We start from the raw sequence: 121,896 nt of genomic DNA, 5'->3' as shown, positions 1-121,896 counted from the left end.
TCCTACATCGTTGGTGGGAATGCAAGCTGGTGCAGCCACTCTCGAAAACAGCATGCAGGTTCCTCAGAAAGTTGAAAATAGAGCTACCCTATAACCCAGCAATGGCACCACTGGGCATTTACCCTAAAGATACAAATGTAGGGATCCGAAGGGGCACGTGCTCCCAAATGTTTATAGCAGCAATGTCCACAATAGCCAAACTATGGAAAAAACCTAGATGTCCATCAACAGATGAATGGATAAAGAAAATGTGGTATATATATATACACACACACACACACAATGAAATACTATGCAGCCATCAAAAGAAATGAAATCTTGCCATTTGTGACAATGTGGATGGAACTAGAGGGTATTATGCTGAGTGAAATAAATCAGAGAAAGAAAATTATCATATGATCTCCCTGATATAAGGAAGTTGAGAGGCAAAGTGAGGGAGGTTGGGGGGTAGGGAAGGAATAAAATGAAACAAGATGGGATCAGGAGGAAGACAAACTGTAAGAGACTCTTAATCTCACAAAACAAATTTAGTATTGCCGGGTGGAGAGGGGGTAGGGAAAGGGTGGTTGAATTATGGACATTGGGGAAGGTATGTGCTATGGTTAGGGCTGTGACGTGTGTAAACCTGGTGATTCACAGACCTGTACTCTTGGGGCTAATAATACATTTTATGTTCATAAAAAATTAAAAATTAAAAAAAAAAAAAAAAAAAAAAAAAGCAAGCATTGGATTGCTAAGAGGGCACCAGACTCAGCAACTATGTTTAAGCCAATGCTACTGAATTGTCTAGGACCAAAAGTTTCTTGTTTTTGTTACCTGAATGAATCAGGCAATTTGGGTGAGGTGATAGTGGATATAATTCTGAGGCCTGCACTCATCCAGCACTGCCTGGGGTGGGGGTGCAGGGAGGGTGTTTTTCCCTAATTATGGGCTTCATTTAACGAGCTCATCTGGATCTCACACTAAGCGTAGACTTTGTCAGCAATAAAGGTGACATTTTGGCCTCCAGCTGTCAGTTTCACTTTTCAATTTCTTTCAGAACTCAAGCGAGGAAACTGGGGCCTATTTATTAGCCCCTGAAAAATTTTTAACTGGCCAGAAACACAGAAATAACACAGAGAATGGATGGCGCAGACCAAGGAACTCATGGTGAGGTTTTGTGGGACCAGGGGCATGGACCTCAGAATGTGACACTTCCCCTCCCTCCCTCCTTTCTTAACTTGTTAAAGTATTACAGAAAATGCTGTAAATGCATAGCCTGACAAATTTTCACAAAACAGTGGCACCCATGTAACCAACACCAAGATCAAGAAACTTACCAGGACCCCAGAATGCCCCTTCAGGCCTTTGGTTACCACTCCTCGCCAGGAATGACCATTATTCGGACTTCTAGCTATACAGATTTGACACAGGTAAGTGTCATGGCTTGGTGGCTGGGTATCCTGTGGGGTGTTTTCAGTTGTGCACTTGGCTTTGCACTTCTAGACTTGGCAGAACTCAAGGTTTAGGGCACCTGCTGCTTTGACCTTGTGGATGACAGCTACTTGTAGCTGAGAGGCAGGAATTTAAGCAAACTCCAGAAGTCTCAGTTGGGCCTCACTGCACTATAATCAAAGCACAGCTGAGTTCCTTCTGGAGGCTCCAGCAGAGAATCCGTTCCCTGCCTTTTCCAGCTTCTGGAGGCTCCTGTGTTCCTGGCTGTGACCCCTTCCTTCCTCATCAGAGCCAATGGTCCTTTCCTCTGACCCTTCCTCTGAATACAGCCAGAAAAGGCTCTCAGCTCTAAGGAACTAAATGATTACACTGGGCCCACTCTGACAATCCAGGCCCATCTCAAGGCTGTAGCGTCAGTTACATCTAAGGTCTTTTTTTGCCAGGGAAGTCTACAGATTCCCAGGATCAGGCATTAGAGTACAGACATCTTCAGTGGTCGGGGAGGGGGAGTGCTGCCCTACTTAGCACCGGGAGAGTAGTGAAAGAACACTCTCCTCCTTAAATGTCAATAGGATTCTTGGGTGAAGCTATCTCCACCTAAACTTTATGAGGATCTTAATTATGGGTTACCCGTTATTATGAGATTTTCTATTAATTTTTATCAGTAAGTTATTTTTTTAAAAGATTTTATTTGACACACAGAGAGAGGGAGATCACAGGTAGGCAGAGAGGCAGGCAGAGAGAGGGGGAAAACATGCTCCCCGCCCAGCAGAGCGCCCGATGTGGGGCTCGATCCCAGGATGCCGAGACCATGACCTGAGCTGAAGGCAGAGGCTTAACCCTTTGAGCCCCACAGTAAGTTATTTTTTTAATTGAATTTACCATTTCTTCTGTATTTTCAAATTTATTTATGACATTTTAAAGTCTAACAGGATATGTATAGTGCATTTTCTTATTTTATTCCCATTGTTTCTGCCTTTTTAACTTTTAAAGAAAAAATATCAGGCTTATTTGAGGTATATGAAAATTTTCCACCACTTCAAGTGGGTTGGTGTGATTCTGAAGTCAGCCTGCCCCCTCCCTCTCAGCAGGCCTGATAACCACAGCTCATTTCGGTCCCTGTAGTTTTGCTTTGACAAAAATGTTGTATAAATGGAGTCATACAGCCATTTGTGTCTGGCTTAGCATAATACTTTGGGATTTACTCACATGTCTACATTTATCAGTGTGCTCCTTTTCATTGTATAATGAACCATAACTTGTTTATTACATGCATCAGTTAATGGGCATTTGGGTTGTTACCAGTTAGGCAGATTATGGAAAAAGCTAAACGTTTCAGTATAGGCCTTTGTATGAGCAAATATTTTTGTTAATCTTGAATACATCTTTTAGGACTAGAATTGCTGGCTTGTAAAACATGGCAGGCAGACTCATGTATCCCTCGATCGCAATCTCTGGAACCTTTGAATGTTAGGTTACATGGCAAAGGGTAACTAAGGTTGCTAGCCAGCAGATATAGAGATGTTGCTAGTGGGCCCCATACAATCACCAGGGTCTCTGAAAGTTGAAAGAGGGAGGGAAGAGGTAAGGTCAGACTGAGGCCATGTGAGAAGGATTCAACTCACCACTGCTGACTTTGAAGATGGGGCCAAGTAATTGAGCCAAGTAATGTATGTAGGTAGCTTCTAGAAGCAGGAAAAGGTAGAGGATTCTCCCCCAGGGCTTCTAGAAGGCACACTGCCCTGGCCACACCTGGACTTTAATCATGTGAGACCCATGTCAGCCTTCTGGTCTCCAAAACTGTAATACTGTGTTTTTTTAAGCCACTAAATTTGTGGCAATTTGTTATGGCAGCTGTAGAAAACTAACACATATGGTGAGCAAATGGGAAACTGCTAGACTTCCTGAAATGGCTGAACCATTTTGCTTCCCACCAGCAATGTTCACCACTCCATGTTCACCATTTCACAACTTCTCCCCACTTTTATTGGTAATGTCAGGTTTATTGTTGTTCTCAGCTTTAGCCATGCTATGCCCCTTTCTTCTTGGTCATTTTTTCCATGGTTTTTAAATTTTAATAATCTTTTAAAAATGTAAGAACTTTTTTTCCCCCTATTTCATTAATTCCCATTTTCAACTTTATTATTTACTTTGGGTTTAGTTTATTATTTTTTTCCCAACTTCTTGAGATGAATGCATATACCACTGGTCTTCAGCCTTTTCCCCTAATACTAGCCTTATTTTGACTCTAAGAATGGCTTACCTGCTTCTCACAAGTTATGTGTAATATTTTCATTATCATTCAGCTCAAAACACATTTTTTAAAGATTTTATTTATTTAATTGACAGAGATCACAAGTAGGCAGAGAGACAGGAGGGGAGCAGCCTCCCTGCTGAGCAGAGGGCTTGATCCCAGAACCCGGAGATCATGACCTGGGCCAAAGGCAGAGGCTTTAACCCACTGAGCCACCCAGGTGCCCCTCAAAATATTTTTTTTTTTTTTAAAGATTTTATTTGTTTATTTGACAGACAGAGATCACAAGTAGACAGAGAGGCAGACAGAGAGAGAGGGAAGCAAGCTCCCTGCTGAGCAGAGAGCCCGATGCGGGACTCGATCCCAGGACCCTGGGATCATGACCTGAGCTGAAGGCAGCGGCCCAACCCACTGAGCCACCCAGGCACCCCTCAAAATATTTTTCTAATTTCCTTTTTGATTTATTCTCTGACCAATGGGTTACTTAGAAGTGCATTTCTTTGTTTCCAAACACGAGAATTTTTTATTGCTAATTTCTATCTTAATTATAATATGACCAGGAAACACAGTCCACATGATATAACTCCTTTAGAAGGTACTCAGGCTCACTTTGTAGTCAAATGTCCTAGTCAGTTCTCATTAATGCTCCTGGTGGGCCTGAAAGCAGTGTGTGTTCTGTGATTTGGGGTATACTGCTCTGTAATTGTCCACCAGGCCTATGCAGTTGAATGTTTTCTTCAAGGCTCCCATATCTGTACCAATAGTCTACTTAGTCTATCATATACAAAAGGTGTGTGAAAATCTCCTATCGAGTATAAATTTGCATACTTCTCCATGTATTCTCATCATTTTTGCTTTAAATATGCTAAGGCTGTTATGTACATACAAATTTGGAGTAGTTATATAGTCTCATATTTGAAAAGTCTATTTTGCTTTTGCCTTCAAGTTTTAATACATAGAAAATATCGCTACACATTAGCTTTTGGCTAGTCTGCATGATGTACCTTTTCCTATCTTTGGTCTGTGAGGACAGGAAGTTTCAGACTTCTCTTGTCAAATGTTTATAGCTGATTTTTAAAGACTTTCTAATCTAAAAAAAATTACAGCATGTAATCCATGTAATTATTTATTTGGGTTTAAATCTACCATATTAACTAAATGCTTTCTGGTTGTCATACTTGTTTTATTTCCTCTGTTTGCTTTTGGATCATCATTTATTGGATTACTTCTGGCTTGAAAGGCACGTACTTTACCATGTCTATGTGCACTCCAAGTCTCATGTTATGGGTTGACTGGGACTCTCAGTTAATACAAGAACCTTAGATTACTCAATTTATCACCCTCCCCCAATTTATATGACACTCTAGTCTTATATTTTAGTTCTCCCTGTATCTCCATCTCCACAAGACATTTTTTGGTATTCATTATTCATTTTGACTTATCCAATGGTAAATGGTTACCATTTCCATTAAAATGTATACCTATCAGCATCTGTATTTTTTTAAACACTACTTATTTATTCTATTGCACAATGTATAAGAAGTACTTGTCTGGACTGCAGTCTTTCTACTGAGTCAGCCAGCTTGGGCCAGTTCCAGCTCCTCCAGTACATCTTTCCTGTGAGCCCTGGAGGAGTATCTGACTGTGTGAGGACAACTCTTTCCATGGCTCCTGCTGCCCACAGGACTGGGTTTATATATAAACTCTTTCTTGATCTGTCCCCTACCTAATTCTACAATCTCATCCTTATTATGTTCCACATTTCCCCTACACTCTTCACTCAGTGATTTTCTAGAGTACCCAGATTTTATAAAAAACATGCTATTCTCCATTTGTGTCTTTGAAAAACTGCAAAAAGGAAAGATAATTTAACCAGTTCCAATTCTTCAAGGCCCAGTCACTTCCCTGGATGTTTTCTTGTGCTCTGCGGGTGGAGGCTCAGGCCTTCTGAGAGTATTCCATGCATAAATCTGATCTCTTGTTACTGAGAGCAGACTGATTCTGGTTGCTCCATGAGGGCAGGACTAGCCTTAACCACATGTATCCCCATTTCATAGCCCAATAAGAAAATGAGGCCTAAATGGAATTCATCTTCCAAAAGGAGATTATACTCCCCATAATGCAACTGTTTCCCTTTGTGTTGTTCTGAAGCTGAAATCATAGTCTATGTGAAAGTGCTTTAAAAATCGGGTAAGTATGTAAAGATTAATGGCTGGTAGTGAGTGTTAACTATTTCACATACTCTATGGAAAAAACATTTATACAAAACATGTCTAGCTTTATTTTGTCCCCAGGAAATTTGTTAGTTTAAGTATCAGTGGATCATAACTTACCTTGTAACCTGGTGCTTGAATAGTGAAAAATAAATCAGCTTTGTAAGGAGAAACATTACAAATTTTAAGTTGTAATTATACAAATTGCTATAAAAATTTTGTTCTTTGAAGGATAACTCTTTTAAACTAAAATCTTACCTGGAATCCCAAATACATAAAATCACATTGTGATTGAAGAACATGTGGTGAGTCTTTCTCACAGCAGAGTCACTAGAAGCACAAGATGATCACCCCTCTAAGTTCAGAGTTTTGGGCAGGTTTCCATAATCTCTTCAACTACAGAACTGAATAACTTTGTTTTAGCATGCCAACAACCAATCTGGCATTTAAAAGTAACTTTATTAAAGCTGAGGATAGCTGTTTAATACAGTTTGATATAATAAATCTACAGATAATCACTACTCACATCACATAATTCAGTTTCTGGGATGATACTCTCCTCTGCTAACACTCAGCGCTGTGGCAGTGGTTGGGCTCTGTATGATAGGCTACCTGCCCTCATGGACTCATGGGCTCTTGTGCTCCCACATTCCAGAACTTGGGGATTACTGATCAAGAGAAGAAAGTTCAGAGCTTTTTCTGTGATACTTATAACTTACTTTACTAAAGTTTTAAAAGGCTAAGAGACATTTGTAGAATTTACATTTGTGAATGTAAAACTGGAATTTAAGGTGTTTGTCCAGATAAATTGTGAATGAAATGAAATGAAAGGTTTCATTCACAACTTTTACAACTTCATGAAAAAACACACTGCTCAGAATCCAACACTGGCTAAGTAAAACATTTTGATTTCTGAACAATACTGGTAATATATACCTCTGTCTTAAAATAATTCAAGAACATGATTAAATGAAAGAATTTTGATAATGTTTAAGATGACAGTTTGCAAAAAGAAAAGATAAAGTAATTTAACCACATTTTAGTAAATATGTAGATACATATTTTATTTATCAAGAGTAAATGTCAATTTTATTTAGGATATTCAAGTAAAAAAATGAAAAATTATATACCAGTGACTGTTAAGAAAAAGTTAAAAGACATTAAATTGTCCTAAGAATACTACAAAGGCACTGAATCCAAATATCCCTTTATATATGAATTACCTAAGTTTTCATATCTTTAATATTCAGTTGCTCACAATTATGGTCTTAAAAAATATTTGTAATAAGATGATTCTACCTTATGATTTTTCCCCTGGAAGACAGAGTTTTAAACAATAAGTATGTAAAACATTCTAATGAAATAGAGTGGCAATACCTACCTCAGGTTCAAAGGTACTCATCACTAGAAAAGGGATTTATACCTACATGTTTTTACCTTAAAACACAACTTGTTTCATCACAAAACATCAACGATAGTAAGGCACACTGAAGCATGGAAGGCCATGTTACATAATCTGATACAAATCTTAGGATCATGTTACCAACTGGATAATGATATCAAAAATTAAGAAGTTCTATAAAACTATCAAGAGGTTAGAGCTTCAGGTGGGTAATATGTTTTAAAACACATTTCCCAAAATTTACCTTTTTTATGTACAAAAAAAGGAGTTCATCTTAGAAATATAAATGCAATCAGATAACCATATAATGAATGACTTCTGTGTTTTCAGGGGCACTGACACTTTGTGGTACAATGCATGTAAGTGACAATAAATGGGTAACAGGAGAAATGATTTAGATTCCTCACAAACCAGCAACTTGAAAACTTCTAACAGCGAATATAAAAGTGATATCATACACTGTGGTTTATGCATTAACCTTATACTTAAGAATGTCTTCCATAAATGGCAATAACTATAGCCATTTGCCAGATATAGAATAACTGATACAGCAAATAAAAACAGCAAGAAAATCAAAGCATACTTCTAACATTTTAATAACTTTTGCTTGTGATGACCTTCTGTGATCTGGAACCTTTGTTTTACATAAAATTGGAGCTGGAAAGAGAAGAAAAAACCTTTTGATTGGTACAACAAAAAAACCATATAGGAAATAAAAATTACTAGAATCATTAGTTTTACAAAGCTTTTACAGAAAGAGCAAACATACATCTAATATACTACAGGATACCTTTGGAAAAGAAAAAATTAAAAAACACCAAACTGTATTTTGTTAAATATGAATTCTTTTGAGCGCTCAAAAAAATTGTGGGCTTGGCCCTGACTTTATAAACAAGAGCACATGCTAATAATGGTCTTTAAGTGGAGCAGGGCAACAATTTTTACAAAGCAAATGTAAACTGTCTTTCATATATGAAATAAACTTGGGAAATCCAATCTTAATAACACTGGATTAGATTAAGGTGAAAGGATAAGAACAGGTAAAAGGTCTTAGCTTTATATTTCAAAGCATATCTTAAAGCCATAATAAATTATAGTTTATCTTTTGAAATTCAATGATTATGGCTATTCAAAGTCATACTATTTCTTTTGACAAGTAACTGTATGCCCACTACTACAGCAGGCTCTGTTTATTATTATTATTATTACTACAGGCTCTGGGGATGGATGCATCAATGAACAAAACAAAGATCCATGCCCATGTAGAACTTATATTGCAAGATTAGATGTGAGAATTCATTCCTTCTCTTTTCCCCACAAACCATAAAACCCACAGGTCAGTTAATCCTACCAAAACTCTGTGGATTCACTTTTCCGTAGTTCAAAAATAGAAAGCTGCCATGGGCCAACATTAAGCTCTCCTAATTATTTTGAACTTAAATTACAATATTCTGAAAATGCTGGGTTTGAAATAAGATATGATGACAAAATTAAACCATAAATATTGCTCTGTGAGGAACAGAAGGAAAGCTGGATGCTGCCAAAACAGAGGTAGCTAGAGTAAATTAAGGCAAAGAGTCACCAAGAAGCAGTCTCAAAAGAACCAGTCAATGCTGAATTTCAAGAACAGTCAAACAGGCAAAATGACAAGGATACTTTAAGTGGGAGAAATAAAGGACATAAAGTATAGAAAAGGGAAAAAAAACTTATTTTCTAAAATTTTGGTAACTTTGATTTTAACACATACCCCAAACCTATAAGCCTTGAGATTATCATCCAAATGCTACTCATGGCCGCCCCATTGTACGGGGACCCTCTCTACCTTCCTCTGCATCTTTACGTCCACCATTGGTTTCACAAGCTCTGACATCAAAGCACAGGAGTTCGAATCGATAGCCTGGTTCCCTTATTAAAATAAAAATTCTCACAAAATCATCATCAGTAGAATTTGTTAAAAAAAATAAACTAAATTCTTCTTATCAAGTATTATTTTACTTCTATGATTCCCCCAAAAGTTATATAGCTTCCATTTACACATGAAATTTAACATAACAGTAGTTCAGCAGTTATTAGATGTGTGCTAGAAACACAGCCTAGACAATGAAATAAGGGCAGATATTTTTCCCCTCAGGTAAACTGAGCCTTCTTATATTCTGATATTTGGTTCATTCATTCTTATGCTAATTTTGGCAAATATTTACTGAGCATCTCATATGTGCCAGATGCTCTTCTAGATGCTAGGGAAATAGTGAACAAGAGGAACAGGTCTCTGCTCTCAAGGAGCTGATATTTTAGTTGCCAGAGGCTGACAATAAATAAGGAAATGGACTGTAATAAGCGTAAGATCAAATAGGGAATGAAACAGAAAGTAATGGGGGAGAGGACCTCCAGAGTGGAGGGATTTGGAGATAGCTTACTTCTTACGGTCCTTGTCCTTCTTCAGGTTGCTGCCTGATGCCAGGTAGGACTGGTTCTGGTATATCTCCGACGTAGCTTTCTTTTTTGAGAAAGCTATTATTTCTTCTTCCAAGAATCTTCTTTTCTCTTCAAGCTTCATTCTCTCTTCTTGATGAACTCTTTTAAGGTGCTCAAATTTGGCCTGTAGCTGTGAAACAAAGGTGCAATTCCCATCAATGACACAGTGTGGCAGCACGCACACAAGAGTGTTCTCCAGCTAAGCAACAATTGCTAACACTAACCTACACAGTAATCTACAAATTTTTCTGATGTCTCAAAAGTTCATGCTTTAAGTAAAAATGTACATATGAGACTGCCTCGGTCAAAAATGAACTACTGGGACTTCATTAAGATCAAAAGCTTTTGCACAGCAAAGGAAACAGTCAACAAAACCAAAGTCAACGGACAGAATGGGAGAAGATATTCCCAAAGGACATAACAGATAAGGGCTAGTATCAAAAATCTGTAAAGAACTTACCAAACTCAACACCCAAAGAACAAATAATCCAATTAAGAAATAGGCAGAAAATTGCACTACTGGGTATTTACCCCAAATATACAGATGTAGTGAAAAGAAGAGCCATCTGTACCCCAATATTCATAGCAGCAATGGCCACAGTTGCCAAACTGTGGAAAGAGCCAAGATGCCCTTCAACAGATGAATAGATAAAGAAATATGGTCCATATATAGAATGGAGTATTATGTCTCCATCAAAAAGGATGAATACCCAACTTTTGTATCAACATGGATAAAACTGGAGGAGATTATGCTGAGCATAATAAGCCAAGCAGAGAGAGTCAAATATCATATGGTTTCATTTACTTGTGGAACATTAAGAAACAACATGCAGGACAGTAGGAGACGGAAAGGAAAAGTGAAGGGGGGGTAAATCACAGGAGGGATGAACCATGAGAGACCGTGGACTCTGAGAAACTGAGGGTTTGGGAGGGGGGAGAGGTGTGGGGTTGGGTGAGCCTGGTGGTGGGTATTAAGGAGGGCACATATTGCATGGAGCACTGGATGGTGAATCTTGGAAAGCTGATAAAAATAATAAAATTGTAATATTAAAAGACAAAAAAAGAAGACACGAACAGACACACAAATAAGTGCTCCATATCACTTGGCATCAGGGAAAAACAAAACCACAATGAGATACCACCTCACACCAGTCAGAATGGCTAAAATTAACAAGTCAGGAAATGCAGATGTTGGCAAGGATGAGGAGAAAGGGGAACCCTCCTACACTGTTGGCGGGAATGCAAGCTGGTGCAGCCACTCTGGAAAACAGCATGCAGGTTCCTCAAAAAGTTGAAAATAGAGCTACCCTACGGTCCAGCATGCACAATACTGGGTATTTACCCTAAAGATACAAATGCAGTGATCCGAAAGGGCATGTACACCCTAATGTTTATAGCAGCAATGTCCACAATAGCCAAATTATGGAAAGAACCTAGATGAATGGATAAAGATGGTTTTGGATATCTTTATATCCAAATGGTTTTGTGGTATAAATACATAATGGAATACTATGCAGCCATCAAAAGAAATGAAATCTTGCCATTTGCAATGACGTGGATGGAACTAGAGGGTATTATGCTGAGCGAAATAAGTTAATTGAAGAAAGACAAATATATGATCTCTCTGATATGAGGAATTTGAGAGGCAGGGCAGGGGGTTGTGGAGGGTAGGGAAGGAAAAAAATGAAACAAGATGGGATTAGGAGGGAGACAAACCATAAAAGACTCTTAATCTCATAAAACAAACTTAGGGTTGCTGGGGGGTAGGGGATAGAGAGAGGGTGGCTGGGTTATGGACACTGGGGAGGGTATGTGCCATAGTGAGCATTGTGAAGTGTGTAAGCCTGATGACTCACAGACCTGTACCCCTGGGGCAAATGATACATTATATGTTAATTAAAAAATGAAAGAAACTGCCTTGGTAGCTTTTTTATTTTTTTAAAGATTTTACTTATGTGACAGAGAGAGTGAGAGAGCACAAGCAAGGGGAGTAGCAAAGAAAGGTGGAGAAGATTGATCCCAGGACCCTGGGATCATGACCTGAGCTGAAGGTAGACTGCCTAACTGACTGAGCCACCCAGGCGCCCCAGTAACTATAATTATAAATGCGTTCCCATCCAAAAAATGCATGAACAGAAAAATAAATAAAAATCCCCAAACCTGCTTTTAAAACATTTGACCTTTTCTTAGAGTTTTTATTTTCTTGCTCTGTATTTTCCCCCCTCTGCAAATAAACTTTCTAAAATCCATGTTCAGGGATGCCTGGGTGGCTCAGTTGGTTAAGCGGCTGCCTTCGGCTCAGGTCATGATCCCAGTGTCCTGGGATGGAGTCCCACATCGGGCTCCTTGCTTGACGGGGAGCCTGCTTCTCCCTCTGCCTCTGCCTGCCACTCTGTCTGCCTGTGCTTGCTCTCGCTTCTCTCTCTATGACAAATAAATAAAAAAAAAAAATTTAAAAAAAAAATCTTTAAAAAAAAAAAAAAAGAAAGTAAAATCCATGTTCAATGAAAGGGACACAAATCACAAAATCAAGTTATCAAAAAAACACCTTATTTTCCAAATAAAGTTACCAAGTGTAGTGAAACGGTAAAAAGTTACATTGGTAAACCTATCTGAAAAGTGTCAATTATCAATTTAAATCAAGATCCTTAAAAATCTATTACATTTTTATACAGCCATTAACCTTCTTGAAATCTAAAGTAAATCAAGAAATCCTAAATTTGGGGCGCCTGGGTGACTTAGTGGGTTAAAGCCTCTGCCTTCAGTTCAGGTCATGATCCCAGGGTCCTGGAATCGAGGCCCACATCGGGCTCTCTGCTTGGCAGGGAGCCTGCTTCTCGCCCTCTCTCTGCTTCCCTCTCTGCCTGCTTGTGATCTCTGTCAAATAAACAAATAAAATCTTTAAAAAAAAAAAATCCTGAACTGAATGGGTTTTTTCATAAAAATACTCACTGTAGTAGAATTTACACCATAATGTGAAAAAATAGCCTGTGTCTAATGAAGTAAAAAAAAATAAATTTATGCTAAGTACACTCAATGCAGTTATTAAAGTGAGTCCATAAAAGGTTTTAACTTTACAAGGTGAAATTTCCCTAGGGACTTGAGCAGATTCCACCTGAATCAGCTGTGTGCCTTGCCTGCCAAGAACACAAATACAACATCTAGAATCTAGATCAAAGAAGGCAACTTTTAAAATTTTCTAATCTAAAAGAAACAAAAAAAAATTCTCTAATCTAGTTATACTAAGTATTTTCAGTTCTGGGAAGCATTCATATAAAAAAGTAGAACTTGGAGCACCTGGGTGGCTCAGGCAGTTAAGCATCCGACTTCAGGTCAGGTCACGATCCTGGGATCCTCTGATCAGACCTCACCTCAGGTGAGGCGATCAGTGGGGAGTCTGCGTCTCCCTCTGCCCCTACCCTGCCCATAGGCACATGGGCACTCCCTCTCTCTCTCTCAAATAAATAAAAAAAAATCTTTTTAAAAAATGTAGGACCTGGTTTCTAGAAAAGATGGCCCACTGAAGAAATGTTTTGCTAAAAATCAGAGGTTGAAGAAGATAGAAACTGAAGAGCTGAACTCCATCCTAATAAAAATTAACCGTTCCAAATCTGGAAGAAGTCATGCTGTACACCAGTACAGCCTGGCAGGAGATGTATTTAAATGGACAGAGAAAAGAACTGAAACAGATTCAGTAAGACTCTCCTACCCTAAGATTCTTTTATTGCCTTCTTAAGGATGGCATTTCAGAGAAGCATCTGTTCCTTAGTATCTACTTATTTATATAGTTCCTGCTTTTGCAAAAAGCTACGTTAAGTGTGTGTGTGTGTGTTTAAAGGGTGGGGTATATCTGGTTGTCATTCAAATCAGTGGTATAAATAAGAGAGTCACAATTGAGTATGTGTGCATTTCCTATAAATGCGGGAGAGCAGCTAAGTAAACCCAGGAAAAGAGGATATAGGAGTGGATTTATATAAATTAATAAAGAATCTCTGATTACTTAAATGGAGGCTGCATACTCTATATGCATAGTTAAATCTTGAAAGGTTATAGGGTACTTCATATTTCATTCATAAGTTTGACTAAAAATTGCAGAAATACTATAAAGAGAAAAATGTTTTAAAAAGGGAGGTGGGGAAAGGGGGCCTGGCTCAGTGGGTTAAAGCCTCTGCCTTCGGCTCAGGTCCTGAGATCGAGCTCCGAATCAGGCTCTCTGCTCCTCGAAGAGCCTGCTTCTTCCTCTCTCTGCCTGCCTCTCTGCCTACTTGTGATCTCAGTATGTCAAATAAATAAATAAAATCATAACCCAAAAAAGGGGGGAGTGAGGAAGGGGGCGCCTGGGCTGCTCAGATGGTTAAGCATCTGCCTTTGGCTCAGGTCATGATCACCAGGTCCTGGGATTGAGCCCTGCATCAGGTTCCCAGCTCATGTGGGAGTCTACTTCTCCTTCTTTGCTTCTCTCTCTCCCTGTCTCTCCCCCTCCTTGTGCTCTCTCTCTCTCAAATGAATTTAAAAAATCATTAAAAATAAAATATTTTAAAAAAATAAATAAGGGGCTCCTGGGTGGCTCAGTGGGTTAAACCGCTGCCTTCGGCTCAGGTCATGATCTCAGGGTCCTGGGATCGAGTCCCACATCGGGCTCTCTGCTCAGCAGGGAGCCTGCTTCCTTCTCTCTCTCTGCCTGCCTCTCTGCCTACTTGTGATCTCTGTCTGTCAAATAAATAAATAAAATCTTTAAAAAAAAAAAAAAACTTAAAATAAATAAATAAATAAATAAATAAAAGGGGAGGAGGGGGAGGTGTAACTACTATTCACATCAGGAGTTCACAATTTTTTATTGCAACAATCTATACCATATACAAGACTCACTCATGGTTCACAACTTTCACAACATTAAGGATTTAATTCAAATATATTTTCAAATACTCAGAAGTAGTGTTTAGGAAAGATAAAGCAGTGTACCATACTGGTGATATTGTCTTAAGGGCATTGGTGAGAAGTTAGCAACAGCACAGAGGTCTTCTGTTTTTCTGAACTTGACTCTTAAGTATTTAATGATACTGACTTTAGAATTAAAAAACTGGTCATGAAGTACCTTGTAATATTAATAAAAGAGGCCTGGAATCTACTGCCACTAATGCTATATAATTAAAAGTTTAAAACTCTCGTGAGAACTTTGGTTGTTGATGCCTTAGGTTTACATTAACTTCATTTTTTACACTTCACAAAAAAGCACTTGAACCATAAAAATAAAAGTCTACAAAGGATCTGCTGACAAATAGTCTTTCTCTTTTCCTTTGAACAATTTTGCTACCCTGAATTTTTAATTTCCTTTTAAATAAAATATTCTTATGTGGGATTTTAAAAATTAAAAACTCAACTAAAAACCACTTATACATCTTTTCTCCTCACTGGAGAAACTAAAAATCATGATACATGAGCGAGAAACTCTTAAATAAAAAGAGTTTTACTCTACTACCATCTTAAGGATGAATCTACAGGGGCGCCTGGGTGGCTCAGTGGGTTAAAGCCTCTGCCTTTGGCTTGGGTCATGGTCCCAGGGTCCTGGGATCAAGCCCCGCATTGGGCTCTCTGCTCAGCAGGGAGCCTGCTTCCCCCTTTCTCTCTGCCTGCCTCCCTGCCTCTCTCTATCAAATAAATAAATAATCTTAAAAAAAAAAAGATGAATGTACTAATAGAAAAAAATATCAGCATCCTTATTTCCTACTCATCACCACTCTTTCCTCAATATTTGTATTTAAAAATAACTCGGGGCTCCTGGGTGGCTCAGTGGGTTAAAGCCTCTGCTATCAGTTTGGGTCATGATCCCAGGGTCCTGGAATTGAGCTCTCTGTTCAAGGGGGAGCCTGCTTCCTCCTCTCTCTCTCTCAGCCTGCCTCACTACCTACTTGTGATCTCTGTCAAATGAATAAATAAAATCTTAAATAAATAAATAAATAAATAAATAAAACTCAAAACTAGGGGACTATTCTCCAATATAAGAGACTAAACAAAGGTAATACCCAAATGTGACATGAGACCTACAACCGAATTCCAGTTCAAACACAAAGTAAAAAAAATCACCAAAAAACCCCCAAAACAAAACAAAACGAAACAAAATAACAACAAAAGGCCATCTCTGAACAATTAGGGAAGTGTGAATACCTACTGGAGATCAGGTGATATTATGGCACTCCTATTAATTTTCTTAGGTGTAAAACTCGTACAATGGTTATGGAGGAAAACATGCCTGAGCTTCAGAGATGCAAACTGAAGGGTCTTGGGATAAAGTGTCATGATGTCTACAACTAGCTTTCAGATGACCAGGAAAAAACATCCTCCCCTCAGATGCATAAACACACATATATAAAATACAGATGGCAAATTCCCTTTTGAGCTTATCCTTTTTGACCGTCATCTTGAATATGGCCATTTCACTTAAAAGTAGCCACTGTGGTTAGGTCCACAGAAAAGAGTTTAACCCAAATATAAAATTATTGCTTGAAGAACTAGAAGCACACAGAATTATGGAAATTAACCGTGATGTTTATGTGTATGCAAGCGCACATGTGTACCAAGATTATCCAAAGGTCATACAACTACCTGACTCATCTAGAAAGCCTGACTTCAAACTCAAAGAACTACTTAACTGCTTTCATAGTTACCTATTTCATAGCAAGTATCAACTCCAACAACTCTCAATAACTCCCAAGAAAGGCTTTATCAAGCCACAGCTAAAACATTTCTGGTTCAAACTTAAAGCATTTAAAACCCTTATTAGTAACCTAGGCCAATGTAAAAGTCCTTGGTGAACCACTTCTTATGGAAGACTACGCAAAAAGGCCAAAATTGAAGTCTGTACTCAAAGACTATGGGTTACAATAACTACTTTTTAATGAACAACAAGTAATCTCCAAAAGCATCTCAGCTAAATTCTTGAGCTAAATCTCCCCAGTAGGATACTTAAAAAACAAATGTAGATCACATCAAACCAGCATACTTGCCTCTCTTTCAGCTTCTTTCAGTATGGCTTCTTTCTCCTTTACTCGCTGCACAAACATCTGCTTCATTTCTTCTTCCTTCCTCTGACGTTCTCCATAAAATTCATGTCTTTTAGCTTCATAGGTTTCTTGAAGACTAAAAAGTTATTTGTGGTACTCTCATGTTAAAAAATGATGTAGGAAACTTCCAAACACTCACACTTCTCCGGTTAAGCCTTATACTATAATAACAATTACCAATACCCTCTTATACAGAGTAACCTGAAACATGACATTTCCTATAGCATGAAACATAAAAAGCCACAGATGCCACAGCTACAGAATACCAGGTTTCTGAAATCTCTGATTTATCAAGTCCTTTTCAAGAAGTATTCTGGTATTACCCCAAATGAATTCCTCTTTCAGTCTTAATTAGCATCACTGTCTTTGGAAACCCTGAAGTCTTAAAGTCATCCTTGACTCTTCCCTTACCTTATCTCTGTATCTGATCACCAAGGTCTGAGAGTTCAGTCTGTGACCTTGACATCATTTTAATCCCATCTTCTGATTTCAACAGATATTGTTACAGCCCAACTCAAACTTGGTGATTTTTTTGCCTTCACTATTATAAATTAATATCCTAACTGACCTCTGGGCTTTTAGTTCCCCTTTCTTTCATTTTCTTACTTCTTGCCACTCCTAGATTTTCCAGAAAAACCGCACAGACCTCTTATCTTTTTTTCCACAGCATTAGTTATCTACAGAATATGGTACCACCTCTTTTGAATAGCACTTACACTTTTGAATCTGGTCTAATTCTACCTTTCCAGATTTGTCTCTTACCAAACAAATTCAATCCTCCTAAGGTGCCAGCCATACCAACCTAGTCATTCTTCCTAATACCACAGATTTCATGCTTTAGCTTGTGTAATTCCTGTGCTTCCAACACTAATGCCCCCCTGCCAAACCCCATTCTACCCAGCTAATCCTTTACTCCTCAAGTCCAATTTCAAATGCAACTTCCTTCTGGGTGGTTCAGATGGTTAAGCATCTGCTTTTGGCTCAGGTCATGATCCCAGAGTCCTGAATGGAGCCCCACATAAAGCTCCCTTCTCCCTCTGCAACTCCCCCTGGTTATGTTTGCTCTACCTCTCTGACAAATAAAAAAATAACATCTTAAAAAAAAAAAAAAAAAAAAAAAAGCCTTCTCTCCTACCCCCTGTTGGAACTAGCTATGCCTTCTAAGCACTCTTATGGCACTTCGTACTCTTCTTTGGCATTTATACCCTGTCTCTCTCTTCTAATAGATCATTATCTCTGTAAACCGACTACCCAGCAAAGCTCTCTAGACACATCAAGGTCTTTGTACAATGTTCATTTAATGACAGAAATTGCCAGGAAGTAGAGCTCGATTTAACCAAGCAGAGCAAGGATTGTCCTGGAACACTATGCCCAGCTGCCCTTTCTTACTTACAGCATTCAGAGGTATCACAGACTTCTTATATATGTCAAACACCAAGCCCTTCCATTTTAACACACTATGAGACTATCCCAAAGTTTTAACAAGGAGCACAAATGTGCCTTCCAGCTGTTTTACAGTAAGAAATTTCTACTGCTTACATAAGTACTTTATATCTAAATAGAAATAAGTATGATGAATTAAGGAATTTTACAGTCTTAAATAAGGTACCACCTCCTTTAAATAGCACTTAAGGAACTTCACCATCTGGCCTAATTCTATCCTTCCAGATTCATATCTTACCAAACAAATCTAATCCTCCTAAGGTTCCAGACATACCAACCTAGTCACTGTTCCAATAACTGGAAAAATAAATCTTCTAAGTATAGAATTCTAGAAGTAAAAGGAGAATTAGAGTAAGAAACGTCACGCAACAGCTGTTATGGCCGACTGTGCAGGGTATGAGTAGCAAGTATTTTGAAGAGGCAAATATCCTAAACAGTATCTTTAAAAGCAAAATGTACAAACTGCCCTAGATAACCACATTAATGCCCCAGATCTTAAGGAAACATTTACCAGGCTTTTTATTTTTCTATGTTTGTTTTGTTCTTATTTTAATGAAGCCTCTATATCAGGCTACTTTCATTGTTTTCAGAAACCTCACTACAATTCACTGATCCTACATTGGATTGATAGTCTCTAATGACAAATGACTTAAATGATGTTTTGAATTCGTACCAAATGTAAGTTTAAAAAAGTTCTCATTATCTGTGTATATAAACACTTGAGTTGCTTAAAAGGAAAATAAATCTACCTGGCAAAGAGAAAAGACCTACTTGAATAGCTACTCCCAACAAGATACTTTCCTGGAATCCTTTATCTACCTAATTCCCATAGCACCCAAGCAAACTAGCACTAATACTCTGTTTTACAGATAAGAAAACTAAAGCTCAGAGAAGTAAAGTAATCAAAGCAACATAGCTGTAAGTAAAAAGCTAGAATTTGAACCAGGTCAGATTTTTGTTTTATCAAAAGATTAAAGGGGCACCTGCGTGGCTCAGTGGGTTAAAGCCTCTGTTCAACTCAGGTCATGATCCCAGGGGTCCTGGGATTGAGCCCTGCATCTGGCTCTCTGCTCATCAGGGAGCCTGCTTCCCCCACTCTGTCTCTGCCTGCCTTTCTGCCTACTTGTGATTTCTGTCTGTCAAATAAGCAAATAAGATCTTTAAAAAAGAAAAAAAGGGGCGCCTGGGTGGCTCAGTGGGTTAAAGCCTCTGCCTTCAGCTCAGGTCATGATCCCAGGGTTCTGGGATCAAGCTCCACATCGGGCTCTCTGCTGGGCAGGGAACCTGCTTCCTCCTCTCTCTCTGCCTACTTGTGATCTCTGTCTGTCAAATAAATAAATAAAATCTTTAAAAAATAAATAAATAAAATAAAATACAATGAATAAAAAAAAAAGATTAAAAAATCATGTTACTCCTCCTGCATATTTTCTGTCACATCTCAATGTTTTTCAGCTTTGAGAACCAGAAGTAAATTTTAAGTAAAATCAATTCTAAGTAAAGAAACCTGCACTATCTTTCAAAAGGTGGTAAAGGAACTCCTAGAAGATCTGTAAGGGAACAATTTACATAGTATTGTAAAACTAATGCAGCTACTGTAACAAAAATGAAAAAGTTTTCTTGCTATTTTAGTAAAAATTCTTGCTTTTTTTAGTATAAAATTAGCTTAATATTCAATGAAACATTACTATACTTGCAAATATCACTGTTTAAAGCAAAGTTTAAAATCAAAGAGGAAGAAAAAAAAATTCTCAAATGCTCATATTCATCAAGAAAATCACTACAGTCCCTTCACTTAGGACTTGTGTTTTATATCCTGTTCTAAAAAGCCTGCTAAGCTTTTTCCATTTCGGCTCTAGACTAAATGCAGAAAGTTTTTTATTCTTGAGAGTTCCAAAGACACAAATTTTACAACACAAAAAAATTAAGTCAAACACTTAACCTAAAATACTACAAGAATCTTCCTTTCAAAACTACAGGTCCCTCAACACTTCAAATGGCAGTGATTTTGTACTTAAATGTTAAAGATGATTAACTGTGGGAATGAAAATGGTTATGTTAATCTAAAATAACTTAGGGATTTAAGAAGGTTTTTAACACCACTTCTGATCTAGCTTTAATAATTAAAGATCAGCTAATTAAGATTAGAGGAGAGTATAATGCCATTTACTGGGACCTCATGATAAGCACATGAGTAGTGTTGAGAGATTTGGACAATAACTATGACTCAGCCTAACTCTTCACAATAAAATGGAAATGGAAAACAAGCTGAAGGTTCTGGCAATAAAGAAGATTGGGTAGTAAAGAGAATTAAAAGTCATCCCAACAAGTTTATATAACTATTTTTTTAATTGATAGATACAGTATTGAGGGATGAACTTTCAACCAAATCAGAGTGACTACTATTAGGTATACCCTAAATTAAATGGAAAATATTGCCCAGAAAACAGAATATAACTTTTTGAAACTGTAGAACTTTCCTAAGACATCAAGCTATAATGAACTACAGAAGCTTTATCAAATAATTTATTCGCAAATAAAACACCAAGAGAAGAAACATTATGCCGTGCCTGATTCAAGAAATTCAGTAAGAAATGTCTTCTCTCTTAAGAAGAGCAGCCTAGGAAGGGCAGAAGACGCAGGCAGGCAGAGGCCTCCCTTACATAAGATCTAGTTCCCCATCCTTTCTTGCTTGTTCCCTACCCAATCTGTTACCCAGTATAAATTGAAGAATCTCCATTTTCCAATTTTCCATTCTTCATTTGATCAGTGAGCAGATGTTCCCCAAACTAAAGAAATGCTTTAAAAAACATGGATGTTCTAAGCAGTCTTTGATTCTGAATGTCCACCATCTACCTATACCTTCTTTTGGTATTGTTAGCCTGATTAATTTTGGAGAGCTAACTCTTCTCCCTGGGGATATAGTCTGGTGGGACAATTAATTAGATTCATGCCCACTCTGGCCAAGACAAAAAGGATACATGTCCTAAGCCAGGCATATTGGACTAGGCTGTAAATTGTCAAGAAGAAACCAAAAAAGGCGGGAAATGGTTTCAGCTCATTCACTCCACTCCCAGCACAGAATGAAACTGGTTTCTACCTGTTCTAAGATTTCCCTTTGAATCTGTAATTCTTGGCTGATGTAGTCTTTCATAGAACTTATTGCCCTTTTTGTTTTAGAGGAGTGGTCTTCATTATGTTCAAAGAGCTGTAAAGGAAGCAACTGGATTTTATTACACTGCTGTACTTCTATAGCAAGAACTTGATCCTCAGCTTCAACACAGCTGACTTCTCCCTGAAACTTTCTTCACTTGGCTTCCAAGACACGACACTGCTGGCTTACCTCCTTCCTCTACCCAAGACTTCTCAATCTTTTCTATCTACTTTTCCAGCTGACAAATATCAGAGTGACTCAAGTCTGTTTTCAAGGCACCTTTCTTTTCAGACATACTTCTCTCTCTAGGCAATCTCATCCCTATTCATACATTCAGTTAGCCATCTAAATGCTGATGACTCTTAAGTTTATTACTTTGGCCCAGCCCTCTTCCCTGAGCTCCAGAAAAATACCCAAAGTGGAACATTGTCACTTGTATGTTCCAGAGGAAACTCAAGTCAGCAGGTCCCAAACCAAGCTTATGCTCCATCATGCCCATCACTGCAGCTCCACAAAAAAGCCAGTCCTTCCAGAGATAACCTGTCTCAAGGAAAAGTACAACCATCTACCTAGCCAATGAAACCATAATACCAGGAAACTAGATGCCTTTTTTTTTTTTTAAGCAGCATCTTCTGGCATTTCCTGCTTCTTTACCTCATTATATCCAAACAGTCACTAAGTTCTTTCAATTTCATCTTCTAGATATGTCTCAAACACATCCAGTTCTATTTTTACCACTTTTACTTCAGTCCAAGCAATACTCTTCCACTGGTCTCTCCTAAGCATCTCTGCATACCACTTTAATACTTTCTTTGCATTATAGCTAAAAGTGATTTTTCAAATGTAAATATGGTAATGGTAACTCCTTGAATGGTGGTTTTGCCTTTCCCTTGGAACAAAGCACAAATCCCAACCAAGTGATCCACAGTTTGATTACTGCCTACCTGTTCTCTCAATCTTATGCTCTCTAGCTGCGCTGACCTTCTTAAAGAGCTCTAAAGATGTCATTCTCTCTCTGCTTGCAGTCTTTTCATGTCTTGCTCTGATTTCCCCAAATTATTAGCTCAAAACAGTAACTGCCTCAAGAAAATCTTCTCTGATTTTCAAATTAAGTCAGGAAACCCTCCCTCACTACATACCATCTCTCCTTTAGCAGACATTTCACAACTGTGATTAATTGTGCTATTTGATTTTGGCCTCCCCAATAAGAATGTAAACTCCATGATAGGCAGGTCTATAGGCTCTTCCTCAGTATTATATCCCCAGAACTTAGCCCAGAGCTTTATTTTTAAAGTTTTATGATTTATGATTTAAATGTTATGATTTGTTTTAAATGTTTATGATTTGGGGGCACCTGGGTGGCTCAGGTCACGATGCCAGGAGCCTGGGATGGAACACCTCCTCAGGCTCCCTGCTCAGTGGAGAGCCTGCTGCTCCCTCTCCCTCTGCCCTTCCCCCTGCTTGTGTTCTCTGGCTCTATCTCTGTTAAATAAATAAAGTCTTTTAAAAAATAAAATAAAAGTTTATGATTTTTCATATTAAATCACTGCTGACTCCCAAATTATTATCTCAGCCTTAACTTCTCCCTAAGTGCCAGATTCATTTATGTAATAACGTACTGAAACTTTTCACTGGAATATTTATTTTTTAAAAGCTTTATTTATTTTAGAGACAGAGAACACATGTACATATATGAGTGGGCAGAAAGGCAGAGGAACAGAATGCTCAAAACAGACTCCCTGCGGAGTGTGGAGCCCAATGCAGAGCTCCATCCCACAATCCATGAGATCATGCCATGAGCTGAAACCAAGAGCTGAATGTTTAACCCACCAAGCCAACCAGGTGCCCCTTCACTGGCATATTTAATAAGCAACTTAAATTTAACATGTCTGAAACCTCTCAATTATTAATCATAACCCCTAAAATCTATCCCTTCCCCAGTCTTGCTCCTATCAGTAAACATTACCACCATTTAGCCAAATTCAGGTCATTTCTCAATGACCAGAGTCATCCTTGATTCCTCTGTCCTTTTACAGCCCATACCCAAACCATCAATGAGTCCTATGAACTTTACCTTCAAATTACATGTCCTAAATGTACTTCTGACCACCTCTACACTACCAAGTCTTTAGGGTCTCACCAGGACTACTGTGTGAGCACCCCGACTCTATTTTCCACAAAGGGCCAGAGGGTCCTCCTCTCACCTCCATCCCAGAAATTCTGTAAGGCAGTTTCTGTTTAAGCCCACGGTGCTTACCTACCCACTGACCAACTGACCAGCAGTGTGTGAAAGCATATGGGAGACGAACAGCAAGTATCTGTTAGATGAGTGAATGGAAAATTTAACTTAAATGCAGACTCTTAGGCTCTATCTGTAGAAGTTCTGAACCTGCATTTCTTAATCTTCCATAGATGCCTGATGACTGACCCACCAGGCAACCTGAATCCCTCTTCTCAGAGTACTTCAAAGGCTGTCCCACTTGCTCTCACTCAGTATTTGTGTCTTACTAATGTACACCGAGACCTCTGAATTGCCCCTTAGACTTGAAAGAATGAGACATGAAGCCTCCTCTGGAAAACACTAGTGAAGCCAAATCTTCAATAGAGAAAATAGTTTTATCAGAAGTGATCAAAAGCACAGCATGCCTGAAATTGGTGAAGAGGGGTTGAGTATACATAATTCTTTTTTATCATACTACTAGATTTATCATATTTTATATGATACCATATAAAATATCCTAACTTACCATGATGATATCATATGATATGATATCATAATTTATCATACTACTAGAGCTAAAAAAAAAACTAATTAAAGCCATAGATTAAAAACTTGAAAAATTTAACCTCATCTACTATTAAATCTTCCCAAAGGTCAGATACAATGGCATCACTGAAGTAATGTTCTCCTTCTACTTTTTGTGTTTACTCTAGTACAAATACTAAGAGTCAGGGAAATGACCAAAATGCAAATAATGAAATGGAAAAAAAATCCTTAGTTCCATAACAGAGTTTTAGAGTGTTTTTTCCTGAAGATTTCCTACTTTCCTCCATGCAAAAAACCTATTCTGGAATGCTACATCATATCAAATCTGATGTAGTAGGTAAGGATTAGAGTTTCATGTTTACGTATCTTAATAAAAACAAGTCAGGGATGTAAAGCCACATAAAATTACCTAGCAAGTTTATAACACTGAATGCTGTAATTACTGAACAAGAAGGTCATCAGGCTTTAAAATTCTTATAACTACCCTGGAATATTTTAAGAAACAGTTTAATCCCTGACTTCCTACAAGCACTTTCATTCTTCCTTTAGAAGACATTTTCCTAAATTTAAGTCATTCCAAACTTTCACCAAGCTAAAAACAACGGGTTTTTTGGTTTAATATGATTCACATTCCAACTTTCTTTTAGAAGAACAGAGAAATATACTTTTATCTTTTTCAGAAAAATACAAATATAAAACCAAATGAGAATTCTTTCCTTTAGTTATTCATTTCAGCATGTACTGAGATAATGGGTTTCTGCCATTGTGTTCTTTCTTAAACTCTTAGAATCAGATGAAGTATTAGAGACCCTTCAAAGGCAAGAAAGCCTCAAGTGATCTGAGAAGCACAATAATTAATCAAAAGCAAATGATTCTACTTCATGGTTTGCCAGGTTTCTGAAAACCACATTCTCCAACATCCTGGATATAAAACAAAGTACAATCCTCTATAACTTCCTCTTTGATTGGCTTCTCACAGAAATCCCGTTACCTGAGCGGCTTATTCTCTGGGCCCACATCTGTAAAGCCCATTTCCTCCAGTTTGCAACGCCTGTAAAGTTCATAATGCCTAGTGTGGGTCTGTTCTCGCAGATCTTCCATGTTTGTACAAATGAGCATTTCCCGGAGCTTTACAAAATCACAGTGGTTTTCATTTTCCACTAGCCAGAAAAACAAGAAAACAGCAACACCAATTTTTAATTCCTGGCACACAGTGCTTGTTGAATGAAAGAATCTATAAAAACACATCTGAAATAACAGTGAAATGATCAGTCTAACACCTATGATTGTTTTATGTAAGTAACCAAGGAAGAAACTCTTGCATTACACACACTGAATTATAAGCAATGTAACAGATTGGGAAACTACTTTAAATTTAGTAGGCAATGGATAAACAGGAAAGAAATACATTATATTATGTCACTAGAATGTTCCAATTATTTCACTAATATTTTGTTAGCATTTTACAAACCATCCTTAGGAGATTTTACAAAGTGCTTAAAAAGACCCTGTAATATTATTTTATTAAAACTTCAAAGTAGTAATTCTACATACTCAAGATACCATCTGTACATGCTATAATTATCAAACTCTTTATATACAATGCCATATTTATGATGTTGTGTTTGACACCATTCAAAATTAGTGAATAAATATACTTAGTTCTCCTTACATGGTCCTTCTTCTAGGGTTATGGTGACTGGAAGACTACAAATAATTATGTAACTGTAACCAATAGTTTTAAGTAGAATTACTACTTTTATATTTTTATACATTAAAAATGTTAAGTTTTGTCAATATCTTTTAATTACAAATCTGTCAATTAAAATATCAGCAGTATTAGGAAACCAGTACTAACAGGGGTAATCCATTTCCCATTATTAGTACTACAAGTAAATGAATGAACCAGATAGTACTAATTACTTATTCATTACAAGGCTAGATAAATCCTAAAATTTTTTAATTGGGTGACTTAGTTTTGGAAATAGTTGGCAATACTTTGATAATTGGAAATACATAAATGTACGAGGTGGTTTATTGTGCCTAGAATTACGTTTTAGTAATTAGTTTATGTATCATGTTTAAACACTAATATTTATATTCAAATTCTGTTCTGTCTAGTGCTTCCCACTTTCTGAATGTCTTGGCACACCAGGCACAAAATGTGTGTGATATAATAAAGAAAATGGGAAAGCCCAGCCTCCACATACTTGGCCAAAACAAAATACATGCCACTGTTCTGATAAGCAAATCATAACCCAAAATAAGCATCACCTTAGAGAATGCACTGAATGCAACTTTCAGACTATTAGGTGACATGCGTATTCCCAGTCATCATTCATCTCATTTACCTTGTACAACACCCCACGGGTACTGGCGAGCTTTGACCATCTTATTTCCAACTTTTACCTCATCCATACTTCCTACAACAGCAAATGGCAAATGTCCCTGGAAAGGAACCATGATACCAAATCATATCGCACACTATTATGATAAATCACTAACTAAAAAAGTTTTATGAAAGTAATAGATTAGAGAAAATGTACTAAATAACAAAGTTATTAAAATCAAATGATCTGCTATGCCTCTGATTTTATTTTAAAATTATTTTTTTAAGATTTTACTTATTTGCCAGAGAAAGGGACAGCACAAGCATGGGATGCTGCAGGCAGAGAAAGAAGCAGGTTCCCTCTTGAGCAAGAAGCTTGATGCAGGGGACTCAATCCCCAGGACCCTGGGATCATGACCTGAGCAGAAGGCAGATGCTTACTTAATCAACTGAGCCATCCAGGCATCCCTATACCTCCAATTTTAAAACTTGGCAGTGAGTATGTGACAACTGTTCTATACAAGTAAATTTCAGGCCCCATAAAGAAAATTAATCATTGAGCATCCCCCACATGCAAGGTATCATGCTACAGGAATAAAAAAAGATTCTAGTATAGGTATCATTTCCCTCAATATTATCTTTGCCCTAAAAGACAAAGATAATGTTGAGGAAATTACACACGTACACACACTTACACATACCAAATGAATAACTAAAATATATATCTATGTTTAATGTGTGCACAGATGCATGGTACTAATACAAAATGGTAGTTAAGCCCCAAACTAGTACAAAAGGTACTAAAATGTTACATAAACTTAGAGGAATGAGGAATCACTGTGAGCAGGAAGATATAACCCAAACCAGAGATGGACCAAGGAGAGTAAGAACTAACTTAAGTAAGGAGAAGATTTTGAACAAACACATAACAGCTAGATTTAGAGAATAGTAGTAGAGTAGACTGGTATGTCTGAAGGTAAGAATTAATACAGGAGAAAGGTCTAATGTTTAAGTATTAAGTATTACGTTTAATTTTTAATAACTGATAAGTATCTTAATTGTGTCTTTCTGAAAAATTATTCCAAGTGGGCACAAATAATAAAATTATATTTAGAGACAATATAACACATCAGTATTGAGATCACTTCATTTACATTAGTCAGTTTTTTATATATTTAAAGTATCTTAATGAAAAATCAGAAAAGGAAAAGGAGAAATGGCATGAACAGTTACTGAATGTCACTGTGTTAAGCAGTGAACAAAGACTAAATCCTCACAACAACCCAACTGCAGGTATTAACCCAATTTTGTAGGTAAGTTAACAATCTCAGGGAGGTATTTCCCACAAGAACATATGGTTAAGTTAAAACCAATGACTCTTCAAAATATAACCAGATATTTAAGAAATTTAGTAGCCTGAAGAAAGTATCACAAAGAACTTAGCCATCTTTAGTCATATTAGATAAAAAGTTACGTGAATATTGGGGCACCTGGGTGGCTCAGTTGGTTAAGCAACTGCCTTTGGCTCAGGTCATGATCCTGGAGTCCCAGAATCGAGTCCCACATCAGGCTCCTTGCTCGGCAGGGAGTCTGCTTCTCCAGCTGACCTCTCTCATGCTCTCTCTCATTCTCTCTCTCTCAAATAAATAAATAAAGTCTTTAAAAAAAAGAAAAGAAAAGTTATGTGAATGTTTAATATGTACATGTGATGCTGTAAGGGAGGATGAGCTTAAATACCAGATCAGAAATATGTCCTTAAAGATTTTAAAGTTCCCAAGCATTCCAAAGGAGAATAAATAGAAAGACTTCACATGTTTTTTAAAGATAGGACTAAAGGCATCTTTCTAAGGCAATTAGTAAACATGATGCCACAAAAGGAAAATCCCAGCCTTGCCAATGTATCATTTTATTTAGGTGAAAGTAAATACATTCTCATATATTTTTTCCAACTCTAGAAAATAAAACATTTTCCTATATTGAACTTATTGAAAACTCAATAAGTATGAAGTCTTTTTGGAAGACACAAGTGAAAGTGTGTTAGCAGAAATGTCACTTATAAATTAGTCTTTTCACATGTAAATAAAATTAAAATTCAACTAGGAGCTTACATTCATTGAAGCATTGATTTTAGCAATAGTTTCATCGTCTGTTGGAAACTGATATATCTGGACACCGTTGCTAACCAATTCACTCATGAGCTTGATCTTAAACTTCTGTAATTCAGCTTTAGAAATTGCATCTGCTTTGGCAATCACTGGTATAATGTTCACCTATTAACAATAAAGAAAAACAAAATATCATAATTGGAGATTTATTTTTTTAATTCTGTAGTTTTGCATTCAAAACCACTCAGTCTCTGACTAACTTCCATAACCTAGATCTGGGAATGAACAAACTATGGTACAGTTGTCTGTTGATATAAATTAAGATTTACTAGAGCACAGCTTCACAGAAAAAGCTTGCCAACTCCTAACCTAGATAATCGCTGACTGTCACTGTCACCATATTCCCCTACACAAATCACTTCTATAGATGCTGGCCTTAATAGTAACTGCTTTTAAAAAGCAGAATTCTTACAAAATTAATCTTACATCTGAATTTAGGGTTAGAAATCTTACATTTTCTTCTATTTCTCAAAGTCTCTCATAATTCTGTCACACACAAAATGTAAGCAGGAAGCTGAGATCACCTGCTGAATTCACTAAGTATTTTTAATTTAATAATCTAAGCATTAATAATCAGGATAATTGATCCTTCTGTAAAACTATGAAGCAGGTGAGTTTCTCCTTCTTCCTCTCATTTTGGCAGATCCCCTTCCCAGTGAATCCATCTAATCTGTACTATTTTTTATTTCTTAATAATCTAAGCATTAATAATCAGGATAATTGATCCTTCTGCAAAACTATGAAGCAGCTGAGTTTCTCCTTCTTCCTCTCATTTTAGCAGATCGCCTTCCCAGTGAATCCATCTAATCTGTACTCTGTTGTGAGAGACTCCTACCTAATTGTTTGAAGAAAGGAAATTTTATGAATACCAATTGAAAGTGTTCATGACATTCTCAGCCTTAAAGTCCTATCACTGGCCAGAAAGGAAAAACTCTGGGGTCATGAAGACTATCTTTGCAAGATCAGTCCCATAAAAGATTGAGGTCTCCACAAATCTAGGGTTTGTAGGTTTTTTTGTTTTTTGGTTATTAGTTGGTTTCAGTGAAAAATTTCAGGCTATCTAGTATCAAGAGAGTGAGGTATCAATGTAATTTTCAGAATGAAAAGTAAAAATCAATTCTATTCTTAAATTTCTTGCTCTTCTACAATTCCACACTTACTGTGTATATTCAATTTATTAGTCTTATAAATATGCTCCAGAAGAAATAAAGATTTTTCTCATCTACCCATGAAAACTCACCAGCAATAGTGGGTAAACAGCTTTCATGCTAAATTAGCTAAAGTACATACAAACTTGATGCCAAGTTCTTGGATTCAATATTATATACTTAGACTGTCAATAAACTATGCCAAGTTAACATCTTATAATTACTTCCACAGTAGATAGCAAAAGCACTCTGTAATAGAAGTGTCTGACATTAAGCTTTGATTGTCAAGGTGCTCATTTCAAAGACATCCATATCGAATAAACATATTGCTAGCTGTATGACACAGCTACTAGCAAAACCGGATAAGGCACAAAGCCACCTCCACCTGTAACATTTTCCTTTTAAAAAACCTGGGTGACCTTGATAACTGACCACTTGAGCATGCCCTAATCCCACTCTTATGTTTTAAATTTGCCAATAAAGAGTGAACTTATAAAACCTGAGACACCTGACACTCAACCCTAATAAAGGCAGAGCCCAGGATCACATTTAACCCCATTGTGTGGCCTTTCAGCATGCCATGTACCCTCTAGGACCTGTAACAGACCTTGTCCTTCAAAGTTTCCTGGTGGTATCTGGCTGAAGTCCCAAGATCATAGTAAGAGCCACAAGGGTTGGCCTAGTCATGACACTGGCCCTGGGGATAATGTCTGTGGGGCTTGCTATAAATAGTATAGTTGGGGAGTACCTCAGGCATTCTTAGCCAAGAATATCACTATAATTAGGCTGGCAGGGTACATCACAGACTGAAAGCTAAACTGAAAGCTGTTCATATATTTGTATGTTAAGAGCAAGGAAAAAGATGGTTTACACTGATGGTAACCTGTCACTGGTTGCAAAAGGTAACTTTCATTTCAAGCAGAGGAGTATTCTGCTTTTAGGAACGAAAAACAAGCTATCAATTTAATTAACACTCACATCTGCCCCCGGAAGTAGGGCATTATTCTCCTTAAATTTCTATTTTAGATGTGAGGAAACTGAGGCTCAGGAGACTATAGAAACTTATCAAAGAACACAAAGCTATTAAGTGACACAGCCAGGATTTAAAACCAGCCTCCAAGGACACCAAATTCTATGTTGTTTATACAGATTAGTTTATACAGATTACATCATGTTGCTTCTCTCTAGCTAAGAAAAATTCGCACACTCTTGGTTTTATGTTGATTTTAAGAGTTTCTATATAATTAGACTCAACTATGAAAATACTGGATAAATGGTTATGACATCTGATCAGATAAGTAAACTACCATAAAAGCTTCATCAAGTTTTTGCTAAAGCCAGGGGACTATGCAACTAGCCAAAAGTCAATCAATCACAACTTCACTGGCAGCCTTATGCTTTTCCAGACTGATTTTTATACAGAAAATACTACTGGCCAGCATGCCCTTTTTCTTGAATCCTTTCTCAAAAAATCATTAGCCAGTATAATGAAAGCTGCATTTCTCACACCATCAGAGGTTATAGGAAATCTAGTTTTTTCAGTAGAGATAGCAGTCTTCAACCACCTTTAACATGGATTTAAAAAAACAAACAAACAAAAAAAATCACCAAGTAAGTTAATTTGTAGATATTACTTTTTATAGCTCCCTGAATTTACATATCACTCTTTGGCTGGCTCAGAAATTCAAAAGCAGGTTTTCAGACGGTTCAAATTAAAACATAATTTATTATAACACATGATGAAACATTAGACCTTAATCTTTGTCAATGAACTTCTTCTCATTTAGTAGCATCATAAAGTAAAATTAGTGTCAAATAAATTCTGGCATGCAATTTAATCACTTAAAAAAAGGACTAAAATTTTATGTTAATGTGTTTTCTTTGCAGCTCATCTTCCAAACTGAATTTCTCTGGGAAAGAACCTAACATTGAAACTTATCAAATGTTCTAAAAATGCACAGAATAAAAGTTAAAATATATATGTGTGTGTATATATATATATATAATATATATATAATAAAGATATTTTAGAAGTTCAAAATAAATATTAAAGCATGACAAACTGAGTCCTTTTCCAAGCCCACCTTGCTGTCAAGGCTCTTCATTGTTAAGAGATCTAGTGTCTTCAGAGAGTGACCTGTCGGGGAGATGAAGTAGAGACACACGTGGATGCGAGAATCGTGGTAGCTAAAGAGAGAGCGCTTGATCTTCAGCTCCTCTTGGAGATAGGCCTCAAACTGAGCATCTATGTAGTCAACTATTGGTTGGTAGCTGCAAAAATAAATATTTAATTATTTAATACAGCATATCCATGTTACCTAAGTAAGATATTTATGTAATTCTAAGGTGTGAGATCTATACTTTTACCAATTAATAAATAGTTATCATCTTTGCTAAACAGAGAACTTTAATAATAAAACAAACTGCACAGAATATGCATACAAAGGTAGAACTTTAAAACCATCAGTACAACCTGTGCTTTAAACTGCTTTATAGAAACTGAATGAAGATACATGGACTCATTCTCACATTCATTCACACATTGCACCCCTTTCTGATAAGGGTTCCCATACTTGCCACGGTGCTCAATGAGGCCAGGCACTTAACTACAACCAAACTGAACATATTATTTAACTGAGAAAAGGCATGAGTATTAATAACCTAAAAGACATTTAAGTCAAATTCTATGACTTCTTGCTTTTTAAATCAGATTAATAAGGCATGAAGAACAGTAACAAAGAAAGGAGGAAAGGCGTACATCAAATGAAAATAACCAGTAATCCAGGCATGATTTTATCTTTAATTACAAGTAAAGGAAAGGCACACACACTTTAAGTCCTTGCTTAGATCACTTCTCTTCCTGGCATGCCTTTTTCCCTCTAGCTATTTCATTCTATTCGTCCTTCAAGATGCAAATCATATCACACTGCATGGACATGGGCATTCATCTTAGTTTGTGAATGTTCCATTTCATTCTGATATACTAAAAATTATCTACACAATTCAACTTCCTACTCTTCTTAAGTAAACCCGACTTTCCAAGTAAAAATAATAGCAAATAGTTCCTCTGTCAAATTCCCTGGACACCTTTATAATTGCCTTTGTAGCCCAAATGGAGATGTACTTTGAGAAGCCTAGGGACTCAATAAATGTGCACAGAACTGACTTCTTCCATAAAGTTGCCTGATCCTTCTAGTCCTTCAGGATCATCACCTTTTTTAATTTCGCAGAATACCATTCTTTCCATGCAGATGGTAAACAAATGTGAGAACAGAGACAGTTATCTTATATTTCTGTTTTCTCTACAATACCTAGCCTATACTTTGAACATTATCAGAGAGAGTATTAGGAGCACAAGTATTCATTATCAGGAACACTATCCTTGGGAAACTTGTCTAAATGTGATCCAACATGATTCCCTCCCCAAAATAATAAAATAGTAAAACTTAATCTGTAAGTACATATTTAACATAAGAAAAATTCAAAGAAGCATGTATTAATGACCTGAAGGAGATCAGTAACACGACCTATTTTATGACCTAATAGCCATAAACAGTCCTCTACATGACTGTGTTGCATTACACTTGTCATAAATGAAGACCAAAACATCTTCTGCTAAATAAACAGCATACCATTAGAAGTTCTTCCACAGTAATTTGCCCTAGGTTTCCAATTCTAATACACTGCATACTCAGTCTTCCAATGAAACAAAAGACAATGGCTTAAAATATAAAAATCACCTCCTTAAAAACTTCCAAAGTGATAAGGAATTACCAGGTCAAAATTGAAGAGACAGTGGAGCCTGAGAGAGGTGAGCAGAAGACTAGAGAAGGGGGGTCAGTAAATGGGCCAAGTCCAGATAATGTCTGTATCACATAGGCCTGTTCACTGGTTTATGTATTGCCTATGGCTGCTTTGAGTAGTTTGGACAGAGATTATAAGTCCACAAAGTCTGAAATATTTACTATCTAGCACTTTACAGAAAGAGTTTACTAACCCCTGCACTAAAAGCATCAGAGCTAGTTTTGTCCTGAGGCCACTTGTCAATCTAGTTCCTGAGCCTCACTTCTAAAGGACTCACAGGACAAGAAGGAAAAAATCAAAGCCCAGGGACCATACAGGTAGGAGTCTATTAAGAAACTGCCTCCCCACACTGAATGGAGGTCCTAAAAGCCACACCTTCAGGGTAAGAATGAACTAGAAATTAACCTACAATTCCTTTCCTCTCCCCAAGTTTCTGTAGGAAAGGTTGCCCTGGCACTAAATGAATCAGGGAAAATAAAAAGGGAGACAAAAAGCCCTTGAGAACTTGAAGTCACAGGGTCTGCTCTCACACATATTCGAAGCCAAGGTTCACAGTGCCTCTTTGATGCTGAGAACCCTGAGTCATAAAATGAGTTTAAGGATCCTCAGAGTATTAAAGCCAATAGGGGCCAAACATAAACATATCCAAATCTGTTTAAAGGAAGACAACTTCATCTTAGACCTCAAAGTATCTCTGCAAAAACTTTTCCAAAGACCATGAAATCTACAATAAAAAAATAACCAAGCATAAAAGAAAAAAAAAAAAACCACAATGAATGAGAATCAAAGGAAAAAAACAAACATCAGTAAATAATTTTTTATCTTAAGAGCATAAAGCTGAGAATCAATGAGAAATTAGAGCAGATTAGATCAAAACCCAAAGAAAGGCAAAATAAGTAGGGAAAAAACAATATAAAATTGAGAAGACCAATAATAAAGCCAAAAAAAAAAAAAAATAGACGACCAGGAGATTCACAGACCTGTACTCCTGGGGCTAATAATACATTATATTAATAAAAAAAAAAAAATTTTAAGAATTCCACATAAAACAACAACAACAAAAAAAACACAAACAACAAAGCTTTGTTGAGATTGATCAAAGGGAAAAGAAAACAAGCACAAATAATCAGAAACAGAAAAGGAAATGAAGATAGCATCACAGATGATGTAAACAATAAAATGATATGAGGAATATATTATCAAATATTTTAAATAAGTATCTTCGAAAATTTGGATGAAATGGACACTTGGAACACTGTTAAGATTACAACTGTCTCAAGGGGCACCTGGGTGGCTCAGTTGGTTGGGCGACTGCCTTTGGCTTGGGTCATGATCCCGAAGTCCTGGGATTGAGTCCTGCATTGGGCTCCCGGCTCCATGGGGAGTCTGGTTCTCCCTCTGACCTTCTCCCCTGTCATGCTTTCTCACTCTCTCTCAATAAATAAATAACAACTTTAAAAAAAAAAAAAGATTACAACTCTCGAGAAACTACTCTCAATTGGCCTATAATCATTAAAGAAAATTAGTTACTAATTAAAAACCTCAGAAAACTCCAGACTGAGATGGTTTTATTAGTGAGTTCCACCAATCACTTCAGAGAAAAATAACTCTAATTTTATACCTAATATATAAAGAATACAAAATGGTATTCAAGATTTTGAGGCTAAGTTACCAATGAAAAGTCAGTTACTAAAATTCATCTTGTTAAAGATTAAAGAAAATGTACAATCTTCTCTACAGAATGCAAAAACAAAAAATGTCTGGTAATATTTACTCATAGTAATAAAAAAAAAACTCTCACTAGTAATACAATGGAACTTCCTTATTCCAACTTTTAAAAAAAGGAAGCAAGCATAATAAATGGTAAAAAATAAAGCTTTCCCTTTGCATCAGGACATGGCAATGATACCCACTAATAACATGATTATCCAACATAATACTGTAAGTCCTACCCAGTACAGTTGGGTTTTAAAAATGGAAGAAAGAAAAATTAAAACTGTCTTTAGCCATGATGAAGTAACCAGGACTACATTTATTCTCCCACTCTGAACAACTACAAACTTGATAAAATATACAAAAAAGTCTTTCAGACATCTGACAACAGGCAGTGTAAAATTGTGTTCATTGAGAAGGGAAATAAATGAGAAAAGCTTTATGATTCTCCCAGCTTACTGCCTGAAGGCAAGTTTCCAGAGCACAGCACAAAAAAGCAGAGAGCACAGTGGACTCACTGAGTTGAAGAGACAGAAACAGGAAGTCAGGAGGGCCAAGGCAACTAGAATTGGTAGGTAAGGACACTGAATAGAAGGCCCTGCACCAACAAAAGTACTAATAATCTAGACAGACAGCAGTTTCTTCCAGTCCGTGGTGAAGCACTAAACCTGCACATACATGTGAGAAAAGAACCTCAGACCATGGATATTTCCTATGTTATAATCATGGTAGTAGTTAGAAAACTATGTATTTGTCAAAATTAACTGAGTTGTACACTTAAAAAAAAAAGCATTTTATTTATTCTGTTTAAATTATACATCAATAAAACTTTTTAAAAGAAAGAGAAGAACTGAAAAAAATATATAAATGTTACTATTTGTAGATTATACTATTATACATATATAGAAAATCTACACAAATTTAGAGATGAATTGTTGGAATTAATCAGAGAATTTACAAAAGTCACTGTATGCAAAATCAATTATATTTCTAAACACCAAATAGAAAATGAAATATTTCTAAAAGATATCATCTATGAGAGCATCAAATATGCCAAATATCTAAGAATAAATTTAAGTAAAGATGTATAAGAGCTCTACATAGAAAACTATAAAGAAGAAATTATGAAGATTTAAAGCAACTTGTGATAGGCCTTTGACTACCACTAATCTGCTTCTTCTGGAAAGTCCACATAAATGTGCTGAAAGGCTCACGTTAAGTCACATAAAGGGAATCAATTATGCAAACTATTTTCCCTCTAAATCAAACTTAGAAAATTAGAAATACACCTCTAACAATGAAAAAATATGCATTTCAAAAAGAAAAAATAAGAAGTTCCTGCTTAACCGCAACCTATTTCCCTGTTTCATATTTTGAGTCTCATACACAATCTATAATCACTTTATAATACTATAGAAGAAAGAATGACATAATATAAAATATAAATAATAATTTCAACTATCAAACTTTTCCTGCAATGCTTAATAGTGGACCTGGCTGATTTGCTTAGAATTTTACACACAGAAAAATTCATGCACCATGATTTTGGCCATTATATATTTGCTATTGTATGTCTTACTTTTTTTCCCCTTCAACAAAATAAGTCCTGCCTCAAAATTAGTACAAATCACTTATTATACACCAAACTGGAATATGATTTTTGCCCAAGTACACATTTCAATAATTTGAGTCAAATTATGCTAAAAAGAATTAAGACAACTGGGTAGAAAAATGTCAATTTGTTAAGAATAAACATTGCTGATTTATTAAAAAAAAACAAAATCTGAGAGGAAACGGTATGAATTTCCATAGTAGAAAACCAAATCATGCCTATTGGGACAAGACAAATGTCTTAAAATAAGACAATTACAATAAGAAAACATGTACCTCTCTTCTTTGTTTATTTGGTCACCAAATCCTACTGTATTCACAATGGTCAATTTCAATCGAACATTACTTTCGTGGAGTTCATATGTCTGAGCTTTAAGTTTAACATGTGGGTAAAAATGTGAGGATTCATGGTCTTCAAAATTAGTATTAAACAATGTGTCAATCAGCGTTGATTTTCCAATTCCAGTCTCCCCTGAAAGAAACAAAGGTACATTGTCCCAGGTGTAGAGGACAAATGAGAAAAAGAAGAACTCTTAGACTGGTTTCAAGGATCCCAAATATTTCAAACATTCCAAAGACTGTGTTGTCTATGAAAGACATACAAGTTAAGGCTGGTCCACTGAGTCATTAGCAGAACATTAAAGCTAGTATACATGCTAAGTTACTGAGCATTCTGAAGAAAGCACTGAATTGTTTAAAGATCAAAAAAGTTTAAAGCAGTACAGCAAAGAAAACCAAAACTGATAGGATTTAAGTAACTGAAAAAATCTGCAATCATGATCTCAAATTAATAACATGAGCATCATACTGCTTCCAAGAGTGAAGAGAACACAAGGAATATAAAGGAATAATTTAGAGGAAGAGTTTGCCACTTACCCACACAGAGAATATTAAAACAGAAGCCTTGCTGAATGGATCTATTGACCAGCTGATCAGGCAAACTCTCAAAACCAACATGGCCAGACATAGTTAAAGAACGAATATTTTCTTTTTTTTGCTGAAGGAAAACAAAGACAATGGCAATAATTTAAAACAACTAATTAAGATTGTTTTAAATTAAATTTAAAATTTTAATTATAATTCATTAAAGCAAAAAAACTTTTACTAAAATAGGATGCAGGCACATTTGAAAAGATAAATATAATTTACCAAAGAAACTAAAGATTTTATGATCATTAGACCTTCACCAAGATACAACCATGTTAAGTTAATTTGTGAGAAACCCAATTCCAAACCCTGAAAACAAACACATTTCTTATTCTCTTCATACAATGAGAGTCCAGCATTACTTACAACATTCAAATACTTGATTTCCAAAAAATAGGAAATCATGTAAACTATGGCAGAGTCACTCACAAAATGGAATAAAGTTATTATAGGTGTTTATGATAAGTATTTGGTGACTTAAATTTTACATTGAAATGTCACATGGGCTGCCTGGGTGGCTCAGGGGTTAAGCCTCTGCCTTCAGCTCAGGTCATGATCTCAGGGTCCTGGGATCCAGTCCCCCATCGGGCTCTCTGCTAGGCAGGGAGCCTGCTTCCTCCTGGCTCTCTCTCTCTCTCCCTCTCTGCCTGTCATCGCTCTCTGTCAAATAGATAAAATATTTAAAAAAAAAAGTCACATGAATAATGCACAATACATTATGCAGTTTTAGCTCCCAGTAATGGCATGGTTAACTTATGTCACCTGCTAATAACATTTATAATCTATTCTTCCAAATCAGTGGAGTGCAACCAAAGTCCAATGGGCACTGGAGGGAATGAGACTCTTGGGAGTAGGAAACCATGTAAAGTGAGATGCACATTTTCAAGGTCTTTCTGAAGGCATACCCCAGTCACTGCTGCACAAAGAAGACAGACCTCAGGATGGGTTGAGAAGTTGGAAATAAGGGCAGGTGTATCAGCTGAAAATTGAAGAAGAAAATTATAGAAAGGAGGGAGTCCAAAATCTGCAAGTGCACTCCCCTGAAATCTCTGGTTGACTGCTGAACTGCACAAGTACAGGGGAAATACAAGGAGCCTAGCAAAGGGAAAATGGAAATCAGAAGGAGCTATGTAGAGTTTTCAAGAATGTCAGCCCAGGAAGCTTGAAGTTTAACTCTGTAAATTAAAGGGGCTGAATAAACATTTCAGACTTTCCACTAAAAACCTGCACGAACCATATTTTAAGAGTAAGGATCATATCCCAGGAATCAGAAATGTTCCCTAGTACACAACTGAAATAGATCTGCCCTAATAACAAAGTATAAAACTAAGGCTCAACATGAACAATACAACAAGCTAATAATTTACTGCCTGCTAGAACCAAGGTCAACACTCTTCAGAAGAAGAAATAAGAATCCAGCACCTCTACAATGTATCATCCACAACATCTACTATACAATAAAAAATTACTATAGAGGAAGAAGCACAAAAATGTGATTCGCAGTCAGGAGAAAACAGTCAAAAGAAAGAGATCCACAAATGAACCAGATATTCAATCAGGTGATAAAAACTTTAAAAAACGACTATGACAAATATGCTGAAGAAGAAAAAAAATATCCTCTTTTTCTACAGGAAAAGAAGATAGATATAATGGGTGGTGAGCTACAAGAGAGATTTGAAAACTCTCAACAACAAAAGGCAACAAATGGGATTCCTAGAAGGAAAAATGCAACATCTAAAATAAAAAACCTACTGAACAGAATTAACAGCAGTTCAAACAATGGAATGAAATTATTTGTTCAATAGTTATATCCAAGTTAAATATCTTCATCAATCCAAGCTAAAAATATCTTATAGAAAAACTAAAACTGTAATAGAGTCAAAAAAAACTGTGGGACAATATCAAATGGTCTTACATACTTGTAATTGGAATGCCATACAGAAAAGATGAGAGACTGGGGGAGGGAAGGAAATATCCAAGTGATAGTCACCGAAAATTCTCCAATTTTCTAAACATGAACTAAGAGATCCAAATTAGCAAACTACAAACAGGAAAAAATCCAGAGAAACCCATAACTAGGCACATTAGAGCAAAATATTTCAAAAGAAAGATAAAGAAAAACTTTATGAGCTACCAAATATGGGGAGACATATTATAGACAAGTGAAACATATAAAATGACTACAGGCTTCTCATAAACAACAATGCAAACCATAAGACAACAGAACATCAATAAAATGCCAAAAGAAAAAAATGACAACCTAGAATTCCATAACCAATAAAAATATCATTCACAAATGAAAGTCAAAGGAAGACATCTTCAGACCAAAAAAAAAAAAAAAAAAAAAATCTAAGAAAATACACTAATAGCAGACCTACACTATTAAGAAACATTAAAAGTTATTCAAGAGAAAGGAAAATGACATCAGACCTATAAAAAGAAATGAAAACAGCCAGAAAAGTAGAAATGTGGATAATTGTAAGAGAACTTTGTTAGTTTTAATTTCTTGAAAATATTATTGTTTAAAACAACAACAACAACAATGTATCACAGAGTTTGTAATCACAGAGAAGTAGAATGTATGATAGTGACCGCATAACAGATGGGAGAGGGAATGGAGAGATACTGTTGTGAGGTTTCTATATTATACATGGAACATTATAATATTGTTTGAAGATATGTGTGATAAAGTAAAGCCTACACCAATTACTATTTTAAAGAAATAAAAGGCCAAAGAGATACAGACAGTAAGTCAATAGTAAAGATGAAATGCAATCATAAAAATAATCCAAAAGGCATAGAAGAAAGAAAAATGAAAGAACAAATGTGACAAAGAAAATAGCAGCAAACTGGCAGACTTAAACCTAGCCAAGTCTATAATTAAATTAAATGTGAATGGTTTAAACCAGTGATATCCAACAGAACTTCCTATGATGGTAGAAGTGTTTTATATCTGAGCTGTGCAACAGGAACCCACCAGCCAGCCACATGCAGATACTGAGCACTTCAAATGTGACTAATGCAACTGAGGAATTGATTTCTACATTTTATTAAACTGATTTAAATTTAAATAGCCACACATGGCTAGTGGCTACCACACTGGACAATGAATGTCTAAACATTTCAGGTTAAAAGGAAATAATCAGACTGGATAAAAGAGTAAAACAACACTATGACAATCTGGTTCTAAAATCTATATGGAAATGTAGGCAATTAGTAACAACTACAACAATTATGCAAAAGAACAAAGTTGAAGGACTTAACTACCTTAACATGAAGGTACAATCACCAGGAAGTATGATATTGTGACAATCTAATTATTTATCTATTTGTATGTTTCATCAAAATTAAAAACTTGTGGGGTGCCTGGGTGGCTCAGTGGGTTAAGCCTCTGCCTTCGGCTCAGGTCATGATCCCAGGGTCCTGGATCTAACCAAGCATCGGGCTCTCTGCTCAGCAGGGGGCCTGCTTCCCCCTCCCCTTCTGCCTGCCTCTCTGTCTACTTGTGACCTCTCTTTCTCTGTCAAATAAATAAATAAAATCTTTTAAAAAATTAAAATTAAAATTTTTTTAAAAAAATTTAAAATTTGTGATCAGCAAGGAATATGTAAATCAAAGACTGAAAGAAAATATTATATACTTGGCATATATACATGACAAAGCACTTATATTCAAATATCTGAAGAATTCAAATAATTTAATAATAACAATCCACTTTTTAGAAAATGGGTAAAGACTCAAATAGAATTTCACAAAGACAGCCAAGCAAATGAAGGAGTGGTCACAGTGCCGGTTATCACTGAACACTCTCCAAAATGGCTAAATTTGAAAGCCTGATAATATCAAGTATTAGATATTATGAAGTGTAACTCTGATAAATTTGCTGGTGTGAAAGCAAAATGGTACAGGCACTTTGGATAACAGGTGGGCAGTTTCTTATAAGGTTAAAACATACTACTATACAACCAAAAAACTCCACCTGTAGGTACCCAAGGTAAATAGAAATACACATGAATGTTCTTGGCAGCTTTAGTCCTAATAGTCAAAAACCAGAAAGAACCCAATACCCAACAATGGGTGAACAGAGAAATAAAATGTAGTATATCCATACAATGGAATACTAAACTACTGATATATGCCACAATATGTCTAAGTCTCAAAAATTAAGTGATTTATTTACTGTGATTTGACTAAAAAATTAAAGTATATTTTTTCATATTCTCATATCTATGAATATGGATAAAAATCTTTCAAAGGGTAACGACAGACTATGGAGAGTGGTTACTACTGGAGAATGCACTTGGAAGTTGAGGGAGTGGTCTGGGAGTACAGGTGAGAAAGATTCGCTTTTTACACTGTACAGTGAATAAAATTCTAACATGGACCCCATGACAGATGGCCTCTTCTATTTTTTCCGATCAAACACTAATCTAAATGATGAGAGGAGATTACCCTGGGTGGGGCTGACATAATCAGGTGAGCCCTTAAAAACGACCAGGAGCTTCCAGGTGAAAGAGATTTGAAACCTTAAGGGGATTTGATAGTTGGGTTCTCCCCTCTTGTATGGATGACAGAGAACTATATGGCAAGGACATAAGCTAGTAACAACCAGCCAGCAAGAAACTGAATTCTGCCAACAGCCTGAAAGAATTTGGAAGGGGAGCCTCAGATAAGAATCCAACCAGCCAACATCCTGAGTGAGACTCTGGGCAGAGAAGAGAAGCCAGTTGTGCTGGCCTGGCTTTCTAACCTACAAAACAATGAGCTAATAGATAGGTGTTTTTTAAAGATGCTAAATTCATAGCAATTTGTTATGGGGCAACAGAAAACTAGTATACTATATTCTCTTTTCTACCCTTTGATTTCCTTTTAGTAGTCACGTTTGTTGAGAGAGAAGAAACACTATGCTTCCTAGTCATGAAAGTGTTCAAGAAGATTAGAGTAATACTTGTTAGAGTTTTTACGTGATAAACACACACTTACCAGATAAAAGTTGAATTAAATGACCTACAGAATTCCTTCCTGTTCTAAAGTTGTAAGATTTTAGGGTCATGGTAACAGAAGCTTTCCAAAAAAATGTGGTGGTAGTCACCATAATTCAGTGAAGAGGGGCCAGAGAAAATGAAGATTAAGCAATGACCACTCAGTGGATTAGTCACTAAAGTATTACTAGTGACTGTGACAGTAGTTTCAGCAGAGCAATGTGTCAGAAAGCAGATAAAAAATAATTCCAAAGGTCTGCCAGGTGATAAAGATGGGGCAGATTATTATTACCAAACCATTAAAAAGAACAATAGTTTTGCAGTGAAGCTACAATTTATCAAAACTGTTGGGCCTTTGGGGCGCCTGGGTGGCTCAGTGGGTTAAGCCTCTGCCTTCAGCTGAGGTCATGATCTCAGGGTCCTGGGATCGAGTCCAGCATCGGGCTCTCTGCTCAGCAGGGAGTCTGCTTCCCTCTCTCTCTCTCTGCCTGCCTCCCTGCCTACTTGTGATCTCTCTGTCAAATAAATAAATAAAATCTTAAAACACACACACACACAAAACTGTGGGGCCTTTAGCATGTGTGAAGGAAGAGGGGAAAACAAGAAGAGGCTTAATGGGCACAGAACTAAAAAAATAATTAAATCTTACTGAATTATCCAAGCTTGTATTTGTAATTTTCATTTTTTTTTAAAGATTTTATTTATTTATTTGACAGAGAGGGTGAGACAGCACAAGCAGGGGGAATAGCAGAAGAAGAAAGAGAAGCAGGCTCTCCGGTGAGCAGGGAGCCCAATGCAGGGGATCACAATCAGAGCCAAAGGCAGATGCTTAATCTGTTTTTGCAATTTTCTGTTTAAAGAATCATCAACTCACCTTTCACCAAGTTAAATTTACCTCTCTTTTTAAATATAAATTTTAATATGAATTACCAAAACATACCCCTCCTATGCGGGCACACTTAGAAGAACCTTTAAGGGCTGATCTGGCACTCAGGCAAGCCATCTGACAGGGCCATCCAGTGAATTCCTACGTTCTATTATTAAAGGAGTTCTCTCCAAACACCAAGTTCTGCAAGTATGCCCTATTAAAGCAGTGCTAGTCTTCCTACTGAATGCTGTGGAAGCAGCCAGAGTTTTAATTTGCTTCATGTCCCTTAGGAAAGAGACACTAAAAACATTCAACAATTATTTAAACTGATTTTTAATTTCAATCAACATAGAAGTTAATTTATATTCAAGGTACAAACAAAAGTCTGTCACGTCTCTGAGTAGTTATTTTGAAAACCTAGAGGCGTGCAGAGTACAGTATGGATCTATTTAAAAGGTATACTCACTTTCTGTTCATCTTCAGATACTTGTAAGGACAGACAGGTTGTTTTTGTTGGCATGTGAGACTGAAAGAGCTGAAAAAGAAAAAAAATTAAAACAGATATTAGTTGAAAAAACCTTGTATCTAAATAATATATCTATGTTAAGAAGGAATTGTAATATTATCATCATCAAGTTTTTACTTGCAATCTATACAACTGACTCATACTTAAAACCATGATTTTCTTACTGCGTAAATACATGCAAAAGTAAATAATATATAATATTCAACATATACATCAACATACTTACCCAAACATGCAAAATACTGTAAAAGAGTAAATTTCCATTTATAACCAGGAAGACAAAGAACATTACTTTTATTTAAAAGACTTAATAGTGGGGCACCTGTGTGGCTCAGTTGGTTAAGCCTCTGCCTTCAGCTCAGGTCATGATCCCAGGGTCCTGGGATCAAGTCCCACATCGGGCTCTCAGCTCAGCAGTGGGCCTGCTCCCCCCCACCCCCGTCTGTCTCTCTGCCTACTTGTGATCTCTCTCTCTGTGAAATAAATAAATAAAATCTTAAAAAAAAAAAAAAAAAAAGACTTAATAGTGGAACAAGAAAATACCCTGGATAGCCAAAGAAATGTTGGGGCGGGGGTCAGGGGATACTGAAACTGGAGTCATCACAGTTCCAGATTTCAAGCTGTATTACAAAGCTATAATCATCACGACAGTATGGTTCTGGCATAAAAACAGACACACGGATCAGTGTTACAGAATAGAGAACCCAGAAATGGACCCTCAACTCTGTGGTGAACTAATCTTCGACAAGGCAGTAAAGAATATCCAAACGGTCTTGGGAAAACTGGACCATGACACACAAAAGAATGAAACTGGACCACTTTCTTACAGCATACACAAAAATAAACTCAAAGTGAGTAAGAACCTAATTGTGAGACATGAATCCATCAAAATCCTAGAAGAGAGGGGAGAAAAGATGGCGGGGAAGTAGGAGGAGGCGCCATTTCAACCTGTACCCTAAAGTGAGCTGATTACCTACCAAAGACATCTGATCACCCATGAAATCAGCCTGAGATTAGAATTATACACTTCTGGATCTCTATGGGGGCTGAAGACGCCAGTGGGCAGGTAAAGCGCAGTGGGAACATCGGACTGACATTGGAAGATAAACAAAAGGGGGAGGGAGCCAGCAGAAGCCACCCGTTGGAAAGTAATACCCCAATACGAGAGTGCTCTGTGATTGGGACCAGCATTAACTTCGAGTATGGTTGAAAGCACTCAAAAAGAGCAAAGGATCGTTGGGGGAAAATTGTGGGTATCGAGACAGTTAGGGACAGGGGCTTAAGTCCCCCCAACCCAGGAAAGTCACTGCTGGCACTGAGCCAGAGAGAGTGTGGTGAAGAAGCCAGGTCTTCGTCCCTGAGCCACCATCACACCTGAGAGCACCAGGGTGGCAGCACCGGTGAGGGTGAGAGAGCCTCAGCAGTGAGCAGAAACACACCCCTTTGCACTTTCCACTCGCAAGCCACACAACCAGAGTCTGAGTTGGGCCCCACACCCTACCCTGAGAGGTGTGTGCAGATGCCAGCCTGCACAACCACAGTCTTTTTGCACTTCTCCATGCGCGTGCCCTGTGACCAGAGTCTGAGTTGCGCCCCACAGCCTCCCCTGAGAGAGGTGCGTGCAGGTGCCGCCCACACTCTCTCCGACTCTCGACTCTCGACTCTCGGAGAGTCTGAGCACTCCCAGCCCAGGCCGGCGGGAAAATCTCAGTGTGCTCTCTCTGCTTGGGAGAGCAGAGCCCTGCCAAGACAGCCGCGGTTAGTATTTCTCGTGGTTTTAGGTATAAGCAAAAGTTCCTGTGACCCCAGAGACCATGAATGGGAACGTGATCTGCTAACGGCAGAAGGGTAATTTATGTGCTCTGGAAACCCAGAGGAGAACAGACTGAGGCCTCTCTCTGAGAAGGAGGTCTGGGTATTGTTTGCTTTCCTCTAAACCTCCAAAAACCATCAAAAGCTGCCAAAGGGAGAGAAAACAAATGAATAAACCAACAAAAAAACCTCCAGAGAACAAAAGCCTGGAAAAGTGGTTTCCTCAGAGCCCACCCCCTTGATGGGGGCAGGAGGACATAACTCCAGCAAGATTCTCTGAAAAACCACACAGCAGGCCCCTCCCCCAAAAAGCCAACCAAAAAAAAAAAAAAAAAAAAAAAAGACAAGAGGACAACCACCACTAACCTATTTATCATCACAGTGAGATGTCCACAACATCAAATTCCATAATAACCTTTTCAGCTGAACTTTTTGATACATTTACCTGTGTTTTTCTTTTTACTTTTCTATTTTTTAATTTAATTTTATTTATTTATTTTTTTAAGTATTCATATAGACTTAAGCTTCAAGGTAATCCTCTTTCCCCAATCAATGCTACCCCTATAGGTAAACCAGTTTCTAATCTCCCCTTATCTTAGGAAAGTTGAGTCCTTTAACAAAGATACCAAAATACATCCAGGAAGAATCAAAATAACCTTCCTCGCCCACACTGAGAATTTATAACCACTCTCCCATCTTTTCTTCTGCCAGTGTTTCTATGTATTTGCTTTTATCCTGGTAGTATATAAATCTTATACTTGGGGTTGTTTTTCATGAGCTTCTTTTTTTGTTGTTGTTTTTTTTCTCTTGTCATCTACTTTTGTCAGTCTTTTTGTTTGTCTGTTTTGTTTCTATATTTCATAAATATTACCTTGGGGCCCATTTCGGCTGGGAAGTCTCTTTTATTTTATCTTTCTTTTTTTCCCTGTCTCTCTCTCTCCTTTTCTTTTCCTTTTTCTTGCTTTTGGGTGGGGACTCTTGATTTCTCAGAAGCGTTCCAGGGTGCACCTTGCCTGCACCACGGTCAATACATTCAGCTACACATCCATTCAGCCATCTCTCACCAAAATGACTAGAACGAAGAATGCCCAACAGAAAAAAAGTTCAGAGACTGGTCCTTCTGCAACAGAGCTATTAGATATGGACATAGACAGTATGTCGGATTCAGGCTAACAAATATCCAGGCAATAGCTAGGTTGGAGAAAGCCTTTGATGACAAAATGGAATTGATTAGGGCAGAACTGATAGCCACCAGGGATGATGTTCACAATGTTCTCAATGAGTTACAATCTAATCTAAATTCTCTAAAAGCCAGGGTAACTGAGTCGGAAGATAGAATTGTGAACTGGAGGACAAACATATAAAGAAAAAGGATCGAAGTCTGGAATAAACAACTTAGAAGCCATGAAAACAGAATTAGGGAAATAAATGACGCCATGAAATGTTCCAATGTCAGAATTATTGGAATCCCTGAGGGGGAGGAGAAAGAAAGAACACTAGAAGATACGGTGGAATAAATTCTCCATGAAAATTTTCCCAATCTCGCATTCATGTACTAGAGGTAGAACGGTCTGCCCCCAACCAAGGAATCTAGAAAGACCTCAAGACACCTGATAGTGAAAATGATGAATCATAATTGTAAACAGGAGGGGCGCCTGGGTGGCTCAGTGGGTTAAAAGCCTCTGCCTTTGGCTCGGGTCATGATCACAGGGTCCTGGGATCAAGCCCCGCATCGGGCTTTCTGATAGGCAGGGGGCCTGCTTCCTCCTCTCTCTCTCTCTGCCTGCCTCTCTGCCTACCTGTGATCTCTATCTGTCAAATAAATAAAATCGTAATAAATAAATAAATAAAAACCACTTATCTTTATAAAAAAAAAAATTGTAGACAGGAGCTTTTGAAAGCAGTGAGGGAAAAGAAATTCCTTAGGTACAGAGGAAAGCCCATCAGAGTAACATCAGACCTGTCAGGAGAAACCTGGCAAGCCAGAAAGGGCTGGCAAGACGTATTCAGGGCACTAAATGAAAAGAACATGCAGCCAAGAATACCTTAAAATCCAGCAAGACTGACATTCAAAATGGATGGAGAGATAAAGAGCTTCCAAGCCCCGCAAGGTTTAAAAGAGTATGCGACCACCAAACCAACACTGCAGGAAATATTAAGGGAGGTTCTATAAAAGAGGAAAACTCCTCAGAATATTATTAAACAGAAATATATGGACACAATCTATAGAAACAAAGACTTCACAGGTAACACGATGTCAATAAAAACATTATCTCTCAATAATCACACTCAACGTGAATGGCCTAAATGCGCCCATAAAACGACAAAGGGTTGCAGATTGGATAAAACAACAGGACCCATCCATTTACTGTCTACAAGAGACCCATTTCGAACCTAAGGATACACCCAGACTGGAAGTGAAGGGATGGAGAAGCATCTTTCATGTCAATGGGCCTAGAAAGAAGGTTGGGGTAGCGATTCTCATATCAGACAAATTAGATTTTAAACTAAAGACTGTAGTCAGAAATACAGAGGACACTACATCATTCTTAAAGGGACTATCCACCAAGAAGATCTAACAATTGTAAATAATTATACCCGCAATATGGGAGCAGCCAATTACATAAGAAAACTGTTAATCAAGATGAAGAGTCATATTGATATGAATACAGTAAAACAGTAGGAGATCTTACATGCCACTCTCAGTAATAGATCATCAAGCAGTAAATCAATAAAACTGAACCAAATGGACCTCATAGATATGTACAGAACATTCCACCCTAAAACAACAGAATACTCATTATTCTCGAGTGCACATGGAACCTTCTCGAGAACAGACCACCTACTGAGTCACAAATCAGGGCTCAACTGATACCAAAAGACTTGAGATTATTCCCTGCATATTCTCAGATAGCAATGCTTTGAAACTGGAGCTCAATTACAAGGAAATGTTTGGAAGGAACTCAAACACCTGGAAGCTAAAGACCACCTTGCTTAAGAATGCTTGGATCAGAGGGAGGAGTCAAGATGGTGGAGAAGTAGCAGGCTGAGAATACTTCAGCTAGCCGGAGATCAGCTAGATAGCTTATCTAAAGATTGCAAACACCTATAAATCCATCGGCAGATCGAAGACAAGAAGAACAGCAATTCTGGAAACAGAAAAACAACCACTTTCTGAAAGGTAGGACCGGCGGAGAAGTGAATCCAAAGCGACGGGAAGATAGACCCAGGGGGGAGGGGCCGGCTCCCGGCAAGCAGTGGAGCAACGGCCCACAAAATCAGGACTTTTCAAAGTCTGTTCCGCTGAGGGACATCGCTCCAGAGGTTAAACCGGAGCGAAGCCCACGCGGGGTCAGCGTGGCCTCAGGTCCCACAGGGTCACAGAAGGATCGAGGGTGTCTTAGTGTCGCAGAGCTTGCAGGTATTGGAACGGGAAAGCCGGCTACAGAGAGAGCCGACAGTAAGCTCACAGCTCGGTGTTACCTTGAACCGGTCGCAGGCTCGGTGAGCTCGGAGCGCGGCTGGAGGTCAGGCAGAAGGGAGTAACTGGCGCTGTTCTCTGAGGGCGCACTGAGGAATGGGGCCCTGGGCTCTCGGCTCCTCCGGGCCAGAGACCAGGAGGCCGCCATTTGTATTCCCGTCCTCCGGAACTCTACAGAAAGCGCTCAGGGAACAAAAGCTCCTGAAAGCAAACCCGAGCGGATTACTCACCCCGGCCCCTGGTAAGGGCGGTGCAATTCCGCCTGGGGCAAAGACACGGGAGAATCACTACACCAGGCCCCTCCCCCAGAAGATCAAAAAGAAACCCAGCCAAGACCAAGTTCACCTACCAAGGAGTGCGGTTTCAATACCAAGGAGAGCAGCAGAATTCCAGAGGAGGAGAAAGCAAAGCACGGAACTCATGGCTTTTTCCATGTGATTTTTTTTAGTCTTGCAGTTAATTTAATTTTTTTCATTTTCATTTTTTGTTTTTTTCCCCACATTCTGGTAAAATTTTTTTTAACTTTTACCTTTTTCTTTTTTAACGTTTTTTAACCAGTTTACCTAATATATATATTTTTTCTTTTTTATATTTTTCTTATTTGTTTACTTTTTAAAAAATTTTTTTTTCTTTTTTCTTCTTTCTTTCTTTTTGAACCTCTTTTTATACCCTTTCTCCCCCCCTCACGATTTGGGATCTCTTCTAATTTGGTTAAAGCATATTTTCCTGGGGTTGTTGACACCCTTTTAGTATTTTCCTTGCTCCTTCATATACTCTTATCTGGACAAAATGACAAGACGGAAAAATTCAACACAAAAAAAAAAGAACAAGAGGCAGTACCGAAGGCTAGGGACCTAATCAATACAGACATTGGTAATATGTCAGATCTAGAGTTCAGAATGACAATTCTCAAGGTTCTAGCCGGGCTTGAAAAAGGCATGGAAGATATTAGAGAAACCCTCTCGAGAGATATAAAAGCCCTTTCTGGAGAAATAAAAGAACTAAAATATAACCAAGTTGAAATAAAAAAAGCTATTAATGAGGTGCAATCAAAAATGGAGGCTCTCACTGCTAGGATAAATGAGGCAGAAGAAAGAATTAGTGATATAGAAGACCAAATGACAGAGAATAAAGCAGCTGAGCAAAAGAGGGACAAACAGCTACTGGACCACGAGGGGAGAATTTGAGAGATAAGTGACACCATAAGACGAAACAACATTAGAATAATTGGGATTCCAGAAGAAGAAGAAAGAGAGAGGGGAGCAGAAGGTATACTGGAGAGAATTATTGGGGAGAATTTCCCCAATATGGCAAAGGGAACGAGCATCAAGATTCAGGAGGTTAAGAGAACACCCCTCAAAATCAATAAGAATAGGCCCACACCCCGTCACCTAATAGTAAAATATACAAGTCTCGGTGACAAAGAGAAAATCCTGAAAGCAGCCCGGGAAAAGAAGTCTGTAACATACAATGGTAAAAATATCAGATTGGCAGCTGACTTATCCACAGAGACCTGGCAGGCCAGAAAGAGCTGGCATGATATTTTCAGAGCACTAAACGAGAAAAACATGCAGCCAAGAATGCTATATCCAGCTAGGCTATGATTGAAAATAGAAGGAGAGATTAAAAGTTTCCAGGACAAACAAAAACTGAAAGAATTTCCAAACACCAAACCAGCTCTACAGGAAATCTTGAAAGGGGTCCTCTAAGCAAAGAGAGAGCCTACAAGTGGTAGATCAGAAAGAAACAGAGACCATATACAGTAACAGTCACCTTACAGGCAATACAATGGCACTAAATTTTCATATCTCTCAATAGTTACCCTGAATGTTAATGGGCTAAATGCCCCTGTCAAAAGACACAGGGTATCAGAATGGATAAAAAAAACAAAACCCATCTATATGTTGCCTCCAAGAAACTCATTTTAAGCCTGAAGACACCTCCAGATTTAAAGTGAAGGGGTGGAAAAGAATTTACCTTGCTAATGGACATCAGAAGAAAGCAGAAGTGGCAATCCTTATATCAGATCAATTAGATTTTAAGCCAAAGACTATAATAAGAGATGAGGAAGGACACTATATCATACTCAAAGGGTCTGTCCAACAAGAAGATCTAACAATTTTAAATATCTATGCCCCCAACGTGGGAGCAGCCAACTAGATAAACCAATTAATAACAAAATCAAAGAAACACATCAACAATAATACAATAATAGTAGGGGACTTTAACACTCCCCTCACTGAAATGGACAGATCATCCAAGCAAAAGATCAGCAAGGAAATAAAGGCCTTAAACGACACACTGAACCAGATGGACATCACAGATATATTCAGAACATTTCATCCCAAAGCAACAGAATACACATTCTTCTCTAGTGCACATGGAACATTCTCCAGAATAGATCACATCCTCGGTCCTGAATCAGGACTCAACCGGTATCAAAAGATTGGGATCATTCCTTGCATATTTCCAGACCACAATGCTCTGAAGCTAGAACTCAACCACAAGAGGAAGTTTGGAAAGAACCCAAATACATGGAGACTAAACAGCATCCTTCTAAAGAATGAATGGGTCAACCGGGAAATTAAAGAAGAATTGAAAAAAATAATGCAAACAAATGTTAATGAAAATACAACGGTTCAAAATCTGTGGGACACAACAAAGGCAGTCCTGAGAGGAAAATATATAGCGGTACAAACCTTTCTCAAGAAACAAGAAAGGTCTCAGGTACACAACCTAACCCTACACCTAAAGGAGCTGGAGAAAGAACAAGAAAGAAACCCTAAGCCCAGCAGGAGAAGAGAAATCATAAAGATCAGAGCAGAAATCAATGAAATAGATACCAAAAAGACAATAGAGCAAATCAACGAAACTAGGAGCTGGTTGTTTGAAAGAATTAATAAAATTGATAAACCCCTGGCCGGACTTATCAAAAAGAAAAGAGAAAGGACTCAAATAAATAAAATCATGAATGAAAGAGGAGAGATCACAACTAACACCCAAGAAATACAAACTATTATAAGAACATACTATGAGCAACTCTACGCCAATAAATTTGACAATCTGGAAGAAATGGATGCATTCCTAGAAATATATAAACTACCACAACCGAACCAGGAAGAAATAGAAAGCCTGAACAGACCCATAACCAGTAAGGAGATTGAAACAGTCATTAAAAATCTCCAAACAAACAAAAGCCCAGGGCCAGACGGCTTCCCGGGGGAATTCTACCAAACATTTAAAGAAGAACTAATTCCTATTCTCCCGAAACTGTTCCAAAAAATAGAAATGGAAGGAAAACTTCCAAACTCATTTTATGAGGCCAGCATCACCTTGATCCCAAAACTAGACAAGGATCCCATCAAAAAAGAGAGCTATAGACCAATATCCTTGATGAACACAGATGCAAAAATACTCAACAAAATACTAGCCAATAGGATTCAACAGTACATTCATAGGATTATTCACCACGACCAAGTGGGATTTATTCCAGGGCTGCAAGGTTGGTTCAACATCCGCAAATCAGTCAATGTGATACAACACATCAATAAAAGAAAGAACAAGAACCATATGATACTCTCAATAGATGCTGAAAAAGCATTTGACAAAGTACAGCATCCCTTCCTGATCAAAACTCTTCAAAGTGTAGGGATAGAGGGCACATACCCCAATATCATCAAAGCCATCTATGAAAATCCCACCGCAAAATATCATTCTCAATGGAAAAAAACTGAAAGCTTTTCCGCTAAGGTCAGGAACACGGCAGGGATGTCCATTATCACCACTGCTATTCAACATAGTACTAGAGGTCCTAGCCTCAGCAATCAGACAACAAAAGGAAATTAAAGGCATCCAAATCAGCAAAGAAGAAGTCAAATTATCACTCTTCGCAGATGATATGATACTATATGTGGAAAACCCAAAAGACTCCACTCCAAAACTGCTAGAACTTGTACAGGAATTCAGTAAAGTGTCAGGATATAAAATCAATGCACAGAAATCAGTTACATTTCTCTACACCAACAGCAAGACAGAAGAAAGAGAAATTAAGGAGTCCATCCAATTTACAACTGCACCCCAAACCATAAGATACCTAGGAATAAACCTAATCAAAGAGGCACAGAATCTACACTCAGAAAACTATAAAGTACTCATGAAAGAAATTGAGGAAGACACAAAGAAATGGAAAAATGTTCCATGCTCCTGGATGGGAAGAATAAATATTGTGAAAATGTCTATGCTACCTAAAGCAATCTACACATTTAATGCAATTCCTATCAAAGTACCATCCATCTTTTTCCAAAAAATGGAACAAATAATTCTAAAATTTATATGGAACCAGAAAAGACCTCGAATAACCAAAGAAAAAGAAAAAGAAAGCCAACATTGGTGGCATCACAATTCCGGACTTCAAGCTCTATTACAAAGCTGTCATCATAAAGACAGCATGGTACTGGCACCAAAACAGACACATAGATCAATGGAACAGAATAGAGAGCCCAGAAATAGACCCTCAACTCTACAGTCAACTAATCTTCGACAAAGCAGGTAAGAATGTCCAATGGAAAAAAGACAGCCTCTTCAATAAATGGTGCTGGGAAAATTGGACAGCCACATGCAGAAAAATGAAATTGGACCATTTCCTTACACCACACACAAAAATAGACTCAAAATGGATGAAGGACCTCAACGTGCAAAAGGAATCCATCAAAATCCCTGAGGAGAACACAGGCAGCAACCTCTTCGACCTCTGCCACAGCAACATCTTCCTAGGAACAACGCCAACGGCAAGGGAAGCAAGGGCAAAAATGAACTATTGGGATTTCATCAAGATCAAAAGCTTTTGCACAGCAAAGGAAACAGTTAACAAAACCAAAAGACAACTGACAGAATGGGAGAAGATATTTGCAAACAACATATCAGATAAAGGACTAGTGTCCAGAATCTATAAAGAACTTAGCAAACTCAACACCCAAAGAACAAATAATCCAATTAAGAAATGGGCAGAGGACATGGACAGACATTTCTGCAAAGAAGACATCCAGATGGCCAACAGACACATGAAAAAGTGCTCCATATCACTCGGCATCAGGGAAATACAAATCAAAACCACAATGAGATATCACCTCACACCAGTCAGAATGGCTAAAATCAACAAGTCAGGAAATGACAGATGATGGCGAGGATGCGGAGAAAGGGGAACCCTCCTACACTGTTGGTGGGAATGCAAGCTGGTGCAGCCACTCTGGAAAACAGCATGGAGGTTCCTCAAAATGTTGAAAATAGAACTGCCCTATGACCCAGCAATTGCACTATTGGGTATTTACCCTAAAGATACAAACGTAGTGATCCAAAGGGGCACGTGCACCCGAATGTTTATAGCAGCAATGTGCACAATAGCCAAACTATGGAAAGAACCTAGATGTCCATCAACAGTGAATGAATCAAGAAGATGTGGTATATATACACAATGGAATACTATGCAGCCATCAAAAGAAATGAAATCTTGCCATTTGCGACAACATGGATGGAACTGGAGCGTATCATGCTTAGCGAAATAAGTCAAGCAGAGAAAGACAACTATCATATGATCTCCCTGATATGAGGAAGTGGTGATGCAACATGGGGGCTTAAGTGGGTAGGAGAAGAATCAATGAAACAAGATGGGATTGGGAGGGAGACAAACCATAAGTGACTCTTAATCTCACAAAACAAACTGAGGGTTGCTGGGGGGAGGGGGTTTGGGAGAAGGGGGTGGAATTATGGACATTGGGGAGGGTATGTGCTTTGGTGAGTGCTGTGAAGTGTGTAAACCTGGTGATTCACAGACCTGTACCCCTGGGGATAAAAATATATGTTTGTGAAAATAAAAAATTAAAAAAAAATGCATGGAGGCAAATGAAAATGAAAACATGATGGTCCAAAACCTCTGGGATGCAACAAATGGAATCCTAAGAGAGAAGAATATAGCAATACAAGCCTTCCCTAAGAAGCAAAAGTAACAAACAAACAAACAAAAACAAAAAAAAAAACCAAAAAACAAAGAAACCAAAACCTAACCTTACATCTAAAGGAGCTGAAAAAGAAAAGCAAATAAAGCCCAAATCCAGCAAGAAGAGAAATAATAAAGATTGGAACAGAATGAAATGATAGAGAAAAATAAAAAACAAAAAAAATTGATAGAACAGAGTTTGTTCTTTGAAAGAAATAACAAAAAGTCTGGCTAGGGGCTTAAAGGACCGAAATTAATAATGTCATGAATGAAAGAGGAGTGATCACAGCCAACACTGCAGATACACCTATAATTATAAGAGAATATTATGAGCAATTATACGCATATCAGTGGGTAATCTGGAAGAAATGGATACATTCCTAAGAAAGTATAAAGTACCAAAACTGAAAGAGGAAGAAATAGAAAATTCAAACAGATTCATAACCAGCAAATTGATTGAAACAGTAATCAAAAATCTCCAAAAAAAAAAAAAAAGAGTCCAGGGTTAGAAGACTTCCTATGAGATTTAAAGAGTTAATAAGTATACTTCAGAAGTTGGTTCAAAATACAGAAATGGGAGGAAAACTTCCAAACTCATTCTATGAGACCACAATTATCTTGATCCCCAAACCAGAAAAAGACCCCATGGGAAAGGAGTATTACAGACCAATGTCCCTGATGAAAACAGATGCAAAAATTTCCACCAAGATACTAACTAACTGAATCCAACGGTACATTAAAAAGATTATCCACCACGACCAGGTGGGATTTATTTTTGGCTGCAGGTGTGGTTCAATATTGGCAAATCAATCAGCATGATACACCTTGTTAATAAAAGAAAGGATAAGACCCATATGATTCTCTCAATAGATGCAGAGAAAGCAATTGTTCAAAATACAGCATTCTTTCTTGATAAAAATCCTCAAGAAAGTTGGGATACAAGGAACATACATCAAAATTGTAAAGGCCACATACAAAAGACCCACAGTCAATGGGGAAAACTGAGAGCTTTCCACCTAAGTTCAGGAACATTACAGCGATATCCACTCTCACCACTGTTGTTCAAAATCACACTGGAAGTCCTAATCTAGCAATCAGACAACAAAGAGAAATAAAAGTCCCCAAAATAGGCAAGAAAGAAGTCAAATTTTCATTCTACACAGGTGACATGATGCTCCATATAGAAAACCCAAAAAATGCCATCCCGAAATCATTAGAACTCATACAGGAATTCAGCAAAGTGGTTGGATATCAGATCAATATACAGAAATCAGTGGCATTTTATATGTTAACAATGAGGCAGAAGAAAGAGAAATTAAGGAGTTGATCCCATTTCCAATTGTACCAAAATCCATAAAATGCCTAGTAATAAACCATATCAAAAAGGTAAAAGATCTGTACTCTGAAAACTATACTACACTTATGAAAGAAATTGAGGAAGACAAAAAGAAATGGAAAAGCACTCCATGCTTATTGATTGGAAGAACAAATATTATTCAAATATTGTTCAAATGTCTATGCCACCCAGAGTAATCTACACATTCAATGCAGTTGCAATCAAAATGACACCAGCATTGTTCACAGAACTAGAACCAACAATTCTAAATTTTGCATGAAACTAGAAAACATGCTGTATAGCCAAAGTGATGTTGGAAAAGAAAAACCAAAGCTAGTGGCATCACAATGCCAGACTACAAGCCATAGTACAAAGCTATAATTATCAAGACATTATGATACTGGCACAAAGACAAACATATAGATCAGTGGAACAGAATACAGAGCCCAGAAATGGACCCATAGTTAATCTTCGACAAAGGAGGAAAAACTATCCAGTGGGAAAAAGATAGTTTCTTCAACAAATTGTGCTGGAGAAAATTGGACATCCACATGTAGAAGAATGAACCTGGACCATTTTCTTGCACCATACACAAAAATAAATTCAAAATTGATGACAGACCTAAATGTAAGTCAGATGTCCATCAAAATTCTGGAAGAGAACACAGGCAGCAAACTCTTTGACCTTGGCCACAGCAGCTTCTTTCTAAATATGTCTCTGGAGGCAGGGGAAGAAAAGTAAAAATGAAGTACTAGGACCTTATCAAGATAAAAATCTTCTAAATGGCAAAGGAAAGTATCAACAAAACTAAAAGGTGACCTATGGAATGGGAGAAGATATTTGCTAATGACTTATCAGATAAGGGACCAGTATCCAGAATGTATAAAGAACTGATCAAAATCAACAACCAAAATATAAATAATGCAGTCAAGAAATGGGCACAAGGCATGAACAGATATTTCTCCAAAGAAGACATACAAATGCATACAAGAGCAACCTCTTCGACCTCAGCCGCAGCAACATCTTCCTAGGAACATCGCCAAAGGCAAGGGAAGCAAGGGCAAAAATGAACTATTGGGATTTTATCAAGATCAAAAGCTTTTGCACAGCAAAGGAAACAGTTAACAAAACCAAAAGACAACTGACAGAATGGGAGAAGATATTTGCAAACAACATATCAGATAAAGGACTAGTGTTCCGAATCTATAAAGAACTTAGCAAACTCAACACCCAAAGAACAAATAATCCAATCAAGAAATGGGCAGAGGACATGAACAGACATTTCTGCAAAGAAGACATCCAGATGGCCAACAGACACATGAAAAAGTGCTCCATATCACTCGGCATATCACAGGGAAATACAAATCAAAACCACAATGAGATATCACCTCACACCAGTCAGAATGGCTAAAATCAACAAGTCAGGAAATGACAGATGCTGGCAAGGATGCGGAGAAAGGGGAACCCTCCTACACTGTTGGTGGGAATGCAAGCTGGTGCAGCCACTCTGGAAAACAGCATGGAGGTTCCTCAAAATGTTGAAAATAGAACTGCCCTATGTCCCAGCAATTGCACTATTGGGTATTTACCCTAAAGATACAAACGTAGTGATCCAAAGGGGCACGTGCACCCGAATGTTTATAGCAGCAATGTGCACAATAGCCAAACTATGGAAAGAACCTAGATGTCCATCAACAGTGAATGAATCAAGAAGATGTGGTATATATACACAATGGAATACTATGCAGCCATCCAAAGAAATGAAATCTTGCCATTTGCGACAACATGGATGGAACTGGAGCGTATCATGCTTAGTGAAATAAGTCAAGCAGAGAAAGACAACTATCATATGATCTCCCTGATATGAGGAAGTGGTGATGCAACATGGGGGCTTAAGTGGGTAGGGGAAGAATCAATGAAACAAGATGGGATTGGGAGGGAGACAAACCATAAGTGACTCTTAATCTCACAAAACAGAGGGTTGCTGGGGGGAGGGGGTTTGGGAGAAGGGGTGGGATTATGGACTTTGGGGGAGGGTATGTGATTTGGTGAGTGCTGTGAAGTGTGTAAACCTGGTGATTCACAGACCTGTACCTCTGGGGATAAAAATATATGTTTATAAAAAATAAAAAATTAAAAAAAAAAGAAAAAAAGAATGCTTGGATCAACCAGGAGCTCAAAGAAGAACTTATACAATTCATGGAAACCAATGAGAATGAAGATCCGTCAGTCCAAAACCTATGGGATGCAGCAAAGGCTGTCCTAAGGGGGAAATACATAGCCATCCAAGCCTCCCTCCTAAAAATGGAAACATCAAGAATAGACCAGTTGTCTCTACACCTTAAATAACTGGCGAATCAACAACAAATTAAGCCAACTCCACACACAAGAAGGGAAATAATCAAGATTAGAGCAGAGATCAATGAGACAGAAACTAGAGATACAGTAGAACGCATCAATGAAACTAGACCCTGGTTTTATGAAAGAATCAATAAGATCGATGAACCACTGACCAAACTAATCTAAAAGAAAAGAGAGAAGGCCCAAATTAATAAAATTATGAAAGAAAAGGTAGAGATCACAACTAACACCAAGGAAATAGAAACAATCATCAGAAGTTATTATCAACAGTTAATGTCAAGAAGTTTAGCAACCTAGATGAAATGGATGCATTCTTGGAAAACTATATACTATAAACTTTCAAAATTGAACCAGGAAGAAAGTGACAACATGAATAGACTGATTCCAGTAACAAGACTGAAGCAGTGATCAAAATCCTCCCAAAAAACAAGGACCGGGAATTCTACCACACTTTCAAAGAAGAAATAACACCTATTCTCCTGAAGCTGTTTCAAAATACTGAAGCAGAAGGAAAACCTCCAGTCTTTTTATGAAGCCAACATTACCCTGATCTCCAAACCAGGGAAAGACCCCACCAAAAAGGAGAATTTCAGACCAGTATCGCTGATGAATAGGGATGCTAAGATTCTCAACAAGATCCTAGCTAACAGGATCCAACAGCACATTAAAAAGATTACCCACCATGACCACGTGGGATTCATCCCTGGGTTGCAAGGATGGTTCAACATTCGCAAATCAATCAATGTAATAGAATAAATCAGTAAAAGAATAGAGAAGAACCACATGGTCCTCTCAATTGATGTAGAAACAGCATTTGACAAAATCCAGCATCTGTTCCTGATTAAAATGCTTCAAAGTACAGGGATAGAGGGAACATTCCTGAACTTCATAAAATCTACCTATGAAAAACCCACAGCAAATATCATTCTCAATGGGAAAAAGCTCACAGCCTTCCCGTTGAGATCAGGAACACGACAAGGATGCCCACTCACACCACTCTTGTTCAAGATAGTATTAAAAGTCCTAGCAACAGCAATCAGTCAACAAAGAAAAATAAAAGGTATCCAAATTGGCAATGAAGAAGTCAAAGTCTCTCTCTTCACAGATCACATGATACTTTATATGGAAAACCCAAAAGACTCCACCCCCAAACTACTAGAACTCATACCGCAATTCAGTAGTGTGGCAGGATACAAAGTCAATGTACAGAAATCAGTTGCTTTCTTACACACTAACGATGAAAATACAGAAAAGTTAATTAGAGAATTGATTCCATTTACCACAGCACCAAGAACTATAAGATACCAGGAATAAACCTAACCAAAGAGGTAAAAGATCGAGGAACTACAGAACACTCATGAAAGAAATCGAAGACACAAAAAGATGGAAGACCATTCCATGCTCTTGGATCAGAAGAATAAACATTGTTAAAATGTCTCTACTGCCTAGAGCAATCTATACTTTAATGCCATTCCGATTAAAATTCCACCAGTATTTTTCAAAGAGCTGGAGCAATAATCCTAAAATTTGTAGAACCAGAAGAGACCCCGAATTGCTAAGGAAATGTTGAAAAAGAAAAACAAAACTGGAGGCATCATGTTGCCTGATTTCAAGCTTTACTACAAAGCTGTGATCACCAAGACAGCATGGTACTGGCACAAAAACAGACACAGAGACCAGTGGAACAGAGTCGAGAGCCCACATATGGACCCTCAACTCCATGGTCAAATAATCTTCAACAAAGCAGTAAAGAATATACCGCGGAAAAAAGACAGTCTCTTCAACAAATGGTGCTGGGAAAATTGGACAGCTATATGTAGAAGAATGAAACTTGACCATTCTCTTACACCATACACAAAGATAAATTTGAAATGGATATAACATCTCAACGTGAGGCAAATAATCATGTCAAACAATGGGTAGAAAACATGAACAGACACTTCTCTAATGAAGACATACAAACGGCTAACAGACACATGAAAAAATGTTCATCATCACTAGCCATCAGGGAGATTCATATTAAAACCACATTGAGATACCACCTTACACCAGTTAGAATGGCCAAAATTAGCAAGACTGGAAACAACGTGTGTTGGAGGGGATGTGGAGAAAGGGGAACCCTTTTACACTGTTGGTGGGAATGCAAGTTGGTGCAGCCACTTCGGAGAACTGTATGGAGATTCCTCAAGAAATTAAGAATAGAGCTTCTCTATGACCCTGCAATTGCACTCCTAGGTATTTATCCCGAAGATACAGATGTAGTGTAAAGAAGGGCCTTCTGTACCCCAGTGTTCATAGCAGCAATGGCCATGGTCGCCAAACTGTGGAAAGAACCATGATGCCCTTCAACGGAGGAATAGATAAGGAAGATGTGGACCATATACACTATGGAGTATTAGGCCTCCATCAGAAAGGATGAATACCCAACTTTTGTAGCAACATGGACAGGACTGGAAGAGATTATGCTGAGGGAAATAAGTCAAGCAGAGAGAGTCACTTATCAAATGGTTTCACTTACTTGTGGAAGACATGGGGAGACGAAGAGAAGAGGGAGTTGAGGGAAACTGGAGGGGGAGATGAACCATGAGAGACTATGGACTCTGAAAAACAATCTGAGGGTTTTGAAGGGGTAGGGGTGGGAGGTTGGGGGAGCCTGGTGGTGGGTATTATGGAGGGCACATATTACATCGAGCACTGGGTGTGGTGCATAGACAATGAATTCTATTACACTGAAAAAAAATTTTTTTTTAAAATCCTATTAGATAACACTGGCAGCCACCTTTTTGACTTTAGCCACAGCAACTTCTTAGACTTGTCTTTCAAAGCAAGGGAAACAAAAGCAAAAATGAGCTATTGGGACTTCATTAAGATAAAAAGATTTTATACAGCAAAGGAAACTATTGACAAAACTAAAAGGCAACCTGTGGAAGGGGAGAAGATACTTGCATCTGTCTTATCAGATAAAGGGCTAGTATGCAAAATCCATAAAGAACTTACCGAACTCAACACCCCCAAAACACCAAAAAATCCAGTGAAGAAATGGGCAGAAGATATAAACAGACATTTCTCCAAAGAAGACATACAAATGACCAACAGACACTTGAAAAAAATGGTCCACATCACTCAACATCAAGAAAATATAAACCAAAACCACCTGACAGATGTGAAATACCATCTCACACCTGTCAGAATGGCTAAAATGAACAACCGAGAAAACCCCAGATATTGGCGAAGATACGGAGAAAGGCGAACCCTCTTACACCACTGGTAGGAATGCAAACTGGTATAGCCATTCTGGAACAGTATGGAGGTTACTCAAAATGCTACAAATGGAGCTACCCTAGGGGTGCCTGGGTGGCTCAGTGGGTTAAAGCCTCTGCCTTCCGCTCAGGTCATGATCCCAGGGTCCTAGGATCGAGCCCCACATTGGGCTCTCTGCTCAGCAGGGAGCCTGCTTCTCTTCCTCTCTCTGCCTGCCTCTCTGCCTACTTGTGATCTATCTGTCAAATAAATAAATAAAATCTTAAAAAAAAAAAATAGACCTATCCTAAAACCCAGCAATTACACTTCTAGGTACTTATCCAAAGGATACAAACATAGTGATTCGAAGCGGAACATCCACCCCAATGTTTATACCACCAATGTCCACAACAGCTAAACTATGGAAAGAGCCCAGATGTCCACCGACAGATGAATGGATAAAGAATATATAAACACATCACATGTATATATATATATATAATACATTTATATATATATTTATATATGTGTGTGCGATGTGTTTATACACACACACATATATGGACATGGACAGAAACAGAGGGTATTAGGCTAAGTGAAAATAAGTCAATCAGAGAAAGTCAATCATCGTATGATTTCCCTCATACGTAGAATTTAAGAAACAAAACAGAGGAGCATGAAGGAGGGAGGGAATAATAAAACAAGACACAATCAGAGAGAGAGACAAACCATAAGAGACTCTTAACCATAGTTAACAAACTGAGGGTTGATGGAAGGGAAGATGGGGTAACTGGCTGATGGTCCTTAAGAAGGACACTTGATGAAATGAGCAGTGTTATAGGCAACTGATGAATCACTAAATTCTACCTCTGAAATTAATAATACACTGTAAGTTAAATTGAATTTAAATTAAAAACTTTTAAAACTGAAAGACTTTACAGGATTAAAAAGGGAAAAAAAGCTATTTCACTAAAAAATATTCTAGGAGCCAAGAAGATACTCAAGATTGGTATATTCCACAGTAGCATGCCAGGGTAAATACAAATGTTAATGATCTAATTTCAGTATAGTTAGGAAAATAAGCATTTAAAAATCTGAACAAGTCCCTTAGCTATCCAATTAAAACAGAAATAATTATCATTTATAGGATTCCTGTCATATGCCAATCACTAAGTACATTTTTTATTTAAGTACATTTCTTAGTTTCTGAGCTATACATATTCCATTCCCACAGCCTACATGAGAAAATTAGGATTCTGAAAGGTTCCATAACATACCCGAAATCACAAAAGCCAGTTAGCCACAGACATAGGTCTGACCTGCCTGTGAAGCTAATGTTCCTTCCACTACTGTCCCAATTTGTTTGGCTATAAACCAAACAAATGTTCACTATTTTCAACAGTGAGGAATGGGGGAAGAAAAGTACAAGAGAAGTGGGAATTTCAAAGCAATGCTGCCCCAATAATTGCTATTGTACTTTTGAGTGCAGCACAAGATACTAAGGAAATGTGGTATTTTTTAAAAAGTAGCATCATACGGATATAGTAAGAAAAATGTAAACAGTGCCAGTAAGGAAATAGTGCAAAGTAAGTTCCTCTTCTATCCTTAATTTACTAGGACCTCAACAGACCTATGTATCTTTCCAGAGAAAGACCGTGCATTTTATGAGTATATGTGAATAAGCAGGTGTCTTAATTTATTTAAAAAAAAAAAAAAAAAAGGCAGTGGCCTATTGCTCTGCATTGTGGTATTTCTCCTTAATCTCTCATGGAGACCGTTTCACTGTTAGGCAGATCTACTTCATTCTTTCAGTAGTATAGTATTTTGTTTTATATGTAACAATATATGTGGATCTCTATCTTTATCTTTATTCCCTAGTCTTTAATTACAATAAACTATACTGTAATGAGCAGCTTTGACCACATGTATGATGAAAGGGAGAATCTTACCACTGCAGCAAGAGAATAGTGGTTTTGGCACCTTGAAGTCCCCCCCGACACACACACACACACACATTGGGATTATGAATGCAATCTCACAGATACACAGGTGTGGATCATGACTGGATTTTACAGAAGGCTAACAATTTCCCTCTGTACATTCTGGGTAATATAAGCTATTGAAGCAAGCCTTGTAACTTAATTACTACATATACAGTGTTTCCAAATCCTGAGTACCTAACTGAACACATTGTTTCAACATGAAATGACTCTTGTCCTCTTGTCAGTTGGAAGATGTCCTTACATAAAGCACACAAAAGTTCTGTGATGAATACTTAGGTACTGGCTGTATTTTCACAATTTAAAAAAGTGAAAAATACACAAGCACATCAAATTGGCTTATGGTTTTGTTTTTTAACTATGCATACTTCAACTTAGTCCCTCCAGCCAGCTCCTCTGTCCCTAGTCATTGTGTGTCATATCGGCAGTAGCTCATGTCCCTCTCCCATGCCAGAACACAGAAGTAAGAGCAAAGAAGAGCAGTGGTAGTTATGGAGATGTGGAAAAAGAGATCATTAAAGGCCAAAGCAGTTTTCAGAGAAGACCATGATATTGCAATGAGTCAGGAAAAGTGGCAAGAAAGAAGGTGGCATTTAGGGTAGAAAAAAAAAAATCCCTGAGTATCAGAAGGAGGTAGGATTTAGTATTTGGAGAAAGAAAACAGCGAATATAAGAGTTTCGTGGAAGGAAAAAAAAAAAAAAACTTCATTGGTTTCCTATTGTAGTTACGAATAAGTTTATAAATGAGGTTGAGAAACTGATTACATACAACAGATAGGTATCTGACTGAGGAATTTTGAAGTGCCCATATCAAGAGTCTGACTTATTGGTAAAGGCAAAGAAGTGCCACAGAAAGTAACTGTTTGGGGCCCTGTTTAGAGCTTGCCTTAGACACACTCAGTGGGAGAGTAGAACAGTCCATGGCCAGTAGTACTTCCTGATGTCAAAAAATTATGGTAAGAAAGCTGCACAGTTTTAACATAATGACTAGCATATTTTTGTTAAATACTTGCTGAGTAAGCCCTTTGGTTGAAAAGTAAAATGTGCTTAAAAAATGGGATGGGAGGTGCCTGGGTGGCTCAGTGGGTTAAGCCTCTGCCTTCGGCTCGGGTCATGATCCCAGAGTCCTGGGATCAAGTCCCCGCATCGGGCTCTCTGCTCGGCAGGGAGCCTGCTCCCCCCTCCCTCTCTACCTACTTGTGATCTTTGTCTGTCAAATAAATAAATATTTTTTTTAAATGGGATAGGTTTTGTACTAGTTTATCATTAAATTTTGACTAATAAAACCTCAATTATATTTCTGTCATTTATGGAAGTTCATTTCAAATCTGCTTTTGATTGTTCATTTCCTGTGTTTCTGAATACTTGCCCAAAAAAGTCTACTTAGTATCTCTGTAGATAAATGTTTTGATCAGGAAGTATGAATGAGTCACATAGAAGTATTAAAAATAGTTGTTTTTAATATTCCCACTGCCACTACCTGACTAGTCATATTTCCAAACCAAGTTTTAGAATAAAGTTTTTAACAAATTAACAAGACATTACTGAAGGCAAAATAACACGGGGACAAGAGCTGACCAAGTCCCTCTAGTGGCAAATGCTAAGCTAAAAAAAATTAGAAGCAGATTTCCAGTCTGCAATATCAATGATCACTTACTATGTGTAAATCACTGTGCTGGGTACTGGGGTCTCAGGAGGAATAAAACAGAGTCCTTGATCTTAAGAGCTTACCTCAGAGAAACACAAAGCCATTGATCAATCTCATTCCAAGGAAGACTACAAATCACCACCTACACTTGATTACTCAGTTTGCTTTTCTATAGTTTTTACTTTATTTTAAATACATATACAGATCATACACAAACACATAAAAAATTTAGAACTATCTACACATACCTACAAGGAAAAACAAAACAACATACAGCACCTTTAACTCCTGGCGAAGTCTAATTCACTTTTTTTTTTAATTTTTAATTTTTAATTTTTTATAAACATATATTTTTATCCCCAGGGGTACAGGTCTGTGAATCGCCAGGTTTACATACTTTACAGCACTCACCATAGCACATACCCTCCCCAATGTCCATAAACCAACCCCCCTTCTCCCAACCCCCCTCCCCCCAGCAACCCTCAGTTTGTTTTGTAAGATTAAGAGTCACTTATGGTTTGTCTCCCTCCCAATCCCATCTTGTTTCATTTATTCTTCTCCACACTTTTTTTTTTAAGTTGTAATATATAATGAATCATAGAAAAAGGGGCCATAACATTTTGGGGCAGCTGGAGGAAGAGATGGGCTCTCTACTTTCTTCAAAATTTCAGTTTGGGGAGTATGGGCAATACAACAGAGGTGGGTCTTGTTCTGGGGTCCTGTGGGAGACATACAATAGATGACCTTTTTCCTATCAGCCAATTACAGGGAAACATTTGGTGATTCTTTCACAATAGGACCTCAGATAACAAGTTTCCTTACTTGTAAACATTTTGAAACTGCCCCTCTCTCTAGGTATAACAATGAACCTTACAGGAACAGAAATGTGACTTGGCTTTATCTTTGTCCTACATTTTTTTTTCTTTATAAAATTAATCCAAGAAATAGAACCAAAGTTTTCAAACTGTTCCCTGGTGTTTCCTGGAGTTCTTCAGGAGAAACGAGGGTGCGGGGGTCTGGGGGTGGAGTAAGAGAGAATGAAAAGCAGAGAGTGGTCAAAATAATTACCTGAGCCTATTTTATGGGTTTAAGATGACAGAGTTCTTTGACTTAAAATAATATTTTGCAAGATTCCACGAACTCATTATTTAAAATCATTTTATTAACTCTTCAGGTTAAGGAATCTTAAACTTAAAAGAGCGCCAATCTAAACTTTTCCTAAAAACAAGTAATAAAAACGTTACTGACTCTAGAAGTGGATGCTAATTACAACCCAGCGGGGGGGAAAAGAAAGAATTCAGATGAAACCAGTAAGACTGGAGAGCACAAGGCAAAGCAATACAGCAGCCCCGTGTGTGCATATCCCACCTGGATTTCCCCCAGGGCAGTCTCAGTTCAGGGCAGCTTCGGGTAGTCAAATTTCCATCAAAATATCATCTCAGTGGGGCGCCTGGGTGACTCAGTGGGTTAAAGCCTCTGCCTTGGCTCAGGTCATGATCCCAGGGTTCTGGGATCCAGCCCCACATCGGGCTCTCTGCTCAGCAGGGAGCCTGCTTCCCTTCCTCTCTCTGCCTGCCTCTCTGCCTAACTTGTGATCTCTGTCAAATAAATAAATAAAATCTTTAAAAAATATATATCATATTAGTGTTACCATCATTTCCAACAAATATAAAAATTAGAGGATAACTACAAAGTCTAAATTTCAGCCTCAGAAGATCAAGACATGGAAATTCTTGAAATTCATGTAATAAAGAGTTAGGGGTATCAAGCTTAACAAAAGCTTACAGTAATTAGAAGGCCGCTTAAAATTAATAAATACAATTTATTTTGAAATTACTTCTCTCCCTTTAATTAGAAATGGTAGTATTTTATGTTTATTATAGGAAAAAAATACCATTCTTTATTGTGTCATTTTTTAATAATACTGCAATGAACATCCCTCCTGTGGTACACTACTTAGATTTCCCTTCTAGCAAGAACCTGCCCTTTGAGTACAAAGAATGCAGCTGGCTGATAGCCTCTAGCTATGGATGGAGCCTTCAGGATCTGCCTAGTACTCTGGAGACCAATCCTCCCTGGAAGGCCCTAGCCCAGAACTGAGCACAGTGAGGGTGTCAGGACCTGGCCCCCTCTGTGCTAGATGGGCAGCCCTAACAGTCAAGAGAGCTTTCCACTGCTTTGGCCCAGACTCTGCCAGACCTGCATGGCGTCTGAGGCTCTCTTCACCAGGTTCTAGCTTCCCAGCTTCTTTCCTTTCACAGCTGGCTGTCTGCAACTGCATCAGAGACTGAAGGCTCTTCCTTTCCAATCCCGTTTCCTCCTTTCTGTTCTCCCCTCCCTACCTCCTATCCCCAATCTACCTCTTACACTCCTAAGTTCAGCATCTGCTTCTTGGAGGAGCCAATGGGTAACAGCTGTATAAGCATCAATCATTTTGTGCATTTGATAATTTCCTCATGATAAATTCCTAGAATATAATTATTGGTCAAAGGTACGAACATATTGCCTAAGTGCCCCTCAAAAAGGCTATACCTGGGGCACCTGGGTAGCTCAGTGGGTTAGAGCCTCTGACTTCAGCTCAGGTCATGATCCCAGGGTCCTGGGATTGAGCCCCGCACTGGGCCCTCTGCTCAGCAGGGACTCTTATTCTCCCTCTCTCTCTGCCTGCCTCTCTGCCTACTCATGATCTCTGTCAAATAAATAAATAAAATCTTAAAAAATAAAAAGGTTATACCTACTCACATTTCTAAAACTCGTATGTTCAAAAATATTACCAAAAATCAAAACTGGTATGTTCATTTCATTATTTAGTCAACAATACAGGGTATTAACACTTTTTAAGTGTTTGTCAATTTGACAGGCAACACTGACATCTTAATTTGATGTCCAGTATTCTCAACACTTTTTCAGCATATTTTCATAAATCATCAGTTCCATGTTTTTGGCCATTTGCCCATCAGGGTATCCGTTTTTTTGCTCCTCTTATTAACAAAAGTCGTTGGATATAACCCTGTACTTGCAATATGTATTATAAATATATTTTCCTGATCTGTCACTGACCTTTTCAATTTTCATAGAGCCCAATTTATCAATCCTTGCCTTTATGGTTTCTTCCCTAAACAAAAAGGTTAAAAAATCTTTTCACACCCTGAGGTTTAAATAAAATGCATCTAAATTTTTCCCAAGTTCTTTTAGGGTTTCATGTCTTACACATAAGTTTTTATTTAGGCTGTCTTAAAATTACTTTCTAGCACTGTGTGAGTCTCAAGGCAATCTGACTTTTTCCCAACATCCTTAGTCTACTACTCCGTTAAGGGACATTCAAACATCCATAGTCTGTTTTAGGGAAATGAAACCCCAAGGGAAAAATTAGAATGTATGAATGGACTAGAGAAGCCAATCTGACACAGTGAGGAGAAATTACTGAAGGACTAGGGCTGCCTAGCCAGAGTGGAATGGCTGTCTAATAAGAGTGAAAGGATTTAGCTACTGCCCTCCCCAGGGCAGTAGTTGCGGGGGGGGGAGCGCGGTTCAAACAGTGATACAGTCATTAACTGGTCAAACAGTAGACCAATTTCGGCACTAAGTGGGAAACAAAAATAATGATCTTCTAAGGTCTCTTTCAACTCGATTTTATGACTGTATACCTATGAGCAAGGATGTGATGTGTTAGAGAATGAAGAATGAGTCATGGAAACTGCATGCTCAGACAAGGGGAAGTAAGGAAAGGCACAACAAAACTGCTAGTTGGTGAAAAGACTTCTTGAAACTAAATCTCAAGGCTTAATTAAATGAAAAGTAGACAGCTTGAATTCCTGGGAGAAGGAGTATGTTCCATGCAGACTAGGTGACAAAAAAGCCAATCAAATTTTAAAAGTCATTTATTTCACCCAGAAAAAGCAAATGGGAAAAGGAACTGAAGAAGGGGGAAGGCAAAAGAAACTCATTAAAAAGACTTAAAATTGAAAAGGAATATCTGAAGAAAAAAAAGAATACTGAGGAATCAGGTGAAAACAATCAATACACAACTGCTTTTTAATTGTTCCACAAATGCACACCATACTTACTAAAAGGACTTCCATTTTCAGGACAGAAATACCCAGGCACTGAGGATCAAAAGTGAATAAGTCAAATATCCTTGCAATTTCAATTTTAGTACAGTGAAAAAACAGTCTTTCAGTTTATGAACAGGACACAACAACGATAGCTCAGGGAATAAGGAAACCTGCATGGTCAGAGAAGATACTGACAAGATAAGGCTTGAGTAAAGACTTGAAGGAGAAATACAAATATTCCTAGCCAATGGGAAAAGAAAATAGAGGAACTGATATGCGCAAAATATGCAAGTATACTTGGAATGGATGGAAAACAGCAGTAAGCTCATTATCATTTAAGCCCAAGGAGGCTTAAGGTTAAGTGCAAGGAGGACAGAAAAGGTGAGCCTGGACAAAGCAAGGAGGGCAGGGGGCTGAACATCCACTGTGCCTTAAAGTGAAGGCCTGCCCACCTTCAAGTGTCTTGACCTAAGATAATCTGGTAGATGCTACTGTGAAATAGGAAAGAAAATGAGATAAATCAGCATATGTTTGATGCAATTTTGGAAACGCTGAGTTTAAGGTTCCCCTCTGGATCTCTTACAGAGTCTAATCACCCAAATCTTTAGTCAAGTATATAATTAATCTAGGGTAATTTTTTATGATTATTAAAAATACAGTGATAATTCTCCTTTCTAAGTTTCCACTGATTCTCTAAAACTGGAATTCATCCATATCGGTAATTCTTCTACATTTTAGAGCACTAAAAAACTTAGCCTAACTCATTTAGTCAGTCAGTCTTACTTTTTAGACTGAACATAGTTAATGCTATATTACTACTAGTAGGCTGCAGTTTAGGAGATAGTTTCCATTTTTGTAAGTCAGAAAAAGAAATGATTTTTAAAAAAGGAAAAAGTGGGGCAACCTGGGTGGCTCAGTGGGTTAAGCCTTTGCCTTCAGCTCGGGTCATAATCCCAGAGCCTGTTTCCCCCCAAACCCCTCTGCCTGCCTCTCTGCCTACTTGTAATCTCTCTCTCTGTCAAATGAATAAATAAATAAATCTTAAAAAAATAAAAAAAATGGGGCGCCTGGGTGGCTCAGTGGGTTAAGCCGCTGCCTTCGGCTCAGGTCGTGATCCCGGGGTCCTGGGATCGAGCCCCGCATCGGGCTCTCTGCTCAGCAGGGAGCCTGCTTCCTCCTCTCTCTCTGCCTGCCTCTCTGCCTGCTTGTGATCTCTCTCTGTCAAATAAATAAATAAAATCTTTTAAAAAAAAAAAAATAAAATAAAAAATAAAAAAATAAAAAAATAATTTAAAAGAGGAAAAATTGCATCTGAAAGTCTATATTGAAATACTATGGGGAGTATTATCACAACAACTGGAAGCAATAATTATGAAAATTAAGAGAAATGATATGATGTGAGATTAAATGACAAAATAAGAATTTAAGACTGCATTGACATCATGGTTATAAGTTATTTACATATGAACAAGCATAAAGAGTTTGATTCTTAGAAGGAGGAGAATAAATACTACCTTTTTTTATTGATATCCATTAATATTATCACTTATATGAACTTAACAAAGACTGAAAGGAAAAAAGAAATAAGTATTTTTAAAATACCTATAAAAAGGCACTTATTCAACAGATACGTATGTGTATGAGTGACTACTACATTTTCAGGAACTGTCCTAGGTACAGGGGAAGTATAACTTAACAAAACAGAAAAAAGTCCAGGTCATCAGCAAGCTTCCATTCCAGTTAGGGGAAGACAGACGTAAAGCATATGCTGTGATAATAGGTTCCATACTATAAGGGATGTCCATTAATGACAGTAAGCCTTGAAACAACGCTCCCACAAATCCCCTGTGGGAAAAGTTTGGTCACATGTAAAATTGGTAAAATATTACTATACTCTGACTAAATTAACAAATACATAAGGAAGGCTTAATCCTTCCTAACCTAAGAAAAGCAATGGGCAGAACTCTCTAGGGAACTGTGAAACAAAACACAAGCAATAAATTTAAGTGAAAAATTTTACTATTCCTCTTTCATCTGTACTGACAAAGAGGAATATTATGCTGTGATGATGCCCTGTTCCCTCTGTAGGGCAATCCTTTTTCCCTGGGCCATACTCTCCTTTGGTACCATGGCCTCTCTAAGGTCCTACAGGATCTGACCACCATCTATCTATCTCTCCAGCTTCATCTTGTTCTTGATGCCCCCACTTTGGGCATGTTTTCAGACAGGCCAAAGCTGCATGCCACCACAGGAAGGCGCTTTGCAACTGTCACTCCATCTGCCTGGATACCCTTTCCATCCCTGGTCCCATTCAAAAGTTCCTCCTTTCAAGGAGCTTAGTGAAGAGGAGGCAGTTAAAGAAGAAAGCAGAGTATGGTCAGTGTTAGGAAGGGAAGAGAGAGATGTGAACCAGAGCAGTCAAAGGGATAATGGGGAGAAGGAAAGATTTCCAACAAGGTGCAAACACAATTCAATGGAGAAAGGACAGTCTTTTTTTTTTTTTTTTTTTTTTTTAAATGGTGCTGGAACAATTAGACTCCCATATGCCAAAAAAAAAGGGGGGGGAGAGGTGGAAGAAGAAGAAGATGGAGAAGAAAAAGGAACCTTGTAGAACCTTGTACAATATACAAAAATTAATTCAAAACAGACTATAGATGTAAAACTTTATGGCCTTAGTTTAGGTTAGACAAAAATGTCTTAGCTACAATACCAAAAGTGTGATCCATAAAGAAAAAAATGATAAATTGAATCTAACAAATGAAAAAACTTCTGTTCTTCAAAACACACTATTAAGGGAATACAAACACATTACACATACTTTGATGACACATTTTTAAGTCATTTATCTCATAAAGGACATATATGAGAAATACATATATATTTAAAGCTTGTACAACTCAGTAATTATACAAGAACTTAATTTTGTAAGTGGGTAAAGTTTTGAACACACACTTCACCAAGAATATAGGGATGGCAAATAAGCATAAGACAAGATGCTCAACATCATCAGTTATTAGGTAAAGCCAAATCACGAGCTATTACTATATACCTATCAAAATGACTTTTTAAAAAACTGACACCACCAGTAAAGATGCAGAGCAACATGTCATTACTGGTGGAATATACATTGGTACAAACATTTTGGAAAACAGTTTGACAGTTTCTTAAATTAAATAAACACCATTCCACTCAGCAATCTTACTCCTAGATATCAACCCAGATGAAATAAAAAATTATATTCACATAAAAACCTGTATGTGAATGTAACCAGTAACTTCATTTAAAACTATTAAAACTGGAAACAGCCCAAATGTTCCTCAAATGGAGAAAGAATGAACAAACTCAACTTTGACACATCCATACAATGGAATAATACTCAGCACTAAAAAGAAACATAAAACAGGGACCAATCTCAAAAGTATTATATTCAGTGAAAGAAGCCAGCTCAAAAGCTACAGCAATTCCATACATAGGACACTCTGGTAAACGCAAAACAATAAGGAGAGAAAACTAATCAGAGATTAGGAGGAAGGCAACAAAGCATAAAGGAATGGGGGTTAGATGGTTTTATACCTTTGATTGTGTTTGTGGATACATAACTGAATGTGTTCATCAAAACTCATGGAACTTTGTATTAAAAAGGGTAAATTTTACTACACATATATTATACCTCAACAAAAAAAAAGTAATGAAGATATAACAATTTTTTAAGTAAATATAAGGAAGCAATACATGGGAAAGCAGTTGCTAACAAAAACTTAGAACATTTGACGATAAACTAAGTAATTAAGACAACGTATCTGTAAGCAACAAAAAAAGTAAATACATCAAAATAAGCAAATGCAAAAGGCAATTAAAAATTTTCTCCAACTGTTCAAATTACAACTGAGCATTAGGTTCTTCTGGCTCTCAGAGTTATGTGGAAACTGTAAACTATATTTCTATTCTATACAACAGAATCTCTGTTACTAAACGACAAGCAGCCTATCTTCTCCCAAAACAGAGAGCCCTAGAAATGATCTCAATGGTCCATGTCACAGTAGAGAAGAGTTAACATGACATCAGTATAAATGTACAGCTTAAGAAGGCTGTTAGAATTAACTGCTTATAGTGGTAACAGATGCAAACTGCTGGAGCACAAAGTAACTGCCGAAGCCCTGTATGAGGAGGTACAACGACAACATGAACAAAACAAGATTTCTCTGGGAGCACCTGGGTGACTAAGTCAGTCAGGTCATGATCCTGGGGTCCTGGGATCGAGTCCTGCATCAGATTCCCTGATCAGCAGGAAATCTGTTTCTCCCTCTTGTCGCTCACCCCATTCCTGCTTGCTCTCGCTCTCGCTCTCTCTCTGCCTCTCTCAAGTGAATAAATAAAACTTTAAAAAAAAAAACAAAAAGCAAGATTTCTCAACAAAATTTGAGAAAGTTAATGTTCATCCTCCCAAAATGGAGTAAGAGTACTTAGCTCCTAGGGTTAGGAAACAAATGTGGTAATACAACCAAAGTACTTGTCATAGTGAATGCACTTTAGCATTTGGTAGCATTCAATTATGCTGGTGGATATACTCAAAGCAGCAAAGGAGAAATCCACATAAAAATATATCTAGAGGGGCACCTGGCTGGCTCAATCGGTTAAGCGTCCAACTCTTGCTTTCCATGGTCTCAGTCATGGGATCCCAGCCTAAGCCCAGTTGGACTGTGTCAGCACAGAGACTGTCTGAGATTCTCTCTCTTCTCTCTGCCCCTCCTGTTCATGTTCTCTCTCCCTCTCGTAAACAAATAAATACATCTTTAGCCAAAAAATTTTAAAAGTATCTTGAATACTTTAACGTTTGCAAAGATCTTTAGAGGTTACTAGGCCACTAAAAGAAATAAAAATATGTCCAGAGAAATTGGAAGTAATGGCTAAATTTATCTTTAGTTTTTACAACTATACCTCAAAAATTTTGAAGGGAATTTTTCATGATTAGTCAATATAATTAAAAGGCATCTCATGTTATTTTAAGATTGAATATACAGACTGAGTCTGAAATACCGAATCTTCCTCCTACCTAAAGTATCTAGCCAGTTCTTCTAATCTATGGCCATCTCTTCCTTTAATATTTAGCTCAATATTGAACTTTTGCAAAGTCTTCACTAGATAACTTAAAACTAGTACAAATCATAATCTTACTAATAGGTTGTATTTTCCAAAAGTTCATTTTAGTAATAAGCTTTTTGAATTTAGAATACAGTTTCCATTAGAAACAATATTATAAATGGAGTTCAGGTCCTGAGTAGGTTCACAAATGCCTCATTTATTTACCTATGATATACAAACAATTTATAGTCCTAGATTAAGTTTTCAAATCCAGCAGCTAACCAAGAAAAAGGCTGTTTGTTGCCCTCTTCCTAGAAAGACCAACTCTAGATCATGCATTCATAATGGAGGTATTACTAACCCACAGAAAGGTGGCAGAAATCAGTTCTTGGGGCATGAAAAACCCCAAATTCAGTGGTCTGTAGCCCTCCCAAGCTCAACCTACCTAAAAGAATTATTCTTTGGTATTGAATTCCTCTTATCAGGGAAAACTTAAAGTTATTTGGTTAATTAGAATAATTAATTTTAAGGGATTAATTAAATCTCCTATTTGATTTAATAGGAGCTAAACTAAATTTGATTTAAATTTAATTTTTCTCCTTAAGGGGCAATGATGAAAATAAAAGGTAGAGAAATACTACTCTAGATAAACCTTGAAACAGGCTATGTTTGCCATTTTGTCTTTTTCCACCTTGCTTTTGCAGCATTCTCCCATGCTGTTCTGCCCACTCTAGTCTCTTCCCCCAGTCTGGCCCCAAATCAAAACTGCTCAGCTATATTCACTCCTAATGGATTACCTTTCTGGATTCCATTAGGTATTAGGTATTAGGAAAGTGACCCACTGCCTTTCCAGAGCTAGCCATACTTTCACAAGAGAAGGAAAGACTTTTTAATAAGTGGATTTCATGCATTATAAATGGGAAAATAATGAAGATCATATAGGTGGGGGATAATTCAGTGTCTCTTTGTTTTTGAAGCCCTGACTCACTGCTCTGCAGACTGAGCATTACTAGCTACGAATTTTCAAATAGGAAAATATCTCATCCATGTATATAGGACTACTCTAGTTAACAACTCCTCTTAAAACAAAGCTCCTTTATAAAAAAGGCATCGTTTTATTTTCAAAAATCAATCAAGTGATTCTGGCTTAATCCACAGCTCAAAGTAATATTCTAGCTAAAGAGTATACATACAACTAGGCAAAATATTGCTATGCACTACTTATATTTGTCTATTAAAAAAACAGCATACAGATGACTCACAAAATATCTTTCTACACATATCAGAACAATAGGACTCCCTGGTGTGTCTATAAGCATAGCCCACACAGAGAGTAGGAGAAACTTAACCTGGTTCTTAAGAGGAGAAGGGAAAGGAGACCTGAGATGTCTGATGATTCTCCCATCTTCTCTTTGGTAAACTCCTTGGTCATGTGACACTAGGATGCCTAAAACTAGCTGGAAGGGGCCGAAGCATCCATCACACCTGGCAAGGACCTGTAGGGTTGGGTCATCCTCCTGGTCTCACCCCACATCCAAATCTCAAGCACAACTGTCTCTTCTCCTTTCCCTTAACTACAGCCCCTTCTTCCTATGTACATATTACCTTGTTAAAGATACAGCATCATTTTAGTTTATATTTCAATTTAATATATTACCCTGATCTGACACCCCAGAAAAAACCCTAGGCCTCCTATATAAGTTCTACTTCTGGTCATAAGGTTTTTGGAACACAACTTTTGTTAACTATGCAATCTCTACTATACTGATGTATACCTTCTGTCAGTTGTCTCAGGCCTAGATATCAGAGTACATAGGATTCTTTTTTTTTTTTTTTTTTTTTTAAGATTTTATTTATTTATTTGACAGAGAGAGAGAGAGAGAGAGAGATCACAGGTAGGGAGAGAGACAGACAGAGAAGGAGGTGGGGAGGAAGCAGGCTCCCTGCTGAACAGAGAACCGGATGCAGGAATCGATCCCAGGATCCTGGGATCAGGACCTGAGCTGAAGGGAGAGGCTTAACCCACTGAGCCACCCAGGTGCCCAAGAGTACATAGGATTCTTAGAATGGGAGAAGATGTGGAACAGCCTTAAATGGAACATGGCTCTATAACCTTAGCTCACCCTACTATTCTTATCAGAAAAACTACCACCTACTCTCACTTGAGTCTCCAAGCATCTTCCCTTGTAACAGAAAGAAGTAGGCGTGAAATTCTAAAGCCTGGGGTCATTCTCCTCAGTTTATATCTCCCCAAGGGTGATTTTTAAAAATCTTTCACATGCTGTTTGATTTTACCTTCCTTTCTAGTCTCAATACCCAGTCCACTTTTTAAAAATTTGCTCTGACAATTTGTTTACTCCAGAATTTAAAAATGTCTTAGTGTCTGATAAAAACAGACTGAAAGAAATCTGAAAATTCTAGAATTCCCCATGTAGTCAATTCATGTTTACTGAGAGAATATGGTAACCATGTTTCTCCAAACACAGAGTCTAAAGGGATCATGGTACTTAGATAATTGGTACTATCACAGAAAATCCAGGACTCAAGACTTCTCTAAGTAGTAAAACTATAATCACACACCTTCATTTGTCTATGATAATGAGGTTTGTAGCTAGCCATAGGGAAACCTATACATTTTATTTGACATTATTTAAGCAAAAAAGGAAAAGGGGAGTGCCAAAATATAATTCTGAACAACTTTAAGACTAGCAAACAAAATTCACCTTCAAAGTGTCATGTTCTGGAATAAAAGGGGCAATGATGAAAATAAAAGGTAGAGAAATACTACTCTAATATTTAGCTCAATATTGAACTTTTGCAAAGTCTTCACTATATAACTTAAAACTAATACAAATCATAATCTTACTAATAGGTTGTATTTTCCAAAAGTTCATTTTAGTAATAAGCTGGAATAAACTGTTTCAGCTAAATTTTTAGTGAAAAATCTCAAGCCTTGCTAAGAAAAACAAAGGAAGAAGTTAATTTCAAATTAGTGTAACTGCCAAAGACAAAATTTGAAAGATAGGAAGGATATTAGAAAAAATATGCACATTTACTACAAGTAATACTAACAGAGCCTGTGTTAGTCTACAAAATCATATTTATTTTAAAAGTATTTAAAATGAGCTTTTAATCTTTTATTTATGTTACTGAGACTATAAGAAATGTGATTCCTACTTCCGTGATCTTTAAATCAGTGGCAGATACAAGTCTTACAAGGTGTTAAATAAATTTTTGAAATAAAGCATCATTTAAATCAAACTTCCTTCCAGAAATGAGAAGAAAGTGTAAAAATCAAAGTTCTCACTGAGAGAGCTTTAAAAATCAGATATTTTTATCAGGAGTACTTAAAATCTTAAGCAGAGAAAATTAGATTTAATATGGCTAAAAATGGGGGTTGACACATACTCTTGAAGAGAGGACATCTATTCTGTAGTAAAACACAAAATTTTAGGGGCGCCTGGGTGGCTCAGTGGCTTAAAGCCTCTGCCTTCAGCTCAGGTCATGACCTCAGGGTCCTGGGATCTAGCCCCAAATTGGGCTCTCTGCTCCACAGGAAGCCTGCTTCCTCCCCTCTCTCTGCCTGCCTCTCTACCTACTTGTGATCTCTGTCTGTCAAATAAATAAAACCTTAAAAAAAAAAATCATAAAATTTTAAAAGCACTGTTCTTCCTCTTCTCCCACACACTAAAATACATAACATACATACATATGTACATACCAATACAAATAAGTAGTCTGGGACTATGTTAGATCAAAAACAGTCTGGAAATGTCTGAAAGGTATGACATTATCTGTATCTAGCCTGGTGGAAGGTGGAGCTTCATGAAAGCATAAATGTAAACCAAGAAATAGCTCTTGACTGCCTGTAAGAATTTATAATTTCTGCATTTAACATTTAACAAGAATAAAACTATTCAAGGTGAACTTATTTTCCATATGAAGAGTAATCAACATCCATCCTCAACAACATATAATCACGGCTATGAAGGATACAAAGAATATTACAGACTGCTCTTCCTGAAGACAGATCATTTAATAGAGGGGGAAAATACAAGACTCATTAAAACTTAATTGAGTGCAAAAAATTAAGTAATAATACAAAACTTAAATTAGGAAGTATTACAAGGTAGCATCTAACTAAGTGGCAAATGAGCAGTACGACAAATTGTTAAGGATTAGGATTCTCTGGGAAAACTTCAGAGAAGGTGGGACAGGAACCGGGTATTTCATTATCCTGTGATGATTATAGGATCTGGATCAGCGGGAAAGAAGGATGTCTCTCCAGAAATACAACAAGGCATTGAGGTAGTAATCAATTTAAGGACATGAAGGTAAAGAATTATGAATTACAACTTCAAAATAGAAAATAAAACAAATGAGGAAAGACTCTACAATACAAACATTATCTTCAGTGAAGGATAACTAAAGTAGAAACATAAATGAGTTCAGAAGCATTACAGCTGGAAGAGGAAATAAAAAATGCAGATAAGAGTTGAAAAATATTCAGACACCATTTAAAAGCTTTGGTAAGGACAATCTAGAAAAGTGGGAAATTCTAAGTTCTTTTCTCAGAAGGCAACAAAAGGCAGTCAACATTATTTCAATATCTACTATTGCAGTCAGCAATAAATAATTATACAGTCAAGATCTCTTAAATGATAGCACTTACGCAATTACTAATAGGGGACATGCTGGAGACAGTGGTGAAACAATATGGCCAAGAGCAGATCTCACCATCACCAGTGGTAATTCCTTGAGCAAAATACGAAACTTGCCTGAATCTTGATATTTTCCTCTCTTAAAAAAAAAAGTCTGAAAACCTGAGTACTAAGTGAGATTTAACATAGCTCTTTATAAATGTAGAATGAAAACGAAAACACAACATACCCAAATTTGTGGGACACAGCTAAAAGCCGTGCTCTAAGGGAAATTCATAAAACAAAGTCCATATGTATTACAAAGGAAGAAAAGTCTCAAATCAGTGATCTAAAGTCTTCTCTTGAAAACTTAGAAAAGGAAAAACAAAATAAATAAAGAAGCAAAAAAAAAAAAAAAAAAAAAAAAAAAGGAGATAAAGGTAAAACCAGAAATGTTATATTTAAAATAAGACAATAGAGAAAAATCAATGAACTAAAGCTGGTTCTTTGAAAAGACAAATAAAACTGACAAACTTCTAGCAAGATGAACCAAGAAAGGCATAAGACACAAATTAACCTTATCAAGAATGTTACAAGGAATATCATTACAGACCCTGAAGACATCAAAATGTTATGAGCAACTCTACACATATAAAATTTGACAACTTGGAAGGAATGGATCACAAAACCACGCATTAACAAAATTCACCCAATAAGAAATACTATTAATAGCCACATAAATACTAAGGAAATTAAATTTGCAAGTTTAAAGCTCTAAAAAAGAAACCTCCAGGTCCCAATGGTTTCACTGAAGGCTAGCAAACATTTAAAGAAGAATTAACAATTCTATACAATCGCTTCCAGAAAAAAAAAAAAAAGGAGGGAGCACTTCTCAATTAATTTTATGAAGTTATTATTCCTCTGATACCAGACAAAGACAATACCAAAAACCTATAGACCAATACCAATATACCTCATGCACTGATAAAACATCCTCAAAAAAAAATCTACATCTGTGACAGAAGACTGAATGCCTTCCTCTAAACAACACAAAGCAAGGATATTTATTCTTACCACTCTTATTCAAATAATGCTACAAATCCTAACCAGCACAAATGAAGCAGCAAGAAAAGGCAAACAGACTGGAAAGAAAGAAATAAAACTGTCACTATGTGTTAAATGATACAATTTTCTATGAAGACCATCCCACGGTATCTACTAGGAATCCCAATTCCAAGAATAAATGAATTCAGCAAGGTCAAAGGACACGTGATAAACATACAGAAATCAACTGTATTTCTACATGTTAACAATGAATATGTGGATGATGAAATTAAAATACAACTTATAATTGCTTAAAAAATGAAATGTGTGTAAATCTAACATGCAAGATTATATGCTGAAAGCTACATAATGCTGATGGAAGAAATGAAAGAAAATATAAAGAAATGGGGAGAGAGGCGCCTGGGTGGCTCAGCGGGTTAAGCCTCTCTCTGCCTTCGACTCAGGTCATCATCTCAGGGTCCTGGGATAGAGCCCCTCCTCGGGCTCTCTGCTCAGCAGGGAGCCTGTTTCCTCCTCTCTCGCTGCCTGCTTGTGATCTCTGTCAAATAAATAAATAAAATCTTAAAAAAAAAAAAAAAAAAAGAAAGAAAGAAATGGGGAGAGATACCATGTCTGCAAGTTGGAAGACTCAACATACTAGAGATTTCAATTCTCCTTAAATTGATATACAGATATAATATAATCCCTATCAAAATCCAAACAAAATTCTTTGTAGATATAGACCAGACTATTCTAAAATTTATAATGAAAGGCAAAGATACTAGAATAACCAAAATAATTTTTGAAGAAAACAAGAACAGGGGCGCCTGGCCACGTGGCTTAGTTGAGTAAGTTTAAGTGTCTGCCTTTGACTCAGGTCATGATCCCAGGGTCCTGGGACGGAGCCCTGTGTCAGGTTCCCTGCCCAGAGATAGCTCTGTCTCTTTCAAATAAATAAAATAAATTTTAAAATATTCAAAAAGAAAAGAAAAAAAAGAAGAACAAAGTGAGAGGTATCACTCTATTTCAAGGCTTATATAGCTACAAGAATCAAGACTGTGTGCTAGTAGTGACCCAGAAATAGATCCACACAAATATACTCAACAGCTTTTTGAAAAAGAGCAAAAGCAATTCAATAAAGAATAGATAGCATTTTTAACAAATGGTGTTAGGGCAACCATAAGTCAAAAAATGACATGATCTAAGTCTTACACCTTATACAAAAATTAACTCAAAAACAGGTCATGGGCTTAGAACCCCTCACTGGCTCACTCAGTTAAGAATCCAACTCGATGGGGCACCTGGGTGGCTCAGTGGGTTAAAGCCTCTGGCTTCCGCTCAGGTCATGATCTCAGGGTCCTGGGATTGAGCCCCACATAGGGCTCTCTGCTCAGCAGGGAGCCTGTTCCTCTCCCCCCCCCCCCGCCTGCCTCTCTGCCTACTTGTGATCTCTCTCTATCAAATAAATAAATAAAATCTTTAAAAAAAAAAAAAAAAAAAAAAAGAATCCAACTTGATTTCAGCTCAGGTCATGATCTCAGAGGTCCTGAGATGGAGCCTTACAGCGGGCTCTACCCTCAGCAAGGAGTCCTGCTTGAGATTTCTCTTTCCCTCTCCCTCTGCCCCTCCCTCTGTTCACACTCTCTCTGTAAAATAAATAAATAAAATCTTTTAAAAAAAATGGGTCACGGGGCACCTGGGTGGCTCAATGGGTTAAAGCCTCTGCCATCCCAGGACCCTGGTCATGATCCCAGGGTCCTGGGATGGTGCCCCACATCGCTCTCTCTGCTCAGCGGGGAGTCTGCTTCCTCCTCTCTCTCTGCCTGCCTCTCTGCCTACTTGTGATCTCTGTCAAATAAATAAATAAAATCTTAAAAAAAAAATGGGTCATGGGCTTAAATATAAAATAATAAACTTTAAAACTTTTAAGAAAAAGATGAGAAAACATCTGGGATCTAGGATTAGGCAAAAAGTTCTATAACTTCACACCAAAAGAATAATCCATTGTAGGAAAAATTGTTAAAATGGATTTCATCAAAATTAAAAATGTTTGCTCTGCAAAGAAGTCTTTTAAGAGGACAAGAAAAAAAGCAATAGGCTGAGAGAAAAGATTTGCAAACTACATGTCAAGAAAGGAGAGGCACCAGACATATATCTAACAAAAGAAAAAAAAAAAAAAAACCTCTAAAATTAACAGTGAAAAAAAATCCAGTTAGCAAATGGGCTAAAGAAATGAAGAGACATGTGCTGTGAAGAGCAGTAGGTGTTACAGGCAACTAATGAATTGTTGAACACTACATCAAAAACTAATGAACTAAAACTAATATGTTGGCTAACTGAACGTCATTAAAAAAAAAAAAAGGAAAAAAAAAAGAAATGAGACATTTCACTGAAGAGGACATGCAGATAAATAAGCCCATGAAAAGATGCTAATCATTAACCATCATGCAAATGCAAATTAAATTAAAACCAGATACCTGCATAATACATAATACATATCTATACATATCGACCAAAATGTCTACATAAAAAATAGGAACACTAAATGCTGATGGGAATGCAGGGAGACTGATCCCACATACACTCCTGGTGGGAATGTAAAATGGCACAGAAACTTTGGAAAGCAGTTTTGTTTTTTTTTTAAGATTTTTATTTATTTATTTATTTATTTGACAGACAAAGATCACAAGTAGGCAGAGAGACGGGCAGAGAAGAGGAAGCAGACTCCCTGCTAAGCAGAGAGCCCAATGTGGGGCTCTATCCCAAGACCCTAGGATCATGACCTGAGCCGAAGGCAGAGGCTTTAACCCACTGAGCCATCCAGGCGCCCCATGGAAAGCAGTTTTAACAGTTTCTCATAAAAACGAAGTATGCAGGACAGTGGGTGGCTCAGGCAGTTTAAGTGTCTGCCTTCCGCTCAGGTCATGATCCCAGGGCCTGGGATGGAGTCTGGCATCAGGCTCCTTGCTCAGTGGGGAGCCTGCTTCTCCCTCTGACTGCTGCTCTCCCTGCTCTCTCTCTCTCTAACAAATAAAATCTTAAAAAACAAAAACAAAACAAAACAAAAACTAATAAACATGCAACTGCCATGTGAACCAGCAACTATACTCCTGGGCATTTATACCACAGAAATGAAGACTTATGTTACATGACATGTTACTGTACTGCAATGTTTATAGCAACATTATTCATAGTAGCCCAACAATGGAAACAACTAAGTGTTCCTCACACAAAGTGTGATACATCTATACCATTGAATACTACTCAGCAATTAAAAGGCACAAACTAATGACGTGCAACCACCTGGATGAAATCTCCAGAGAATTTTGCTCTATGAAAAAATCCAATCCAAAAAGGTTAGGTACCCTGTGATTCTGTTATATAGCAGTCTTAAAATGAGAAAATTATAGAAACAAAAAACAGATTAGTGGTTGTCAGGGGTTAAGGTGGAAGTGGTATAGAAATGAAGTGGATGTGGTATAAATAGACAACCTAAGGGATCCAGTGGTGATGGCAAGTTCTCTATATTCTCAGTATCAATGGCAATGCTCTGTTTGTGGTCTTGTACTATAGTTTTGCAAGATATTATTACTGAAGAAAACTGGATAATAGTACAGGGGATTTCTATTATTTACCAACTGCACGATTACATCTGAATCCTCAATTACCTCAAAATAAAAGGTTTAATTAGAAAATAAAGGTAGCATTATTGCAAAATAAGTACACCAACTCACAAGAAATACAATACCAATTAAATAAAGTGCTCTCTTTAGCTCAAGTTTAATTCTGAAGATTATTCTGAATCAGTTTATAAAGCACATTTTCCTCATCTACATACCCACACCAAGGAACGGTAACACAGTTCAGACAGAAAAACAAAGTTCTCTGAACACGTAATAAAAGTGCAAAGAGATCTTGGGCTGTATCAGGGAGAAAAATCCTTATCCAGGCTCTATCAAAGAAGCTGGCTGTAAAACTTCCACACATCACCTTACCTCTAAGGCTACCGTAGTTCCCAAACGTCCTGGTCTCAGGCCCCCAAAGAGCTTTCACTTACCTGGATTACAACCATTAATATTTACAGTATTAGGTAATTAAAAGAACTTTTTTAAAAAACAAGTACACACATTAGGCCTCAGAAAGGTGAGGTCATCCCACCTTACATAGTCTCTTGAAAACTCAATGTATACTTAGAAAGAGGGTGAAAAGGGCAAGTAACTCCTTGGTATGGTTATGAAAATAACTGTGACCACACTTTGAGAACCACTGGCTTACTATCAAATGAGGTAATTATTTAAGTGATTTTAAAAGTATAAAACATTGAACAAATCATTGAACAAAACATACATTCTTTTATGTTCCAGGCTGCCAAAAAAAAAAAAAAAGCTCAAATCCTAATGGAGGACAACTAGGACAAGCGCACAGTTGGTAAAAAGAGGGAGCTTCTTCAAAGTCCAAGAAAGCTGGGCTCCAGTTGAGTATGGTCAGGGAAGAGTGTACAACCGTAAACTACTACACTACTGTTGGATTGATCCGCTCCGCACGTCCAAAACCGTTATGAAAATGATGGACCCGCAATCACTGTTTCAGATTTAACTTTGGGCAAGACAGGGAAGCAGTTGCAAAACTTCCAGCCACTCCAGCACCGCGCTCTCCGCGAGCTACGTTGGGGTCCGTCCCGGGCCCGCTTCTCGGGGCGAGGGACTGCCCAGCCCGGCGTCTCCCGCCTTGCCGCAGGAGAAAGAGAACCCCTCCTCCCCACCCGCGTCGGACCAGCCGGCCGCGGGCGCCCGGGGAGGACCCGGCGAGTGGGCAGTAGCGGCTGAGGAGGGGCGGGGCTCACAATCCCCGCCTGGACTGGCCGCGGCCGTGACTGGGCTGCGAGCTCCGAGCCCCGCGCTGAGGAAATTACGCTGTGACCTCGGGAAACGCGGGGCGGGGGTCTTGGGAGTCGGGCCCTGGGGGAGCAGGCAGTGCTGGGCAGCAGAGGGGGCGTGAGGGGTCGACCGAGACTCACCAGGTGCCGCGCCACCTCAGAGGTCATGGTCCCGAGCGAGAGCTGAACGAAGGCGGGGGGGGGGGGGGTCCCAGCGAAGCGGGGGGATCTCAGCTCCAGCCCCTGATCAGAGCGTCCAGACCACGAACCGAGCAAAGTGGGGCCGGGAAGGGTGGAACGCGCGGGGAACCAGCCGGAGGCGGGCATAACGGGCGGGACCAGCCTCCGATGGGGGAGGGGGCGGTATTATTGGGGGGGCCGTCCAGGAAAAGGGGAGGAGCCAAGCCAAGTGGCCTCAGTGACGCGAGGGCGCGGAGCGAGAGGGCGGAGGCCCCACGAGGCAGGGCGCGCGCCATTAGCCGCACAAAATCGCTGCGCGCGTGCGCGCGAAGCGAGTTTCTCAGAAGAGTGCCCCTCGACGTCTCAGAGAACGATAAATCCATGCAGGGGGAGGGTGACTGGAGGAGGTTCGGAAGAAGATGCGAGGAAACAAATCTCCTCCGCCGGCGGAGAGCCGCGGGTACGTGCAGTGATTGCAGGCCCGCGCGGAGGCCGGAAGTGGGAGGGCCATGAGGCGGGGAGGGGGCGTGCCCGCCGGCGGCTGGCCGGAGCCAAACTAGCGGCCACCGCGGGGACCGGAAGTGGGCGGGCTCCGGGGCGGAGTGAAACCAGCGGGGCGGGGCCGGCGGGGGTGTGTTCTCCCGGGGAGCGGCCCCAGTAAGGCGTTGGTGGCGTCTCCTGCCGCGGACGCCCAGGCGCGAATACCGAGTAGCTAGCTGTACGGTTCGATTCTACGTCGGTCAGAAGCCAGCGTTTTGAAGCCGGCCGAAATGGGGCCGGGTTAAGCTGCCTGCCGCCGGACGAGCAGCGCGGCCAAGAATGGAAAGGTCGGCGGAGCTCAGCCCCGAAGCCGTGCTGCGCTTCCTCTCGGAGCGCGGGGGTCGGGCCCAGCATGCCGAGCTGGTGCAGCACTTCAGGGGTGCCCTGGGCGGCGAGCCCGAGCAACGTACCCGCGCCCGCGCCCTTTTCAAGGAGCTGGTCAATGCCGTAGCCACGGTGCGCACCGACCCTGCCGACGGCTCTAAGTATGTGCACCTTAAAAAGAGGTTCTTGGAGAGGTCCACGTCGTCCGAAGCCGTGTCCCCACGGGACCTGCCGAGCATCTCGGTGACTGCAGAACCCGAATCCAGCAGCTGCTCCCTGGGGGCGTTCGACGGCCTGGTCGAGACCCGGGAGAGCGGCCTGTGCCCAGAGGCGGCGTCCCCGAGTCGGGGTTGCGAGCCGAGCGATGGGGAGCCCCTGGCCGCAGCGCTTGGGCAGCCAAGCCCGGCCGGAGAGAGCCGGAATGGGCCGCCCTTCAATGGCGGGGCCCGGAGGAAAAACTCGCGGCGAGAAGTGCAGACTCCCCCCCGGGGACCGGTCCCCGGGCCCAGCGAGGACCTAGCGCCCCCGCCCCACGGCTGCGGGGAAATGGACTCGGGCAGCTCCCCCGGGGGGATGGCCACCCCAAGGTCTACCCGCCAGAACCTCCGGGACCTTGTGATGGGCAGCTCCCCGCAGCTGAAGAGGAGCGTTTGTCCAGGAGGGAGCAGCCCGGGGAGCTCCTCTGGGGGAGTACGCGTCAAAGGGGGGGGCGATTCAGACAGTGCATCGGTCGCTTCGTCCTCGGCAGAGGAGGAGAGCAGCGGCGGGGGTTCGGTGACGCTGGACCCTCTAGAACACGCGTGGATGCTCTCAGCTTCAGACGGCAAGTGGGACAGCCTGGAAGGGTTGCTCATCTGCGAGCCTGGCCTGCTCGCCAAGCGAGACTTCATCACCGGCTTCACCTGCCTGCACTGGGCCGCCAAGCATGGCAGGCAGGAGCTCCTGGCCATGTTGGTCAACTTCGCTAACAAACACCAGCTGCCAGTGAACATCAACGCCAGGACAAGCGGAGGCTACACTGCCCTGCACTTAGCTGCCATGCACGGGCACGTGGAGGTGGTGAAGTTGCTGGTGGGGGCTTACGATGCAGACGTGGACATCAGGGACTACAGTGGGAAAAAGGCCTCTCAGTACCTGAGTCAGAGCATCGCGGAGGAAATCAAGAACCTGGTGGGAGCCCTGGACGAGGATGATGGAGAGAGTGCCACTGGCAGCGGGGGTGGGCGCTGGAGGCTTTCAAAGGTGCTCCCTTCACACCTCATCACCTACAAACTCTCACACGTCCTGGAGGATGGAGGGGATCATCACCATCATCATCACCACCACCACCACCAATTGACTGAGGGATGGGCTGGAGGCAAAGCAAAGGATCCAGGTCGCAAGGCCTCCAGCAGCTCTAGTGGACGAATAAAACCCAGACTCAACAAAATCCGCTTCAGGACCCAGATCATCCACACTACACCCTCTTTCAGAGACCAGGAGCAGCCACTGGAGGAGGGGGAGGAGGAAGAGGAGGAACGGGCTTTTAAAGGTCACTCATCTTCATTCAAATTGAGGCCGAAATCCAATGTATTTGGGTAAAAATAATTTCGTTTAGAAAATTCTAGGTTTATTGGTCTTCAGGAATAGAGTACACACTGTAGGCTAGTAAGTGAGACCAGAAAAGAGGCCAAATTTTGCATTCTTACTTGGGGAGTTGGAATGCTGGAAGGAATTCCCCTAGCATTCTGGGTTAAGTAGGTTTCCAAGTGATTTCATCAAACCTGCCCTAGGCCTCTTTTTCCTGTGCCACCCCTCTGACTGGAGTCCCGGTTTCTGAGGACTGGGAATGTATTTAAATTGGGTGTACAGAATTGGTGATTGAGGGTTCCTTTGATTTTACAATTACTGGATGCCATGCAAAATAAGGAATATTGCACTTTTATGTTTCTGTTTTTAAAAGTGGTTACTCTTCAAAGGGCAACAAGAAGTGCAAGTTATAATGAAATTTTAAGTGAACAAAACTACATACTGGCTTGGTTTTTTGTTTTTCACTAATTGCATTTACCTTTTAAAATACTACTGAAGGTCAGGTCAAAGTTGAAAAGCGAAAATACTATTTAGTTAATAAAAATGGTATCCTGTTTATATTGTAAGTAGTGCTCAACTATTTTTTTTTAAAAAGCAATTTCAACTCTAATCACTGAACTAAAGAAATAAGCAGTATTCACTTTTCAGGTAATCCGTAGAGTGGTTTCCTCTTAACTCGAATATCATTGCACTCAGTGTTAAGGTACATTATTTTAATACAAAAATTATTTTATTTAAAGAGAACACAATCTATGGTACTTTTAAGTAAAACATTGCCTTTGATTCTGATTCTCACTAATTTGTTTTGCTATTCTAAAAGTCTAAATTTGCCAGAGTTTTAATTCTAGGGATCATATAACCATTGGTTCTATTTGACAAGACCCTATTTGGTACTTAGAAGTGAATTGCCTACAGAAGCTGTTTCTAATTTAGATGACCAGCATAAATGTTAGTGAGCCTATGCTTCTGTGAAGTAATTATTAAATCAATGATTCTCACGTAAGGTACACTTTACTAATAAAGTACACTCATAGTCTGTGCTTTGTAGCAATGTTTGCATATGTTTCTAGTACTAAAGACTTTAAATTTTCCAGTGTTTCCTTGAATTTGTTAGAGGCGTACAGTGAAATTATTGAAAAGCTGTGTAGTAAATCTACCCAGTTAAAAATAGCACTTTATAAAAGGGAGAAGAGGTGGAACTATTTCTTTATTTAAAAGCTGCTGGCTATTGAATTCTTTTTGTTTATAAGTGGAAAAATATCTTTCATTACGATTACAGCGTTAAGTGTAGTTCTTAATCACATTTCATTCAAATTTGTTAAATGTCTATATAATTATTATAAAATTTAATTCACAAGCATATTAAATCAATTTGTAACAGGATTCAAAACAACTTCCTGGGAGATTAATTCTCACAAGTTCTGCTCCCTTAGTCTTTTTGGTCTCCGAACTGCTGAAACTAAGTACCTGGAGCCCTTAGAGGTTAAGGAGTGAGTTAACAGCTTGCAGAGTTAATGAACCAGTATATAAATAGCACAGAACTGAAGGTTAGGGAGTTCTTAGATCTTTACTTTACCAGTTCTTAGAAATTTGTACCATGTGTGTCACACCTTTCTAGATAGCAATTGAATTTGTTTAAAGACATATCGGAAATATTCACATAAAATACATAAATTATTACCCATTTGTGTGGCTTTTGGTTTTAGATTATGGAAGTAGGCTATGTACATTTGGGAAGCACTTTTAACCATACATATGGGTAAAAACAGTCTAATTTTGTATATTAGAGGTTCCTTGAAGATGAAAAGCAGTCATTTGTTTGGAATTATTTATATATATCTATATGTATCTCTCTCTTTCTCTCTCTCTCTCTCTCTCTCTCTCTCTATATATATATATATATGTATATATACCTGTATCTAGTGCAGAACAAGCAATATAACTTCCCGCTGAGGAATCTTACATTTCATTGACCTACAAAGCTAAAATGAACTATGGAATGTAGATACTTCAGAACCATCTATTGAGGTTGGTATTAATCTCAAAATGTATATATTAGTAACTAATTGCACAAAATCTATAATTTACTGGGTTTTTAGAGGTCGAGTCAGTACTTCAGTTTAACCTGCTTTAAACACTAAAGATTTTAACTTCCAATAAAATCTAACTTTAAATTTTCAAAAATCATTCCTAAGAGGAACCACTTCTAGCATTCCTTGTCACGATGTGCTTGTGTGCAGTGAGTATAGCATTTTCAGCTACGTAAACTCTACATTCCTCTTCTTTTTCAGTTTCCAAATTGAGATTATTAAAAGCAAATGATATGTGTAATTTGATTTTATGGAGTTGTCTTATGAAAATAAGTATGTCAATTACTTAGATGTTTATTGATACGAAACTGTGTGATATAGACAACCCAAGTATGTCCGTGTGTTTCTTATAGGTACACTTGAAACTAGTGAATGTTTGGTCACAATTCTCTTCACTTCCATGGTGTGTAAAATGCAGCTAGTTTATATAACTTGAAAATCTGGTACTATTTTAATCATGACTGAAATCTTGGGAGTCCAGGATGCCTCGTCTCTTATTTTTTAAATGAGTGAAGCTTTGGGAGTTTATAGAGAGTGTAATTTGTAAAAGTTTGTTTTGTCAAAATAAAAGGTTCACACTACATTTTTTCTCTGAATTGTCTAAATCACTGTAGCCCTTTATACTTTTACCTGTGTAGTATTTTATAGTTAACAGTGCCTTTCAAAGTTGCCATTTTTATTTGATCCCTTTCCTCTTCCTTAAAGTTGTTAAGGGAATGAAGATTGATGGCTCTTCAGGGTTACGAAGTAAATGGCAGCTAGCAAGATTTTAAGATTAAGTGCTTTTCTACAATATTTTCTGCACTTCAAATTGCCAATTTTGGGCAAAACAACTGTAGTTTGACTTCAGTGTTGGAGGAATCAACTTGGACAGAAGGGGTAGTACCACCACTACATTTAAAAAAAAAAAAAGTATAGTTCATGCACACACCAACTAACCTGAACCCTTCCAACCCAGACAGATCTTAAACATACAGGAATGCCTTTTTTAATATTCTTCAGTATCCATTTGCTTTGGTCGTTAATGAGCTCATTTCCTCACCAAATAAGTACTTTAATCTCTAACAAAATTCACTTCTATTCAGATGGCAAAAGGATATGTGGGAAGACTTGATGTACTTTTTCTGCCATTGTGCACCTGGGAAGATCCAATTATCATTGCTGCTGGGGATTTTTATTGTCACTCTTGCTTTATGACAACTTATAAAATATTTTTCCATATACCTGAAGGACTAAGTTTAGTTTCTGTTTCTAGAATGACTTCTTTCCTGAAAAGTATGTATCTTAGAAGGATTCATTGAACAGCCCACTTGAAAGATCTTTGTATTTAGTCTTAGTGAAAAACTATATTTTGCTAAATAAATGGCAGTTTGGAGTTTCCTGGAAGTTAATCCTAAAAAATAAATACTCTGGGAATTTACTGCAAACCATTGTTCTTCAGTGATGAGTCAAATTTTCATGAATAACATTAGAAGTTAAGTTGGAAAATTACATTTTGTGGACTCATTTTTTAAGATTCGGAAGTAGAGTTGTTTGTGTCATATCTAATTATTTTCCTCTGAAGAAGATCACTTTCAGATTATACTTTTTCTCTCTTTTCTTTAAAACTCAGTTTTGTCTTAGGAGTGGCTTCCCCATTCAGTTAAAAAATTGTCTCTTTTTCCACATTTATTGGTAAGGAATATTGGACAAGTCTCCACCCTCACACAATGTCTGGTGTGTTGGAGATAATGAGTGGGTGTGTGGGTTTTTTTTTTTTTTAGTGGAAAACACTATAAAATATTTCATAATGTCACATCATATGGATAATTTCAATGATACACATTTATGCCAAATGTATTTTCCATAGGATCTGGTTCCTAACTGCTAGCCAACCACCTCATTTACAGACCAGCCAAAGAACAATCTTTCAACCCCAGAGGTAAAATCTGCTTTAATAGGATTTTACTTTGAGAACAACTTAAAAGATTTTCATGAGTAAATTTGATTATAAGAAAGTTTTACCTTACAAGTTGATTCAAGTACATAATCCCTAGGAGAAACTACTTTTTTTTTTTTTTAGATTTTATTTATTTATTTGACAGATCACAAGTAGGCAGAGGCAGACAGAGGTGAGGGTTGGGGGAGCAGGCTCCCTGCTGAGCTGGCTCAATCCCAGGACCCTGGGATCATGACCTGAGTCGAAGGTGGAGGCTTTAACCCACTGAGCCACCCAGGTTCACCATAGGAAAATCTACTTTAACTGACTTTAAATATTCTAACTATTATCATGTATACAAATGACTACTTTGTATAACCCCAAAAAGCAAAAGAGAGAGTCACCTCTAAGTTTAGCTTAGAGAACTTACTAATAATCACTTTAACCATGCCGTGGACTGTCTCAGGAGGCACAACACAGCCCTTGGAAATCATTGATCAGAGGTTATAGGAGCACCTGAGAAGTTAAAATAGATCTAAAGAAACTGTCTTGATACACACTGCTCTAGGCCGTATTCATTCTGACTGAAGTTTTTAGCTGAAAGTGGCCTGACTTTGAAGTTACCCAGTGAAGTAGCATAACATAATTTTTTTAACCCAAATTTATGCTGTTCTGATGAATCAGGAAACATGTGTTAGAATACTCTTATGGGTCTCTCAGAAGTGTTGAATTCCTAAGATTTGTCGAGAAGTTTCCAATATTGGTAAATGTGATCCTTGAGTTTTGTGAGGCAGTGTTTGATCGTGGTCTTCAGTTCAATCGTGTGGCTGCATGCTGAGTTGCACTAAGGAGATTCTAAACCCAGAGAAGGGTTTTCATTGGCTGTATGGAAACAGGTAATACTTCCAGGAAGCTTACTATGCATGCCAGGCAAGGTTTTAAGCACTTAATAAAAAATAAGCCATTTAATTCTCCCAGCTTCATCCCCATTAGACGGTAGTTTGTCTCTATTATTAATCGGAAATTGAGGTGCAGAAACTGGCTATTTGTCCAAGTTCACAAAGCTAGTTAGTAGTAAAACCCGGTCTTAACCCCAGGCAACTTGATTCTTGGGTTTGTGGTAAGCACTAAACTATGCCACTTCTCTGGGAACTTAAGTTATAGTCAACTGGCCATAAGCTTACAAAGCTACCACCGGGTGATGTAGAAATGATGGAGAAAATTCACAGTCCCTGTACAAGAGACAAAACAAAAACAACAGGCAAGCACTGATGATTGAGGTAAATACGAGTTTAGTACCTGATATTGCTGCATAGGAATAAGATTAAAACTAGATTTTTAGGTGTTTAGCTTTTTTCTTTCTCGCCTAGGATGAAATTCATTTGGGCTGAGAAAGATCATTTTCTTAGCTCAGAATGATAGAGTTGCTAAAATGTATAGGGTATGGTTATGTTTCTTTTTTCAGGCTCAATTCCCCTCTCCCTAGCCTCTTCTCACTTTGAGCACTAAGCTTTAATAGAAGTCTCGCTGCTTCCGCACAATCTTAAGATTAAAGGTCAACCTGCGAGAAAACCAGCAATATGTTATCCATTTTCCTTGCCATAAACTTACCAATTTTTTTTTTTTTTTTTATTTTATTTATTTGTTTGACAGACAGAGATCACAGGTAGGCAGAGAGGCAGGCAGAGAGAGAGGAAGGGAAGCAGGCTCGCTGCTGAGTAGAGAGCCAGACGCGGGGCTCGATCCCAGGACCCCAGGACCATGACCTGAGCCGAAGGCAGAGGCTTTAACCCACTGAGCCACCCAGGCGCCCCAAAACTTACCAATTTTTAACCCAATGAGTCTGAATTTTGATAACTCATTTTGGAATAGTCATAAATTTGCCTTTGCTGTATCACAAAGGGTGATGTTCATATATTTTAAAGAACAGAATATTGGGGCGCCTGGTTAGCTCAGTGGGTTAAGCCTCTGCCTTCGGCTCAGGTCATGATCTTGGGTCCTGGGATTGAGCCCCACATTGGGCTCTCTGCTCAGCAGGGAGCTCTCAGCTCAGCCTGCTTCCTCCTCTCTCTGCCTTTCTCTCTGTCTACTTGTGACCTCTGTCAAATAAATGAATAAAATCTTAAAAAAAAAAAAAAAAAAAGAACAGAATCTTCAAGGATATTTGTCCCTTGTTTGCAAACTGATCTTAAAAATGAGTGACTTCCTACAACTTTGACACCCAATTAATTACATATGTACTTCAAATGAATAAAAATACCTTGCCTTATTAGCTATTTTTATATATAAAATGTAATGTATGTCCATGGATTTAAATAAATGACAGGATAGAATCAGATAGGGGAAGAAGTAAAAACTACTCATTTTACCCCATTTACATTCCCCAGTGTAACTTCAGCTTAATGGTTCCTTCTATATTGTTGGGTATCAGACTTTAATTTAGGCTATCCCCTCTCCATGGTCTAAAATAGTTCTTTCAGTTTTTACTGGGTTATACCTAATACAGATAGTGAAAAGAAAAAAAAAAAAAGCAAGTATTTAGATTTTCACCTAAGGACACCTTAATTCTAAGGCATCAGAGATGAGAGTAGGACTTGTTGCAATTTGGGTACCACAGGAATCTGCACTAAGATGCTGGCTCAATCTCCATATGCCCACTGCCAGTCCGTGGCACCCTTTCCAGAGGGATATTTACAAAGGACCATCTGACTGTGCCATTCCCTGGCTTCGGACTGACAAGGTTTTCACAATCTCCCAGGGTCCACTTTTTTCTTTCTGGCCTCATCCCCTGCCACTCGCCTCCCTGCCTTCTACCTCACCGTGATATATATGATTTCAATCCACCTTGCACATTTCATGAACATTTTTTCACTCTCCTAGACTTTCCTTCAGATATCCTTCTGAAACCATCTGCAAGTTGCCTGGGAAATGTTACGTGAGGTCTGCTCTTCTTTTCTTTCCCTGTGTGTATGTTTGGCGGGGGGTAATTAACAAGTGTAGTCTAGACATGTGTAATTGTTTTATTTTATTTTATTTTATTTTATTGACAGAGAGATCACAAGTAGGCAGAGAGGCAGGCAGAGAGAGAGGGGGAAGCAGGCTCTCTGCTGAGCAGAGAGCCCAATATGGAGCTCGATCCCAGGACCCTGAGATCATGACCTGAGCCGAAGGCAGAGGCTTAACCCACTGAGCCACCCAGGTACCCCTAGACATGTGTAATTCTTATGCTGACTGTTCAAATTCACTCTCTCCTTGTGTCTTTGTGTCTCCTTGCATATATCTCTGACTCTTGGGTATACACAGAAAATTTATTCAGATTTAGATTGTGCTGAAATTAAGTTCTTAACAATTTTATGGAGTGATATTTTGGTAAGCAAATGAACAGAATAAAGGAGTATTTAAGGGAAACATTGGTAGGTGAAGACTGTAAACCACCACCATATGCCTTTCATTCAAGGTGAATACTACCATTAGTATAGGATATTGAGGAGAGAATTCCTGAACTGTGGGAAGTTGGACGGGATAAACTTTGAGGTCATTTTAACCCGAAAAATCTGTGATATAGATGCTTATTTATATGCCCCAGCCTAGCTGCAGGCATTCATTAATTCTGGGACCTATGTTGAAGCAGAACTTTGTCAGCCTAGTTGGAGTTTATAAATGGAAATGAATTGCACTTATCTTATAATTCAGATTTTTCATCAACTCATGTTATTGAATGAAATTAGGTAAATCACTCAAATCAAACTAGAAATATAGTAAATTTAAAGATGGTGATAAGAAATACAAAAACAATACAGTAAATTTACAGTAACAATTTGAAAAATATTAAATAGATAATGTTTTCAGGGAAAAAGACTTAAAAATAGAGAATCTTTTTTTTTAAGATTTTATTTATATATTTTGGGAAGAGAGTGAGCATGGCAGAGGGAGAAGGAGAAGCAGGCTCCCCCTTGAGCAGGGAGCCCAACTTGGGGCTCAGTCACAGGATCCTGGAGACCATGACCTAGGCCAAAGGCAAACACTTAACCAACTGAGCCACCTCGGCACCCCCCCCCCCAAAAAAAAAATCTTTAAAAAAGAAATAACCATTCAAGAAATTGAGTAGTTGGGGCACCTGGGTGGCTCAGTTGGTTAAGAATCTGCTGTCAGCTCAGGTTATGATCCCGGGATCCTGGGATTGGGCCCCATTTTGGTCTCCCTGCTCAGTAGGGAGCCTGCTTCTTCCTCTCCCTCAGCTGCTCCCCCTGCTTTTGCTCTCTCAATCTGTCAAATAAAAAATAAAATCTTAAAAAAATTTTTTTAAAGATATTGAGTTGTTAATTAAAAGTAGTTCTTTTCGGGGTGCCTGGGTGGCTCAGTGGGTTAAAGCCTCTGCCTTTGGCTCGGGTCATGATCCCAGGGTCCTGGGATCGAGTCCCGCATCGGGCTTCCTGCTTGGCAGGGAGCCTGCTCCTCCTCTCTGCCTGCCTCTCTGCCTACTTGTGATCTCTGTCTGTCAAATAAATAAATAAAATCTTTAAAAAAGATAAAATAAAATTCTTTTCCAGAAACTGTAATCTCTCAAAACAAACAAAACATAACACAGATACTTTCTAACATACACTGTTTAAGAGAATGTAAAAAGAAACACTCACTTTATGAGTTTAATGTAATCTTGACAACAAAATCAGACTGGTAGAGTACATGAAAACAAAACTGTAGGCCAATTTTACTTATTAAACTAGAGTTAAAAATCCTTAATAATAGCTTATCAAGTTTGGCCAATTCAAGTAAGGTACTCCCCTCAGAAGTGAAAGGCTGTTTCAAAATCAGAAAATCTGTTTGATATAATATACCACAATCCAGTATGGAGAAAAATTATGTAATCATCTCAACAAGTTTATTTTCTTATAATACTAAGAGTTAGGAAAAATGTACAGCAACTGTCATTTGTAGAAAGGGTATAAGATAGAACCACTATGGAGAGGAATTTGGAAAAATGGAATGAAGTTGAAGATATCTATACTCTTTTTTTTTTCTTAAGATTTATTTAGCTATTTATTTGTCAGAGAGAAAGAGAGCACACAAGCAGGCTGAGCAGCAGGCAGAGGCAGAGAAGCAGGCTCCCTACTGAGCAAGGAGCCCGATGTGGGATCAGTCCCAGGACCCTGGGATCATGACCTCAGCCAAAGGCAATGGCTTAATCAACTGAGCTTCCCAGGCATCCCAAAGATACCTATACTCATTAAGCCAACCATTCCACTTCTCAATACGTACCCTACTCAGGAGGTACCCTCTATTTTTCTTTAAAGATTTATCTATTTATTTGAAAGGGAAGGGGAGATACTCAAGTGCAGGGAGGGGCAGAGGGAGAGCCTTAAGCATGGAGTAAGGCTTGATCTCAGCATCCTGAGATCAGGACCTGAGTCAATACTAAGAGTTGGAAGTTTAATGGACCACACCACCAGGTACCCCAGTGGATGGTCTTTATACCTAAAGCATCAGCATCACTTTGTAGCTTATTAGAAGTCCAGAATCTCGGGCTCCACCCATACTTCCTGAATCAGAAATTGCATTTCAACAAGATCCCAGGAATTAGCTAGCTTTGGCTTTAGGGAAATCTAGCAAGGACAAGTGCATGTTTGTTGCAGCATTGTTTCTAATAATAACCAAAAAGGGGGCCCCTGGGTGGCTTAGTTGGTTAAGGGTCTGCCTTTGGCTCAAGTAATGATCCTGGGGTCCTGGGAGTGAGTGCTGCATCAGGCTCCCTGCTCTGTGAGGAGTGTGATTCTCCTCTGCCCCTCTGCCTACTCATTCTCTCTTTCTCTCTACCTCTCTCCTTTTTTAAAAGATTTTATTTTTTTATTTTATAGAGGGAGAAACAGTGAGAGAGGGAACACAAGCAGGGGGTAGTGTGAGAGAGAGAAGCAGGCTTCCCACCTAGCAGAGCCTGATGCTGAGCTTGATCCCAGGATGGTGATCATGACCTGAGCCAAAGGCAGATGCTTAATGACTGAACCACCCAGGTGCCACGCCCCCCCAAAACTCGTTCTCTCAATCCCTCTCTCTTTCTCTCTCAAATAAATAGCCTTTAAAACAAACAAACAAAAAGGGAACAACCCAAATTTCCAACACAAGGAGAATAGATACATTGTAGTACTATCATATGGTGACATACTATAAAGCAGTTAAAAATAAATGAAGTAAAGCCATATATACCAACATTGTAGTGTTAAGTGAAAAAGGAAAGCAAATTGCAGTCTGAAATGTACAGTATGATACAGTTTTTATGGTTTGAAAATAAAATAATACTCTTCCATTTGGGGATACAAACATATGCAGCAAAAAAAAAAAAAAAAAAAAAGGCATGGGGTGATATATACCAAATGTAGTATGGCTGTTACCTTCGCAGGAGAAGGAGAATGAAATGAGGAAAAAACTATATCGGTGGTGTTCTGTTTCTTTTTAAAAGAAGAGCAGAGGGGCACCTGGGTGGCTCAGTGGGTTAAGCCGCTGCCTTCGGCTCAGGTCATGATCTCAGGGTCCTGGGATCGAGTCCCACATTGGGCTCTCTGCTCAGTGGGGAGCCTGCTTCCCTTCCTCTCTCTCTGCCTGCCTCTCTGCCTACTTGTGATCTCTGTCAAATAAATAAATAAAATCTTTTAAAAAAAATTAAAAAAATAAAAAATTAAATTAAATTAAAAATAAAAATAAAAAATAAAAAAAGAGCAGAATCAGGGCACCTGGGTGGCTCAGTGAGTTAAAGCCTCTGCTTTCGGCTCAGGTCATGAACCCAGGGTCCTGGAATAGAGCCCTGCATCAGGCTCTCTGCCCAGTGGGGAGCCTGCTTCCTCCTCTCTCTCTGCCTGCCTCTCTGCCTACTGATGATCTCTGTCTGTCAAATGAATAAATAAAATCTTTAAAAAAAAAAAAAAAGGAGCAGAATCAAACATAGCAAGATGTTTAAATACGGTACAGCTGGGTGATGGGTATATATTTGTTCACCATTTTTTATATGTTTGAAATATTGCACAAGGGGGAAAAAGTCCAAAAAAAATAAAAAAATAAAAAAGACATATTTGGTTTCCTGTCATGACTTTTCCATTTTTCATTGTTTTGCTGTTTATCTGAATGTATTTACAATAAAATCTAATTTATAAAATATAGTCCCTGAGAAGGCTACAGCATCAAGCTGTTAACAGATGAGGCCAGATTAAACTAAAGAGGCAAATATCAAGGACATCAGCTAGTGAATGGTAAAAGGATGCTGAGTTGCACACTGATCCCACAATTCCATCCTAACCCCCTGTCCTATGCCTCACTCTGGAAACTGGCATATTCCAAACTTGCAGCTATACTTCTTAAACCCTCAAATTTGAGAACTTTTAATTAGACTGGCTTCCATCAAATTACTGCTGTGCAGATTAGGAAGGTCAAGGTGAGATGCAGGTTATTCTGTCTCTGTCATTCCACAGGCAAGCTGGGGATGGAGATCTTTCCTGGGAGTAGAGCCTTGGTCCTTAGAGTCATCCAAGTCTAGAGCAGTGCACAGGCATCGAGTTTGCTGGTGTGGACTGGGGCTAGGACAGTGGGGCCTAGATCCATAGTTGAGGCAGGTACTTAAAATTTTTTTATGGGAGTATATGAAATACTCCACAGATTAATTTTGACTTTGTATGTTACATAAATGGAATCATATAGTATATACTCCTTGTGTCTGACTTTTTTCCTGAATGGGGTTTGTAAGATTCAGTTGTGTTATTGATTGCAGACTGGTTGTTTATTCTCATTACTGTATACTTGTGTGACTATAACACAATTTATGTCTTTTATGTCAATTTAGTAGTTTCTTTTTAGGGCTATAATGAGTGTGCTATGAATATCCCAACAAAAGGCTTTTGGTGACAGATCCTGGGTGGCAGGGTATCATAGCTTTTTAACTCTGGTCCATCTGGAACAGTGACTTCTTGATTCTCCATCTCCCAGACAGAAACAGAGGTGGCTCCTCCAGTGGTCCTCTTCTGTGGTAGTATTCTGGGAGGGTTTTAGAAGCTCAGCCTACAACCTTCTTGCTAACACAAAGATGTTCCAAGATACCTAAGAGACTGCAGTAAATACCCCTTTCCTGATTTCTGTTACAAACAACTGATCATGAACTTTTAAAGAATATATTTCCTGTTATTCCCATTATAGCCATATTTAGTTTATTAGGGTAAGCCCTTCCCCTTTATATGCTTACTAACATTCTCACGTTTTCTATGTGGATGCATTTTTCTTCCCCCAATCTGTCTGCTTGTTTTATATTTTCTAAAATCTACCCACATTTCATTTTATTTCAAGGCATTTTATCAATATGATGATATCATATTGTTTCCAAATTGTTTCCATATAGTTTCCAAATGGCAACTTTTGTCAATCTTACAAAAGTACTTAAGTAGTTCTGGTTGTTATTCCTTTTCTTCTTGAAGAATCTCATTTTTTTTTTTGACAAGTGATCTGGGAATTATTTAATTGTTAAATGTCTGACTAAATGTAAAATATTTTGGAATTGGATAAATACTACTGAATAGCCACCAGCAAGTACAAATATTACTTGGCCTAAAGTAGTTTTTTCTTTTTTAATAAATTATATTGATTTTTCATTTTTCTGGGCCTTATTTCTACAAACTTGAAAAATGATAAATCTCTACCTTAATATAAAAATTAACTTTATATATATGTATGTGTGTATATGTATATATGTGTATATATATATATACATATATATATACATATACTAAATTGAAAATTGATTTTTTAAAAGATTATTTATTTATTTATTTGACAGAGATTACAAGTAGGCGGAGAGACAGGCAGAGAGAAAGGAAGGGAAGCAGGCTCCCTGCTAAGCAGAGAGCCTAAAGTAGGGCTCCATCTCAGGATCAGGACCCGAGCCAAAGGCAGAGGCTTTAACCCACTGAGCCACCCAGGTGCCTGGAGAATTGATTTTTAAATCTCAATATCATATATGATAGAAAATTTCTAAGATTAAAAGCTTGAAAACTATATATCATAAATAGTCTACAAGTGCTAGCTATTTGAAACTTAAATACACATGATGCTATCATTGTAGGAACTGGCAGTTGACTTGTGGCAGGCGTGGAATGGCAGATATCATCTTGTCCAGCTCTTGGTGTTATACATGGAGCAGCAGAGATAAGGCAAGAGTAATAGTGTGGCTGAGATAGGGTGTGGATCTAAGCCCACAGAGCCCTCAGCTCACATTTGTTGCCTCCACTTGGACTATTTTCTATGGTTTTAGTGAATTATACTTTCTTACAATAGGATCTTTGAAAAGGCGGCTTGTTCATGGTCCCAAATCTTTTGGAAAGTGAGGTAAGTATATAGATATCAATTCATAGGTTTAATGACAACATCTGTCATAACTTGCCAAATCCTTAATTTGGGAAACCCTAGTTCCAAATAGCATTCAAATTGAGTTGTATATTGATTTGTGTGTTAAGTTCCTTCCCACTACTAATATGAAGTTCGACAATCCTGTGCTCTGGGAGAAGCTACATGTCCATTAAGCCATTTCATAAACATTGTTGTATAATAAAGAATGTTTCTGGTCTTTGTCTTGGCTTCCTGTCATGGAGTCTCTTAAATGTCTTGGAATTTCCTAAATGATAGGAGTGTTTTCATTTTGCCAATGAGGTGACCCATGATAGGTCCCTAAATAGTTTTGGCAGGCTGGTCAAAAAAACAAAAAGCCAACTATGTAATTAGAGGGTTGGGACTTTGAGTCACACCTTTCGGGAGGTGGGATGGGCCTGGAAATAGAGTTCATTATGTGGTCGATGATTTAATCAACCATGTCCATATAATGAAACCCCAATAGTAACACACCCTGATTCCACAGGGAGAAGGCACAGAAACTATGCATTTTGGACCCTCCCAGATTCTGCCCTATGTGTATCCTTTACAATAAACCTATACTTATAAAGTATAGCGCTTTCCTGAGGTCTGTTAGTTGTTCTAGTGAAGTATCAAACCCAAGGGGACCCTCTGAGACTTGTGGAAAACCATTTTGGGAAATTGTAGTAAGCAGGATCCTGATGGGAAATAGAAGGCATGTTCCACTGGAATTTTTAAAAAGACTTTTGAATGAAGGAACTCTTAACAAAAATTCTTGGAATGCAAAGATTTGGTCAGAGGGAAGGAAAAACTTTATTGCCATGAGGTTTATAAACTGGGGAGACATAGCCTATGCTGCAAACCAAAAGTATGCTCTAAAACTGGTCAGACTCAGGAGCCCAACTGCAAACTTCAGGAGCAGAGTGACCAGCAAGACTCAGCTCACCATTTCTGGTAGCAGTTTCAGGATGTGGCAGCTGCCGCTGAAGAGTACGATAAGATACGTAGCATAGCAGGATCTTTCTGCAAATTTTGATGAATTTTGTGCAAGCTTGTCATCTTGGTGCTGACTGGTTTTGTTCCTCATGGTCATTCAGCCTGATTATAATTTTCGGGGTTTTTTCCCTTGACACGAAGGGACTCATCTTGTCCGTTAACTGTTGATATCTAAGTCTTGGGGTGTCTTGTTCTCAGAACAAGTTTTAAAAGAATGGGGAGGAATAAGAAACCAGCAGGGAAGCCTGAGGCACCCAGGGAAACCCTCAAGCCTGAAATGTTACCAGCGCCTGTTGAGAGCTGGAGAAAGGCGCTGTCTAGCAAGTCCTTTCATCCCAAAGGACACAGCCACTGCAGAACTACAGCCAAGGGCAAGGAGCGAGTCAGCTTCCCTCCTCCTGTGCTTCTCAGCAGTGACAGGAACTGAAGCAGTTAAACCCAGATTATCTGTCCCCTAGGGAGAGAATGAATCTGGGGATGAATGGATGATATCTAGCACAAAGAATGAGTGTAAGACTCAAAATTAGGGACCAGGGCTGTCACAGATTGGTTGATTTTCAAAAAGTCCATGGATATTTGTTTTCTCCTGTGGCTTGGAGTTGATACTATTTAATACTGTTAAAAATCTAGTTTATGCAACAGCTGGTATCATATGAATGCTATTGCTCAAGAGAAATACGGATTAACTGGTAACTTCAACTTGCAATTTGTAGTTAGTCATTTTCTTTAGGAACCCTTTGATGAGTTGGCTACATTTATATGTTATATGCTCCCTGTTGCATTTTCCCCTCTGATGTTGTAATTTAGTTTTTCTACCTGACTATTTTCTTTACTATGTGGTGAGCTTTCTCTGGGCATAGATTTCTTCATACTCCTTTCTGAACAATCATCACAAAAATGTGAGCAACTAATGAGAAACTCTAAGTTGAATAAACTTATTTGAAAAAGAATTAAACAAAACATTTTTTAAACGATTTTATTTATCCAGGATGCCTGGGTGGTTCAGTTGGTTCAGTTCAGTTGACCTTTGCCTTCAGCTCAGGTCATGACCTCAAAGTCCAGGGACTGAGCCTCACATGGGGCTCTCTGCTCTGCAGGAGAGCTTGCTTCTCCCTCTCCCTTTGCCTGCTGCTCCCTCTAGTTGTGCTCTCTCTCTCTGTCTGTCAAATAAATAAAATCTTAAAAAAAAAAAAAAGACTTTATTTATCCATTTGACAAAGAGAGAAAAAGCACAAGCAGTGGGAGCAGCAGGCAGAAAGAGAAGCAAACTCCTTGCTAAGCAGGAAGCCCCATGCAGAACTCAATCCCGGGACCCTGGGATCATGACACCTGAACTGAAGGCAGACGCTTAACCTACTGAGGCACCCAGGTGTTCCTAAACAAAACTTTCATAATAAAATATATAGTAATTGAAATTTAAAATGGACAAACTTAATGAACAGCCTGCCTTATACCAGGTGAACATTTCAGAAGAAGAAGAAAAATAAATCAACTGGAAGATACATTTGAAGAAATTTTCTAGATGCAGCTCAGAGACAGATTTTTTTTTTTAATGTAAAAAATAAGGTAAGATACATAAAGGGTAGGATGAAACCTAACATTCATGAATTTAGGATTCCAGTAGGAGATAGAGAAACAGTGATGGAATTTTCTGATGTCCTGACTGATGAAAAATACCAGCTGGCATTATAATGGCAATCATTGATCAGGAAGTCCAACAAATCACAACCAGAATAAACGAGTAGAAACTGACAGCTGCATATGCTATACTTAGACTGAAGAACACCAAGCACAAAGAAGGAGCACTAAAGTAAGCCGAGAGAAAGGCACATTATCTCTCCAAAATGGACAGGCAGGCTGAAAGCTAATCTCTTAATAGCAATAAGAGCAGTAAGGGCCATAAGGCCAAGGAGATGATGGCTACACTGCACTGACAAAAATAAGTCAGTTGTAACTGATGATGAAGCTAAGAGGTCTTTCAAGACTGAAGGCACAACAAAGGTGTTTTCAGATAGTAAAAACTGAAAGCATTCGCTGCTAACATAGTTGTGTCATTAAAGAACTATATTGAGAAAAAGCCAAAGTAATCCCAGACGGAAATTTTGAGACATATGTGGTGATGTGTACATTGATGTGCATATGTGGGCAAGTCAAAAAAGGACTATTGACTGTATAATACAACAATAACAATCACTTGTAATATTAAAAATTAAGAGAGAACATAGGAAGGAGTTTAGATCTACAGCAAAAAAAGATAAATGTTCACTCTAATACTAATTTGTGCATACTATAAGTCAAACCACAAATGAGTATCTATGAAGAAATTAAAACCTGGTAAACAATTATAATCATCTTTTTCCAGTTAAATATTCTATTGCTGACCTGTTTATTTAGTCATCTGTCAGCCATCCTTAACACATAGGGTATGACAAGAACCTACATCCTGAGTGTTAACACCAATTTATAGGGAAGTCTGAAATTGATGATCCTAATATTTTCTATGAATTGCAAAATGTTTTTGAATGTTAATGAGTTAGTTCTTCAATCCACTTTATGAAACTTCAGTATTTGGCAGAAGTGAGAAAATTACTTAGCATATTCATTCTAAACATGTGTTTATTTAGTGACCCAACATTCTCCAGCACTGAAGTGAGTGGCAGTTTACCACTTTGAGCTTCAGAGGGGAATCATGTGTCATATCCTAAGAGGGAGCTGTGTCTAGACTGGACCGCTGTGTGATCCTGTCTAAGTTGAGAAAGAAGCCAAGACTGAGGAGATCCAGAGTGGGTTGCCATGTCACAAAAGATGGTTTGTGAAGATGAAGTGAATGCTCTCCTCTTGAAAAGTAATTCACTCAGTAGGTATTAGTGAGTGCAATTAGATGTCGTGTACTTTTCAGGGTGCTAAATTGTAGACAGGAATAAGACGTACTCTATATATATTCTGTAAATAAATACAGAATGATTCTAAGGCTATTAAGAATCTGATGATGGCTTACAATTCTCATGTGTTTCCTACTGAGAAGAGCATGCCAAGACATAGTTTTTGATGAGAACTTATTATGTACTACCATAGTACGCCTCCTGATATGAGGCACTGGAAAGAATACTTACTTTTCTATGAAATTACTTCCATGAAATTTCTACCAAAGGTATATGGCCTGAATGGAATAATTATGAAACATCTAGCAAACCCAAATGGAGAAACTTTCTATAATATATTGACATGCTGTCTTTAAAAATGTGAATATCATAAAAGACAAAAAGAGAGGAATTGTTCCAGGCTAAGAAAGACTAGAGAAATATGATAATCACATGCAACACAGGATCCAGTCTGTCTTTTGCTGTAAAGGACATTATTAAGATAATTGACAAAATCTGAATAATGTCTGAGGATTATAATGGCATTTTGGCATCAAAATTAACATTTTGATGTTAGTTTTCTGACTTTATCATTGTGGTTGTGTAAAATAATGTCTTTTTTCCCAGGAAATACACACTAAGTATCTGGGCTAAGGAGCATTGTATCTACAACTTACTCTCACATGGCTCAAGGGAAAAAAAAAATAGCAAGAGAGAAAGTTAAAGCAAATGTGGCAAATGTTAACATTTGGGGAATCAGGACAAAAGACAAAATTTTTTGTGCTCTTAATGCAACTTACATTAAAAATTAGGTGAAAGAACAAAACTATCATGCAAGAATTAAGTTAGCATTCACTGGAACAATTAAGTTCATTTAAAGATGCGGTAAATACTGGGTTTGCTCTCTGAAAGTAGTTTCCATATCAGATTGAACTTTTTTCCTGAAACTTTCATTTTTATGTTCCATAAAAGCAAACCCAAGTTCTAAATTTCCCACCAGATGTGCATGTTACATATTTGGACTGGTGTGTATTGTTCTTATTTGTCCTGAGCTTGGCTTTGAAAATGACTTTGAAGCCTGGAACTTAGCCATTTACAAAAAGATGATAGTGATCTAATTGCTGGTCTTCTGTGTGAACTTTTTCCATTGACCAGCTTAAAAAGCAATCCATTTCGATTCAGCTTTCACACATATGTTAAGAAAATCAATTTTGGGAGGGGAGGAGTCAAGATGGCGGAGAAGTAGCAAGCTGAGACTGCTTCAGCTAGCCGGAGATCAGCTAGATAGCTTATCTAAAGATTGCAAACACCTGAAAATCCATCGGCAGATCGAAGAGAAGAAGAACAGCAATTCTGGAAACAGAAAAACAACCACTTTCTGAAAGGTAGGACCGGCGGAGAAGTGAATCCAAAGCGACGGGAAGATAGACCCCGGGGGGAGGGGCCGGCTCCCGGCAAGCGGCGGAGCAACCGCGCACAAATTCAGGACTTTTAAAAGTCTGTTCCGCGGAGGGACATCGCTCCAGAGGCTAAACCGGAGCGAAGCCCACGCGGGGTCAGCGTGGCCTCAGGTCCCGCAGGGTCACAGAAGGATCGGGGGTGTCTGAGTGTCGCAGAGCTTGCGGGTATTGGAACGGGAAAGCCGGCTACAGAGACAGAGCCGACAGTAAGCTCGCAGCTCCGTGTTACCTTGAACCGGTCGCAGGCTCGGTGAGCTCGGAGCGCAGCCGGAGGTCAGGCAGACGGGAGTAACTGGGCGCTGTTCTCTGAGGGCGCACTGAGGAGTGGGGCCCTGGGCTCTCGGCTCCTCCGGGCCGGAGACCAGGAGGCCGCCATTTGTATTCCCGTCCTCTGGAACTCTACGGAAAGCGCTCAGGGAACAAAAGCTCCTGAAAGCAAACCCGAGCGGATTACTCACCCCGGCCCCGGGTAAGGGCGGTGTAATTCCGCCTGGGGCAAAGACACTTGAAAATCACTACAACAGGCCCCTCCCCCAGAAGATCAACAAGAAATCCAGCCGAGACCAAGCTCACCTACCAAGGAGTGCGGTTTCAATACCAAGGAGAGCAGCAGAATTCCAGAGGAGGAGAAAGCCAAGCACGGAACTCATGGCTTTTTTCCTGTGATTTTTTTTAGTCTTGCAGTTAATTTAATTTTTTCTTTTTCATTTTTTTTTTTTTTTTTTCTCGCCTTCGGGTAAAATTTTTTTTTTTTTTTTTTAACTGTTACCTTTTTCTTTTTTAACGATTTTTTACTAGTTTATCTAATATATATATATATTTTTTTACATTTTTCTTAGGTGTTTTCTTTTTTAAAAAAAAAATTCTTTTCTTTTTTTTTTTTTTTTTTCTTTTCTTTTATCTTTCTTCCTTTTTGAACCTCTTTTTATCCCCTTTCTCCCCACTCACGATTTTGGATCTCTTCTAATTTGGCTAAAGCATATTTTCCTGGGGTTGTTGCCACCCTTTTAGTATTTTACTTGCCCCTTCATTTACTCTTATCTGGACAAAATGACAAGACGTAAAAATTCACCACAAAAAAAAGAACAAGAGGCAGTACCGAAGGCTAGGGACCTAATCAATACAGACATCGGTAATATGTCAGATCTAGAGTTCAGAATGACAATTCTCAAGGTTCTAGCCGGGCTCGAAAAAGGCATGGAAGATATTAGAGAAACCCTCTCGAGAGATATAAAAGCCCTTTCTGGAGAAATAAAAGAACTAAAATCTAACCAAGTTGAAATCAAAAAAGCTATTAATGAGGTGCAATCAAAAATGGAGGCTCTCACTGCTAGGATAAATGAGGCAGAAGAAAGAATTAGTGATATAGAAGACCAAATGACAGAGAATAAAGAAGCTGAGCAAAAGAGGGACAAACAGCTACTGGACCACGAGGGGAGAATTCGAGAAATAAGTGACACCATAAGACGAAACAACATTAGAATAATTGGGATTCCAGAAGAAGAAGAAAGTGAGAGGGGAGCAGAAGGTATACTGGAGAGAATTATTGGGGAGAATTTCCCCAATATGGCAAAGGGAACAAGCATCAAAATTCAGGAGGTTCAGAGAATGCCCCTCAAAATAAATAAGAATAGGCCCACACCCCGTCACATAATAGTAAAATTTACAAGTCTCAATGACAAAGAGAAAATCCTGAAAGCAGCCCGGGAAAAGAAGTCTGTAACATACAATGGTAAAAATATTAGATTGGCAGCTGACTTATCCACAGAGACCTGGCAGGCCAGAAAGAGCTGGCATGATATTTTCAGAGCACTAAACGAGAAAAACATGCAGCCAAGAATACTATATCCAGCTAGGCTATCATTGAAAATAGAAGGAGAGATTAAAAGCTTCCAGGACAAACAACAACTGAAAGAATTTGCAAATACCAAACCAGCTCTACAGGAAATATTGAAAGGGGTCCTCTAAGCAAAGAGAGAGCCTACAAGTGGTAGATCAGAAAGGAACAGAGACCATATACAGTAACAGTCACCTTACAGGCAATACAATGGCACTAAATTCATATCTCTCAATAGTTACCCTGAATGTGAATGGGCTAAATGCCCCTGTCAAAAGACACAGGGTATCAGAATGGATAAAAAAACAAAACCCATCTATATGTTGCCTCCAAGAAACACATTTTAAGCCCGAAGACACCTCCAGATTTAAAGTGAGGGGGTGGAAAAGAATTTACCATGCTAATGGACATCAGAAGAAAGCAGGAGTGGCAATCCTTATATCAGATCAATTAGATTTTAAGCCAAAGACTGTAATAAGAGATGAGGAAGGACACTATATCATACTCAAAGGGTCTGTCCAACAAGAAGATTTAACAATTTTAAATATCTATGCCCCCAACGTGGGAGCAGCCAACTATATAAACCAATTAATAACAAAATCAAAGAAACACATAAACAACAATACAATAATAGTAGGGGACTTTAATATTCCCCTCACTGAAATGGACAGGTCATCCAAGCAAAAGATCAGCAAGGAAATAAAGGCCTTAAATGACACACTGGACCAGATGGACATCACAGATATATTCAGAATATTTCATCCCAAAGCAACAGAATACACATTCTTCTCTAGTGCACATGGTACATTCTCCAGAATAGATCACATCCTCGGTCCTAAATCAGGACTCAACCGGTATCAAAAGATTGGGATCATTCCCTGCATATTTTCAGACCACAATGCTCTAAAGCTAGAACTCAACCACAAAAGGAAGTTTGGAAAGAACCCAAATACATGGAGACTAAACAGTATCCTTCTAAAGAATGAATGGGTCAACCGGGAAATTAAAGAAGAATTGAAAAAAATCATGGAAACAAATGATAATGAAAATACAACGGTTCAAAATCTGTGGGACACAACAAAGGCAGTCCTGAGAGGAAAATATATAGCGGTACAAGCCTTTCTCAAGAAACAAGAAAGGTCTCAGGTACACAACCTAACCCTACACCTAAAGGAGCTGGAGAAGGAACAAGAAAGAAACCCTAAGCCCAGCAGGAGAAGAGAAATCATAAAGATCAGAGCAGAAATCAATGAAATAGAAACCAAAAAAACAATAGAACAAATCAACGAAACTAGGAGCTGGTTCTTTGAAAGAATTAATAAAATTGATAAACCCCTGGCCCGACTTATCAAAAAGAAAAGAGAAAGGACCCAAATAAATAAAATCATGAATGAAAGAGGAGAGATCACAACTAACACCAAGGAAATACAAACTATTATAAGAACATACTATGAGCAACTCTACGGCAATAAATTTGACAATCTGGAAGAAATGGATGCATTCCTAGAAACATATAAACTACCACAACTGAACCATGAAGAAATAGAAAGCCTGAACAGACCCATAACCAGTAAGGAGATTGAAACAGTCATTAAAAATCTCCAAACAAACAAAAGCCCAGGGCCAGACGGCTTCCCGGGGGAATTCTACCAAACATTTAAAGAAGAACTAATTCCTATTCTCCTGAAACTGTTCCAAAAAATAGAAATGGAAGGAAAACTTCCAAACTCATTTTATGAGGCCAGCATCACCTTGATCCCAAAACCAGACAAGGATCCCACCAAAAAAGAGAGCTATAGACCGATATCCTTGATGAACACAGATGCGAAAATACTCAACAAAATACTAGCCAATCGGATTCAACAGTACATTAAAAAGATTATTCACCACGACCAAGTGGGATTTATTCCAGGGCTGCAAGGTTGGTTCAACATCCGCAAATCAGTCAATGTGATACAACACATCAATAAAAGTAAGAACAAGAACCATATGATACTCTCAATAGATGCTGAAAAAGCATTTGACAAAGTACAACATCCCTTCCTGATCAAAACTCTTCAAAGTGTAGGGATAGAGGGCACATACCTCAATATCATCAAAGCCATCTATGAAAAACCCACCGCAAATATCATTCTCAATGGAGAAAAACTGAAAGCTTTTCCGCTAAGGTCAGGAACACGGCAGGGATGTCCATTATCACCACTGCTATTCAACATCGTACTAGAGGTCCTAGCCTCAGCAATCAGACAACAAAAGGAAATTAAAGGCATCCAAATCGGCAAAGAAGAAGTCAAATTATCACTCTTCGCAGATGATATGATACTATATGTGGAAAACCCAAAAGACTCCACTCCAAAACTGCTAGAACTTATACAGGAATTCAGTAAAGTGTCAGGATATAAAATCAATGCACAGAAATCAGTTGCATTTCTCTACACCAACAGCAAGACAGAAGAAAGAGATATTAAGGAGTCAATCCCATTTACAATTGCATCCAAAACCATAAGATACCTAGGAATAAACCTAACCAAAGAGACACAGAATCTATACCCAGAAAACTATAAAGTACTCATGAAAGAAATTGAGGAAGACACAAAGAAATGGAAAAATGTTCCATGCTCCTGGATTGGAAGAATAAATATTGTGAAAATGTCTATGCTACCTAAAGTAATCTACACATTTAATGCAATTCCTATCAAAGTACCATCCATCTTTTTCAAAGAAATGGAACAAATAATTCTAAAATTTATATGGAACCAGAAAAGACCTCGAATAGCCAAAGGGATATTGAAAAAGAAAGCCAACGTTGGTGGCATCACAATTCCGGACTTCAAGCTCTATTACAAAGCTGTCATCATCAAGACAGCATGGTACTGGCACAAAAACAGACACATAGATCAATGGAACAGAATAGAGAGCCCAGAAATAGACCCTCAACTCTATGGTCAACTAATCTTCGACAAAGCAGGAAAGAATGTCCAATGGAAAAAAGACAGCCTTTTCAATAAATGGTGCTGGGAAAATTGGACAGCCACATGCAGAAAAATGAAATTGGACCATTTCCTTACACCACACACAAAAATAGACTCAAAATGGATGAAGGACCTCAATGTACGAAAGGAATCCATCAAAATCCTTGAGGAGAACACGGGCAGCAACCTCTTCGACCTCTGCCGCAGCAACATCTTCCTAGGAACAACGCAAAAGGCAAGGGAAGCAAGGGAAAAAATGAACTACTGGGATTTCATCAAGATCAAAAGCTTTTGCACAGCAAAGGAAACAGTTAACAAAATCAAAAGACAACTGACAGAATGGGAGAAGATATTTGCAAACGACATATCAGATAAAGGACTAGTGTCCAGAATCTATAAAGAACTTAGCAAACTCAACACCCAAAGAACAAATAATCCAATCAAGAAATGGGCAGAAGACATGAACAGACATTTCTGCAAAGAAGACATCCAGATGGCCAACAGACACATGAAAAAGTGCTCCATATCACTTGGCATCAGGGAAATACAAATCAAAACCACAATGAGATATCACCTCACACCAGTCAGAATGGCTAAAATCAACAAGTCAGGAAATGACAGATGCTGGCGAGGATGCGGAGAAAGGGGAACCCTCCTACACTGTTGGTGGGAATGCAAGCTGGTGCAGCCACTCTGGAAAACAGCATGGAGGTTCCTCAAAATGTTGAAAATAGAACTGCCCTATGACCCAGCAATTGCACTATTGGGTATTTACCCTAAAGATACAAATGTAGTGATCCAAAGGGACACATGCACCCGAATGTTTATAGCAGCAATGTCCACAATAGCCAAACTATGGAAAGAACCTAGATGTCCATCAACAGATGAATGGATCAAGAAGATGTGGTATATATACACAATGGAATACTATGCAGCCATCAAAAGAAATGAAATCTTGCCATTTGCAACAACATGGATGGAACTAGAGCGTATCATGCTTAGCGAAATAAGTCAAGCAGAGAAAGACAACTATCATATGATCTCCCTGATATGAGGAAGTGGTGATGCAACATGGAGGCTTAAGTGGGTAGAAGATTAAATGAAACAAGATGGGATTGGGAGGGAGACAAACCATAAGTGACTCTTAATCTCACAAAACAAACTGAGGGTTGCCGGGGGGAGGGGGTTGGGGAGAAGGGGGTGGGATTATGGACATTGGGGAGGGTATGTGATTTGGTGAGTGCTGTGAAGTGTGTAAACCTGGTGATTCACAGACCTGGGGATAAAAATATATGTATATAAAAAATATATGTTTATAAAAAAAAAAAAAAAAAAAAAAAAAAAAAAAAAAAAAAAAAAAAAAATCAATTTTGGGGCACCTGGGTGGCTCAGTGGGTTAAGCCTCTGCCTTCGGCTCAGGTCATGATCTCAGGGTCCTGGGATTGAGCCCCACCCTGGGGGGTCTTTGCTCGGCAGGGAGCCTGCTTCCCCACCCCCCGCCTGCCTCTCTGCCTACTTGTGATCTCTGTCTCTCTCTCTCTGTGTCAAATAAATAAATAAAATCTTAAAGAAAGAAAGAAAGATAATCAATTTCTGATTCCCTAATATAGTAATACACAGTAATACAAAGTAATACAAAGAGTAGGTTTGAAAAGTAATGAAAAAATTTTTTTCAAATGGAGCCTAGCAACAGGGGTCCCATTATTCAATACTTTAAAAAATCCTTTTAAAATAGTTTTTATTTATTTTTAATGGAAATATATTTGATAAATACATTGTCTAAATTTAAAGCATATACATGATAATATGATACATTTATATATTGTAATATGATTGCCATTGTAGCAATAATTAACACCTCCATCACATTACATAATTATCCTCTCTTTTTAGTGATTGGAATCATTAAGTTCTAGTCTCTTAGCAAGATTAGTGACTATAATACAATATTGTTGTCTTTTAGGTTCTTTTAATGGCTCATTCATAAGGCCCTGATTTCAGCTACTAGAACTGGCTTTCCAAAAAAACCACTAAACTGCTGAAAACCATTAAAAACCACTGAAACTGTTAAAAAGCAGTTTTAAGTGCCGAAGAAATTGCATTGTTGAGCTGATGCTCTTGTAAGACTCCCTGGTTCTTCTGCCAACACCCTGAGATGATGTTTCTTGAAATAGAGGTTGGAGACTTTTTTCTACCTCCAGGAGAGTTCTGGCCATGCTCCAGAACAGAGCCTGGATTCAACAAATGTTGCTACTGGCCAAATCCCTTTATGGCAAACATGGGGCCAATTTAAAAGAGGTATCACCTGGCTTTTCTAGCCAATAATCTTGGAAAGAAGGAGGTAGTTTGCCTAATGCTTAGAATGGTTTTTGTTTTCAGACCTTTCACATGTTCAGGTAGTTTGATCTACAGCACCTCCCCATCTGCAGAGAGTCACTGAGATTTTTTCAAGTGCTTTTATTCTCTACTTTCTGAATTGAGGAATTAATAGTAGTGATGGATTTAAATAGTCCAAATTTATGCTAAGAAAATAAAGCAGATGTTTCTCCATCTCACTGGGCGTTGTGGTAAAGAGAATCCCTCCAGAATCTTCTGCAGGTTTTAATTAAGTAGCTGTTTGACTCTGGAAATCATGTGAGGAAATTGGTTTGTAATCTAAAGGCCCAGACGGGCCTTTTACAGAAGGTTACTATAGGTCACTCATGTTTTCTGACAGTACTAGATCAGAAAAGAACCCACAGAACTGCTTGCTCAGAAGGGGTTGCAGATTTTCTCTCTTTCTTTGGTCTTCAACTTTTTTTCGGAAAGCCTACATTAATCAATAGCGGGGGATTCACAGAAACATTTACGAATTATATGATTTCTTTTTTGCAAAGCCCGAAACACTTTAAATATTTAATCTTTCCTCACAATGGCTCTGAACAGTAAGGCTGTTTCACAGGATCCCTTGTCTAAAAGCTGATAAACTCAAGCCAGCAAAGGGCAGAATTGATTAGTCACCTAGGGCCACAGCAATGCCTCATTAGCACAGTGTGTCACTGTGATCCTTAACTTGGCTGCCAGCTTCCTGCTCCCGTGAATCACAGCCACACTCAGCCATTGCTCAATGGGAGGCTCAGATTCCTGGACTCTGTTTTTACCCTGTCTGACTGCTGTTTACTGAACAGTCGTTCCAAATCCTTAAGCCCAGAGACTGAAGCATCTGTTATTCTAAATCAGGCTCAGGTATAGCAGGAAGGACTGAATCAGATGGCTTGGCGCCCATCCATACCCACCTGGCTCCTGTTTCCAAATCAACTCTGGCAATCTCCTGACACTCAGAGGCTGTTGGTTTTTATATGGGGCTTTATACCAAAGGCTAGTAATTGAAGATAAATCTTCTAGAATTCCTTAAAAAATGAGAGAAGGGAGAAGGGAAATATTCAGTATGCCTAAGAAGTGTAACTGCAAATAATGGCTTCCAAACATGGGTTAGGCTGGAAATATACCCGAAAGAATTGAAAAATAGGGACCTGAACAGATATTTCTACACCAGTGTTTATAGTGGATTACTCACAATAGTTAAAATGTAGGAACACCCCAAATGACATTGGTAGGTGAATGGGTAAACAAGGTGTGGTATACTCATAGAGTGGACTATTATTCAGCCTAAAAAGGAGTGAAATTCTGATACATGCTATAACCCGGATAAATCTTGAAGACATTATGCTAAGGGAAATAAGGCACAAACAGAGAAATACTGTATAATTCCACTTATGTGAGCTACTGAGAGTAGTCAAATTCATAGAGCTAGAAAGTCAAATGGGGGCTGCCAGGGCATTGGGGGATAACGAATAGGGACATAGTGTTTAATGGGTATAGAGTTTCAGTTTTGCAAGATGAAAAAGTTCTGGAGATGAATGGTAGTGAGAGTTGCACAACCATGGAATGTACTTAATGCTACTGAACTGATCTAAAAATGGCTAAAATGGTAGATTTTATGTTATGTGTACTTGCCACATTAAAAAAAATGAATTAGGGAAGAAAGGGATAATATTCTAGCCAGCAGTGTAAATGACAGAGGCGAGCTTTCCGTTTCTCAAATAGCCTTTCTTTATTTTCCTTTGGCTGTTTGAGATACATTTTAGAAAGAAATTAGGATTAATAAAAGGAACTGAGTAATGTCCACTTGATGAGCGGTTCAGGGATGTTTCAGCCAGTTTGTGTACTTTGGCAACTGAACATTTGGGACAGACAGAAGTGGTATGCTGTAAGCAGGAAATAAAAGTTCCTTGTGTGTGCACAAAATGACACTTTACTTAGAGCCTGGGGAAATCTGCTAATATTATCTACTAAGGGCATAAGACAAAATCCTCCTATGCTAAACCCAAAGTATTCAAAAGGCTGTCACCAGGTAACTTTTTTTCTCTTCTGGGAAGTTTGCCTCCTTCTAGCTTTTCTTTTCCCCACCTTTGCTTTCAGATATCACCATCTTTTTTCCTTTCAAAGGCTCTACCTCTAGCATCTGAGTCATTATAGCCATTTAAATCATATTTATTTCATCACTTACTATAGACCATAGTGCCAAGTCTTCTGTGTGTACCAATAAGTACAAGACAAGGTTTTGGATCCTAGGGACTTATATCTTAGGGAGGAAAGTCACCTGTATACAGAAAGGTAACTAAAAATGTCAGTGCTAAAGGTGAGATACACATACTAATGTGTCACTGATGTTCCCAGAGGAAAAAGTGTATAGTCCAATGGGAAGGATTAAAGGAGAGAGATGGAGGAACCATGTACCTAGAGTGATGATGGATGGAATGGGTCCAGCAACAGGACAATATAATGCATGTCCTCAAAGTCTGGGGTCTTCATTTGCCATTGGAAGACAATGAATAACATACTTTGGTTAGAAGAAAGTGACTTTCAAGAAGTAGAAGATAAGGTAGGAAATAGGATTTTCTCTCAAAAGATTGTAGGTTCTTAAGAGCCAAGGATATTATCTTGAGGGAAACAGTTAGCTGTTGTTGCTAACGTCATTTTGGAATACGTCAAAAATAAGGAAAATATCTATAAGCCCCAGTGAACCCACAAACCAGGCTCCACTGTTGGCTGTTTTGTCAAATCCTCTTTCATCTATTTTCCTACCCACTTTCCCTTGTCTCATGTTATTTTTTTTAATCTTTTTTTTTTTAAGATTTTATTTATTTGACAGAGAGATCGCAAGTAGGCAAAGAGGCAGGCAGAGAGAGGAGGAAGCAGGCTCCCCGATGAGCAGAGAGCCCGATGCGAGGCTTGATCCCAGGACCATGAGATCATGACCTGAGCTGAAGGCAGAGGCTTTAACCCACTGAGCCACCCAGGCACCACATGTCTCCTGTTATTTTGAAGAAAATCCCAGATATCAGAAAAAGTGACATTCATATGCATTGTTGAAATGCTTAAAACTGCTGCTGGTAATTTAGTAATTTAGATTTTGAAATCTAAATGCCTGTTTTATACAAATTGTAAAAATATAAACACTCCCTGTGCTGCTGAATTGTACCTCATCAAGGTGTGTGTGCAGTGAGGTATGTGAGGGTGTTTAATGCAGGAGTGTGTAGTGTCCGGGGAGGCTTCCCAGTCCTCTATGAAAGATTTAGATTTTTAAAAAAGATTCATTTATTTATTAGAGAGAGAGAGAGGGAGAGAGAGAATCCTTAAGCAGACTCTCTGCTGAGAGCAGAACTGGATGTGGGGCTCAGTCCCAGAACCGTGAGATCTTTTTTTTTTTTTTTATAGATTTTATTTATTTATTTGACAGAGATCACAAGTAGTCAGAGAGGCAGGCAGAGAGAGAAAGGAGGAAGCAGGCTTCCTGCCAAGCAGAGAGCCCAATGTGGGGCTCGATCCCAGGACCCCAGGATCATGACTAGAGCCAAAGGCAGAGGCTTTAACCCACTGAGCCACCCAGGCACCCTCTACTGAGCCACCCAGGAGCCCCAGACCCTGAGATCATGCCCTGAACCAAAACCAACTGAGCCATCCAGGTGCCCTGAAATATTTAGATTTTTAAATTCTTTTTTTAAAAAAATATTTAATTAATTTATTTTATAGACAGAGGTCACGAGTAGGCAGAGCAGCAGGCAGAGAGAGAGGGGGAAGCAGGCTCCCCGCCGAGCAGAGAGCCAGATGCGGGGCTCCATCCCAGGTCCCTGAGATCATGACCTGAGTTGAAGGCAGAGGCCCTAACCCACTGAGCCACCCAGGCGCCCCTAGATTTTTAAATTCTTAATAAAACTCAAAATTAAAGTTTTTGTCCCTAAAAGGAAAATGTGTATACACACACACACATACAAAAATCATATAATGACAATATTATCATCATATCTGAAATATCAGCAATGATTCCTTAATATCATCAAATATCCAGAGTGTCCAAATTTCCCCCATTTTCTCAGATTTCTAAACAGTTGTTGTTGTTGTTGTTGTTTTTAAACACAGTCCAAGTATGGTTCATGCACTTCAATTGGTTATATGTTAAGTCTCTTAACTGAAAAGTTTCTCCCCCAATTACTCCATCAAAAAAAAAAAAAAGTTTCATAGCTTTTATTTATTTATTTATTTATTTTTAGAAGAGTTTATTTATTTATTTGAGAGACTGAAAACTCGAAACAGAGCATGAGCAGAAGGAGAGGGTTTGGGGAGAGGCAAAAGGAGAGGGAGAAGTAGATGCCCTGCTGAGCAGGGAGCCTGGTATCGAGCCTGATCACAGGACCCTGAGATCATGACCTGAGCCAAAGGCAGACACTTAACCAACTGAGACACCCAGGTGCCCTGTAGTTTCTATTTATTTGTTGAAGAAATTGGTTCATTTTTCCTGTAGAGTTCCCACAGTCTAGATCTTGCCAACTGTATCCCCATGGTGTCATTTAGTACATTCTTCTATCCCCTTATTTCCTGGAAATTAGTATTTATATCTACAGGCTTAATTATAATCAGGTTCCATTTTGCCAATAACACCTCATAAGTGGTATTCTGTACATTTATCAGGAGACCCATAATATCTGTTGTTTGTATATATAAGTGTGAAGTTTGCAGTTATTGAATATGAGTGTCTAGATACACTATTTCATTAAGTGTTGCCAAATGGTTATCTCCTAATTCTATCATTCCCTCTTCAATTATTAGCTGGAATACTTCTGTAAAGAGAAACTTCTCATCAACTATTCAGTCACACTGAGATACAGTTCATATGGGAAAAGAAAGATAGATGCATAGGTTTTTACCCCTTTATTTGTCAATTTTCCAAACAACAAAATGGTTTCCTAGAATCTTCCAGATGTGCCCAGGGAATGAGATTTTAAAGATATATTTATGAATCGTAAGCTTTAACATATTTAATGTTTTTAAACTCTCCCTAATTATTTTTGATGCTCTAATTTTCTTTTATCTTTTTTCTTATGATGATGATGATGCTCTAATTTTCATAGCCAACTTGAGAGGGTCTTTCTGACTTCTATTGGCTCTCAAGTTAGCTAATACCTCATTTTGACACAGCTCTAGTAGTCGCTGTTACTTCTTTGCTTTCCTTCTTCCTCCTTAATATGTTGCAAGGTCATTTTGTACATTTCCTTTGCCATACCTGGAATTGGACACTTCTTTAAAAAAGCCTAGTTTTTGTTGTGGTTTGTGTGTGTGTGTGTGTGTGTGTGTGTGTGTGAGAAATGCCATAGAGACAAGTAGGGTGCACATTGCTATTGGGTCTATCACTGTTTCTAGGCCTTTCAGAGGACAGAGTTATAAAATCCATTTAAAAAAAAAAAAACATTACTAGCTTGTGAGACTTAAATCAGTGTGATTTACTTCTCTGAGCCTCAGCTTTCTCATCAGCAAAATAAAGATGAATAATACCTACAATCTCATAGGCTTGTTATGGGAATTCAACAAGATAGTATATGCTAAGTTTAACTTGATGTCTTTCTACACAGCTTGAAATGCAATTCATAGACCTGCTTAATCTTAAAACCATTATACATTATTGGGAGGTAGCAGCCCAAGGTCTAGTCTCTTCCCTTCCAAAACACTGTCCCTTCCTCTTGATACACGCAGTTTATCCCTCATAATAACGAGGTCACTAGAGAATGTATCTTTGACCTATCTTCTTTTGGGGCAAAGCCTGCAGTGGATGGATGGGGTTGGACTGTTAAGAAGATTGGATTGTTAAGCAGACACTAACGCTGAAAAGTTATTTACTCTAGTGTCTGTCCTGTCCTAAGCCTCGAACTGTCAGCTCCCCTATCCTCAACTTCTTGCTGGCTAAAGTTCTCTTGACCGGTTTTTCTTAAACTCTCAGAACTCAAAATATCTTGTTTCATCATTTTTCTAAATCATTCAAGAGATGACTGGCCCATTCTTAGTGAGACCAATAATTTTTTTTAGTACCGACTATGCTGTGAAGTAACTAGCATTTTCTCTTTAAAGGAGAATGTAAAAGTCAATGTAACATCAGCAAAGGCCCCCTTCTGGCAGAGCACCCTTCTCCAGAAGTCCAGACAGAACAGAGGGCTGGAGGGTAAAGGTGAGGGTCGCACCTTGGAGGAAGAAAAGGATGCAAGTCAAGGTCAAGAGCCCATATCAGGGTGAGATCCATTCAGTATCTGATCCCAGTGGTGAGACAGGAGGCCTGTGATTTTTGGATGCCTTATTACCATGTCCTTATCCCTATCCCTTGTCTTCAGCAGTAACAACTAATCATGTTGTTTCACTCTTCCCACTTACTGTGTAGACTCTAGGTTTGGATCACCAAATAGAATTCTCACAGAATTTTAAAAATTATAGCACCATTCCATTAATTTTGACTTGAAGGGATTCTGAATAGTAGCCTATATAAAATAAGTCACAAGTCAGTCATAGATGCACTAAAACTGGAATCATAGACTTTAAACCTCCTGGTATATGCAGAAGGAAGTTTTTAGCATCCCTTATGTATTATTCTGTCAGCGTTGGTGGTATAGTGGTGAGCATAGCTGCCTTCCTTATGTATTATTCTTGTCATAAAAATGTAACCTAAACTTAATAAAACCTCTAGAGCTAGCTACCACTTTTCTAATAAGAAATAGCAGGGAACAGTGAGACAATTTAAATGACACCCTTAGGGTGTCATCAATTGATTCAGAATCCAGATAACTCCACAGGACAAATGACCAAGTTCCCCCCAAATTAATGGCATAGAAGGAGGGGAAAGATGATTATAAAAGAGATTTAAGGAACAAATTAGCCAAATGCAATATGTGGAAATTGTTTGGACCCTGATCCCATCAAAATACTTGTAAAATTAGGTTTTTAAGACAATATGTACAGTATGAAAAGAGTATTGCAAATTTTATTAGCTATGATAATACTTTGGTGATTATGTTTCTTAAAAATTTTACATGGGGCGCTTGGGTGGCTCAGTTGTTAAGGGTCTGCCTTTGGCTCAGGCCATGATCCCAGGGTCCTGGGATAGGGCTCTGCATGGGGTTCTCTGCTCAGTAGGATGCCTGCTTCTCCCTCTCCCACTTCCCTTGCTTGTGTTCCCTCCCTCATTGTCACTGTCTCTCTGTCAAATAAAAAAATAAAATCTAAAAAATGAAAGAATTTTACGGAAGCATACTGAAGAATTCATAGAAAAAAGTGGCATGACAGGATAAAATTGCTTTAAATGTTCTGAAATAAAATAAAATACCAGTGTTTGTGTGAAATACCAGTGTTTGCGTGAAAAAAAATAGTATGAGCAAAATGCTGATATTTTGAAGCTGGTTGATGGGTTTATGGAGGCTTATTATAGTATACTCTCTACTTCTTGTATGTTTAAAATTTTCCATAATAAGGATTTTTTAAAACATAAAAAAGTAAAAATAAGTGATAGAGAAGGAGGGAGGGAAGCTTTCACAATATAATAACCTAGGCGAATGGGGAAGGTGCCTTACAC

General features: G+C 38.4%; 2 protein-coding genes across 5 annotated transcripts; one reads left to right on the top strand and one right to left on the bottom strand.

The window, feature by feature from the left end:
* Positions 1–6,341: 6,341 nt before the first annotated feature.
* SEPTIN10 (septin 10) lies at positions 6,342–86,356 on the bottom strand. 4 transcript variants are annotated; one of them, XM_059134266.1, is made up of 13 exons: positions 85,982–86,043; positions 81,385–81,523; positions 44,214–44,282; positions 37,847–37,967; positions 37,247–37,442; positions 31,927–32,113; positions 28,638–28,799; positions 26,552–26,648; positions 25,192–25,360; positions 16,783–16,915; positions 9,721–9,908; positions 9,051–9,208; positions 7,876–7,960 (listed from the first exon to the last, which is right to left on the bottom strand). In XM_059134266.1, the coding sequence occupies exons 3-12, from the start codon at positions 44,265–44,267 to the stop codon at positions 9,091–9,093; spliced, it is 1,425 nt and encodes a 474-aa protein (XP_058990249.1). In that variant the 5' UTR covers positions 44,268–44,282; positions 81,385–81,523; positions 85,982–86,043; the 3' UTR covers positions 7,876–7,960; positions 9,051–9,090. The 4 variants fall into 4 exon arrangements, with proteins under 4 accessions (XP_058990248.1, XP_058990249.1, XP_058990247.1 ...); XM_059134264.1 differs by lacking the exon at positions 81,385–81,523 and having other exon boundaries at positions 85,982–86,356; XM_059134265.1 differs by lacking the exons at positions 9,051–9,208; positions 81,385–81,523 and having other exon boundaries at positions 6,342–7,960; positions 85,982–86,341.
* A 239-nt stretch (positions 86,357–86,595) lies between these two features.
* On the top strand, positions 86,596–91,126 carry SOWAHC (sosondowah ankyrin repeat domain family member C). Its single transcript, XM_059134269.1, has one exon. It carries the CDS (start codon positions 86,840–86,842, stop codon positions 88,463–88,465), a length of 1,626 nt encoding a protein of 541 aa, XP_058990252.1. The 5' UTR covers positions 86,596–86,839; the 3' UTR covers positions 88,466–91,126.
* The last annotated feature ends 30,770 nt before the right edge of the window (positions 91,127–121,896 follow it).

This window comes from Mustela lutreola, chromosome 9, assembly GCF_030435805.1.
Source record: "Mustela lutreola isolate mMusLut2 chromosome 9, mMusLut2.pri, whole genome shotgun sequence".
In the NCBI taxonomy this organism is placed as follows: Eukaryota; Metazoa; Chordata; class Mammalia; order Carnivora; family Mustelidae; genus Mustela; species Mustela lutreola.
Note: the sequence above shows the minus strand (reverse complement) of the source record. Positions and strands in the feature narration are given on the sequence as shown.

What these genes read in the sequence shown, in the direction of transcription:
- SEPTIN10 (XM_059134264.1), bottom strand. Translation starts at nt 86,167, where the DNA reads ATGCCCGCCTCCGGCTGGTTCCCCGCGCGTTCCACCCTTCCCGGCCCC. An exon ending in CAAATAAACAAAGAAGAGAG is followed by an intron (nt 32,114 to 37,246) that starts GTACATGTTTTC and finishes TTATTTTTGCAG; the next exon opens with CTACCAACCAATAGTTGACT. An exon ending in CCCGTGGGGTGTTGTACAAG is followed by an intron (nt 25,361 to 26,551) that starts GTAAATGAGATG and finishes TTTTCTGGCTAG; the next exon opens with TGGAAAATGAAAACCACTGT.
- SOWAHC (XM_059134269.1), top strand. Translation starts at nt 86,840, where the DNA reads ATGGAAAGGTCGGCGGAGCTCAGCCCCGAAGCCGTGCTGCGCTTCCTC.